Consider the following 137,889-nt stretch of genomic DNA (forward strand, 5'->3'; position numbering starts at 1 on the left):
CCCTAATGTTCTTCAGATTATATTTTGTGCACTACAGAAGAAAGAATGTCAAACAGGTTTGAAATGACACAAGGGAGAGTTAATGACAAAAAAATTTTGACTCTACATTCAATCTTTACTTTGTACATTAGAATACATTTGGGATTGATTGCTGAAGGAGTTGCTGCAGATATTACTTTCTCTCCAAATCAAAAACTCACATGCCTTCTCTGTTCATTAAGATGCTGTTGATGCATTATTTAAGGCAATGGTACAGAATCAACATCTGTTCATGAAGCAGATGAAGTACACAGACTGAACTGGCACACATAGACATGGGTGAATTTTTGAAGATCTCTTTTGTGAGAACCACTTACAAACTGTAAACTAAAGACTAAACAATTTGGCAATGTGGTAGGAAGCATAACAGTGCCTATTTGAAATGTAAATGTAGCTCTCGTAATGCATTTCGCTAATGACTTCTGCTGTGTGTGTGTGTAGATGTGTGAGTTTATTTGTTATTATAGTCTTAATGATGTCCCTTTAAAGCTATGTCACATCCAGTCTTTCCTCTGTAGGATTAGGGGTGGATTAATTTGAATACACTATTAAACACACTTTACATTTCCCTCAGTTTAAACCCCTGTGTTCAATCACAGAAGATGTATGTATATTTGCATAGTGAAATAATTTATGAATTATTCATAACTTGTTAGAGGTCATCAAAACAAAATAATGATGACAAGAGTATTCTAATTATAAAATAAAGCATACAATCGCTGTGTAATCATCATCAGCTTGAATAAAATAGGTGCCTGGGTTAAAAAGGGGCGGGGCTATGCACGCCAAAAGGAAAGTGACATCTACGTAATTAGATTGAACAGACAATTGACATTACAGGTTGTAATGAATTCAGTTTCTCTGGTGATGCAGAGAGGATGCCCCTTATTGCTGTCAGAATCTTCACATATTTTTCTTCACATATTTTTGATAAGGGAGAAATAGACATGTGAATTATAAATGTAATATAATTTAGGCTTTAAAATATGCACCGTAAGTCCCTTTGATAAATAAATATATTTTACTCAACCACTTCAACCACTTGATATATATATATCCAAATATTTCAAATATAGACAGATAATTACCCTGTATTTATCACATATAACAAATATGGAAATAATACATTTTTAAACCTTACATTTTTATCAAGCATCACTAAAATATGGTGATATGACTAAATAATGAACATTTAAAAAACAAAACATTTTTTATGGTGATCATGCACTGGTGCACGCTAAATTGCAATGCTGCATCTGTTATTAAAGGGGTTTTTGGCTTCTTGAATGACACCAATGCCAGCAAGCGAGCACCTTGCTTGAGTCATGCTTCCATAAACTCCGGCCCCTCCTTAACGAACTAGCCAAATATTCATCAGTGGCAGGGTCTTATCAAAGCTTACATATCACATACCCACTTAATGCTGAATACTAAACTCTTTCTCTTTATTATCATGAATAAAAGGGAACAGAGTGATTGAGAAACATGAAGTCATTGATGTTCCCGTGTGTGGTTTATGGAGTGTTTTGTGTTTGTAGTGAGCAGGTGATTGGGCAGTGCCTCATACGTACACGAGGACGGCCCTTACCTTATAAGGGTCTCTTCAGTCTCTCCTGGGGCCTGAAAAGGAAATGCATGTGATGCTTATCTCCATCGTTACAGTATGAAAGGGTAGAGACTCAAAGGGATCTCCAAACCGGGTGAAGGCCTACTGTTTGTCCTCACCAGTGTGGTTGTCATGAGTACTAGGTGACGTTATTTACATATACTATGACTTTTGACATATACTATGACTTTTTTTAAAGCCACTATTCAGACTATAATACCCTATTTTGTTATGATATGGAATCTAAACTGTGAGTAGTGATTCTAAATGTACATGTATGCATTATCATTTTATTCTTATCCATGTATGCATTTTATCCTTTACAACTGAATCCAAGTAAAAAAAAAAAAGAAAAGAAAAAAATATGTAATTGGTTTATTCCTGTGATTTAAACCCATAACCTTGAGGTTGCTAGCGTCATGCTGTGCTGGTTGACCTACCTTTCTTTATTTTAATCTTAAACTATGACAGACCCAGTCTAGATATGTATTTGTAAAACACCTCTCTGAAATGCTGTATATTATAAAAACAGGGGAAATGTTATTTGGGGCCATTTATTTAGATTACATTTATACATATATACATATATACATATACGTACATATACTTACATATATAAGATTATACATTTTATAGCAGTTATTTTTCTGTTATTGAGCTATAACATTATAATTTGCTACTAGGTCCTTTAGGTTTTAAAAAACTAACATTGGATGAATATGATATCTAGATTGCCTCTGTCGATGATATGATAGAGTCTAATATAATCGCATTGACAGAGACAAACTGGCCTCAATCAGAAAGGCATTGCTTGCTGATCGCAAAGAGTAAACTTGGCCTTCATTAAACAAGGGCACATGTCCAAATCAATTACTAGCAACACAGTCCTAAACAGCAGTGGCAAGACTGATTGTTGAGCCATTGTGACCTCTACTTTCTGACCCTCTCTATCTCACATCAGACAAAGTAAATACAGAGCTAGATAGTTGGCAAACCTTTATAATGGTCTGTTTTCAGATTATAAATCTAGTAAAAAATGTAATTGCAATTGCACAAATTATTGTTTTCTCTAGTGGTGGGTTCATGTTGATTTCAAACTGTAAATGAGAAATAAATTATATCTTCCAAACTAACATTGGCATATCCACATTTATAGTTACAGCTTTTGTGTAAAATGATTTAACACAGTGAGGCCATACTGATATACATTCAGACAAGAGTGAATAGATTTTATACACTTGTAGTTTTCTTTTGCAATTTTTTACAAATATTTTTATTATCTTAAACAGTTGTCCAGTTTAAATGTAGCTTAAAGACAATCAGTTCACATCTATTAAGCTTTTCACAATACAAATAGTTTCAAACTCCACAGAAAATGCATGTTTCAGTGATACAATAACATGCTGTTTACAATAAATGGCATGGCAGTTTCCATTGTGCAACTTATCCCATAGTCTGACACACTATTGGAAATGTGAGAAACGGTCAACGTTTTCAATTAATCTTTTTGCAGCACTCCACACATCACATTTTGACCAATGCATTTCTGTGACTTTGCTATGGCTTTTACAGTGATTCATATTGCATACTATATATATATATATATATATATATATATATATATATATATATATATATATATATATATATATATATATATAGACTTAATATATTTTAGAGCTGAATATAACTAGAAATGTATATCGTCTCAAGAAATTTCTGTGAATCATTTTATATGTAGGCCTGAAATTCACAGTTTTGAAACTCCCTGAAATGTGCAGATTTTTCATAACTGTGCTTCTTACTGTAAAGAGAACATCCATGGATAGCATCCATTGGTATCCAAGACTGTGAGGTATGTGCATATAAAGAAGATAACTTTCAAAAATAATCATATCATTAAATAAACAAACAAATAAATAAAGATAGATAAGATAAGATAAGATAAGATAAGATAAGATAAGATAAGATAAGATAAGATAAGATAAGATATATGCCCTATCTAATCCATTTTACAGAGTGCATGGTAACCTGATGAACTGATCAAGCTAGAGAAGCTGATGCGTTTTCCATTCTGCGTCCCTGCGGTTTCAGGTGCAGAGTCCCGCCCCTCATTTCTGCAATGTGACGCTAGTCTCTCACTCAGCTCTCCACAGTCTTGCCTGGTCACCGGGAAAAGCGTTTGGAAGGCCGCTTGAATAGTCATTCAGCCTGTAGTGCGCATGCGCGGCGCTGCAGCGATGTTTCCGCGTTGAGTGAAGAGCCGAAGGGATCGAGAGAGAGAGAGTGGGAGAGAGGATAGAGGGAATTCGAGACGCAGCGGGACGCCGAGTCAGAATAAACGGACACCCCACAAACGGTACTAAAAACAACAACAACAACAACAAAATCAACGTTCAAAACCGAAGCCTTGAGCCATGGAGTACACTGCGAACACTTTTAAAATGTGAGGTTTAAAGAGACGTGCTGCAGAAACGAGCGAGAGCGGCTTTCCCCCTCAGCATCCACGGCTGATCTCGACTCGGGTGCTCCCGTCCCCCTCCGTCACTCGCACTGGGGGGAAAATGAAGAAGTTTAATATCCGTAAGGTGCTGGACGGCTTGTCGGCCGTGTCGTCCCCTTCTCCATCCTCTCAACCCGGGGCCAAGGAGAACGAGCTCATCCCGGAGACACTCCAGTCTGAACACTTCCAGCTCTGCAAGGTGGGGAAGCTTACAAGTGAATGTGCAACATCACCTGATGTGTGTGTGTGTGTGTGTGTGTGTGTGTGTGTGTGTGTGTTTTTCTTAAACCTCGCCACTTAGTACATGCTGTGTTTTACACCTTAACCACAGGTTTACTAGATTATATAGCTTACTAGTATAAAATAGATAACGTGTGTGTTTTCTGGTTGGTAGCTGGATGTGATGCACCACATGATGTTGTAGCTAATGAAAAAAAAAACTAACTTTAATCTGTATGGCAGCGTTATTATGTCATTCGTACGGTTTATTTCAAACAACAGTGTCCAGTATCTGATTGCGCACTGCATGTGTTTTTACATTAAAACGCTCGTATATGTTAGCCTGTGTAATGTTACACACTGTACTATCATACTCTGCCCCCTCAAACCCAGACTAAATGATTTTTTTCTTTTCGTTTCACAAGCTGTGCGTTGAAAGAGCTGACTCTGTGTTTGGAAAATGCGCACAAATGCGTAAAATATTAATGCGTGACATAGAGATTCGTTTATACATTACCCACACGGTTACTTTAGCTGGCCATACTTCCGTTTCCCCCTCACAATGTTGACTGTTAAACATGCTGCTTTATTGAAGCGTCTTAATATTGTGTGGTTATAGAATGAAGCTGCGATGCTAGAGTAGAGGGAGGGGGGATATAAACAACCCGTTTCTTGCATAATGTACTGTGCTGGGATTAATGTGTAATTTGCTGGTATTTTCTCCATTCTTGACTCTCTTTGAACACACACACACATACACTGTACAGTATGTGTATCTGAAGATCATGTTGGGCTATCATAGGTGCTCAAAATGTTCTCTAGGTAGGCAGATCACGAGGTTTTGAGTCGCCAGTGTGTCCAATGTGTTAAGAAAAGGCCTAGTTTGAAGTGTTGGTGGGTTTAGCTGCCCTCTCTGGATTAGATCTGGCAGCACAGTGGATGAAGTTAATAGTTCTCAGTGAGAAATGTCGAGGCTCTCTTCTCATCTATCGCGCTCTCTGCGCAAAGCAACATCCAAATGAATGCGATATTAGATTTTGAGCCCACACATGTTTGTGTGGAAACTGTAGGAGAATGACAGCTTTGCAGCTGGGATAGGAATTTTAATTCATATAAAAAATTTGAATCAGTTCACTAAACCGATTAGTTCATTCAGCATTACTGTAGGTTGCTTTGTAATACAGTAGGTGGCGACAAGTGGCTTTTGTGTTATGAGTGAGCCATTGAATCGTTTACTCAACCGATTTGTTTGAACAAAGAGTCCTTCACAAATCTTATTACGCTATATTTAAATTTGTGTCGAGAGATATGCTGAGACGCTACAAAAATCCCAAATAACAGCATAATTGTCATTTTAGCATCCAATTTGTTGACTGCTGGGCATTATTTTATCAGTTAATACTAATATATTTACAATAACACCCTTGCCTCATTTTCAGCATACAATCACGAATTGCAAACGAATGCATTGATTTCGTTCAGTCCGAACAACGACTCGTTCATTGAAGGGGGTGTATTCGCACAGATCTATTTGAATGCTATTTGCTTGTACTGCTGTCAGTCTTTGAAGGCAAAATAAAAAAACAGAATCCCGACGACGCCATCTAATAATTATTATACGGATGGCATTATCATTAAGTATGTTATTATCAAGCGCTAAATGATTTTTAAAGAGAATGATTTCTGTGAGGAATTTTGACGTAAATAATTATTCGATTTTAAGAAAAATTGTCACATGCACGATATTAATGCAATTTCTTAAAATACCGTTCTCTATTAATAACCTTTCGTTTAATAATTTGCAACGAGGTTACACGAGTGCATTTACACAGGCTTTGGTATTTTTGTCAGGTTGAAATTAAACAGACACATACACTGGATTAGGTTAATATTTAATTAGTAGACATAATCAGTAGAAAGATGGATAAAGAAATGAGAGAGATGGGGAACGATGAAGTGAGGCTTGTTGCTGCTGCTGCGTAGCTGCTGCGTACCTGTCCCTGTGAGCGCCGCTTACATAACCAGCTTTAGCCACTAAACAAACATCCAGAGACAGAGAGGCTGTCTCTAAACACAGTGAGCTGCCTAGCTAAACCGCATTATAGGTGCGTTTTGATGCTCAGAGGTGCTATCAATTTAGGCACCCTCTAGGTTTTAGTACACAGACCGGGCGAGACTATGACAGCTGTTAAGCAGAAGCCAGGACTGTAAACCTGTAGTCAACCATTGTTGTTCTCTGGATACAATTCAGCAAGCTCTCTGTTCTCTGCACATCAGGATCGTTCGAGCAGTTCAAAGATCTGGGTATTTAAATAGATGGATATATTCAGTTGAGATTGATTTTGAATTGTCCCTGGAGGGTTGTTTGACTGCACACATGCACAATGCTTTGCCACTATCCTTCATATCATAAAGAGTGTAAATAATGTAAATACTATGTAAAATAATACTGTGTAAAAACTTTTTAATATTTTATTTTAGTATTTATTAGTATTTTGGATTAGCTTTTTTTTTTTTTAGGTTTTCAAATTTCATATTCCATCTGTTATATTTTTATTAGCCCCCCCCCCCATAATTCTATTCGCTTATATTTTTATATAAGTTTTAGTAGATTTAGCACTTTATCTTAAAAATGTAAAAGTTGCCCTTTAAAAATATTTTATTAAGTATTTGTTATGTTTTATTTCAGCTTTATTTTAAGGACTATTTTTTTATTAGTTTAAGTTAACATTAACAACACTGTGTAAAACATATGTTACATAAAAAATGATGAAGCAATTTTCAAATGGATAAATAAAATAAAACAATAGATAAATTGGGTGAATAAAATGTGAATAAAAATTAGAAATAAATAAGTTTGAAATAATTTGATTGCTGACTTTCTGAAGTAAATTACTGTAGTGTTTATGCTCCGAAACGTTACATTATGTGCTTTTAAAAACATTTTTCTCTTCTAATTTGATTCTCAGACTGTGCGCCATGGCTTTCCCTATCAGCCCTCCTCTATGGCATTCGACCCCGTCCAGAAAATCCTTGCCATCGGGACTCAGAGTGGAGCTTTACGATTGTATCCTTTTCACAGTGGAAATTAAATAGCATGTGTGCTGTGTTTCAGATGCAGTGTGAACCTGTGAGTAAGTATTAAGTTTCATTATCAGTTGTGTTATCAGGTGTTGTTAGCTGTGTTTAAAGGTTGTCATTGTCAACTTCATGACAAATTCATTAGGACACGAATGACCCACTTTTAGTTTTTCCTGTCTGAAATGTGACTACATTATGCTACACCACAACAAAACAAGCTTAATCTGCTTTAAATTGAAGCCAGTTGTTGTGCTTAAGTGAGTTGATCCGCTGTCATGGCTTGTCAGTCAGACCTGTCATAAGTCTTTTGTAAAAGGACGTTTATTGTAACTGGATTGGGATCTGGGATCAGTAAGGCACATCACATTAGTTCAGTGACTCTCTCATCTCCCGAGTGAATAATTCCTAGGACAGAAATTCAGATATTAATTAAACCGAACAAGTCACCAATGTCTATTCCCACCTCAGAGACGGCAAAGAACTTCCTGTCTGATCAAAATCTCCATTCCCACTCAAATATTCAAATAGATGGCCTTTAATTTTGAAATGAATTTCCTTGTTCCCCAATTCATTGGTATACACAGAGGCATGACATTACTTTTCACAGTGAGTGCGGCTCTAATTGAAAATATTTCTTCTGCCGTCACTATGGGATAATTTGCTGTCAGTCAAGTCAGAAGAACAGCTCGCTTGACACCAAGTGACATTGGTGGAAATTGATACGTGGCGGCTCTTCAGAGAACAGCCTCTTTAGAAACTGATCGTCTTTGCTCTCAGAGGAGTTTGGTGATACTTAGCCTCTTTGAGCGACTGTGATCAGATAAATGTCGGCTGCCGTAGGATGAGGGCAAGTGAAAATCTCCCTAAGAGACTCCAAATTGTGATTAGTGCAACCGTCCTTTCTTTTTTTCTTCACGTCTCATCCTGAGCTCTCGGCAATGCTAAAGAAATCTCAGGATTCATCTGAATGGGTTGGTTTGAATGGAGTCTCGCCTTTGATTTTGTGAATGATTTTGGTCTCTGTTATCAAGATAAAGAGATTGAGTTAGTTGACAAATCTCGGCTGGAGTAGAAAAACTGTGACTGACTTAGGTTACACTGGTATTTCTGGTCAGATATGCATGGTAGATATCTCATAGTATTTTGTTATGTTTGCAATGTTATTTAATTTATATTGATAGATATTCTATGTAAATATCTAAATATCTGTGTGTCTGGCAGTCGAGTCTTTAGCCTTTTTCAAAAAATTGTCTAAAGACACATCTTTTTTGTCAGCACCTGACCAATTAACACTAGCACTTACCTATTCTATTCTATTCTATTCTATTCTATTCTGTTGCTCTCTTGTTGGTCTGATTGCTTCTATTTGTAGGTTGCTTTGGATAAAAGCATCTGCTAAATGATTCAATGTAAATGTAAATGTGTGACAATGAAACAAAACTGACTGCTTCTGAAACATGAAGCCTTTCAAACATTCAAAAGTTTAGGGTCAGTTTTTTTTTTTTTTTTTAAAGAAATTAATCAGCATGGATGCATTAAATTTGGTGCAAAAACACAAGCTTTGCCAGCACAATGCAAAATAAATTATTCTGCAAGGATGCATTAAATTCATCAAAAGTAACAGTTAATGTTTTAAATATTTCTAATAGATGCTATTCTTTTGAACTGTTTCTATAAAAATATTAAACAACGCAGCAGCACTGATTATAAGAAATGTTACTTGAGTGCCAAATCAGCATATTAGAATGATTTCTGAAGTATCATGTGATACTGAAGACTAGAATAAGTGCTGAAAATTACCATAACATAAATAAATTACTTTTTAAAATATATTAAATAGAAAACTTATTTTAAATGGTAATAAAATGTCACAGTATTATTGTTTTTACTCTATTTTGTATAATATAAATTCATCCGTAAACAATATTAAAAAAAAACAAAGATCAAACGTTTGAACATTGGTATTCAATAAAACCCACCTAATTATTTCCATTTGAAAGTGAAAAAAAGTGAAAGTCATGACATTTGCCAAGTATGGAAACCCATATTCAGAATTGGTGCTCTGCATTTAACCCATCCAAGTGCACACACACAGCAGTGAGAAGTGAACACACACCTGGAGCAGGTAGCAGCTATATATCCAGCACCCGGGGAGCAACTAAGGGTTGCTCCCCGGTTGCTGCCCCCCCCCCCCCCCCAAGCATATGAATTTGCTAGATGCACAAGTAAGTTATGAATACCTATATGAATGCTAATTAGATCACATTGGTATGTGTAAGCTTATGCCACTCAGTGTGTCAGTGTGCAGCGTGGAGATCTGTTTTGCAGTTATGTAAACTTCTCCCCAGTTGAGGATGACTGAAAGTGGCAGATCAAGAGTCCAGAATGACTGAATCCTGGCAAGATCATCCAGAATATTAGAGCAGAGGGAGGGATGGGAGAGTCTTCTGGCAAATGTTCTGCTGTCCCAAAAGCGTTCTGCTTCCCACAGCTCACTTCAGATTGCAGAAAGTGACAGGACAGTCAGATGTTGCGAAAGATAGGAAACAAAGAGAATATGTAGTTTTCAAGTATTTGTATTAAAGGAAACCACCAAAAGAAAAGCTCCCACTGTCTGCCACAGGATGGTCAAACATATAGTCCTGCTCCCATCTTACACCATTGGTTGAGCCAATTTTGCTGTATCGGGCAATGTTTTGAGAATGCCACAAATTATTTTACATGCTTTTGTTTTAAACAACCTTTTACTGATTTTAGTATTGGTGGTATACCATCTGAATAATTAAAATGCGGGTGGTGAAATGGTGGTTATTGTGTAGCAGACAGTTTTGGGTGGTCCCTGTCCTTTGAGAATTGTATTATCAGGCACACAGGGGAGAGAATGGCAGACTCATAACTCAGCTAGCCTTGCGGGCCCTAAGACTGTACAGCTCTCACGCAAATCTATTGATCAACCTCTCAGACACACACACAGACATGCATAAAGTAGTGTGATGACCTCATGGTAAAGCAGATGTATCCTGAGTATTTTCACTTCCTCTGCTGCAGTAGACTGTTAGATTGTTGGCTGCTATGCACAAATATGTCTCCAACACTGATTGCTGACAGTCATAATCACTGTAATTAAAAATATAACCCACTGTGAGTCTGATAATTTTATTCACAATGATGATCTATTCAAATTTAATGAATGGTATTTATTTCTAAAGAAAACATATGTCACAATGATCAAGCTTCGTCTCCATTATAGGTTGCAGATTATTAAAGAGATCATGTTCAGGACTTGTAATGAATGCGTTTGAATAAAATGTCATGTAAAGATATGAAGACCGAAACCTTGCAAACTTTCCACCCAATCAAACAGTATTTTTCTATGACGGTATCTCATTATACATGTAATATCACATCTAGTGATGTAGAACAAATTCAAGCAAGTTTTAGACATAACCAAGTAAATATTTAAAAGACTACAACATTAATGAAGTTGTTGGGTAACAAAAAAAGAAAAAGAAAAAAAAAATACATTTCTAAGTAAATTTATCCCTGTAGATCGTTCCTACAGAGATTATTTGTATTTTTTCCACCCACCACTGAACTGCAGGCAAAGAATTTTGGGATGTCATAGGCTGTGGAGAACACATTTATGCTTCCTTCAAAAAACAACTAATGTTAGATGGTGTCATTTTAGTAGGTAGGATGTAATACAAATATATTTGAAAAGTTTGGTTCCAGTAAACGCCATAAAAAAAAAAGTCAAAATCAGTAAAGTGATTCGTGCTCTGCTTTTAACCCATCCAAAGTGCACACACACAGCAGTGAATACACACCTAGAGCAGTGGGCAGCCATTTATGCTGCGGCACCCGGGGAGCAGTTGGGGGTCCGGTGCCTTGCTCAAGGGCACCTCAGTTGTGGTATTGAAGGTGGAGAGAGCACTGTGCATGGACTCCCCCCACCTACAGTTCCTGCCAGCCCAAGACTCAAACTCACAATCCTTCAATTGCGAGTCCGACTCTCTGGAAGTTGTGGACATTAGGCCACAACTTCCCCACGTTGTTTCTGTATTGTTTCACATATTGGAACAATACAGAGATACAATACGTCCCAAGAAACGCACAACGAACGCACAACCCTTTGATTGCGAGTCTGACTCTCTAAACATTAGGCCACGACTTCCCCACGTTGTTTCTGTATTTTTCCATGTATTGTTTCTGGTCGGTATTGAAAAATCAATTTTTAATTTTATGAGAAATGCCATATTCGCAGAATTATTAGGTCATGTTTTCTCCCGTTTTTTTCAAAACTGCGACTACCTTTTTTGCAGAATGCGATATATCCGCTCAACCACTCACAGTGCACCATTCCACACACCGTAAACAGTAACAGCCAATCACAGCGCACCGTTTCACGCACTCTAGACAGTAATGGTGGCACTTTGAATACACGCCGCATCTTAGTTTTACTCCTCTAATTTGTACTTTGTGATCAACAAAAAAGGGCTGCACGATAAATTGTATGTGATTGTCATCCGCATCTCGTAAGTAAAGCCGATTCTGTGATTAATAGTACAGGTAAATCTCCATCACAGGCTTTTAGATGGAGTGACATTTAATACACAGGGGCCGTAGATCACTGACAAGCTGTGCTATATCGCGTTCATTAGATAAATCACATTCGATAATGAGCGGGATATTGCGTAGCTTGTCAGTGTAAGTGTTTTTATTAATGCCATCTATGTTTTTGTTAATACAGCAGATAGTACTAGTCAACTAAAAGAATAAAACATGGCAAAGATGAATGCACTTTTATAAGTTGAATGTAAGGGAAATGTCATTTTGTAATTTCTTTGGTCTAATGTGATGTTGTTCATGTTCTTGTTCATGATGAAATTTTCTTTTATTGTATACTTTTATTCAGCACGGATGCATTAAACTGAGGAATGTGACAACAAAGATGTTTCTCGAGTACAAATCAGCATATAGAATTAAAGACTAGAGCAATGAGTGCTGAAAATGCACCTTTGCCATCAAAGGAATCATTTAAATTTTAAAATACTTGAAAATAGTTATTGTAAATTGTTTTGCATAAGCGTTGTCTTTCAAAAACTTCGAATGGCACATAAAAACAGACTTTCATAGTATATTGCCTGAAAAGGGAGCATTTTTTAGCTCACAGACAAAAACATCCATTGGAAAATAGACATTGAAGAGTGTAAACACACACAATATTAACTACACGTCAGCTTGAAAGGTATCTCATCTTGTCTCTAATGATCAGTAGTAGTGATGCTACACTGTTGCTGAGAATGCTGAAACTGGTAAGATTTGTTAAAGATGTGTCCCATAGTACGATTCCAACATGAGATATGAAATATACTGGCTGTGACATGGCTGTGGTGGTTATTTATGTGTGTTAGTGCTTGTGACTTGTTATGCTTTGAGTTTCAGACATGTAGAGCTGGGCCTAACACACACACACACACACACACACAGACATTGCCTGAGGATGCCTATGCCACTTCTTACGTAATCCACAGGAGCGAGGCTCATCATCTGGAGAGCTTAGCAGCAGTGTGTGTGTGCGTGCATGCATGCACCCTTGTGTGATGTGATTGGCTCAAGCAAAGGAGTTTAAGTCCATCCTCTCTGCCATAATGGCACAGCAGCAGCCGGCTATGATTGAGTGTGTGACTCTATAACTTACTGTACTTTGAACTGCAGGAAGGGCCACCAATTCAGACAAATCTGATCAGATTCACTAGGCACTCAAACCTCATTGCAATAGGGATAGAATTGCAGAGGGAAGAACCTACAGTGCCTGTTAATATTTTGAGAAATTTTTTAACATTCTTATTTTCCCATAGTGTCCATATCAGGAATATAGGTTAAGGGCTTATTCATGTTGACCAGACGTCATGAAACAGGGTTCTTAACACCTAGACAGAGTACAAAATAACTGAACTGAACTCAGAAGTCTTGAGATAGAGTTTTTAAAAGTTGAAAAATGTCTTAATGCGACGCTCATAGTGAGATACATTTGTGCATTTGTACTCTGACATTAATTGTCTTGAAATGTATTGTAGAAGGCAGTGGATTTGTTGGCTGTGTCTGCGGTGCTTTAAATGGGATGAATTTAGTGAGGCAAGTACTCTGTGAGGGTTTAAGCATGTTGACAGTAAGAGTTACCATTTTTGCTGTCACACTGTCAGCATGCTAAAAACCCTCTCTAAGAAGTAGAGTTTTTCTTTTAAATCTCCTTCTACAATCATTTTATTACATTTATATTTTCTCTATATATGTTTCAATATATATTTTTGTATGTTTTATATATATATATATATATATATATATATATATATATATATATATATATATATATATATATATATATATATATATAGTCCAGTGATTTTAGGGGACGTATGCTGGCTTCGCATTGTTTCAGGACATTGTTTCAAGTTGATTCCTGCAGCCCAACCTAATTATGTACTGCCTCAGCTCTCAAGGTCCTCACTCACATCACTAGAATGCTACACCCGCATTAATCTGGTATTTCTGCATCTTAATGCGCCCAGTCTGCGTAAGGTTCACTTTAGTTCACCCCATCCTGGCCCTGGGAATTTCAAGTCTATCAGCTCATTTTTATGCTAACCTCGTCAAAAAAAGCTCCAACAATACTTGCGCTTTTTATTTTCTGTGCAGTAGAATCCGGAATCGGCCCATCTGAACTGCTCCTCTATTATTGCTCTTACCTAATAAGCTTTTGCATCTTAACGACAGAGACATGAAAAAGGGCTTGCTTGTGTCGGTACCTGGTCGTCATAAAAATATGGTCTTTGTGACATTTGCAGAGAAGTTATTAAATATTTTACAGTAACTTTTTACCTCCCGCTACAGTCTAGGAGCGTCGGCCAATCAGACAGGATGCAGGACAAAAAGAAGGGCTGAACTGGAGCAGGCTGACACCCTCATGTGAGGGCACTTGTGAATCACCACTTTGAAGGAAAGGGTAATGGAAAAGTCGCTGAATGATATAATATTATCTTCACTTTCAGAAAACAATGCCTTTGTTTCTGATGTCTCTCAAAGTTCAGACACATTCCCTTTCCATTAAGGCGAAAAGGCAATAACAAATAACACAATAGCAAATTGCAGAGACCTGACACCAGCTTAGCAAGATAAACAGTGCAGATTGTTCACGCAGAGCCAAATATTCATGTCTTGTCCATTGTTTCTAACGTTCCTGTCAGTTTTTCACCTGCTCGCTCCTCCATACGCCTTCTGTTTCTCTCCTTTCTGTCTTTACCTCCTCCTCCCCCCGTCACTGCAGTGAATTTTTGTTTCTGTCTGTGCTAAGTGGTTGCTATGCAGTTTAGAAAGTGCGGTGCAGTTTATGGGATGCAGTTGCCAGGCGAGACAGACTCCTGCTCTCTCATGGTAAACTCTGCAGAACTGTGAGACTCTTTTGCCTTTGAGGTCACCTACCCGCTCTGTAATTACACACAAACGATGGAAGAGTGTGCTTCATTAGGTCTTTGGCAAATGCACAAACATGCACTCATATGCACGTACAAGCTCAGCATTTTGTTTTCAGTGCGATATACGTGTGTAGGGAAGTGGCGTCTGCCAGTCAGTCAGTCAGTCACAACATACGCGATCACACACCCCAGCTTACACTTCATCATGCTAACAAGGCTTCGCCGAACTGTCTGTCAGCTGATCTGTCTTGCCATCAAAGCCTGTCTTTGGCTCATTGATCTGTTTCATCACTTCAAAGAGGCTTCCAGTCCCAGAGCCCCCACCACTTTCCTCTTCCTTTTCTTCTGTCCTTTACTCAGCACTACTCCAGCCCCTTCAGCCGAGCTTATCCCCTCAAATGTCTGTGTCACACACACATTTGCTCTGATAAGGTATTCTGTGTCAAGATCACAGCAAGTGTGTAAGTGGACAGCATCCTTTGCTAATCAGGGTTGTGTTTACATAGCTTTGGACAATCACTTAAATAGTTTGTGATTTTTTTTTGTACAAATGCAAAATAAATAATATGAATGCAGTACACAATAATACAATAATAACTTTTAAACATTAAATGTTATTCATTTTATTAGTAACTGTAAGTTACCATGCCCAATATGGTGCAGAATTATATTAAATTTAATGGCGTAATACATTTAATTTACTGAAGATAATATAGTTTTTTTTAGGAAAGCATGTGTTATGATGTATTTTACTATGAACATGTAAATTGTTAAACCAGTGTGCTTTCATAGTAAAATTTTTATAAAAATGTTTTTCTGAGTGAAAAGGCGCTTTTTTGCACATTACATTTCATTACATATAACTGAAATAATTAGGTTTCTTTTTACTTCAGTTATTTTATGTTTTGTTTTATTTTGTGACTGTTATATTTTTTGAATATTTACTGAATATTTTTTTAACACTAATTGTTTAGTTTTAGTTGTTGTTTTTTTTACTTCTTTTAAAAACTTAGTTTTCTAATGTTTACATTTAATTTAGGGTAAATTAAATCACAGAGCTTTGCATATTGATAATAATTCATATTCAAATTTATAGTGTGTATTTTGTTTTTATTGTATGTGGTTATTGTATTAAATTATGTATTATTATTTCGAAAAGACGTAAATTAGATGTAGAATGTAGAATTAGCCTATATATATCTATATATATATATACACACACACACACACACACACACACACGCTCACTGGCCACTTTATTAGGTACACCTTGCTAGTACCGGGTTGGACTCCCTTTTGTCTTCAGAACTGCCTTAATTTTTCGTGGGAAATATTCAACAAGGTGTTTGAAACATTCCTCAGAGATGTTGGTCCATATTGACATGATAGCATCACGCAGTTGCTGCAGATTTGTTGGCTGCACATCCATGATGCGAATCTCCCGTTCCACCACATCACAAAGCTGCTCTATTGGATTGAGATCTGGTGACTTTGGAGGCCATTTGAGTTAAGTAAACTTATTGTCATGTTCAAAAAAAAAAACTGAGATTATTTGAGCTTTGTGATATTGTGCATTATCCTGCTGGAAGTAGCCATCAGAAGACGGGTACACTGTAGTCATAAAGGGATGGACATGGTCAGTCAACAATACTTAGGTAGGCTGTGGCATTTAAACAATGCTCAATTGGTACTAAGAGGCCCAAAGGGTGCCAAGAAAATATCCCCCACACCATTACACAGACAATGCAAAAGGGACTCATGCTTTCATGTTCTTTACGCCAAATTCTGACCCTACCATCTGAATGTTGCAGAAGAAATCGAGACTTATCAGACCAGGCAACATTTTTCCAATCTTCTATTGTCCAATTTTGATTAGCCTGTGAGAATTGTAGCCTCTGTTTCCTCTTCTTAGCTGACAGGAGCGGTGTGGTCTTCTGCTGCTGTAGCCCATCTGTTTCAGGGTTCGACGTGTTGTGCGCTCAGAGATGATATTCTGCATACCTTGGTTGTAATGAGTGGTTATTTGAGTTAATGTTGCTTTTCTATCATCTCTAACCAGTCTGCCCTTTCTCCTCTGACCTCTGACATCCAAGGCATTTTCGTCCACACATCTGCCACTCACTGGATATCTTCTCTTTTTCGGACCATTCTCTGTAAACCCTAGAGATGTTTGTGCGTGAAAATCCCAGTAGATCAGCAGTTTTTGAAACACTCAAACCAGCCCGTCTGGCACCAACAACCATTCCACATTTAAAGTCACTTAAATCCCCTTTCTTCCACATTCAGATGCTCTGTTTGAACTTCAGCAAGTCGTCTTCACCACATCTAGTTGCTGGCATGTGATTGGCTGATTAGCAATTTGTGTTACCAAGCAATCGGTGAGTGTGTTTATATATATACAGTATATACTGTATATGTGTGTGTGTGTGTCTATTTTACTTTTTTTTTTTTGGTACTGGCATCAAAATTACAATTTCTTTTGCAATGAATTTCTGGAAACAACTGTCCTTTTTTACCATACATTTTTGGGTAAGGTACATGTCATTTAGTGTTATGCTGACAGGTTAGCATTGGCCAGTTGCCAGAACAAGCCCACTTCTGAGAAAACGAGGGCTAATTGTCCTTCTGTTGGTTTAGCAGCTGGACTATGATCCCGGTAACCCCATCTTCAGTCATGGGATTCGATGCACGTAAAACCCATGAGATGGCCTTTGATCATTAAACTTGTGCTACCATCCAAGTCCCTGAATTGACCCCGTGGTAAGAGTGGGTTTAAGCCGAATACACACTGTAGTGGAGTGAGTGGTAGCAGGTGTGACCTTGACAGGGAGGTAGTGTGGGTGTGCAGGTCAAACCACTCTGTATTTTTCTCTCTTTGTGCATTCACGCATTCCTGTGGGCTGAGAACCACTCACATCAAGCTCTAACAACAGAAATATACTTCTCTTTCATGCTCTCTTTCTCTTCCTGTTTCTCCCACTTGTTGTTTTATAATTTCTGTTATTTCTCTCGTTCGCTTGGGCTTAGCTTTTCATTCCATTACTCAGCAAAAGGAAGACAACAGTCAGCGTCATTGGGCTTTTGGAACAGCTAAATATACTTCATCTTTAATCACACTAACCGTGTTTGACTCCCTTTTGCCTCAGGAATTATAAGTTAGGATATGAAAACACAGATGTAGAGGAAAAAAACGTAATCCGGAGTTTGTTCAGCAGTGATTTCTGAAAATGGAAAGTGAGTGCATAAAGATGACTTGAAGTTCATGACCTTATTCCTTATGTGTGAGTATTTATGGAAATCTCTAAACTATCAAAGCAAGTCATTTTCAGTATGATCCCAGTCATCTAGCTTCCTCAACAATAATATCCTTGCTTCTTGGAATTCGTCGCTCATATCATAGTGGCTCTGCTCCATATGTCTAATCTTTTTTATTTCACAGTGATTCATTGTGAATGTCAGAGGTGTATGTTAATGTTGGTTTACAGATTTATTTTTGACATATGACAACTTAGGGTGTTTGTTATGCCAATTTTTTTATTTGCTTAATAATATTTGTTTCATGAAAGTTGGACCAGGTGAATGATTCGTTGCTTTTAAGGGGCAGTGATGTATGGGAATGCCCTTCTGTGTAGTTGGTTACCTTTTTATTGTGCAAGATCTTATCCCCTTGCATGATATGATATCCCTTATTTGACCCAGGGGTGTTACTTAATCCAATTTACTGGGACACAAGCCTCAGTGACATGCAGCTTTGTCCTTGTAAAACATTACTAAAATGTGCATAGTTGCCAATAAAAAATTGTCAACAAATATTTTTGTTGTCAAGTAGTCGTTTGATTTAATTACTAACCTAATTTAGAGCCTGCAATAATGCGCTTTGACCAGTGTGGCACTGTAGCGCAAGACTGTAATTTAGCCCTCCTCGATGCAATTCAAGAGAAGAAGAGATACAGCGGTCAGCGCTTCTTCAGAGAAACGCACCCGAGCCGAACCGAATGGCGTTTGAATATGAAAATATATGACGTGTGCTTTCCTCTCAATAACGAAATAAACAACAACAACAACAAAATCACAGCAGTGTGAAAACAGCAGTTAAAAATGCATCGTATTACACCCATGCCGATGTTTGCACAAGCTCAGTAAAGCACTCACATCACGTCTACAGTATTTTATGCAATACCTTAAATCAAGCGGCTTTACGGTACTAAACATTATTATAAAATATTTTATTAAAGTGATAATTTGGTTTGCTGAGATCAAAGCTTAATCTAGCTCAGGACTCTTTTCATTATCATAACACAGTAAGGCATTTTAAGAGTTTACCAATCAAAAGTTTTTCTATTTGAATATATTTTAAAATTTAATTTCTTGTGATCAAAGCTGAATTTTCTCCAGTCTTCAGTGTCACTGAAAGAAGTGTAAATTGTGAATAAAATTGTTTATCCAAAAATAAAACATCTAATACCTTTATTTTGTTTCTAATCCATATTATATACTTACGAAAGGAGATGTTAGGCAGAATGATGTGTCCTTCAGTTAATTTTCATATAGTGATTAAATGGTAAATAAGAAGGTTTCTCTGTCATCTCATTTTGTCAAATATATATATTTGTTTAAACTAATTGTATAGTAATTGTATTTACATAATATTATTTCCCAAAGCTGAAGTGATTAGACTATCTTTTATTTATTTGTTATGTATAACAGTATTTTAACTAATTGCATGGGCGTAATAATAAATCAAATTCTATTGATTAATCAGTGAAACAATCGACGATTAGTCGATCAATCGTTCTAATAATCGTTAGATTATTTGACTATCAAAAATAATCGTTTGTTGCAGCCATAATGTGTTTTTGACTCCGCAGTGTCCCACTTTATATTAAGTGTCCCTAATATCTGTGTACTTACAGTACATAGTAACTATATGTGTATATAGTATGTAACTAACCACAGTGTAATTACACATTTGTACATCGTATCTACAGCTCTATTGTCTGTGTAACTACACATAAGTAACAACCGACTGAATAGTATGTGTAAGTACAAATGTGTAACAGGACATTGGTAACAACAGTTTTTGGTTATGAAAGTACAAATGTGTAACAGAACTAACAGCACTTTTTGTTAAGGAAAGTGTTACATATTATATTGGATTTATCATGTAATTATCACCTAAATATCATGTTGTTACACAGCAGCGGCCAGTAAGCAGGCATATTAATTGTGGTTGGTGCCCAGAATGTTACACTTTATATTAAGTGGATAGGTCCTGATGAGTTACCATGTAAATACACGGGTATTACAGTAGTGCACAACTCCAACTCGAGATCCAACTCCTACCACTTTACATATCCCTAAACCTACCCATCTCCATCTCCTGGATCCCACTATTCTTATATATGTTGTTTTTACAAAGTGTAGTTATAATATATGTACTGTTACACATTTGTACTTATACAAACCATCCTGAGGGTTGTTACATGTGTGTAGTTACAGAAATATTACAGCTGTAGATACTATGTACCAATATGCACTGTGGGTACAAACTTCATATAAATTTAGCTACTATGTAAGTACGCAGGTACTAGGGACACTTAATATAAAGTGGGACCACGATATCTCACACTTTAAACCCCAAGCACTGACCCCTTTATACTTGTTGTATCTCACTAAATTTACACTTGGCAGAAAATCTAGAAAGGTGAACACAAAAGGCAAAATAAAAAGAAGAGTGTTGACCAAATCATATAATTGGCTCCAACAGCTGCGCTATTTTACTACAAGTATAAATGCTTGTGCAATTTTTGCATGATTTTAATAGACTGATATCTATTGGTACAAACGTCTGCCTTTAGATTGTGATTTTGACTTGTTGTGCTGTTAGTCCATGAAGTACACAGTGCAATCACTGCAGACGCAATACCATACCTCCCTTCCCCCATGTGCGCACACACGCATAATAGACGTAAGTGACTGTGCTGTTAATTCCTGTCCTATGCTGGGAGTGCTGCTCTACTGCTGTCATGACATCATAAACAGAAACCCTATAGAGAGACAGAGAGAGGTACACGTGTAATGTGTGGTATGATGAGTCACTGTTGTTTTAATGCTCATTGAGGCACACGGCCGGCATATCTTGCTCAAATGTGAACATACATACAGACTCGTGAAGAACCTGTGTGATTTGGGACATTCATGGCCACAGGGATGTTTGTGTGTTTACGTCTGATTAGTTCGGAATGCCGATTTGGCTGTGATGTCAAATATACATGGAGGATAGAGATGGAAGATGGGAAAGAGCGAAAGGATTGAATCGAGACAGAAGGGCAGTTATTTCAGTATTCAGAATCTTGTCACTTGTGATAGAAAGTGTGAAGTGGGTGGCATTGTGTGTATGTGTGTGTGTCGCAGTTTAAACAGGGTTTCTGTTTAAACTGTGGTCCAAGCGTTGCTTTTTCTGCAACCTCCCACATGCTGCTTCTTTGGCCATGTTTGGTGAACAGCGGCCTCCTAAAACAGGGCAAACACCCACACAAACAGACACACATAAACATGGACCAGCCCAACTGAATAGTTGTTGAACAAGTATCTATCTATCTATCTATCTATCTATCTATCTATCTATCTATCTATCTATCTATCTATCTATCTATCTATCTATCTATCTATCTATCTATCTATCTATCTATCTATCTATCTATCTATCTATCTATCTATCTATCTATCTATCTTAAATATTTGAACTCACTTTCCTAATAGTCCCTATCCAAAGTACTTTCACCCATGCAAAGGCACGTTAGTCTATGCTGGCCTTTTATTACACATTTGCTGCAGAACCATACATTTTTAATGCACTTCCCAAAGTTACACACTGTGCTCATTGAGTATTTGTGTGTGTGTTTGAACAAAAGCTCATCTCACCCTTGTGCCCTCTGCATTAAAGAGTTAATGGTGGAGGTGAGTGTGAAAGCTTTGCAAGTAAATACTGCTTTTATAAACATTGTAAAATCAGCGTGAGCAGAACTCTGTCTTACTGTTTGTGAAGGATACCATGTCAGTTTACTTTACAAGCGAATATTGTAACTCCAACATATTTGCATAATGTCAAAGTGATTAAAAAAACAATGAAGTGTTGTTCAAATATCTGGGACTACAACTGAAAATGCTTCTGTTTAGCATTTTTCTATTTAAAAAGAATTATTTGGCCTTTGAGTAAAACCTGATGATCATGCTATTTAACATAATTTGAGATTTAAGCTTGAATAAAATATTTTCAGTACAAAGGAGTTTAGAAATGTCACAGTTTTGCTTATTTGATTAGTGACCTAGAAATAGTACAGCATTTTCAGTATTTCTTAATCAGGTTATGTCATGATGTTTCTTTTTTCTTCTTCTTTTTTCTTAATCCTGGATAAACAAGTTTATTTCCAGGTTTAAATTAGACCTTGCTTTCGGTCTCAGACATTTGGACTTCACCCTATTTCTGTGGGTGTTTTATTGGATGGGATTATATTGTGATTGTGATTGTGTCCATTGTGATATAAACAGAGGTAGATGCATTCCCGAATTGTTAAAAAGATTTTAGATTCCCTCTATCTGATTCCTGTTGGTTTGGTAAACAGCTGTGTTTTGTAGAAAACTGTCAGGCTGAGGTTTATGAACAAAGCCTGGAAGATCTTTGGGAAGGCAGAGCACTGAAGGGGTGTGGCGGTGCTTTTAAAGCCGGCAGACACATTGCTCTGGAGAACAGTGACGGTATGTGTGTGTGTGTGTGTGTGTGACTCAGATGTCTCAGAGTCAAAAAGCTGATATTCTTGGAGGACATGCATTGAGGACGAAGGTCATCACATTAACAGGGGACATGCTACACATGTATTCAAGAGAACAGATTGAATGTATAGCAGGAGGAAGTGACAGCATGCTATGAAGAGAGAGATGATAAGAGAAAAAAGGGAAGAGAATTAGAATCAGTGGAGGCTGGTGGGGGTTGTGCTCCCATATCTCTCTTCTTCTCTCATTCTCTAGCCTGTCAGCTTTAGCTCAGGGCTCTTATGACATCGTACGCAACACGACACAACAGCATTTACATAATGCTCACATCCACACAGACTGGGATATCAGAATGGGAGATTGGAAGGTCTTCATTGATGGCAAAACTGGATCCAGTCAGTCAGATGGGGACAGCATTCAGACAGCATGACTGTTCTGGATTCAACATGGACAATCAGGGCTCAACAATAAGGATGGCCTGCTGGCTCGGGGCCAGTGTGAGAATGTGTCAGAACAGTTGGTGGAATAATCACTTGCCCCTTCGGACCATTGCTGAATTATTTTATATTCATTGGTGTTGTATATCCATTCTTATGCCTTGAAAGCATAGACATTTGGTTTTCAGTGATATATTCTACATTATTGTTGCAAATTCCCCATAGTTTATATTATTGTCTAACAGGTGTGCTTGTCATGATCCTGGCTCTTCCTCTTCTTTATGTCCTGGCCTCACTCTGACACACACACACACTCACACACACGCACACACACAGTGCTTTTGTAAAAGTTGCAAAGATGATGTGATAATCTTGGAAGCATCAGTATGTTTTTAAAGCCACAAACCGTCAGTAATGTTTGGTATAGTTTGCCATCGTTTTTCAGAACAAGCGGTATTACATTAATGCTATATTATTTCTCATTTATTTAGTGACATTTTTACATTCTCTTTTCCAAGCATCTTCGGTGAACAAAAATTTTATTAGTATTAAATGTATTAATATTTCTAGCAATTCAAAAAATGGTGCTCATTCTTTTGTGAGCCAGTAAAATTATTACAGCAGAAAAAAAATCCTTTGTGTTCAGAGTCCTGACAGTGATAGATACTTAAAACTCAGTTCACTTGACGGTCATATTTGCAGTGCTTCTGGACATCTATTTCGGGCATGCAAGACCAACTCCTGTTTTATATGGGGAAAAATTAAATCTCAAAAACTGCAGGACACACTTTGAACCAGAAAAAAACTTCTATAATATAATTATAGAAATATATTCTAGAATATCATGAATATATGCTCAAATTGTGTTAAAATTGTGTTAAAATGTGTTATTCTTGTTAGTTTGCAAATGTGCATATTCAGTTTCTATGTGAAACAGAGCTGCGAACAGCAACTGCAGTCAGGGCCGTAGCCAGGGTTTTAAATTTACCAAGGTCCTAAATCCAGGAGGATTATAAAGAGCCATCAAATTTAACTGAACTTGAGCAGTTCTGCAAAGAAAAGTGGACAAATAGACATATCCCAACAGACTAAAGGCAGTAATTAAAGCAAAAGGTGGTTCAACAAAATGCTGACACAAGGGGGTGATTAGTAAATACAGCTGGATAAAATAAAAACTGTGTCTGTCTTCATTTCAGGCTGCAAAGCAACAAAATCTGATTATTGAAAAGGGGGCTATTCTTTTCTATACCCACTTTAGATGAGGTAGATTGAAGAAATTCAGAAGTAAAATGCCAAGTGAAAGTTTTGAAAAATATGCTAGTTAGAATGGGCTCAAAACTGTCTTCTTCCCTATAGGTCTACATATAAACTGCATAGTGTTACTCCTTTATCACTTCCTTATACTCATGTCATCTGTCTCCATGAGTCCTTCATGTGGTGTGCATATCAAGTGTTAGAGGTCCGTTGGTGAGGACTGATGGAGATGGTAATAATATTATACACAGCAGTGTCCGTATGTTCCACCCCACGTATGCTCTGATGCAGACACGTTGTCTAATGCAATATGGCAGGAAGACAAGTGCAGTAAAGGTCAAGACAATCCGGAGACTGTTACTAACTGTAATTTGCGTTGGCTGAAATGCCAAATAAGTGGTGTATGTGGGTATCATCAGGTGGCATTGTGTCTGAGCGTGTGGTTTTGCAGGTCTTTGGTGTTAAAATCTTCAGTTTAACAGTGGAAGTATTCCTGTCCCATGGGACACATCTCATATCTGGGAGTGATACAGTCATGTCCTTGAAATACACATTTAACCCATGTCTGCTGCAGGCGAGACGTAGTACATCTCAGGGGAGGGTTGTTGGATTCATGCAGCCTTTGGCTGTGCCTAACTGTTCTTTTCCAGAGGCAGAAATTTCGTTTTGTTTTTGTCTTTTCTTCTTTCTGGTTTATTTTGTTGCTAATGGGGTGCAGTTGAAGTGATCACAGCTGGAGAAGATTATAAAAATGCATAAAAAAGTGGTGTATGTTTATCGCAATTGAACCAATAAGCAGCAGCAGTTTATACTGTAGCAGTACAGCTGCTTTTTTTTTACAGCTTAAATAAAGAGTTCAATCCATAAACCCATAGACGTTCCAAACTTTTTTTTTTTTAAGTAACACAAAAAGTGTATTTATAACACAATGTGAAATATGTTTCTTGTCTATAAAATGAAAGTGAATGGTGATCACAGCTGTCAAGCAAGATTTTCAGTCAATCATATGTTTAGTTTCAGTCTGTTCCTCAAATATATGTCTAAGATTTGGAATTTAGTGCATACAATTAATTTAGTGATGTTTTTTGTGCTTTTTGTAGCTTAATAGACTTTGATCCTCTTTCACTTTCATTATATGGAATAGTGCAGCATAGACATTATGCTAAGCATTTCCTTTTTTGTTCCACACAGGAAGGTAAGTCATACAGGTAAAATATGTAGGTGAGTAAAAAAATGATAATTGATAAAATTTAAAATTTGAATTGACTATCCCTTTAATATAAACCAAAAGGAATAAAGGATCATTAGTCATTTAGAGAAAGAAGAGCAGGATAAAGGAAAGAACAGATAGTGCAGCAAGTTGGCATTTCTTAGATTGTGTTGAAGGATGTTTCTTGTCCAGGCAGCATGCTGACTCATGGGCAGAGGGAAGAGCTGAGTAGTGCTGCTGGCTTCACACAGAGGCTTTGTCCTTGATGGAATTCTCTAGAATCTGGAAGAGGCTGAGGTATTATGGGTCAGTGCACAAGCTCGCTAATGTTCTGGCTTTTGATTCACCCTTAGGCTCGTTGAGCGGGGTCAGCAACAATTTGTAAGCACTCAAAAGTGACATGACTTTTTTCTCTCTTTCTCTGTCTTGCTCTTTCACGTTTCAATGCTTGTATGTTTTTTTTTTTTTTTTTAATTCACGTTCATACTTTAATTTCCTGTCTTCACCAACTGATGGAGCTGGTTGGATTAACATGGCCTGCTGCCCACAGACAAAACTTCAACTTATTCATAAGTCATTATTGTTAATATAAGAGTGGCTAATCATGTTTTCTATGCCAAATTTGAAAAACAAAGAGGCAAATTCGAAACTCGCTTAAAATCCTTAGCGGCCAGAACATGATGTTTTTTCCTTCCAACACTTAAGGACATTCTGTTCTTATACCTGTTTCTATATCTTCTGTTATCGTTTCTTCATTTATTCCCTACCGTCTTTCTCCCTCTCCCTCTTTTACTCCCTCCCTCCATCACTGTTTCCATCTATCTTTTCCATCTCCCCATTTGTCTCTCCGACTGTCTTTCGTTCTCATCTTCTCTTCTTCTCCCCCCCCTTCTTTTCTATCTGTTTAATGGCTGGCTTATCGGCACTGTGCCCTGGGAATTGCTCCAGTGTTGGAATTCTTGACTGTGTGTGTGCTATGGTGTCCTTGGACAGATAATTTAGCGAAAGAGCAGTTGATTTTGCTGTAGCAGTTGATAGATAGAAACCCAGGGGAAAAAGCATAGAGCATAAAGTCCCTCGATGGGAGTTGGCTCTCCATTTGTTAAATTAAAAGCTAAATATTACCCATCTTTATTGTGAGTGCACTGTGCCATGACTTTGTTGAAAGTTAGAGTCGATTGTCCTGCCAAAAAGCAGGAGGTTTTGTCTGTCTGCTCATTTCAGTGTTGGGGAGAAACTTACCAAAGGAGGCAACACTGCATTTTTAGTAGCATGGTAGTGTTTTATATACAGTAGTTTTTCTAGTAACCAGCTACTTTTTCCAAAAGTAATGGTGTTTTCTCTTTTTTTAATGCTACATTGCTTCAGTGTCCACATTCTCTTAAATTATTATCTCTAGAGTTGAAAATGTTTGTTCATTCAAAAACCCATCTATATTTGGATTTATTTTAAACTATTTTTAAATTTTAAAATGTACTTTATATATAACCCATTAAGTAGCTGTATTATAGCTAACAACTTAAAGTTTTTTTTTAATAACTATACCTATATAGAATGTATCTTTTAAAGTTTGATGCTGTCAACATAATTGAGATTCTTCGATCAGAAACCTAGAGATACATGATGAAATTATCAGTATTACCATTGGCTATTTTTAGCATTTTAAGAAAGCTTTTAAAATAGTGGACTCCTTTTATCAGCTTCAGTGTACAGACATATGTCCTGAACAGTGAATGACATTTGGGGTGTGTATCCTCTACATTAAGTGCGAATGAGCTCTATGCTTTTTTTCTTAGGAAAACCTGTCTGAAGTGTACTGGACTACTGCATTGCAGTCACTAATAAATTCTTCCCTCATGGCGCCATTCGATTTAATAGGACACCTTGTATCAAAACATTTATTCAACAGCCATAATGACTTATGTGAATTTGAGACTTCTCATAAGGTATCAGACACAGAATCATAAGCAGTCTCACCGATTCTTTAAATGTTGATTGATTTGATGTTTAGAGTGTCTTTTGTTGCTCCCCATGGGTATCAATATCCTATTTCATTCACAATAGATGCAGTGAGAAGATGTTTTACAGACTCATATGAGGAAGATAAAACTCTCTAAGCTGCATCAGTATCCTAGCAAAGTCCTAAAGCTATATAACATAGTTTTGAGATTTTAATTGAGGTATTATCTTTGTAATTGGTGGTTAATATGATATGCTGAATAAAATGTATAGGCACGTCTTTAATTAACTTATTCAGCTTATATATCTCATTGGCAAACAAATAAGAAGGTTTAATTTTCAACTTTTGGAATGCTCTTATGAAAGTTGTCTGTTGTACCTGCTTCTATTTTGCACTATATATTTTTTTTCTTTTGGCGTCCGGTTACAAGAGCATCTACTAACTTTTCATTTCCACTGCCTCTCTCTTTGCTGTTCTCTTGCCTTTGCAGTTTCTTAGCTCTTGTATTTGTGTGTGTGTGTGTGTGTGTGTTAGAGGGTCTACATCATTCTCTGTGAGTGGTGAACGCTAGACCTAAATTTAGCTTGAAGAACAGGGTCATTAATACTCTCTGGCCAATCTCCAGGAATCAATCACACCCACCTACAGGGAGAGAGGCTTTTAATGATGCACACAGCACTTTCTTTCATTTGTGAGTCCTCCTGTATACTTCGTACTGTTTAAATGTTTCTTCATGAGATGATCACATTAACAAAAATGCTCTCTGTGTCTTTATCTCTCTCCTATCTATCCTTCTGTCTGCCATTCTATCTATTGTTCTTTGTCTGTCTGACATTTGTTTTGTCTGTTTGTCTTTTGCACAGACATAACGAATGTTTGATTTACAGTTGTGTTGGGTTCTTAGTCAGTCAATTTTTGCCACATAGTGTGAATCTTTTCCAGCAATGTTGAAATGTTATGTTAAAATCATGGCTGTAAAGCGTTAGCCATCATGCCTGATTTAACACATAAGTGCTGTAGAAATATCACATGGAAGGAAGTCAATGCTCTGGAGAAGAAAATGTCCCAGTATGCAAATTTTCTCAAGACAGGGCAGCTCTGGAAAAGCAGCGTAACATTAGTAAGTGTATTAAGATGAATCATCCCCGGTTGCATGTTAGCTGATTACAGTTGTGCTGAGTATAGGATGTTTTAATAGAGCACACTGCGTGTCAAGTGTATCTGCAGAGTGGCTTGTTTGAGAGCGTATGAGCACTGAAGCATGCTCAAGGTGAAGGCAGTTTGTTGCAGCGACAGCCACAGTGCTTGCAACTTTAATTGTTTGGGTCCCCAATAAATCAAATGTGCCTCTGGAGTTTATTTATTTAGAAAGCGTATTAGACAAATTAATCATTCCCAGGAGCATGGGTGAGAAAGAGAGAGTATGCTTGTGTTTCACACGCAGTTGTGAAGCTCACTGTAACGTGTTAGCTCTCTGTGTGCATATCCATGTGTCTGTGTGTTGTCTTGTCTTTCTTAGAGTAAAGCATGACTGGACATTCCTGATGTCAGAGCAGAATCATCATCACTTGACCCCGTAGGCAGCTTTCTTTTTCTACCTGTTTTTTTCTCTGTCCCTCCTTTAGCCTACTTTTTGTTGACTGACTTAATGTCTTTGATATAGCCACACAAAACCTTGTCTTCTGAGATCGCATTCTTACAGAAATGGAATATGAGGCACGCTTCACAATTGACTTTTTGGATTTTGAGGTTTGCATGTTGGTAAGATAAACACAAAGAGCTACATTTTTAATTACCCTGAACTGTTTTTATCAATACTTTTCAGTATTGAGTGAAACATAAGTTTCTAATCAATGTTTCTCTAACCTCAGCTGCCATGTTTTATATATTTATGTTTTCTAGGCATTATAAAAGATACCGGGAACTCTTCACAATAAGGTTCCATTAGTTAATGTTAATGTATTAACTAACATGAACAAACAATAAACAGTACATTTATTACAGTATGTATTCATCTTTGTTAATGAAAATACAGTCGTTCATTGTTCATGTTAATTCACAGTGCATTAACTAATGTTAACAACATAACTTTTGATTTTAATAATGCATTAGTCAATTTTGAAATTAACATTAGCTAAGATTTTTAAAAAAAATTCGGTAGAAGTATTGTTTATTCTTAGTTCATTAAAGGGTTAGTTTGCCCAAATAGCAAAATCATGTCATTAATAACTCACCCTCATGTTGCGCCAAACCCGTAAGACCTCCGTTTATCTTCGGGACACAGTTTAAGATATTTTAGATTTAGTCCGAGAGCTCTCAGTCCCTCCATTGAAACTGTGTGTACGGTTACTGTCCATGTCCAGAAAGGTAAGAAAAACATCTTCAAAGTAGTTTATGTGACATCAGAGGGTCAGCTAGATTTTTTTGAAGCATCGAAAATACATTTTGGTCCAAAAATATCAAAAACTACGACTTTATTCAGCATTGTCTTCACTTCTGTGTCTGTTGTGAGAGAGGGTTCAAAACAAAGCAGTTTTTGATATCCGGTTCGCGAATGAATCACTCGATGTAACCGGATCTTCTTGAACCAGTTCACCAAATCGAACTGAATCGTTTTAAACAGTTCGCGTCTCCAATACGCATTAATCCACAAATGACTTAAGCTGTTAACTTTTTTAATGTAGCTGACACTCCCTGTAAAGTACTTATTGTAAAGTGTTACCAGGATACCAGTATGCCAAGACTTTTGAATTTGGTCAAAGCAGGATATTTTTAGAAGGAGGTATGGTCTTGTGGAGCAGCTATGTGTCTATCATGCCTTAAAATTCTGCCTTTTTTCTACTTGTTTTTGTAACAGTGCCATTATTAAGACATTAAATGCATGGCTACTGTCTAGTAATTGATGGCAACATCTTAGGCTGCTCATTGCTGTTTGTGAAAAGATTTAATGGGTGTTTTCTTTATAGCCATGAGCAGTCCACTGGTCTTTATTGCATGTAGGCCTAGAGCCAGCAGTGTCTTCCTCTTCATGGCATTCCCTCCACGCTCTCTCTACTGCCGTGCCCTCTTGTCAACATGTTTGTGATGTCAGCCAATTTATGTCATTTTTTCAGATCTGTGCTGTCATTCACGAAGTGATGTACTTATCTGATCCCACTCTTTTTCACTCTCATTAGCATTTTCGCTGTTATTTTGCATCTTTGTCTTTTTTTGGACACATATCTATTGTCCCTGACCTCACCATATCAGCTGGCCTTTGTGTTTGTGTTTCCTCATTACATAATGAGGGTCCAAAGTGGACAGCTACAGGTGGCCGGAGGATGTATGAGGATTCAGGGTGTGTCCTTATCGACATACACAATTTCCTCCAGTATCTTCCATCCCTGTCACTTCAAAGTCCCTGTGATGGATAGATGGGATGAGCCACTGAATGACTGTACAGGATTTCTCTAGGTGATGGATGAAGGCTGCTCTGTCCGCACTCTAGTACAGTGCAAGCTTAAAATGCAGCTAAAAATGCAGTCATTTCAGTATATTGATTATAAAATGTAAGTCTTTTTATTCATGCTTGTATATTGCTGTTTGCATCTTGTCTCTGTGCCAACGGTTTGAGCTCCAGTGATCACTCTTTTAATCAGTTTTAATTGTTCATTCCTCCCTCTTTCCACCACCCTGATTGCATACGAATATACGCATCTTGCTCTCGCCTTCCTTCCTTTCTCCTTCTCTTTCTCGCTTTCTGTCTCTCCATGCATTGGAAAAATGAGTGTGTGCAGTTCCCAGCGGAGGTTATCATCAAATTATATCTCTACAGCAGAAACACAGACACACACATTCACACACCATGAGCCAGGCATCCAATGAGCCTGCTGAGAAATTACACAGTCTTCAACTATTTGCCATTTAATTAACAGAACTTTTTTTGAAGTAATTATTATTAACTCAATGAGTCTTTTTATGAAAATAGAGGATGCTTGAATATACATGATGCATAAAATATGTTTACGTGATGCAGTTTTTTATTATTAATGATTTTTTGATGTTAATGATTGCTTTTTTACAATAATTGACCTTTCTATAAGTGTTTTTTTTCTTAACAATGAATTAGAATTCACAAACAAATGATGCAAAAAGAAAAAAAGACACGATAACATATATAATTAGGCTGCATATTTTTATTATTGTTATTATTATTATATACATTATTCATATAAATATGTAATATCATACTTTTATCAATATATATTTCCATATTTAGCTGCCAGTGAGATTGTAGCATTAGTATCAGTACACTTTATTTGGGTTCTAGTAAATCGTGACCTTTGACTTTCTGACAGTGTTATCAGACTCTTCAGACGGGGAGAGACTATGACAACAATAATGTTTGTAAAGTGGGCTGTTGTGTTTTATTACCAGCCTTTATTGAGCAGATTTGACAGTGACTGACAGACTTCATTGCTAGCAGCCGTGCCGAAGAGATTGGCAGAGGTAATTAACTTGTATGTCTACAGAGGGTGAACAGTGACTGACATGCATTTACTGGAACAGTGGCTTTAATTAAAAAAAAAAAATATATATATATATATATATATATATATATATAATAAAACGCTGAAACAATAAGGGGCATGTTCAGACTTTGACCCAAAAGTGCCACGATCTTGTTAGGCTTGATTTCCTGATTCTCTCCTTGACTCAGAACCCTTTCAGATTCGGCCGCCCCGGTGTGGAGTGTTACTGTCAGCACGAGAGCGGAGCAGCCGTCATTCAGCTACAGTTTCTCATAAATGAAGTGAGTGTTTTATGTTTTTTTTTCTCTTTCTGGGTTCTGCTCAACCTTATGCTAAAAGCCTATTCCAAGAGGCAGTTTAAATAAGCCAGGATGAAGCCTCAAGAGGCTCAGATGATCCCTTAACCCAGAGCCTTTCCTGCCACAAACCCTCTTGTCCTCCAGAGTGGGCCTGGAGGGATCCTACAGAGGAAGCTGAAATTACCATTTTCTCCCCAGAGTGTTGCCCACAGTCAAGACCACAGGGATCTCTTACACTAAGCTGCCTTGTAGATTGTGCTCCTTAGAGTCAAAATGATTAGTTCGCTCAGCGTTCACAGGAATATTTGGCTGTTTATGGAGACTTTTCTTCTTGAAATTAATTTGAAGTGCATCTTGACTCGTTTTGGTTGCAACAATTCTCTTTGTGTGTATTTAATTTTAATCAACATATAATAGAAATATGTTAGGAAATAAGGAATATATTGATTATTTTGTATACTTTTAAATATTTTTAGTGAGGTTTATTCCTTAAAAAAAATAATAATAATAAAGATAAAATATTTTGATGAAACAAGGCAAACTACAATAAGTAAGTAAATAAATGACATCCTGAAATGAGTTGGTCATTCTAAACAGACTTTTCGATCAGGAAGTTATTTCTGAAATTAACATGCTATGTTTTGTACTTCTATTTTAAGACCACTTGGATGGCAGATGCTTTTATCCACTTGAAAGTGCATTCAAAATGTGCTTTATTTTCCTGTATTTCCGTTCTCTGGGAATCAAACAAAGACCTCTGTGTTAGTAGCACCATGATCTATTAGTAGCATCATGTGAAATAATAATAGAACTGAATTCATGATGATTGATTGTCATTCCACCCGAAATCAGTTTGGGAAATTCCAAAATGATATTTTGCTAAACGTTAAAACACACATATAAAACTTCCATTCATTTGTTTTATTTATTTGAGCTATTTGTAAAAAAAAAAAAAAAAAAAAAAAAAGTGAATTAAATTATTTACTCACTTACTTTGATCTTATTATCTTCTGATAAAATTTATGTAACTGTAAATTTATTTATATTGCAAAAAAAAGATAGTTGAAATCACTTTTTTTTTGAATGATTTTGTAAATAAAATGTACAGATGTATGTATGTGTGTACAGTAATATACAGTATGTAGACACTCTAAGAATGTTTTGTTATTAAAAATACTGTTTTTGCTGTATGACGGTCCTATTTTAAGTGAGAGATGGCTGGGCTTCATAAGCTTTTATTTTTAGCGAAAATGTTATTTTGAGTTCCTTCACACATTCATTAGTCTGTGTTTGTGTGTATGTATTTTCAGTCTCAGTGTGTATGTGTTTGTTTGTGGCTCAACAGACCAAGCAGAGCCTGTACAGACAGACAGACAGACACACACACACCTGGGACAAAACACAGACTCTTGTCTGTTTGATATTCAGCCTCTATAACCAGAGGAAAGGCAGCCTCTGTGTGTATTTGGTCTGAATATTCCAGTGCCTAGATGGAAAGGAGATATTTTGTGGTAGCATCCTTCCTCCATCCCCTCTGTCTGTCCCACCCACACTGTCTCTCTTTCGATTTATTTTTCCACTCAGTTCTCTCTTTCTCTCTCACACACACATACATTCACCTCCCACCACTGTATCTCGAATCTTCCAGCTCTCATGAAATGTTGCAGAAAGAATAGCTTATCTCTACCGGTCTATGGTATGTGTCAGGGTTTTTTTTTCCAAGCAGGTAAGAGAGGCAGCGCCTCTGAATGATAATCAACAGTACAAAACCACTTGAAAACTCTGTTTCTCTGGATATACTGGATTTACTGGGTGTAGGTTTGAAGAAAAATACTAATATTTGTTCTATTCTAGGCCTGATAACGTGTTGTCATAAAGAGCACCTTTTTTTGTTTTTTGCCATTTCAGCCTTTTGTTTTACGGGGACACAGGAAGTGTCCTCATAAACCATGTTTACGTTGTAGTACCCATGTCATTATACCCATTTGTGTCCTCATAAACCATATATACTGTACCAGTACACACACACATACTTTAGTGTCTTTTTTCATTCTCTCTCATAGGGGGCGCTGGTTAGTGCTTTGTCTGATGACAGTATTCACCTGTGGAACCTGCGACAGAAGAGACCAGCTGTGCTGCACTCACTCAAGTTCAGCAAGGAGAGGTCAGCCATGGTCACTTAATCTACACTTGCTCTGAGTGTGTGTGTGTGTGTGTGTGCATGTAGACTGCTGATCAGTGTTAGCGATACATTACCGTGTGTGTGTGTGTGTGTGTGTGTGTGGCAGAGCTGGTGTTGGATCTGATACCTGTTTCTCTCTTTCACTCCCTTATAATTCCAGTTGACTTTCACTTACTCTCTCACTGTTGGTACCCAGGTGCAGCCCAGAACACAACAATCATTTCTCTGTTGGTCGCTCAGGGAGGCGAGTCAACATGTTTAATCATGTTTGCAAACCGTAGTGGGAAAAGAATTAAAGCAGAAAGAAGTCTTATTTTACTATTAAGTTCCAATTTTTTGTTTTTGGGTCAACTATTGCTTTAAATGACCATCAAATACGACAAAGCTTATTGGATTATGCTTGCTTATACACTATTAAAAACAGGCCGATTTCTTCATATCTGAAAGTATTTTTGTGAAGCTTAGTTGACTAGAAGGCGAGTTGTGAGTCATTAAAGTTAGAGTGAATCTTCATTGGACATCAGTGTGTCCAGTTTTCCATTATATGCCTCTTTAAAATCATAAAAAGTTGTGTATTTGAAACTGTGTCCGCAACAGTGACATACTAAGGAAACTACAATCAGCGCTGTAGCTCTGTGGCAAGAATTGAAGAATGTGTGAGACCTTTAATCACACTCATAGCTATAGATCAGTGCAGGAAGGTTGTAACCTTCTGATTCGGTTTGGACAGCTGTCGACTCTGATAAGACATGAGGCAGCCCTTCACTTATAATCTGCACTGCTTCTGTTGATGAGAGTGACAACACGCCAACAGCGGCTTTCAGGGTCAAACAAGTTTTTACCACATAACTCTGTGTTTGTGTGTGTATGTGCGGGTCTCTGTACGTGTGTATGTGCCTCAGAAAATACAGGCTGAGGTTATAGGTATAGGACTGATGTGTCAGTGTGCCTGACATTTAGAAAGTGTTTCCCTTTGTGACCTGCCTCACCCCTGAGGCTGCACTGGGGCGGCTGTGCCCCTAAGTGCAAATAAAATGTCTCAGTGTTGATTAACATTTGGCGTTAAGAGCGCAAAAGTAGATTCTGAAAGCCAGATACATAAACATAAAAACAAACTATCGCCCTTTCAGGAACAAGAATCAGCCCACGAAAGACTTGTGGGCTATGATGCTGAAAGATGCTTCTTTTTTGGAAAGTATATTTTTGGGTGGAACATAGTTCGACCTGCTGTCAGGACACCATGGCTATGCAAGCTGATGTCCTGACAGGAAGCTGTCGGAAGATGTTACAACAGCTAGAGAGGGTTGAGAGAGGAACAGCCTGTTAAAAAATGCTCTTTTCTGGTATGGACTTTAAAACAGCTCCCCCCCTGAAAATGCTTGTAGGAAATTTTGTAGGAAAAAGATATTGTACTGTGTTGACTTAAAATGTTTTTGCTGCACTTGAGCTATTCTGACGCATAAGAAAAGCAAAAATTCAACTGATGCAAACACATTTGTTCTTACAAACATTTACTGGAAGATTCTTTTCCTGTATGTTGTACATGTGGAGCTGGTCAATTGTGCAGCTTGGTGCCTCAAAGGAGCTGTAAAATGAATTTTCCCATATGATGCCATTGAAAGACAATGTTTATGCAGATGAAATGATGCTGTTCTGGTGCTGTAACATGAGTGTGTTTTTTATGTGTGTGTGTGTGTGTGTGTGCGTGTGTGCGTGTGCGTGTGTGTCTCTGCAGGACGAAGGCTCAGTAAAGAGCAAGCCAAATGTCAGGAGTGCAGGGCATCCGTCTGTCATGCTAACACACTCATTTATCTCATTATCACACCATCACAGAAAAGCCATCTGAACACGTATGCACACCTCACTCTCACACGTGGAGGGCTGTTGATGTTTGTGAATGGGGGTGTGTCTGGTTCTTCTAAACAAAAAGAAAAAAGCTGGGAGAAAAGTGTGGGAGAAAACGTGTGGCTCAGGTTTTGCCAACATTAGTGGGACCAAAGAGTCATTATAGTAAAAACTACATACAATAAGAAGCAGGGAGCAGCAATCAGTCCCATTAAGGAAAATGTCTTAATATAAATCATACTGAATGATTTCTTAATAAAAAATAAAAAATAAAAAAAGAATTATAGATTTTTACAGAATACAAAGTATCATTAGCTCAGTATAAAAAAAATACAAGTGAATTTAGTGCCTCAGACATGATAGAAAAATATACAAGTTTATGTGTTTTGTTGTGGTACACAAATCTTGGCTAGTTATCCTGGAGTAGATGTGCAGATGTCATTTTAAATTCTCTGTTACATGACACACACACTCCAAGTCAAGTGATAGATGTGATCATTTTTTCCTGTGCTAATTAATGAATGAATTAAGGAAGGATCATTAGCTAAGTATAGAAATGTGCCAGAAAAAGCCTAAATAAGTATTTTTTTCCCACTTAAACCTTTTGCAATTAAAGAAATGGATAGTAATTTTGACAAAATGTTCACTTACCCGAGATGACATAATGTAGATGTATATAATGTATAAAATTAATATATATAATAGTTCAAATGAATAGTCTGTTATTTTCATGCTCTTGGAGTTTTTCCATTATTAAAATTTGAATATCAGTACACGTGTGTTTTCTTTAAAAGCCTCTTATGTTTTCGCTTACAATTTTTTCTTTTTGTTTTCCCTTTCTCAAGGGAGAGGAAAATAGAGAGCAGTCAGCAGTTCAACTTGTGTCGTTTTTCAATGTCTTCTCCATGCACATCTGTCTGATAGACAGGAAAGAAGTGTGTTGTGTCTGATGCATGGTTTTTCTCTCAACACTCCACTCATGCATATATTCATGATGCTGCAAGGTGCTGGTGCGAAGTGTTGGAGGCAGGTGTATGTGTGCACTCGTGTTGCAGGGAAAAAGGAGTGTGAAAGGGGTGAGAGTCAAGCCGTTTGCACGACACCAAAACAAACAAGCCTTTTGTTCATAAAATCATAACATATGGTCCACCGAGATGCCTGGGAGTTTTGGAAAACTAATAATTAAGATAGACCTTAGACTGAGTAATATTTCAGTTTTAGTGTTGATTAAACAGAAGCCTTAACGTCTTTGACTCCAGTAGCTGAGCTTCCTGCACTTTTATCCCTCTAGGGCGTACAGCAAAGTCCATTTGATTTGAGCTAGCCGAACTGCAGCTCAAGTTAAACTAAGCATTTTTATACATAGGCATGACATAAATTACATGGTAGGAAACAAATTGTGTGGTTCATTGATGGAGCATGTTACTATCATTGTTCTTCATGTTCTTCATTTTACATGCGCTTTTTTTGTGGTGCAACTTATCCATAGTTCCCACAGGAAAATGCTATTTCTCAGAGGTTGCTCTTTCATAGTTATGGAGACTGAAGTCTGGGACGTCGGAGTTCTGGGAGTCAGAAATGTTATGAGCAGTCTCAGATGTGTCTCCTAATAAACAAATCAATTGTTGACAGTCAACAGGTAAACTGGTCTTGAACTAAATGGGGCAAAAGGTTTTACTGAAATCACAAACTTTGCAGACTTTGATATCTTGGCAAATCTGGGCACGTTTTTGATGTCTCTTTTGAAACTGTGAAAGAGGCACTTGAGATCACAGGGGGTCTCAGAAAAATCTTATAAAGTGGAAATTTAAGTGAGTCTCCATTTAATCTCTTTGCTGTTGACTAGTTAAACAAGACTATCATAAGAAAAGCTAGGGGTGCTCTGATTGATTAGCTAAGGATCACCACTAGCCAATAATCACATTAGGAAGTTTGATTGGAAATCTCTGTCTGCCATGGGTAAAATAATTATAATGATGAAGGTGAGGTACGATTCATATTTCTTTATTAAATAACTTAAAGTAATTTGAAAACTTTCTGTGAAATGTAATTTCACAAACAGTGTGAGTGAATCCCCGCTCACTCTCTCTCTTTACCTCTCAAAATCACCACTTTACTTGTACACTACTAGGCAATGTTGCATATTCACTAAAGTTTATCATTTGCATTTCTTGTTAAGTCTTGCCAGTGTTTAAACCATTCAGCACTCACACTCATGCACACCACACTCAAAGCACACACACATAAGACCGCCTCACATCACCCTAAAAAATTATTCAGAGGATCTGTTACCACAACTTAAATAAATACATGGTTGCAAGTTATAAATTCTAATTTAATAATTTAATTTAACTTGACGTGTAATTTAAACTCTATTTTTTGTGTTAATTTAATGAAAAATTAAGTTGTACTAACTCTATAAAATAACTTTGTAAATTGAGCAGTGGATTTCGAGTTCCTAGCACTGGATAAGGAGAGTAAATGTTGAAATTGAGTGTGTCTTTAATGCAAATAGAAAGATATTTTATGAAGTTAGTTCACTTAAGGACTTAATTTAAGATTTCACCTCGTATGTTAATTAAAAAAAAATCTTGTATAATAATCCTTGCTGTGTTTGTTAGGTTTTTTTATTATTATTATTGTTTTTTTTTGTGATATTTGTGCTTTTGTAATTGATTTTTTCCTATGAAAATAGCCTCAGATGGCTATGGCATGTAATAAAATTATACTACTACTCTTGGTTCCAGGTCAACAATTCCATTAGTTGGAGCAACTTAATTTTTTCTTTGAGTAATTAACTTACAAATATGTTATATGTTTAAGTTCTTCTATATCGTTGTAATTTGTATATGTCTGTAAAAATCATTGGAGCATCATTGTTAATAATTCTACATGATCAAAAGTATAATATCAGTATCTGTGACTGTATCAAAAGATACTGCTACCTGTGATCAACGATCGATGATCAGCTCCAAAAAACCTGATCATAGCACCCTTAATGTATAATGTGGTATTGTAGTAAAGTAAATGAACAATGTGTATGATTTTTCCATTACCGGCACAAAGATAACCTTGTTTATTTGTCCCTGCTCATAGAAAGTCTGATTGAGTTTTCCTACCTTTTCTCACCACAACCCACTTTCTCTATATATGCAGTTTCTACTGCGTAGACTTTTATTAAAACCCCATCTTGCCAGCTGTGAATTACCCCTTTAATACAGAGCCTCCAACATTCCCATTTCAGTAAAGTCCATGCATGACTGCAGAGTCTATCTTTCTTCTTCACATTACCTTCCCACTATTTTATGGAACTGAAATGGTTTGATGCTCCAAAGAATCCGTCAAGGGCATGAGTTCCAATGTGTCCAATCCATTGTGCACTTATATGAGGTTGCTCAAATATTCGTTTTGCAGCAATATACTATGTCTTGCAATGAATTGTGAGCAGCTAAACCATTTAAAGCATGATGAACGAGAATCCTTATAATACAGGCTGCTGGATCAAGATTCACTGTTGATCGAAATATTTAAACCAAATATGACAATGGAGAATAGAATAAAATATATGTTGTTTTGAATTAATCTTATAAATCTGATTAAGTTGAGAAATCATATTACGTTTTCAATGGAGACCTATGAAGCCTTTGTGGATGAAGTGGTTTTGAATATGGGAGCAGTTCTATCATCAATTTGAAATATTTCAAATAATAACAAATTTACTTTCTCTTCATTCCTCTTTTTTAGGATAACGTTCTGTCATCTGCCCTTCCAAAGTAAATGGCTGTACATCGGCACGGAAAGAGGAAACATCCACCTTGTAAACGTGGAGTCCTTTACCCTCTCAGGATACACCATCATGTGGAACAAAGCCATTGAACTGTGAGTGCCACGCACACACATTTGAAATGAAACGCAATCTCACGGAGTCCAGAGATCTGATTTGCAATATATCATATATGTCACATCTGTCATTGTTCCTGTAGCCTGGTTATGTTTTATTTGTAACTAAGCAATCTTTTCAATCAAATGCCAATTTAAATTGTCAATTCACCTGTTCTGCCTCCATCGCTCTTCTCCGTAGGTACCATGAGTTCTTCAATTATTCATTTTAACATTTTGTCAGCAGTTTTGTTTTCCTACCTGACCCGTTGAAAAGGCTGCAGTGCCTTTGAGACCCAGACAGTGTAGACACGCACACACACATATGCGTTTACAGGTGTCAGATCGGATCAGTGTTAATATGGACAGATGTCCTGTCTTGCTTCTTGCTTTAGTACTTAGCTCACGAACACTCGCAGACAGACACATTGTGTCCCTTGCAACAGGAAGGACGGTTGTTGAAAGAGTGGCTCCGCCTTTTGCTGTTATACCTGTAGTGACAGACTAAAGGGGCAAGTCAACGTGGCTTTACTCTTATGTTACTGAGCAGGCCATTTTCTCCATTGTCTCTCTCACACACATCAGCTGTACATATATGTCATACATCACATTTGTGAACCTGAACCACAAAACCAGTCATATAGGTAGCATATATAAATATATATATATAAAAAAATATATCATCATTAGTAATATGCATTGCTAAGGACTGCTTTTGGACAACTTTATAGGCAATTTCCTCAATCTTTTGATTTTTTAAATGTATTTTTTGCTCCTTCAGATTCCAGATTTTCAAATATTGTCCTAATAAATCATCAAAGAAAACTTATTTATTCAGCTTTCAGATGATGTATGAATCTGAATTTTTTTCTTCATTTGTTTTTAAAGACCCTTATGACTAGTTTTGTGGTCCAGGGTCACATATGTCCATAACAAAAAAAACTAATAAATCACAAAGTAATGCTATTACAATGGAAGATTATTATTGTCCATGTATTGAATGTACTGAATACATTTTAAAGGCACTTTCCACAAGACGGCACAAAATAAGGCCTGACCTTCAAAAATAAATAAATAAAATAAAGTAAAAAAATATTAAATAAATGAATAAATATATTTTAGATGTAGTTTTTCAGCAATGGCTAGTTTTTTTTCCCCCTTAATTCTCAAAATATTTTTTATGTCTAAAAACATTTTAACACAAATATATTAGCATTATATATTATTAGAATATTAATTTAATCAATATGACATAAAAAGAAATTCCATTTAAAAAATAAAATAATGTATTTGTCTATATATAAAAATCTAAAATATTTTTTCCCATAAATATATTGAAGGTCAATAATTTTCCATAAAAAAATCATTTTTTTATAAAAACAATTTTTTTCATAAACACTCTGATTGTACTTCACAGTAGTTGATACACAACAGCAGCTAATCAAGATGGTCAGTGCCGGTTAAAAACAAAGAAATCTGGCATGCCACTCTGATGTAGGCATGATAACATACTGGTGGGTGATGTGGGCATGATGTCAGTCATTGAGAAAAATATTGTGTTGCTGCAGGTGTTAGTAGCACAGAGTTGTATTATAGTACAGGGGCATGGAGGTTAGCACTTTGATTGTGTGGGCTGTCGGGAGGATAGGCATAATGGAGTGTGTGATGCCACACTGACAAGGGGACATGGAGGCATGTTAGAAGGGATTACGATAGCAGGTGCTTTCATTTTTAAGCTGTTCCCAGGTGCACAGACTGGGCACAAGGAAATGCCAACGTGCTTTCAGGACAAATCCAGATTGTCTCTGCGTTTCAACTAGCCTGAGCATGTCTTTTTGTGTGACAGTGCTCTGTCATAAATACAGATCTCCGCCAACAGAGACACTGATGTATCGATCTGTCCTTGGCCAAGGTTAAGCAGACAGCACTAGGTCTTGAGGCATGCTGGGATTGTATAAGTACTCATACTGTAATTAAAACAGTGTATAGAGGATATCTTTATGATATTTATATAGAGTATATGAACTGTCTGACATCCATTTCAGAGACTCGTTTGCATGACAGGTGTTACTGCTTAAAGCAAATGGATGCACTCGCTGAAAGTGTGAGCAAATTGCATCTTGGATTCCGCACGTGTACACGCACAGCTGGTAGGAATGGAAGCAGATACTGTGCTGTGTTGCTCTTTCCCTGTGGTTTTCCCCTAATGACAGGAAATTAAACTTCAAGTCAACACGCGCTCCTCACAATCAGAGAGAAGGTGTGAGAGTAAGAGGTATGTGCATATAGTGTGATAATTATTTTGGACCTCAAAAAAGGATTGTGGGTAGGAGGGTATTATGTAGGTGAAACAGTGAAATTATGTAATCGTAAGGTGTCTTGAGTGAATGAGGCGAGTGAGGGCGGCTGTTACAGAATGAGATTTTGCCCATCCTATTCTTGTTGCCATGGTGATCAGCTCTCTAAAACCAACCGGATTTTTCCTAAAGTAAGGGTTGAGGGTTAGGAGGGAATGTGGGGAATTAAATTAGGATCTCAAGGTCTGAGGAATGGAGTAGTTAACAATCCGTCACTCTATCAATACATTTGCAACCTTGACACCGTGTGTAGGTGTCTCTGTTCCTTCCTTCCCTTTCTTTTTCTTCCGCTCCCTCTCTGTCTTTTAACTACACAAGGCTCAGTTTGTGCCAAAAAGGTAGTTGTTGACCTCATGAACTGAGTTTGGTTACTGTGCCGGGAGAGAGTAAGATCATTTCTTGATGAAATATAGTACATTACAGTTTTCTTCTCAACTAGAATAATGGACATTTGATCATATCAGACAGAAAAGATGAATACTACTACTTACAAATGGAGGCTTTAGATATGATATATATATATTTTAATCTGTCAAAATTCTATTGTATGTCTCTTTAACTGGTGAGATTAGTACCTCAAATGAACATGGTTACATATAATTTTAAATAATTATGTATGTTTTTAGGGCTGTCAAGATTGTTTAAAAAATGCAATAAAATGAAAGCGATTACAAGGAACAAGGAATTCAAATTTGAAGTGAAGTACCTCCATTTTGTGAATGTGTCCTTTGTGAACTTTGTCTTTTTTTTTCTATCGAATACATTATTCTGTCACAATAAATTCATATGGTTTATTTTTCTCTGCAAATATCGATACAAAAAAATTAAAAATTATTAAAGTCATTGTAATATGATCATATACATACACATATTGTGTGCTTTTAATGTTTCAGTATTGAATGTTTTATTCACATCCTTTTAATGGCTGATTCAATAAATGGTTGTTAATAAAATTCTTTACTATTTTAGTAAAATAGTAAAATTCTTTACTATTATTACTTACTAATTAAAGCTAAAATCATTTTTTAATACTATAAATTAATTGATTGATCATAAAATTAAAATTCATGAAAAATCTATATTCATGTAGAGATTTGCTAGTGTATTAAAGAACATATATGTAAAAACACCCTTAAAGTTTGCATAAAACAAAGGTTTTGATAGTTGTTCACTATTGTGATGTATATCAGAGTGAAATGGTCTCTCAAACAAGAAAAAAAAGGAGGGCGGGACTGGATTTTATCTTAAGGGAATTGATTAAATTGTTGGATCGTTGTTGTTTGCTAATATTTTAGTTAAAGATTAAAGAGGCACATCAATTAAATAAAAATACGCACTGATAAATCATTTAATAAATACTGTAATATTCCATAATAAATAAATATATATATATATATATATAAACACACAAACACACACACAGTAGAGATCAAAATTAGAGAACAATCTATAAGTACTGTACTTTTTCTGAAAAATTGTTCATTTTCATCACTCAAAATTTGACGGAATTTTTGCTGTGGGTATACCACTGCTTTACTAACATTTTTGAGAAAATTTTACTGTGTGGAAAACATAGGGGGCAGTTGTGGCATAATGGTTAGAGAGTTGGACTTATAACCTGAAGGTCGCAGGTTCGAGTCTTGGTGCTGGCAGGAGTAGCTCGGGAGGTTAATGAACCGTGCTCTCTTCCACTCTCAATAACCATGGCTGAAGTGCCCTTGAGCAAGGCACTGAAGCCCTAGTTTCTCCCTGGGCGCTGGATATATAGCTGCCCACTGCTCCAGGTGTGTGTTCACTTCACACTGCTGTGTGTGTGCACTTGGATGGGTTAAATGCAGATCACAAATTCCGAGTATGAGTTACTATATTGGCAAATGTGACGACTTTCACTTTTATAATGATTAGAATTAGAGAACAGTAGCCAATGCAGCATCAAAGTAGATAACAACAAAATTTTTGTGGGGTTACAGCTGTCAAAAAATAGTAGGAACTGTAGAGGCCCTTGCTTTGAATGACTTCAGCACATCTGCGGCCGCAGGACATCACTAGTTTCTCACACTGCACTGGTGTGATCTTGGTCCACTCTTCTTTCACTCTCTTCTGTAGTTCAGTAACTGTAGTGGGTTTCTTAGCCATAACTTTGTCACCAAGATCAGGACTCTGGGCTGGCCATTTCATTACTCCAGTGCTCTTACTGTAGCTTCAGTGAACTGCTTTACCTGATTTGTAGTGTGACACTGACATTGTCTTAAATGAAAATTGCAGGCTGATTGGGAGATGCTTGCAGAGAAGGAACTGCATGTTGCTGAAGGAGGTTCTGATAAACAGTTGCCTTCACCCTGCCATGTAGCTGTGTATATAACTCCTGCTGCAGAAAACATCCCCCAAACCATGACACTCCTCTCAACCTTTAACTGGCTTCTTTACGCATGCAAACAATTCCAGCTTCAGTGTTGAACCGAATGCCCTTTGAGACCCTTTGCATTATCCTCTCTTCTCATGCATTTGTCTCACCTGGACGATGCGCCTTTTTGGGGGTCTTGAATAAATTAGTGTCATTGTAAACCTGCAGTGTTCATGAAATCACAGATTTGGAATGACCAACTTCTCTTGCAGTAGCTAAAAACTTTATCCCTTTGACCATCTGGACAACCTTCATCTGGACAACCTCCTGGCTGAAAACTGGAGGAATGCTGCCTGTTAAATAGTGTTTGTCATATAATTAAGAAAAATAGCACCAGGCGCCAGATTAAAACCAAAAACTTGGAGGTATCCAAAGGTTCTTTTTCAAATATATAATTTAAGTAGATTATAAACAAACACACATTTTTGTGATTTGAAGATGTTATTTTGTAATGGTGAGCAGGGGAGGGGCCATGTGTCACAGATTTTTATTCCCCATGTACCTGTCAGTCACAATTTAGACACCCGACAAACACTAAAGGAAATAGATGCAGATCAGGACCCCTGTCTTTCAAACTTCCATCATCGTAACAGACGTATAAGGCTCTGTCTCTCCTCACCATGCTTTAGCTCAACAGAATGTAGCTGGAGGGGAGAGAAGGACCCCTGTCTATGCCACGGCTGTCACCACTATAGGTGTCTTAGGCTGTGCCCGAGAGCCGTCAACAGCACAGTTGGCCTGCTGGGTAGTCAGAGGGTACAAAGGAATAAGACTTCTGCCAGTACAATCAATGGCTTATGGGTGTCCACAATATTGCTAGCTAAAGTAGCATATTGATGGCAAGGCAGCTTGTTTTGTGATGTATAGAGAGAAGGGCACTGTAAATGAGAGTATCAGATCAGCAGATACTCTGCCTTTTTATTAGGCTCATATTTATTAATATTAATATTTTGCTCTTTTCGATCTGTTGTGCTGTTTCTTAACTAAAGTAATGATGGCATATTATTCATTGGCTGTAAATGAGTGGGCAGTAGTGCTCTTGTAAAATTTCTCGCTTACACTATTGTGTCCCGGGGAGATCTCAAAGCTTCTTTTATGTATTTAATGAAATTTGAACTGTGAATAATCTTGAAGTTGAAACTGACTGTCTGATTGTCAGTGTCATATTTCAAAAGCCTAATGGAGTAAGTATCTGGATGGAAAATTTTTATAAGGTTGGTTTCATTTGGACAACATTGAATATAAGATGCTTATATAGGAGCCTGTCATGAATTATTCGATGCATTATGTAAAACCCTTTCATTTTGAATAGCTTTGCATGGCAGTAATCCCACTATTGGATTTTCTTATCTATTGTTAAATAAGATATTTTTATGAGAAAAATCCCATTTTAGTTGTGATAAATCTCTATGATCCCAGCCAGTACTGGACTTCTTGTCTAAACTCATGCCGTCAAACTCTTTGGAGGATTTGAATCATTATGAAAAACTCATGATTCATCTAAATATATCATGATTTTTAGTTATTTGTATGGGATACCAAACTGAACTGATGTATTCATTCTTAGGAGCATGTTGGGAAACATGCTTATAGTCAAACTCATAAATATGGAGGCATACAAGTAGCAAAATGCAATTTAATATGCAGTATGTAAAATGGCAGTTCAGTATTCAAAATGGAAAGGCAATATTCAAAATGGTAATACATTTCTGTGTTTAAATTTACATTTTCCATTACCCATATGTGCAAAGTTTGGTGCAAAAGTAGAATCAAAATGAAATTATAGAATTTTTACATTTGCCATTTCCAACAGTAGTCTTAATATGTAAATTGCATACTAATTTTAGCACTTTATAATTTGTGAAATTAAAATGTATAACCCAAATAAATTTAATATGTGTAACATATCCAAGCAGAAATGCAGAAATGGTAGCAAAATTATCATTTAATTGCAGTTTGTCCTAAATACATTTAGACAAACAGTTAGGACATCTAGGAATGCATTGTCATCATGGCACAGTGGGATATTTGTAACAAAATTCAGTGCGGATTTGAAAATGCATTCCAAGCTGACCACGCCCACCCTCTGTCAATCATTGCTTCAAGGTCGGGATTGGCGGAAGTGTGTTACTTATGTTTTGGATCATTCCAAACATGGTGGCTGGAAATCTGATAAGATCGTAGAATTCACTGGCAGATGAAGTGGAGCATGAACAGACTTATACATGGTGCATACTCTTAAGCTAAAATCAAACTTTCGAACAACATTTTGAATATTGCATTGCCATTTTGAATATTGGATTGCCATTTTACATATAGCATTTTAAATTGAATTTTGCTACCCAAATGCTTCCATTTTGAATGTTGCATTGCCATTTTGCATATTGCATTTTGAATAAATTTTTTTCTACCTATATGCTTCCATACATTAACACATTGCATATATTATAACATGCACTACAATTCAAAAGTTTGAAGTTTTATTAAAAATAAATAAATAAATTCCAAATCAGCATATTAGAATGATTTCTGAAGGTTCATGTGACACTAAAGACTGAAGAAATGGCTGCTGAAAATTAAGCTTTGCCATCACAGGAATAAATGACATTATATTAAAATATAAAACTGTGAGCTAGAAAATTGTGATACTATTTCACAATATTACTGTTTTACTGATTTTTTTATCAAATAAATGCAGCCTTGTTGAGACTTCTTTAAAAAAACAACAACATGAAACAAAACTTACCAACCCTAAACGTTTGAACAGTAATCTCACACAAACATACAAAGCCCCGCACATGACATGCAGGAAAAAATATTAGGCTGAATCGTGTGCACGATTTACTAATTTGTTCCCTCAATATACTAAAATGTGCACATGATTACTATTGCTTTCCCTCGATTTACTATTTCGTTCACTCGATTTCTAAATTGTGTGCACGATTTACTAATTTGTTCCCTCGATTTGCTAAATCGTGCACACGATTGAGCAAATCGAGGGAACGCAATAGTAAATCGGGGGCACGCAATAGTAATCGTGTGCACGTTTTAGTACATTGAGAGAACGAATTAGTAAATCATGCACACAATTTATTTATTTTTTCTTGCATGTCATGTGTGAGGCTCCGTACAAACACGCATCTCCAAGGATTATTTTCTTTTCTGGCTTCATACTTTATTTCCCGTTATGCATTTGAACTCCTCCATCCTCTCTCCTTGACTAACGCCAATTCCAAACTTGTCTCTATCCCACAGGTCCTCCAAGGCCCACCCCGGCCCAGTCGTTCACATTAGTGACAATCCTATGGATGAGGGCAAGGTAAGGCAATGCCTACACATATACATGAAAACAGATCAACACTTCCTGACATGAATAATTCATTTCCCTTACTTCACACCAGTGTTAATTTCGTTGACTAAATATTTTCGTCATTATTTTTGTCACAAATATATTTTTGCGGACGAAAACGAAACGAAAACGAAAAAAGAAGGCACTGATGGAGACTAAAACTATGACTAAATTGATTGACATTATCGTCAACGAATAAAGGACGAGACGAAAATAGATTGTGATGAAAATCAAATCTGCAGACGGGAGAGATGCGAGGAATGAACAAAAGAACCGGCAAAACGGAACAGGCGAGACGGCATGAGAGAAGAGAACCAATCCGAGCCTGACTTATTGAGACGTGAAGCGAAGGTTTTCAGTTTTTAAATGAGCTCCCAGGAAGACGGCATTCGAAGAGGTGATGTCTAAAAAAGCGACAAAATGTCCACAGCTCACTTCACGTTTGACGACGAACAAAACAAAACAAAGTGTAAAGCACGCGGAGCGCTCATTCGTGGCAAGAACACAACCAATTTGAAAAGACATTTACAGACGAGCCACCTGGACATTTTCTCAAATGTAATTTCACAACGATGTTCTTTTGTTTATTGAGCTAAGCAAAATTGGAAGACTGCAGTGCGTAGATGTTGTAGTATTAAATATTACAAACTGAAAAGTACTGTAAAATAGCCCCTTCTTCAAGTTAGATGAGAGCACAATACTAATACGTAATATTATGATACATACATTTGATTAATACTAATGTTTAATATATTTTATAATGTTCTACTTGTTGACAATATCACAAATATTTCCATATTAGTCATGTGAAACGTGAATGTTCACATCCTATCATTATACGTACTAATCTAGAAATATTGTAGTACAGGGCCGTGCACAGACCTTTTGAGGGGCATGTGCTGAAACTGAAAAAGGGCACGCCCCTCCCTTTTTTTATATCAAGATTATTAAGTAAGCCTGCATAAAAGGAAGAAATGGTCACATCTTCATGACAAATTCAATAACACAAAATAATAGTCTCAAAAGCTTTAGATTTATTCACGATTAATAACAACCATAATAATAATATTAGATAATATATAGATAAAGGGGTTCTTTAAACCTAATTACAACAGCAACCTTCTGTGAGCCATGTACCTGGCAAAATATTTGATACTGTGGTGGACCAGGGATGTTGGTCTCTTGAATGTCTCTTATTCACTACACTTTCCCCTAAAATAAGCCAGCAATGAAAAAATAAATAAAAATAGTGTGAAAAGTACAGTTGCAGTGAAAAACATTTCTGAAGGATCACGTGACACTGTAGTGTAAGTAATGATGCTGAAAATTCAGCTTTGATCAAAAAAATAAATTACATTTTAAAATATATTCAAATAGAAAACAGTTATTTAAAATTGTAAAAATATTACACAATTTTACTGGATCAAATAAATGAAGCCTAGGAATGAATCATGAATTACATTCTGCATGATAAAATATAAAGATTTCACAGTGGTCTTCTGTTATTTTTTTTATTTTTTTTTTAGTTACTACTACATTATTGTAGTAAACCATGTTTTACAACATTTTATACATGTGAGGATGAGCGGAGAGTATACCATAACATTATTAGCCTAAATGTTAATAAATTAAGTGTATCAGCAATTATAAATCAAAGAAGAAATTTCTTAGAAATATATGTTATCTAGGTGACGAGGATCACTCGTCGCTTTGTGTAAGTTCCCGTACGAAACAGCGCGGGGGCGCACCTGTTATGATTTCCGATGGTAAAAACAATTGTGTTGTTGTATTACAATATATCGTATTTGACCAGCGAATGTGTGCAAATGTGATTTTTTTTTTTTTTTTGTCCGTCATTAAAACGGCGACGGTGCCTGCCGCTGCCGGCATCACATTACATTTTCATCTTATAAAAGATGAAATGCAACTGTATGCACAGGCTATTTAAGTGTTGGCTATGTATTGGCTATGACTAGATGGCAAATGCTAGCCCTCTCGCTCAGGCGACGTCCCACATGTCTCAGTCAGTGAGTCAGTCAGACATCAAATAAATAAAATATGAGCCTTTATAGACATAGTGTTTAGTAGTACTTATTCAAACAACAAGATTTACCCTTCGCAAAACTTCGTTCAGCTCAGCTGTTGTCTACTGTGCGGCTGTGTGGAACTTCAGTTGATTCAATTAATATAGAGGGGGCGAAGTTATCAGCTTACTGACAGCTTGAGGATCGAATAAGATTTACACAAGCTCGTTTTAAGAACTTTCATTTGCTAAATATTTGTAAAACAGACAGACAGACGTAAAGGGTGACCAATAGCATCGATAAAATAAAATAAAAAACCACCAAAAAAAAAGGGCACTTCGGAGTGTAAGGGCAAAAAGGTCATGTGCTCTGCACAGGTTGAGCCCTACCTGTGCACGTGCCTGTTGTAGTATTTAAAACATACAATATTGCTAGACAAATGAATACCTTATAAAATCTTGTTACTTTTTTTATCCACCCAACTTATTAAATATTTACTTTAAATGTATGCACTTATTGTTCAGCTCAGCTGTAAGCTTTAAGGTCCTGGACCTAACTTTATTTTTCTTTTATTGATGGTCAGTTGGCAGCTAGTTATTGTTTACATTATCATGACAGTGTTTGTTGCTGCATAAAAGCTTTTGAATCGAAATAAAGACACAATTGTGTTGAAATAAAGTTGAATTTGTGTTTTATATATTTTGGTTAAGTTTGTTTCTTATACCAGCTGTAAAAAATTGTCTATTAAATCTGTTATTGATTTTAGTCTTATTTTAGTCGACTAAAATACCAAGCAATTTTAGTCGACTAAAATACCAAGCAATTTTAGTCGACTAAAATACCAAGCAATTTTAGTCGACTAAAATACCAAGCAATTTTAGTCGACTAAAATACCAAGCAATTTTAGTCGACTAAAATACCAAGCAATTTTAGTCGACTAAAATACCAAGCAATTTTAGTCGACTAAAATACCAAGCAATTTTAGTCGACTAAAATAAGACTAAAATTAAAACAAATCAGATGACTAAAACTTGACTAAAACTAAAAAGAATTATAGTCAAAAGACTAAGACTAAAACTAAATTAAAATTTCGTGTCAAAATTAACACTGCTTCACACAAAGCTCTTGTTCCTCTCCATTCTGAACTCATAAGACATTTCTTTCCTACAGTGCAGCACAGTTCAGTAATTGGGTCTAATCTCACACAGCTTGTTAGCAAATTATGTTGTTTTTGAAAACAAATGATCCAGGAGATATGAAGGAGATGAACAAATGCTCCAGCTACTTCCAAATGCATCTTTTCAGACATTAATTTTACCTTTGCTAATTGCCAGCCCACAGTCAGAAGGCAGCAGAGAGACCGACAAACACCTAGTGGGGTTTACCTTTGTATGGATTACAAACTGTCTGTATTTTTCTCTAGCAGCTGGGAGCTCCTCATAGGTGTCTTTATAGGGATGATCCACTTTCTGTCTCTCTCTCCCATCCCACTTCTGCCCCTGAACAGGGCATCGATCCATAACAGTTCCACTCAGTTCTTAATGGGTCTTAATGTCCTTAGACACATTTTCCCTCCCTCTTGGCTGACAGAACTCTGGCACTTTATCATTTCAGACTATCAATGAATCTCTAAAAACAGAGGCTTAAAGTTAAGATGGCAGAGGACATGTCATTTTTAAAAGAAATGTTGATGAATTTCCTGAACACTCATTCCCATCCATTAACAGTACAATAACTTGAGACTAAAGCTATGGAGCTTAAAAAAGCAATGTTTAAAAAGTGCCATAAAAGTATCTTAAAGGCATACAGTAACTTTTTGTGCAGTGCAGAATTAAATTTAAGTCTAAGAAAGAAAATTCCCAGAAAACATAAATGATAGAGTGTTCATTTTCAGGTGAGCTATTTCTTTCATAAATGTAGAGTTGAATTATGGTGATAACAACTTGCATATTTCTTCCATGTTTTGAACAGAATGTTTTGTGTAATTCATTGATTTTGTTTTGAGTTTTAACAAATGTTTGTTTTGGATTAACAATCAGACGAAAGGACCTACATTTTTTACTCAATGTTTAATTTGCTGAAACACATCATTCACTTTCAGATTAACGTCACCATCTGCATTGACTCTCATTAGTTCACAGGTCAGGTTCAACAGACTGATGGCCTATTTTTCTTCTTTTCATGTTTCCCCCCACATCTTTTTTCATGTTTCAGCTCGTAATAGGATATGAGTCTGGGATCGTGGTGATGTGGGATTTGAAATCAAAGAGAGCTGACTACCGGTACACTTACGACGAGGTATGTATTGTCACACAATGTTGTATTCCAGACTCCTGTCGCCTGCAGGGGCACAAATGCCCAGGATATGGAAATGTGTTGAGCAAATATTCATGAGATGTTTTGATAAGATCTCTTTAAGTAAGCACATCGTTTGTTCAGCTTGGTGCTACGTTGTCAAAGGAAGAATTAGTATTGAGGAGAATGAGTGGCAATAGTGTATCAATAAACTCAAGTCTAATTTCAATCATTCATTCATGTAAGGAGGGTCTTCATTGGGAATGTTCTGAAAGAAAACATTAATTAGGTTACAGAATGTTTCCTTAACTGATTTACTGAAAGGCACAATTAGCAAAAAAAAAAAAAAAAAAAAAAACTAAACAAAATATACAAGCAAGTGAAAAGTTTAGAGTATATTTACAAAGTGGTTAACTTTTTGCAGTCAAAACTTCAAAAGTACAAAAGTTTGGTGTCGGCAAAAAGTTTTAAATATTTTTGGAAGAACTCCTTATTGCTCACCAATGCTGCATTTATTTGAGCAATACAATAAAACAGTAATATTGTGAAATATTAGTACAATTTAAAGTTATTTATAAATAACTATATCTATAAATTCCCCCTCCAGAATTCCTTGATGAATAGTCAGTTCAAAAGAACTGCGTTTATTTCAAATATAAATCTTTTTTAACATTCTACATTTCGACAAATTTCTCTTTTGATTGGTTGCATGCATTATTGCTGAAAAAAATATGTATTTTAAAGAAAATAAATCTGATTTTGTACTGTCCCTATACAAGTAAACTCTTATAATATAAGTAATAATAACTATAATATTGCAAAAAGTGGACGAACTTGGAAATTTGAGGAATGTCCCCCTTTAGCTCTGCCATGCCTCTGAATTTATTAATTCATTAAATGGCTCAATACTTCTTGAACTGGTTGTGAACATTTCATTTCAGCTTTAAAAATGTTATTTATTTACGTATTTTACCCTCAGAAATAGTCATTTTGTCTGTATGTCCTGGAAATGATTACTATGCATCTGAAGAGCCCCTTTAGAACATAGTTAATCAGATCAGATCAGACAGACACAGACACAGACACACACACACACACATGTATCTTATTGTAACTCCCTCATTTGTATGTTAGTGTATGTGTGTGTGTGTGTGTGTGTGTGTGTGTGTGTGTGTGTGTGACTGAGAGTTAATTTCTCAGAGAACAACTCATCTGTACCCTGATGAATGACTGTGGCTGGTTGGATGTCTGATTTATTCCTGCCTTCATTTAACTTGATTGATTAGTACAGCAAAGATAAATGTCCTACAATTCACTGCTCCGTAGCAAGGTGTCATTTTGGCTCAGCACAGAGTCACGTTCATACCATGAAACACCATTCTTCATCACACCCCACATAGTCCTTTACTGTTTATAATTATGAAGGCGAGACCAGGGAAAGGCAGAAACAGGTTGATCAGAGTCTTTAGTTATGCAGATGTTGCCTGGGAATCTTTTTTATCTTTGAAGGGGTCACAGAAGTGCAATAGACAGCAGAATTAACATCATATCAGATCATGGGAAGCTATTAGTGTTGAAGGGTTCACTGAGGTGCAGTGAGCAGCAGCATTAGCACTGAGGCATTGAGGAGCTGTGTTGTTATAGATGGATGGAAATGCTGAAACAAGGATAAGAATAGCATCAGTGCAAGTAGCATAAATGACGGACATAAATGGACAGGCAGTTTGTTTCTTTTTTCTTATTTTGTGTAATGGAGATTTTTGTCACACTTTATTTTAAGGTCCAATTCTCACTATTAACTAACCATTAACTATGACTTTTGTCTCAATTAACTCCTAATTTGCTGCTTATTATATAATTATAAGGTATTTGTTAAGTTTAGGGTCTTGGGTAGGGTTATGTATTGCATTATATGTACTTTATAAGCACTAATAAACAGCCAATATGTTAATAATAGGCATGCTAATAAGCAAGTAGTTATTAGTGAGAATTGGACCCTATACTAAAGTGTTTTCCGAGATTTTAATAATCTTCTTCTCTTTCATGTTTTCATTTTTATCTGCACAGAGTGAGATTTTATTTACTTGCATCCTTGTTTGAATGTTTATAAGTGGTTGCTAGGGTGTTCTAGGTAGTTGCTAGTAGGGCTGCACGATGTGTCGTTTAAGCATCGATATCGCGATGTACGAATCCACGATAGTCACATCGCAGGATGTGCGATGTAGGCTGTCGTAGTTAATCAGTTATTCATTAACTGTACGGGCCAGCTACTCCCTGGCCCTTGACGAATGTGATTCGCGGATTAATTGCACAGCACACCATCATAGACTGAAAGTTTATCATTGACAGAACTGAAAAACACACGCAAGTTTAACAGGGCAGAGACAGAGAGAGAGAGCGCGCGCGAGAGAGACAGAGAGAGAGAGCGCTTGAGAGAGACAGAGAAAGAGCATGAGAGAGAGAGAGCCGTCTTCAAACAACACGAGCGCTGTCTTGCTTTCTCTCCCTCGCGCATATTAATCAATTGACACGACGGTGTGGATGTTTAAATCATTAAAAATGAGAATGTAAGTGTGCTCACCCCATTTTTGTTTGTAAGAAAAAATATCGCAATATATATCGCAGAAAAATAAAATATCGCAATGTCATTTTTTCCCAATATCGTGCAGCTCTAATTGTCTCAAGTCAAATAAGATTAACCCCATGTGTCTATGATGATTTGGTGTTCTGAGAGGTTGCCAGGGTGTTATGGTTCCTGAGGTGCTCCGATTGATTTTTAGTGCATTGTTATGTGGTTGTTAGGGCATTGCTTGTTGGCCCATGTTAGAAGATCCTAATCCCATGTGTTTGCGATGCTTTTAGAGTGTGGTTGGTCGTTTACTGACTGAAATCAAAACCGAAATCAAACAGCCCACTGGCAGTTCACTTTGATACTCATGTGTTGTTGGAGGTTACGATGCCATTGTTTGTGGTTGCTAGGGTGGTTTATGTGGTTGCTAGGGTATTGCTTATTGACCCCAGTCAAAAGAGATATTCTGGTTTCTAGATGCTGTTCAGGTTGCTGCCACAGTGGAAGTGTATGAGACTTTTTCCTGGTCATTTTATTGTCCATCACAAAAGTATTAGCCATGTACACCTCTCCTCAACAAATCACACAATTTGAAGGGTACCAAATGGATTGGTCAAATCCCTAGCTGTAAATATAAGCAAAGAAATAGTGATGACTGCCTCAACAGACTCTTGTTGTAATTAATGTATCACAGTTTTATATTGTATGTGTACATATCCACATCATTTTTGGAGAAGATGATCAGCTGACCTTGTTTCGGATGGCTTTATGTTCACTGCAGGAATGATGTGTTTTGTGTGTATGAGGGCAGTAGCAGCAATATTTTTGGACCGAAGAGGCGGGTTGTGACTGTCTGCAGTAAGGCCAGCAAACCTCTTTAGCTCTAATTGACCTTCTGTGTGCATGCATGTGTCAGAGGTATGACGGTGTCACAGCTCCCCATGTCTGTGGGCATCTCCAAGAGTGTGACTACGAAAGAGAAACATATAGAGGATAGAGTAGAATGGAGCTAGAGGTCACGGTATCTTTAAGGTCTTGTTAATAAGGCAGACTGCTTATCTTTCAGCCCTTTCTCAAGTTGACACACACACACACACACACACACACACATGCATACAGTCATCCCACGTGTTCTTGTCAATGTATGAGTTTAATTAAAGTCAGAAGCTATGGAGTACTAGTATACTTCAGGATATTTAAGGATATAATCAATACGGTATATATTATCTGGAGAAATCTATCATTTGCAATTCTGAATTTTTAACAACTAACCATTGAAAGACAGTGTTTTATTGTTTGTGTAATTATTTGAATTGTTTTTATATGAATCATAAACATTACACATACAGTATATTAAAGAGTAGTTTGCAACATGGTTGCATGCGTATTTCCACAAGTCCTGCTCAGTGGCTGCACAGAAAATAAATTGGTTAATATTTTCCATATTTTAGCAAAAGTACTAACCCATCCAGCTAATCCATTCATTCAAAAAAAAAATTCTGTTCATATTCTATACTCTGCACAAATAGTAAATGTTTGTTGCATGTACAGTAGTATGCAATTCAGAGTAGTTTGCTTTAAGCTTCATTGAATGTTAGTCGTCCAGCAAACATGCATTTATGCTGAATAACTGTGCCCCAGCAATTTGCCCTGCAATATAGTCCTTCCTAATCATAGTCAGATGTTGTGTATGTAGCTGTGCTTAAGCATATTATTGTGTGTGGGTGTGTTTGTCTGGCTCCTCCTCTCTGGATGCTCCTGCAATAATGTTGGCTCGGTTCATTGATTAGTTAGGTCTGCTGTGGTTCGTTCACACTGTCTGCCAGAGACAGAGATAGAGCCGCCATCATTATGCTAAACAAGAGGAGACTGCGCTTAATTAGAAAATAATGAGAACTCTCTTTCAGCCTTCTTTGTGCTTTCCATCGCTCCCTTTTTTCTCAATACATAAAACTCAAGCTGTGCATTCTCCCTCTTTCTCTTCTACTTGATTAAGTTCTGTTCCATTCATTGTGCTATATTGGACTGTTTTCCCCATAGTATTGCTAAAGCCTTCAGTTGGTACAACAACAGTACAAAACAAAGCTATATAAAGAAACAAGCTACTGATGTGCAACTAATGAAACATATTTTTTAGTGTCAGTGAATCCTGAAAAATGTAAAATGTCAAAAAATCAGCTTTGCCATCACAGTAATGCATAATAGCTAAAAATAGTTGTTACAAATTTTAGTAACATTTCACAATATTACTGTTTTTACTGTATTTGTGATATAAAAGGCAGCCTTGACGTTTTTCATAACATTGGAAACTCTACAGCTGAGCTACAGACTATTCTATAGAAAAGCACTTGTTCTTAATAGCTTGCAAAAAAAAAAAAACAAAAAAAAAAACACAGGCACATGACTTGATTCCAGAAATATTGCAAAGGGAAATTGTTTATCTCTCTCCTGCTAAAATAGCTTAGCAACATGATTTTAAAACCAGCTCCTTTGGGGTTTGGGTACAGTTCTGTGTAAAACTAAATAACACTTGGATGTAAATGTGACACCCCTCCTCATCCACAACAGAAATGCTGATGGTCTCAAAAAGCAGGCTGCAGGCCTTATGTTGCTGAAGCCACAGATGCAGAATGTGTAACAGGCCTACTAGCTTCACTATTTATAGCAATTGTATTGCTCAACTCCAGAAAGACATTCATTCTTTATATCACTTATCCCAGCATGATTCTTGTCTCAACCGGGGTAGGCACAACTTACACCCCTGGGTCATTTTCTTGGCCATTACGTGTGTGAGGAAATCTATAAAGAAATCTCCCATCGAGTTGCCTGTCCCCATGCAAGCATTACTAACTTTTATGTCCTGCTCTTTTTCTGTCATTCTCACTCACAGGCGATCCATTCTGTGGCATGGCACCACGAGGGGAAGCAGTTTATCTGTAGTCACTCAGACGGCACACTGACCATATGGAATATAAAGTGCCCAGCCAAGCCTGCACAGACAATCACGCCACACGGTTAGTGATCTTTCTCTTTTTCTGGCGTAAACACACAAACTCATTTTCCTCAGATGTATTTTTCGTCAGGGAAAATATTGCAAAATTAAAAGCTCGTATGTCTATTTAACATGGTTGTATCACACCTCTCTCAAAAACTTGTTAATTCAGGATTGTATTTTTTCTCCCTCTCCTTCACAAAGAAGCATAAAACAATCACCTCCCCTTTCCTGATTTCCATTTCAAGTGAAGCTTTAATTTTAATTTTGTTCCTCCACGGAGACCGCCTGTGTTGTGTTCTTTAGTGATGAGTGAGTTGAGGTCATGCTTTTTCCTTTGGTGCACATCCTTGCCTCCTCTATTGAAGATCCTCTCTTGATACAAGAACCCCTTTCAGCCTCACCCTGCCTCCTTGAGAGGAGAACATCAGAGCCATAGACTGTTGGCTGGAAAGTCTTCTTCTAAAATTACAAATGACAACTTCAAAAAATTTACAGGAAAGTTTTGTGCTTCACTTTATTAGATATGAAGAACCCAATTTGGTAACACACCCCTAAAATGGACAGTGTTTCACATCTAAGAAAACAAAAAAACTGACCAGCCCTTTGTAACTTTTTCAGTTTCAAGTGAAAAGTGAAAGTAAAGTGACATTTGGGCAAGTATGGTGACCCATACTTGGAATTCGTGCTCTGCATTAAACACAAACACACACACACACACACACACACACACACACCGTGAACACACACCCGGAGCAGTGGGCAGCTATATTACTGTGGCACCCAGGGAGTAGTTGGGGGTTTAATGCCTTTCTGTTTATTCACTCCCCCCAACAACAATTTTTATGGGATCTGAGACTCAAACCTGCAATCCTCGGTTTAGAAGTCCACTTCTCTCAGGCCTCAACTGCCCCCAGTTCATGTATTTCAATCAGAAATACATTAACGGTTTAGTGCTCGTTTGGTGATTTCATGGGGTCTTTAGAAAGTTTGGGACAGAGCCAGAAAAGGAAGTTAGGAAACTCTCTGAATGAGTCCGATTCTGTTTCAGGAAAGCAGCCTAAAGATGGAAAAAAGCCAGAACCTTGCAAACCCATTCTTAAAGTAGAATACAAGACCACGAGAGCAGGGTAAGTACACACCTGCAACAATACATCTTTACTTTTCCTGCTACAAAAACAATCTTAGACCATCATGAACGGTGGTCCAGACTGGTTTTTGCTAGTTTGTGCTGGTCAAGCTGATAACCAGCAACCCAGCATTAAACCTTTCTAGCGAACTATATTTTTGATGTTTTTTAAATAAGTGTGGAGTCCAAAAATAAATTCCAAAAGTATGAGATCGCACTGAACTATGGGATTAAAAATTAATTTCAAGCTCAAAAAGTTATAATGTAAAAAAAAAACAATTACTTAAGATTCTGCATGATTTCTAGGTCACAACCAAATAATCAAACTTGTGGAGTTCATGAAGCTCAAGTGCTTCTTTCATTAAAGGAAAGGGAATTCTAAAATACATTCAGATTGTTATGAGGATAAAATAATTTGAGAAAAATACAAGCGCAAACTTTCTGACTTCTGAAGCTCACTGTATTGTATATGTTTGTGTTCTGAACAGGGATCCATTTATGATCTTCTCTGGTGGTTTGTCATATGACACTGTTGGTCGACGGCCATGCTTGACAGTAATGCATGGAAAGAGCACGGCAGTACTGGAGATGGATTATTCCATTGTAGATTTCCTCACCCTGTGTGAAACGCCATATCCTAATGGTACGTGGGTCGATTTGCTCATTAACAGCACCTGCTCTGTCCAGTATTGTTGCAATAAGTACTCAGTCTTTTTATCTCATGCCACTTCCTATTTTTTCTTTTTTTTTTGCTGACATTTGAACCTTTGTATTGTTGGGTTGTTCTATTCTTTCATGTTCTATGTAGATGAGTTTGAGCTCTCCCTGTGGAACCGCTGCTTAGTAATTACATTTTACATCTCTTTTTTTAAAGCTCCCTCTATTCATAACATCCAGTTCTGTGACTGCATTCGTTTATTATTGCCGTACCCATTTGAATAATTTATCACTTGGTTGGCTATTTGTGAATAGTAAGCGTTTTCTTTTCTCTCTGCAGGCAGCTGTAGCAAAGGCTGATAGGAATTTAGTTTGTTAATAGTCTTTCAATCTGATAATATCACTTCTGTAGTTTGGGCATGGTGCTGGTTTAAAAAACAATATTTTTTTGTGATTCCCCTTGCTGTTACAGAAATAAAGATATCTGTATTGAATATCTGTATTAAAGGCTTAACCGTTTTGTTTAGAGTTTGCATTAAGCCAAACTGAGAAGCAGTGAAGAATGCGGGAGGAATGGGAACAGTGTTTGGACTGCTGCTTGCATAACAGATCCTGGCTCTTCACGTTGATTAAGCTATATTTGAAATGAGACGTGTTTGGCTCTGACTCATTATTGAGACATTTGTGAGGTTCAAACTTATGCAGTGATGTCTCCACTCATAACTTATTTAATGGAATAAATATGATCCACACTTTATGTGGGTTTCAAAACAGGTGAACAGGTGAATTTTACTCCAGGCTTCAGTGTCACACCATTCTTCAGAAATCATTCTAGTATGCTGATTAAAAAAAAAAAAAAAAAAAAAAACATTTGTTTTTATTATTAATGTTGAAAACTCTTGCATTCAACTTTTGCTGCGTAATATTTCGGAAGAAGCTGTTGTAATTTTTTTTTTGGATTTTGCAGCATTTATTTGAAATAGAAATCTTTTGTAACATAAATGTTTTAACTGTCATTTTTGATTAATTTAATGTCCCTTTGCTAAATAAAATTATAAATTTTTTAAAAAACAAGAACAACATCTAAATAACTAGTGTTAACTGGTATATGTGTATATGTAAAAACATGTAGCAATTTATTAATGATTTTACCCATCCAGTTTTCATTTCTCTGCAGATTTTCAGGAACCATATGCTATAGTGGTCCTCCTCGAAAAGGATTTAGTTGTTATTGACCTTGCACAAAACGGGTATGTATCACCCACAGCATTTGCGTCATATTGTGACTAACATGTTTAATTCTATCACACTTTTCCACCACAGCGTCAATCAGATTTTTTTAACCTGTGCTGTTTTTCAGTTACCCTATCTTTGAAAATCCTTATCCCATGATGATTCATGAGTCTCCTGTGACGTGTTGTGAGTACTTAGCCGATTGTCCTGTGGACCTCATACCTGCACTTTACTCTGTCGGGTCTCGCCAGAAACGACAGGGCTACAGCAAAAAGGTACAACAGCATGCACACACTCATTTAAAGGTGCTAATTTGTTAATGATAGCTTTTGAGTAAAAACATGCCTCCACACACACCCCCCTTGGCTTTCAAGTGAGTAGATTGCAGTCCCCGGTGAATCATCCCGTTGCCATATGCCTGTGTGACATCAGGTCCCCATTGTGCAGCACATTGTGTGCTCAGACTGTGTGGGTCAGAGTCACAGACAGGGGTATTTATGGGTATGAAAGAAAGCATGACCTCTCAGCCAAGACTGGAGTGCCGTGTTTTAGTTGTGGGTCTGTCTCCCACAGGGAGCAGGTTAACTCAGACGGCCTACTTTGAATCACAGCACTTCTGAATACCTTTGAATAAACTGCTTCAGCTTCCACGCCTCGTGAGGAAATGCTTTCCTGTAGAGCCCTGCCAGCCATTAAATAAAGGTTCCACCCAAATTGCAGAAATGTTTTGTGGCTGCCAGTGCCAGCCACCCTCATTATATTAATAGTATGCTTACAAAAACGTACAAATTGGCTGATTTTGTTTGATTAAGTTTACCAGGAATGCTCAAACGCTGTAGGGCAATATCTGCTAAATTTCCTCTATTCTCATATGTCAAGAAATGTCGGATTTATGCGGTTAGCTTTCGTGGATTTAAGTGCTTTTCTGTGGTTCTGCTGTTCATCACAGGAATGGCCTATCAGTGGCGGAAACTGGGGCCAGGGCACACAAAGCTACCCTGAAATAATAATAACTGGGTAAGAATGTGTGTGTGTATGCTCTGTTCTCACTCTTTCACCATTTGTAGTTCTGCTGAAATGGCAGAAATGGGGAAAAAAACTTAAATAAGAAGGCAGGGTATGAGAAGAGGGAGGAGGAGTGCAGGAGAGAGGGTAATGAGCAGGACAAGATGCTAGCGAAAGGGAAGTATGACAAAAAAGTAAGCATTTTCTGATGTACAGCCCATGGGATGACAGAACCCTTTTTTAGTGGCGTTGACAGCAGTGGGAAGAGCACTTCCTCTTATCTCTTGACTAGCTTTTATCTGACATAGCACCTTAGCTTACCTCAGTGGATGGTTTGAATACATGTGGTAATGGGAAAGTGCCAGTGAGTTTATGTGGGTTTGTGTACAAAAATATAGGAGACAGTTGAAATAAAAGATTCTCTGCTCTTCTTGCAGGCATGCAGATGGTTCAGTGAAGTTCTGGGATGCTTCAGCAAGTGAGTACCGAGCCTTTCTGACTTTTTTACCACTGGTGCACAGCATTAAAGTTCCATTTACCACAATGTATGCAGTTTTTCAAAGCTCATAAACTTGCTTCAAACACATTTGCATTACTTATTGAATTTGGCAGACACATTTGTTTGATTTTTGTCATTCCTGGGACATGAAACCATGACCTAGGCATTGCTAGTGACATGCACTGCCATTTTGGCTACAACAAACACTGTAGTCCAAGATGGTTCAATCATATAACTGTGAATGGGAAGTGCAACACACAGTATGGCAGAATTAATCAGGAGGAGCCAATTGCAATTTGGGAAAGTCATCACATCACCAATTAGCAAAACTGAAGCTCTGCATTCCTATGGAAAGTTGCAAATGAGACCGCCAAGTAAACTGATTTTCTTTGAAAGGGACTTCGGCTACAGTTACAGTCACGTTTGACTAACAGTTAAATATTTAGTTAAAAACTGGATTCTGCTGACCACTGTTGGAGTATAACTTGACATCAGACATCATTTACCTTAACAATAAGGTCATTTTCCATGATTTATGACCCAAATGGAGACTGACCTTTTAATGTCACACACAAAAAAAACTCCCCAGATCCCACAGGCTTTGTCTAACCTTGTGCACCGCTGAGTGTGGTGAGCGTGTTACCTGTACATGTCGTTTCACCTTGTTTAAACTGTGAGCTTGACAGACTACAGTTACCACTGTTCCTGTACCTCCCGTAGGTGCTAAAGGACATGTCGTAATATTAAAAATACCACAAAGGTTGCAAACCCCTCACACATGCACTTGTTTATCATTCAAATGGGTTTTCTCAATGGTACGAAATAATTTAAAACAAAAGGTGCCCTCATTTTTGAAATATAAAGCTAATTAGCCTGGACTTTTTAATCCTGCTAAGACAGAGTGGCTAATCTTATGCCCTTTAATATTATTATTTTTTGCTTTGGCTGAACAATTGAAATCAGTGGATTAGAGGCCCTCAAAAATTGGACAAAAAAACATTTTTGCATTTGACGGCATTAAAACATTTCCCATCATTCTTTTAATCCTCTAAAGCATTAACTGTACAAATCTAGAAGTTATATGACTTAGTTCTTTGGAATACTATATATTATGAACTGGTTATTGTCCAAAGCAACCTACTTCCTATAATATTTTGGTAGATTTATGTCTAAAATAATTTCAGTTCAAGTTATTTTGTGTCCATTCGTTCATTCGTTTGTTCGTTCATTCGTTCATTGATTCGTTCAATCATTTGAGAGGTATCTGTGTAATAAAGCAGATAATGTACAGTCAGTTGGTAATATTCAAAATGATATGTCAATATTAAAATTTTGTCTGATACCAATAAGCCAGTAATAATTTCCTTGTAATGGCTGATCAACCATAAATTGCCAATATTAAATGTAGTGCTATTTTGATTAAATAAATGAAGAAAAAAAAATGCAAAAAAACAAAAAAAAAAAAAACTATTTAACTGCTACAGGTGAATTTAGACATCACACCATAATAATGCATAGTATGTAAATGTATATTTATTGTGAGATTTGCATAAGACTACTTTCTTTTTTACAGTTCTAATGTTTTTAAAGATTAACTTAAACATTAAAGTAATGTTAGATGACAATGATAAAATCTCTAATTTTGTGTCAGTGACTGGCTTTTTCCTTTGACTTCCATTTGCCATGTGTTCAGTAATGCTCCAGGTGCTGTACAAGCTAAAGACAGCTAAGGTGTTTGAGAAGGCGCGCTGTAAGGAGGAGAAACCCAGCACAGAGATTGTGGATGAGGACCCGTTTGCCATTCAGCTGATGTCTTGGTGTCCCGAGAGCCGCATGCTTTGTGTGGCTGGTGTCTCTGCCCATGTCATCATATACAGGTTCAGCAAACAAGAAATCACCACAGAAGTTGTGCAGGTAAAAATATGTTGTTTAGACAATTATTTATTTATTTATCTTTTAATGTAAGAATTAGTTTGTAAGAATTATGTAAGTTTTTTTTTTATTGACTTAAAAACTTTTCTGAAGTGGAATGAGTAATGCTGCCCTCACAGACACTCTGTCTCTCTCTTATTCCCCGTCTCATGTTGTTTTAGTTTCCTGACAACTGCCATGACTCATAACGTTAATAATATTATAAAAGCTGTTCATTAAATGGATGTTGTTCAGCGACTTGAATGTGTTTGTGCATTTGTACGTGTATGTGCTGTCTACAGAGCCAACTAAGGATATCCGAGGAACAGTTGTTACTCAGATGCTTAACTAAATCCCTAAGCCTTTCAAAGCCGTTTTAATTAATGTTCACCACATCTAGCTGTATGTTGAGCTTGAATAATTCATACAGCATTCATTTTGCCCTCTCACTGTGTTTTTTCTTTTTCTTTTTTTTTTTTGCAAGCTGTATATTTGCATACTGATGCTTCCGTGACCCATAAATAAATGAGCGCTTATGGTAATGCTATTAGAAAATATATCTGTGTATAATTTGAATTTACATATGGTTTATTGTGGGAAAATATATAATGTGGTAGACTGAAGTAATTAAGCAATAGTGCTTTTTTAATGCTAAATTAAGTCATTTACATATTAACACATGACTCATATAACCAGGATAATAATGAATCAAATGTTGGAATACAGTCAAATTGAGGACAGAACGGTTAACTTGCTCAGTGCAAAAGTGGGAAAAACCATTAGTGTTACCATCGTCTGCTGACAGAACGTTCACACTTCTGTATAATGAGGGCAAAATAAACCTATTAGCACCTTTAGTCCCGTGACTCTCACACACATAGAAACACTCACTTGGAAGAGACACGCACACCAATTAGCTTGTCTTTTGTTCAGAATAGCGACACCGATGGGGATCAATTAACTAATTTAGCTGATTCATACACATCTGTTCTCAAGCACAATTGTTTCAATCACATGTGTACATATGTGTGTTTTACAGTTACTGGAGGTCAGGTTACAGTATGAGCTGAATGATCTGGAGTCTCCAGAAGGGGGAGGAGATCAGACACCAGCTCCTCCCACACCAGGCACCTCCCCTAGTCCACAAACCGCCGCCCCACAGACACACACCTCCACTAGCAGCAACTCATCAGATGGGATCCGAGACAACATACCCTGCCTCAAGTAATTCTGCTTTGCAAGTTATATTTTAATACACATAACAGGGATCCAAAAGTCTGAGACTATTTGTGTAGATGCCTTTATTTTACTTTTTTTTTAATTTAGAATTATTCTTTTTTTCAATGCAAATTAAAACACTTTGATTACAATTTTTATTTGTAAATATTATTTTTTTAGTATTTTTTTGCATTTAGTATGTTGCCTTTTCCTTTAATGACATAAGCGCTCAATCTGTATTAACTGTATGAAGAAATTGTGATGACCAGGTGATCCAACATGATTTAAAAAATCCAAAGAGCATCTTGTGTTTCACTGGATTGGAAACATCTGACTGTCTGTACCAAAGGAGGTCACACGATCAGCTTATTTGATTTGTGAAAACCCAACAGATAGAAGGCACCAAATAAAAGTGTCAAGTTAAAAAATACTTCATCTTTTACCAACACATTTCAGGACTGTGTTCTGTTCAATTCAGCTGCACTCTGTCTGAGTGTTTCCAAATAAATTTTTCAGGAATGTAGTTGCTACCACAGACTGAAAGTTAGTTTGCACTGTATGTATGAAAATTATTGTCTGACAAATCAGACAGCAAAGTTGCACCACGAGGCCCCTTTTTGGCACATTTTGTATAGCTGTTACTGGATTTTGCTTGTTTGAAGTATAAAAAATAAAACTGTTTGTATGATTAATCATGAATGTCACTTTCAAGTGCTTGGGTACCCATGCCCATCCCCAGTGTGTAATATATCACATTATACAGTAAATCTTATGCCTTTTTTGCAGGGATGATTTACATGTGCATCTCGGTAAATTAGAATGTCATGGAAAAGTTCATTTATTTCAATCATTCAATTCAAATTGTGAAACTCGTGTATTAAATTAATTCAATGCACACAGTGAAGTAGTTTAGATTAGGGCTGTGCGATATGGACAAAAAAAACTATCACGATTTTTTGATCAATTTTGCGATTTCGATTTTAATCACGATTTTGACACACACAGACATGCTTTACAGTCATAAATGCATTTAGTATAAATGTGAAACATATTTCCAAAAAAAAAAAACAATGAGAGCTTTATCAATAAGTTGTAACATGTCTCTAGAACAGACTTAAGTCAAAGTAATCACTAAGTAAAGATGTCAATCAAAATCTAGACATATTGCAATAAGTTATAATAAAAAAAATCAAATAAAACCCACGTTTAGGGATAATTTTATTTATTTATTGCCATGCATTGGTCATAAAGCTCACTGTAGCGGTGCCTCAGGTGTTATATGTTTTGCCCAATATATTTATTGCCCAAGGTTCACAAGTACTCCGTCTGCAGTTTGTATATAGTAAGTTACGTGTACGCGGTTCAGAATCAACAACGAGAGCGCATTATTGTAACGCGAAAGCACATTAAAATAATGCATGAGCGCGAATCTGTCCGCTCGCACGCAGATTTCCTTGGCTCTGTTAACAAAACCAGATGCGCGTGCTCAGATCATAGACTGTATAAGGCTCAGATACATGTTGCCTTACAACGTGTTTCCCCTTCGCTCAACCTCATGTCCTGTGCACTCACAACTCTCTCTGTGCTCATGCGCAAGATATTAAATCTTTTCACACCTTTCTATTTATAACCTTTTCTGTTCTCATCTTTTTACCGTGTGCAGTGTGAACGTTCTGGTCAGGGTTGCAGCAAATCGTGCACACTCAAATAGCGATTTTATTTCGATTTTGATTAATCGCACAGCCCTAGTTTAAATCTTTGGTTCTTTTAATTGTGATGATTTTGGCTCACATTTAACAAAAATCTGCAAGACTGCTGATCTGACAGTTGTCCAGAAGACAATCATTGACCCCCTTCACAAGGAGGGTAAGCCTTCACAATTCACAATATTCCTTCACAAGGAATAAATTGAGGCTGGAGTCAAGGCATCAAGAGCCACCACACACAGAAGTGTCAAGGAATTTGGCTACAGTTGTCATATTCCTCTCGTTAAGCCTCTCCTGAACCACAGACAACGTCAGAGGCATCTTACCTGGGCTAAGGAGAAGAAGAACTGGACTGTTGCCCAGTGGTCCAAAGTCCTCTTTTCAGATGAGAGCAAGTTTTTTTATTTCATTTGGAAACCAAGGTCCTAGAGTCTGGATGGAGGGTGGAGAAGCTCATAGCCCAAGTTGCTTGAAGTCCAGTGTTAAGTTTCCACAGTCTGTGATGATTTGGGGTACAATGTCATCTGCCGGTGTTGGTCCATTCTGTTTTTTCTGTCACTGCACCCATTTACCAAGTAATTTTGGAGCACTTCATGCTTCCTTCTGCTGACCAGCTTTTTGAAGATGCTGATTTCTTTTTCCAGCAGGATTTGGCACCTGCCCACCCTGCCAAAAGCACCAAAAGTTGGTTAAATGCCCATGGTGTTTGTGTGCTTGACTGACCAGCAAACTCACCAGACCTGAACCCCAGAGAGAATCTACGGGGTATTGTTAAGAGGAAAATGAGAAACAAGAGACCAAACAATGCAGATGAGCTAAAGGCCACTGTGAAAGAAACCTAGGCTTCTGTACCACCTCAGCAGTGCCACAAACTGATCACCTCCATGCCACGCTGAATTGAGGCAGCAATTAAAGCAAAAGGAGCCCCTGCCAAGTATTGAATACATGTACAATAACATACTTCCCAGAAGGCCAACAATTCACAAATGTTTTTTATTGGACTTATGAAGTATTCTAATTTGTTGAGATTGTGAATTGGTGGATTTTTGTTAAATGTGAGCCAAAATCATCACAAATAAAAGAACCAAAGACTTAAACCACTTCAATCTGTGTGCATTGCATTTATTTAATACACAAGTTTAATATTTTGAGTTGAATTACTAAAATAAATGAACTTGTCCACAACATTGTAATTTATTGAGATGCACCTGTATAATGCATGTCTCCTCTCTCTGTCATTCCCTCAGGGTGCGCAGCAGTCCTCTGAAGCAGTCTGCAGGGTATCAGGTGGAGCTGGTGGTACAGCTGGTGTGGGTCAGTGGAGAGCCGCCCCAGCAGATCAGCAGCTTGGCCATCAACTCCTGCTATGGCTTGTGAGTTACCTGAAGATTTGCATTGTTTTGTCAGGTGGTTCAGCAAATAAATCAAATGCTGCAGACTGTGTCAGAAATGTTTATGAAAGCACAATATTTGCTTTGTTCGTATATTTGTATTAAACTATTTTAAAATATTTATACATATTAAAATATATTTATTAGGATTGTCAGTGAATAACCGCATCAGTGTTGGTTTGTTCCTCACACAAAATTACCATATGCCTTCATAACTTAACCACAGCCCTTCAAATTTTGGGGTCTGCAATATTTTCTAATATTTTTGAAAGAAGTCTCTTATGCTCACCAAGGGTGCATTTATTTGATCAAAAATTATATTATAATAGTATTATAAAAGTAACATTGATTAATTTTTCTTTTTTGGAAACCATTTTTTTTCAGGATTCACTTTGATGAATAGAATGCAAAATAGAAAGTAAAATAGTATAAAGTGGATTGAGTAAAATGTCTTTACTGCAACTTTTGATCATTTTAATGCATCCTTACTGAATAAAATTAATTTCTTTAAAATAAAATCATACTGACACCAAACTTTTGAATGTTAGTGTGTATAAATTATATTTATTTGATTAAATAATCACTAAACCAGCATAAACCAAAGAATATCCTTCTAATTTGATGACTATATTTGTGTGTGTCATAGGGTGGTGTTTGGCAATAGCAATGGTCTGGCAGTAGTGGATTACTTACAGAAGACTGTTCTGTTGAATCTGGGAACTTTGGACCTGTATGGCTGTAATGACCCATATCAGAGACAACTGCGATCTCCTCGCAAGAGCCGACAGCCTTCTGGAGGTCTGATATACATACAGACATGGTTTTCATCTATAATAGACTGATCACACACACACACAAATATATCTATCTATCTATCTATCTATCTATCTATCTATCTATCTATCTATCTATCTATATATATATATATATATATATATATATATCTAATATATGAATACAGTGAGCCTTTTAACAGCACACCAGGAAATGCAGCAGTGCAGAGAGAGGATGCAGCAGTGTGACCCCTGCTGGTGAATGTCACAATTGTAGCTAAACACATGGTAGTAGGAAAGAGATGATTACTGGGACTTGGCAATGGACTGGATGTGTGTGTTTGTGTCGGGGGTAATGAGTGATATTTAGCGGGGGGCTGGGATCTGTCGGATATGCGCACACGGAGAGTGCTGATCAGAGCAGCTGGGTTCAGCTCCTGTCTGCCCATCTGCCTCTCAACTCCGAGATCAGAGCAAGGGCTACACACTGCACCTCACACTAAAGAGTCAATTGTCCTGTCTACTTAAAGGCATCTAAGACTACTTTTTCACAAGGTAACAGCACACTGGCACACTTAACACATTTTCCATAGTGACATAATTTCTCTTTCTCTCTACAGGCCTTTGTGACATTAGCGAGGGCTCAGCCACCTCAGAGGATCACTGCAAATCCCCCACCTCAGGTAAAACACCCCTCAGAGCATGACACAATCCATACCGCCTCCTACCACCATCATACCGATCAACATGCTCAACATGTGCCATTTTAGCGATTCAGTCGATTCCTCAGTTCTGGTTTTGTCAAAAGTATCAATGTCGGTACAGAAATGTAAAAATTGTGACAATGACAGCTTTTTCCACTAGCATTGTGAGCGCTGTTGAGCGGATTCTAAAACCGCTCTGATTGGCCATTGTGTTCACACACGCTCAACAGATATGTCTGTGATTGACTACAGTGATCAAAGCCGCGTCTATCAGCTGATCTGTGTATGAGAAGATATATTAGGGATCCGCTGAGAGACGCGGCTATGAAATGCTCTTTTGTGTATCTTTGTAAGCGCTCGGTGAAGAGCGTGAGGCAAATTCTTGCCAATGCACAGCCCTAATCAGAGGTGTTTGAGAATCCATACAACAAAGCTAAAAATGCTTGCAGGAAATGATGGAATCACTTTTTTACATTTTCAGTTCTGACTGGTACCAACATCTGAACTTTTGACAACACTAGTCTGTTCAGGGCTAAAGGGATAGTTCACCTAAAAATGACAATTCTGTCATTATTTACTCATTGTCATGTTGTTCCAAACCTGAACTGACTGACTTTCTTCTTGGGAAAGAACTACAACTGTACACTGCTGTTTAAAAGTTTTGGGTCAGTAGGAATTAATTATTTTATTCAGCAAGGATGCAATTATTTGATCAAAAGTGAGAGTAGAGACTTTTACGTTGTTAGGAAAGATTTCCATTTTTTTAAAACATTAATAATGAGAAAAAATGTTACTTTAGCATCAAATCAGCATATTATAATTATTTCTAAAGGGTCATGTGACATTGAAGACTAAAGTAATGGCTGCTGACAACTCAGCTTTGCCAACAAATGATTAATTGCTTTTTTAAAATATATTAAAATAGAAAAGTTAATTTAATTTGTATTAATATTTCACAATATTACAGTTTTTACCTGTTTTATTTTGATCAAATAAACACAGCCAGGTTGAGACTTCTTTAAAAACATTGATGAATTTTTTTTAAATACTAAAAAATATTTTGAAATCTTACTGACCCGGGTCTTCTGAAGCTAAAAAATAAACACTCGCATTATTTATTGAAAATCTTGACGTCCCTTCATGAGTTTATTTAACTAGGCCTAATCAAATTCACATAACCAACCTGAATGATATGTTTACACATTAGACTGTTATTCTTTTTGATGAAAAAAAAAAACAAAAAACCTTAAAGGTGAGTGTTGAGTGAATCCTTTAAGATATGGATTTCATAATGAATCCATATTACACCAAAAATCAATAATACACTTATTGTGCATTTATTTTGTAATTCTCTCAGTATTAAACTAGCCTCTGCTGAAAATAAAGGGCACACCTTAGGTAACATTATAAAACTTTGTGCGTATGTCTGTGGAGGAGAACAAAAGTTCACAAAGGTCACAGATGACTGATGATGGCTGGCAGTGAGATGAATGGTAATTGTGACTGACATTGTGACAAGGTGCTCACACCTGGTGGCAGAATAGTGGTTAAACATCTGGGCTAGAAGCAAGTCATAGGCTCAAACCCCTGAAGGGGTGATCCATGACCTGAGGACCAGCACCATTGTTCCCTCTGTTTCAAAGCATTTGCTAAAAGAAACAACCACAGTCGTACTGAATGGTACTGACTGCACTGGATGAATTGTTAGGAAGTGGTTTCTGAAACTATAAGAATTGAAAATATAGCAGCTGCTTAGACTCTGAGCAAGACACAGCTGTTTTTGTGGGCGGAAAGGACACATTAAATCTAAATTTACTAGACCACCAAAGCTTGTAAATGCACTGTAAAACACAACGCTCTTAGTCGAGGGTGCTTTTAGACTGCAGTTAATGAGGTATTGATTGCTTTCAGATACTGTCCCTGAACTGTGTAACCAAATTTTTTATCGTAGATGTGTCACATAGAGAGGTTTTACATTTGTTTTAGATACATGTTATGCAAATATAAATAACACTGTCCTAGGGAGACCGTTTTTCCCCCCCTCTCTCTGTCTCCAGATTTTGTCTAACCTTTGCTTAATATCGCATCTTTCTCTGGGGTGGGAAAAAATTACATTATTTTGCCATCATTATTCAAATTAGCATTGTTTTTTGTGGATGGAATGCAAATATAAAATGCTAAAATATTCAAGGTTAAGACACAGATAGGACAAGGTAATCCTAAAACATTTGCATTCTCTTTCTTTAGTTCATTCAGTACAGCTGAACGTGTCGTGATAAGCCAAATGCATCCTAAAAAACTCCTAAAGAGCGCGACATTCACACTTGGAGGCACGGGCAGATCTCAACATAGAGATAAGATTTGCTCCGAAAGGTCAGAATAGAATGAGGATGTATTTCCAAAACGACTTAACCTCCAGTTAAAGCGAAGACCTCTGCAGAATGTATTAAATATAAAAAGACAACATAAATATTAAAAGAAGCATACACTTTCTGTAACACCATGGGCAGATACAGAACAAATAAATGCTTTTGGCACAGAAAGCAAAACCAAACGCATAAACAAAACAACCCATAATTATAACACAATACATAATTTTTCACATTATGGCTCTCCTGCGCTGTATGTTGCTCCCAAAAAGCATAAAATATATCTCTAACTCCTATGCTTTACTTCCTCCCAAAAAGTCTTGATGTCAAACCATCAGCAATTCTACAATGGAGGAGGGAGAGGAGGTAAGGTTGGATGACGGTGTAGAAGAGGTGCCACTGCTTTTGTTCAACCACACTGTCTCTGTCTCTATATATGAACAAAACAGAGGAAGCAGCTGTCCTTAGAAACAGTTACCTGAATAACCCTGACGGATATTCCCACTGCATGCTACGTTAATGTAGCACGCATGTAACATGGTGAAATGTGCTTGTGGTGATTTGCTTGAGGCGTTTCTCTTTTACCACACTGGCTCACATAAGCCTATGATCCTATAATTGTTTGTCAGTAGGAATGAAGATTTTTCAGTTTGTTGTCTTCCTGTACTCCCCGTCACTTTGTCTGTACATCCCAGCACAGGATTTAGAAAAATACACATTTATTTAGATGGATTGCAACCAGCTGCGGTATTCACTATATTCATTCTTTAGTGGAGTACTATTAGGAAACAAAACTTAGTTTTGGGTAAGTGACCATTTAGTTTTCTTCAGTTGTTCTCACATAGACAAGCTGTTGGAAGCTGTTTTGTTGCTTTCTTAATGATTTCATGACTGCTGAGCTCATTACACTGCAAAATAAATAAATAATTGTTTTAGGGATTATTTTATCTGTCCACTTAAAACATCTTAAACTCCTTAAAGGAAATGCATTTATTTGAGAAGCAAAACTGTCTTAAGATAACAAGACAAAAAAAAATTCTCACCACATAAAATATTATGGTTAGCAGTGTTAAAAGATGATAATAAAATCAGTATCAATCAATTATATATTAATTTATACAAATATATATATATATATATATATATATATATATACTTAGATTATATTTAACATTTAGTTAATAATATTCAATCACTTAACATAAACCTTGTACAATAAAAAAAAAATTAAACTCTAATGTACATTGGAAAATGATATTAAAATCAAAACAAAAAGATTTTATGCAATTTTGTTTCTTTAGTAAATTTGTCTTGTTTTAAGAATGTTTAGATTATTTTTGCTGGACAATAAATGTATAATGTAACGGCTAAGCAATTGACTGATTTATGAAAGATGAAAGATAAGTCAACAGATGCCTATGCAGCAAGGGTATACAACATATACAAAGTGTACAAAATCATCAATATAAGCTGTAATGTCTACTCTGCATTATCCTGTTTGGTGCATGCTTGTGGCATGGGGTGCTGAGAATGATTGTTTTGTCTGTTCTAATGTTAATTATTTTCCTTTCAGGGCTTTGTGTGGCCAAATTACACCCATTTACATCCCAGAACTGTTTGTCCAGCATGCTGCATTATGCAGTTTGTCTCTGACTCGCAAAAAAATATTGCAGTGTCTCCTTTGTCCTGTTTGAAGCATTTGTGTCCCTCAGGATGATTAAAAACCCTTTAGCTATGATGTCTCTGTGTTTTCTGGAACTCAACTAGTTCAAGCATTGCATGGCTTTTACTGAGGCTTCAATGTGTTTGTAAAGAGAGGTGTTCTCTTTTTTCCAGCAAAGATGTCACGGAAATTAAGCTTGCCTACTGAGCTAAAGCCAGACTTGGGTAAGCCTTGACTTTGTGTTCATGCTACACAGCTTTTAAATGTGGAGCCCATCAGCACATTATCAGAAACTGGAGAAAGTCCACATGCTCACTCGCTTTGAACACCTCATGTCAGTTAGCCAAAGACTAAGGTGGCATCAGATTTCCAACACTTTCTGAGTTTCTGACATTGAAACATGAGTTATGAGATAGAGTTTATGAGAAAAGGTCCATCTGAAGCTGATTTTCTTATGTATTGATTCTTAGGCCTGACATATATATATGGGTCATGACCGTACTGGTTTATCAAAAGGCTTGTGATTGTCTCCATATGTAAATGGTGCACATAAGCATGGCCAAAATCACGTAGTCAGGGTCCTCTGCCAGTCTTCCCAGCTCTTATCCCAAATTACACAAGTAAGCATTTGCTGGTATTTAATTCAGTATCAATTTGAGTTCTGTCATCAGTTTCCGAGAGGAGCGTTTTTAAGGGAATTCCCTCAAGGAGTACATTCTGGAATCGGCTGATTTGAAATGAAAATCTGATGTAAAGATCATTTTCCCTTCACATATCATTACCATATATAAACTTCAACAGGATATCAGATAATTGTTTTGAATAGGGAAGCTTTAAAAGTAATTGTTCACATGTTTGGGATCAATGATTTTGTTTTGTTGTTATTTATTTTTATTCTTTTTACTTTTTTTCATCAGTGATGCATTTAATTGATCAAAAATTACATTTATAATGATAGTTTCCAGAAAATTCAGCTTTGCCATCACATAAATAAATGACATTTTTAAATGTATTAAAATAGAAAACATATGTAACTGATTTTACTATATTATTATTACCCCCCCCCCAAAAAAAAAAAAAAAAAAAAAAATATATATATATATATATATATATATATATATATATATATATATATATATATATATATATATATATATATATATATATATATATATAAAAAACCTTACCGAAATTTTGCACTGTATGTATTTTTTCAGTGAGGTAGATGTAATGTTATATTAATGGAAACTACATTTGCCACATTCTTTCATTATTTTTATTTATTTGTTTGTTTTTAAATTCCAGACTGAACACATCTTGGATAGAATGACCAGACGTCTAGTTTTTCCCAGAATAGTCCTATTTTCAGACCCTTTTAACATGTCCAGATGCAGATTTATTTTAAAATATGTTCTACTAGGGCCATTTCTTTTAATAAATGGGGTCCGGTAAAAGGGTCTACAATATGTAAGTGTTCTGGGAAAATAAGGCACCTGGTCCTCCCAATCTTGGGAATACCATTAGTCTCATCACACTGGAGAGACTGCCTCATTTCCCATATCAAAGGTCCTTTTCTCACCACTGAAGGATATTGTATGTTTTATCACAACGGCTTGATTCTGCTAAAGCCCAAGGAGCTATTTTGTTACACAGATATGGAAATAGTAATGATGTTAATCTGTCATCTCGGAGTGGGGGCTTTACCTTTTTGTGTTTTTCTCTCTACTGTCCTACTTTCTGTATGTCCCCCGCGGGGTTCCATACCCCTAGACAACAGGGATAACTCCTTCAGCCGCTCACGGAGCTCCAGTGTGACCAGTATTGACAAGGAAGCACGGGAGGCCGTCACATCTTTCCATTTCTGTGAGACCTACAACCGCAAAGCAGATGGCGGACTGACACCCAGTCTGTGGGTTGGCACGTCCTTGGGCACAGTCTTGGCAATCTCCCTCAGCATGCCCCCTGCTGGAGAGCAGAGGCTTCTGCAGCCAGTCATTGTCTCTCCTTGTGGTAAATTTGCACATTAGAGATTTTAAAACTATTGAAAAATGAAAATTTGCTAAAAATGTACTCAGCCTAAGCCCATCCAAGATGTAGATGAGACTGTTCCTTTATCAGAACAGGTTTGGAGAAATGTCTCACCAGTGACCACCACAGGATACATGGTTGAGAAAGTGATCTAATGCTAAATTTCTCCAAATCTGTTCTGATGAAGAAACAAAGTCATCTGCATCTTGGATGAAACTTTCAGCAAATTTTCTCCTTTGGGTCAACTATACCATTAATTTGAAGGTTGGTTTGTTTGACTCTGACATGTCAACTCTCTGTGTACAGGGACTCTTGTCAGGTTGAAGGGTAGCATCCTCCGGATGGCTTTCCTAGATTCTACAGGGTCTCTCCTCCCTTCTGCTTTTGAGCCATGGTACGAACCCAACGCCCCGGCCAACGGAGAGGAGCGGGACAAGGTCCGTAAGAGACGACCAGTGTCTGTGTCCCCATCCGCATCCCAGGAACTGAATGAAACCCAGTATGCTGTGGTGTGCTCTGAGAAACAGGCCAAAGTCATATCCCTGCCCTCTCAGACCTGTGTATTTAAACACAACATCACCGAAACATCTTTTGTGCTGCGGGCAGATGTGGTACAGATGAACGCTGGCATTTGTTTGGCCTGCTTCTGTGCCAATGGACACATCATGACCCTCAGGTGAGAGAAGATGCCCTTCAACGTAAGCTAGATGAGGGTTGATTTAAATGCATTAACTTGGGAGTGTGTGTTAGAATGTGTTAATACTTAAACATCTATTAATATACATGATTAAGAAAGGAGAACAGAGGTATTATTATTGGGCATCGTATAACATTTTTTTATAATGTTATGTTTATATATATATTTTTTTTACACTATAAAATAACAAATTAGCAAACTTCATAACTAAACAAGGGACATTTTTTCATTTTATACAACCACAACAAAAAAGTATTATACATACATTACCTTTTAAAAGCTTGAGGATGGTACTATTTTTATTGTTCTAAAAGACGTCACTTAATGCTCAACCCGGCTTTATTTATTTATTTTAAAAGAAAAAGTACAATCAGTGAAGCTGTGAAATACTATTACTGTGTACAATAAATGTTTCTATTCTAATATGTTTTAAAATGTACTGTAATAGATTATTGTGAGTCCTTCAGAAATCATTCTGATATGCTGATTCAAAAGAACAGCATTTATTAACTTGCAGACCACTGTAAAATCATTTCAAACATATTATTGTAAATAATTTATATTTAATAACACGGTGTCTTACTGTAAATGCTACACTATTCAAGAAAGCTTTTAAAGCTTTGTTTATCCGCACACTGCCTGGTGATTGTTTCACTGATGTGAGGAGTTTTGTAGACTGATATTGATATACTGCAGCACATGCAGAACTATTTGAAAATAAGGCTATTTTTAGTATACAATATTGTCGTCTTGCTTCACTGTTCAGCAAAGTAAGAGCCAGGGGGCCTGTTGCTATTGCAACACAGATCTAATCACTATATTGCTCTGTGAATCGCTTTGGCTTATAAATCTTCAGAGGAGATAAATGCAGACAAACATCTGTATGTGCTCGTCAGTAGGAAGGTCACAGTTAACCATCAAACATGAAGACCGTGGTTGTATTACTGTAGATATCATCTACAAATGTCCTTAATGTTTGTTTCCTGTAATTCAACGGCACATTTTAAAGGATAAAATAAGCACTGCCACAGTCTCAGCACTGCAGCTCTTGAATAATAGAGAAGGTGAGAAATCCCAGAGCTGAAGAAATGTCTCTCTGTTTCAGTCTGCCGGGGTTGAGACCACTGCTGGATGTAAATTACCTACCCCTGACAGATATGCGGATAGCGAGAACATTCTGCTTCACCAACCTCGGCCAGGCCTTGTACTTGACCTCCCCTACTGAGATCCAGAGGATCACCTACATCCAGGAGGTCTGCGAGAACTTACAGGTGAGCAAATCGTATTCATGAACTGTTCTTCTAGACTCTTCTGTTGCACAGTATTTATGACGATGACGATGATGATTGGTTTGTGTAACAGGAGATGCTAGGTGAGCTGTTTACTCCAGTGGAGACGCCAGAAGCTCCTAACAGAGGATTCTTTAAGGGTCTTTTTGGAGGAGGAGCACAGTCTCTAGACAGAGAAGACCTTTGTGAGTTCTTTATGTTATCTGCTCTTTACCCTCAGATTCTTGAATGATGTATCAAAGCAAACAGAGACATGACCATTTAGCTGTGGGGAGACTGTTCACAAAAAAGGTTTTTGTTCATTTAAATAAATTATAAATAGAAAATGAAATGAAAAAATGAAAACCGTGTACTTAAAAAAACCTCAACATAAAATTGTAAATGTGGTCTTGGTAACTAAAATAAGGTAAAGGAAGTTATCTAAAATGACTTAGAATTCCTAAAATAACAAAATTACTAAAACTGAAAATGTACTTTTTTTTGTATAATAAATAATGCAAAGATAACACTGGTGACAACTGACATCTAGCCTCGGTACTCTGTCTCTTTGCCCTGTTGAGTTCTGTTCTCTAAAATGGCAGCTTCACTATGTTGTTGTAACAGAGAGCTAATTTCTGTTCTGTTGTGCTGTCACCTCATTTTCGGCATTCTTTCCTCCTCTTCTTTTCACACTCTGCTTCTGTATTTGTGTTTCAGTCGGCGAGTCAGGAGCCGGAAAAGCACCACGCAGTCTCGCTCAGCACATTCCAGGTCCTGGGGGTATAGAAGGCATGAAGGGGGCAGCGTCAGGCATCGTGGGTGATCTAGCTCGAGCTCGGATAGCGTTGGATGAGAGAGGGCAAAAACTGAGCGAGGTGGAAGAGCGGACGGCAGCCATGATGGCCAGCGCTGACTCATTCACTAAACACGCTCATGAGGTACAGCGTTACCACCGCTGACACCAAAACAGATGAATCACTTCTTAAAAATAGCTAAACATAAATACATATTATCATTTTATGTGCATTATAATCATTGTGGAAGTACAGCTGGCGTCTCTAACTTTGTTTCTTCTTTTTACTGTCTTTGCTTCCTGTTGCAGATGATGCTAAAGTGTAAGGATAAAAAATGGTACCAGTTCTGATCTCCGCAAAAAAGCAGAGCCCAAAGGGACTCAGGAGTTCTCTTACACAGCCTTGTTCATCCATCATCCTTCTCCCACACCGTCTTCATCTCTCCTCTGCTGGACCAGTGGGATCCCTCGCTCTTTCCTAGCACAATGTTAAATACACTCTGCTTACAGAACTGCAGCACGGACTGAGAGCGGCTCCAATCTGAGGAATACCATACCATGATGGCGTCTACTCTTGGGTTTTTGTTTGTTTGTTTAATATCGCCAATCCTCTCTCATGGCGGCTGGGCTTCGAACGCCCTGAAATTCCATTTTCTCTCTCAGTCTTTGAATTCTTTTCGTGCTGTTGTTTTTTTTTTTTTGCAATCATGTCCTGCCTCCCACATCGGAGAGCAGTAAAAAGTCAAAAAAAAGACAGACTTAACAAACAAAAAAAATACAATAACTAGACAACAAACATCATAAAAATAAGAAAGAAAAAAAAAGTATATATATATATATATATATATATATATATATATATATATATATATATATATATATATATATATATATATATATATATATATATAATTCTATCTAAATCTCCATTTAAGTCTGTAAAAATACCATATTCACTATTGACTGTCATAAGGAAAACTGAAATACGAAGCATGGGAAGAGCTCTGTTCACAGGAAATGATGTCGTAACGTCGAGGAGTCAGACCTTTCAGAAGAGAGAACATCGCCCTTCTCCAAAAATGTATTCAGTGTATTTCTGTAAATATCCCTGAAGTACCCATTTGGTTTACTTACCATTTTAATATTATTTATTTATTTATTAAGCAACGAACTAGAAAGAATCTGTAAAATCAACTGTAAATGTCTAAATATAAAATGCTTCTTGGGGGATATTTTTATGGAATTATTGTGAATATCACTACAATAATGGTAGCACTTTATTTTACAGTCCTGTTCCCCATGTACATACTATGTATTTATTATAGTAATTACAATAACTATGTCATAACTAGGTACTAACCCTGAACCTACCCCTAAACCTAACCCTACCCCATGTAGTTACCCTGTATTACCAGAACTTTCTTAGATAAATACACTGTAAGTACACTATAAGTACATTTAAGTACACGTACTGTAAAATAAATTGCAACCACAATAATGCTTTACATTAAAGTACCATCTAGAGGGTTTATAGTAAGTTGGCATGATCCAGAGAATGAATTGACAGATCGATGCGGTAAATGAATGAATAATGAAATAACTATTTATAAACCAACTGTGAGTGATTTAATGATGGTATTTTCTTGTGATACATTATACAGATGTTTTAAACTTTCTATGAAATGCGGTGCAGAAAATATCTGGTCTGGACTGAGTTGTGAAAGAAAGTAGGCAAATACAAGGTTTAAAGTTATCCATGTTTTGTTGGGTAGACAGCCATATAGACCTCAACAGCTAGAGCATTTGTTGTGACTTAAAATGACATCACAGTCTCTTCGTTGTTGACTCTGGGATTTGATTTTGTTCATTAGACCAGCTTTCTCATTCCTGCACACTGCATAGAATAAACCGCTTTAACATAGACGCTTTAGCTGTACTTTAGTAAATATTTTGGTCCAAATTTCATTTGTTAAACGAAAAGCACTTACTGTACTGTTGGAAACGGCTCTTTTCATACCTGGAAATTTGGACCGGTTTCCCAGCTCTAATCTTTGGTGACTTGAGACTTGATTATAAGTGTGAAGTAGGGTGGAACGCTTTCACCGACTTGGAAACAATATTCATTGTAGTTCTGAATCTCAGTATAACATGTTTCTATCTGGTTCCACACTAGTGCTTCATGTGTAATGCAATGGCACAGAGCATACTTCAAGATCTTCATCTGTGAAAACACCTACAATGAGTGTTATAAAACCAGATAACTAGAATTCAGAAACATTAAATACACACACACACACACACAAACGTCTTGTCCCATTTCTCCCTTGAAACCACATTTTAGTGCCATTACATTTATTTGCAAGAAGGTTTGCAAGAAATGCTGCTATATATGTTGCATTGATCACATGATCCGTTGTCGTTCCAGGGACTGATTCTCACTTGCCTCTCTGCCCAAAGTTTTTTGCCATTCTGTAAAAGAAGTAGTTTGACAATCTGTGAGCATAAATTGCAAGTGGTCCTGGCCATACTGACCCTAAGACAGTTGCCATATCTTTTCAAACGCCAAAGATTTTTCTTTCATTGAGTTCTGTATTCCATTGACTGTTCGACAGCTGTTTGTGTCTGAAGTACCACCGCATATTCCACCAGTAACAGTGTTGAGGACTTTTCTAATGTTTTTGGCTGTGTGCTAGTCTGCCTTTCATGCGTTTCGTCTGCCGTACTTCAAACAAAGAAAATGGGGGGGGGGGGGGGAAGAATTACAAAAGAAAACGAAGCCAATCTCTCTCAGACTCTAAATGTTTCTGTGTTGGACTCTATATTCTCTGTAGATGTGTTTTCATGCCATGGTGTTCTAGTGTTTCTGAAGAACGGCTTTGTTTTTCAATATCTCGCTCGTATGTCATCTCTCCTGATTATCTTAATTATATTATATTTGTACAATGTGTATTTTTTCTCTGCAGTACTGTATTTCCCTGAATAGATATCCTTGTCATATTTTGAATCATCGATTATTAAAAATTTATTTTTATATATGCTTTGAGGAGGACTTACTTTGAGCTCATGTTGCTTGTCTTCGTGTCTTTGTTTTCCGTCACGTGGTCTGTTTGTTCATGACACCACAGGGTGATTTTCGTTTCCTTCAAATTCTTGCATACAAGTGTGGTTCATTAAAAGAAATGCCATACATTTGATGATGTGTGATCGAAAATACATTTTTGGCCCCGACATGGTTAATACAATTCAAAACCAACATTTATTTTCCAAGATGTTGGCTCATGTACTCACAACATGATTCCAGGAAAAAAATGATGTTTTAGATTGCTATTTTATCATTATTGTCAGTTGATAAAATATCCAATCAGTAATGCTGTAAATGTCAGTAGGCTAATAGGTGTTCAAACTCCAGCATAATTTGTTGATCACCTTCACCTTTAGTTCATTCATGTCTGTTTCAGAGAGGTTTCAGACTCGCTCTTGATGTGAACCAGGTTGCTTGCCCTTTGTACTCTTTCATGGCTAAGGAGGAAAAAAAGGTTCTTGTTGCTTTGTTATTTTTAATTTTATTTATTCATTTTGTAATGTTTCATGTCGACTTTAAGTGAACTGTTTTATTTGTCTCAGACGGAACATTCTTACCTGAAATATTACGACTTTTAACATGCAGAAGAGCCTCATTCATTTTCTGTCCTGAATATAATGGTTATCAGTGGGTTGCAGTTTTTTCTCATTGTAGCCAATTTCTTGTACAGTTTTATGCAAATTTCACATGGATGTTTATGACTATCTGCTGCCACAAACAATTTAGAATTTCTGTAGATAGATTACTGTGCAACGGAAAATAAAACGATTTAAAATGCTTTCCTTTGTTGTCTGGCTCATGGGTCTAGTTTTTAAATCAGAACAGTTTTTAAGTGTCCCATTTTATTAAACCTATTTTTTTTTCTTTTTTGCATGCTTCATAAAGTCTTGTTTAAGAAGAGCATATCCATTTACCTGTTGGATGTTGCAGCCTGAAAACACTCACTACAGTGATGTCAATTATGTGATAGTGGCAATTATAAATAAATGTTACATTGCACTGTAATAAGGAAACTTATTTGTCTTTTGAGTATCAGTATTGACACAGCATCTCAAAGCGTAGAGAATATACAATAGTATGTTCCTGCACAACCGGAAGCTGCAGATTCAGGACCGCAGATCTGGGCCGCAGTTCTTGGACCCTAGATTTTCCTGACAGCGCCACCTACCGTACTGGCCAATATAGCGATGGCTGCAGTTTCAGGAACGCAGTTCTAGTATCCTGTTGGTTTAGTTTGCAGTCACATTACTTTGTATATAGCATCAATATATTAATCTCAGTAGCATGTTTTTAAATGTGATTTTTGATTCAAAATGCAGCAGAGTTAAATTACTAAGTGTGCTTTGAGTCACAATTTTAAATTGAAACATTAATTTACACAAAATATAAATGAAATATCAATTTTGTAAAATTGATGTATATCAATGTTAAAACAATTGTAAAAAATGAAGAACCTTAAAAGTCTTGAATTGTCTCTTGAAAAGTCTCTTGAATTATACAGTATATTGATTCACTTCCTTAAGGTGAATTAGCTCATTATCAGGTAAGTTAAAGTTGGAATCAGCGTATGGAGTCACTAAATTACTGCCAATATTTTAAAAGTTGTTGAGAGGCAAGACAATACACAAGAATGATTCAAGAATGTTTATTTATATACATATATATATATAATAGTTCAGACCAAAAGTTTGGACACACCTTCTCATTCATGACTATGAAAATTGTAGAGTCACACTGAAGGCATCAAGGGCTATTTGAGCAAGAAGGAGAGTGATGGGGTGCTGCGCCAGATGACCTGGCCTCCACAGTCACCGGACCTGAACCCTATCGAGATGGTTTAGGGGTGAGCTGGACCGCAGACAGAAGCCAAATGTCCAACAAGTGCTAAGCATCTCTCGGGGAACTCCTTCAAGACTGTTGGAAGATCATTTCAGGTGACTACCTCTTGAAGCTCATCAAGAGAACGCCAAGAGTGTGCAAAGCAGTAATCAAAGCAAAAGGTGGCTACTTTGAAGAACCTAGAATATGACATATTTTCAGTTGTTTCACACTTTTTTGTTATGTATATAATTCCATATATAATACCACATGTGTTACTTCATAGTTTTGATGCCTTCAGTGTGAATCTACAATTTACATGTCATGAAAATAAAGAAAACTCTTTGAATGAGAAGGTATGTCCAAACTCTTGGTCTGTACAGTATATACATGTCATTTTTGTGACAACATCACAACAGCACCAAAGTGAACCCCTTTTCCATGAGTTGCTGCATGGATAGAATGGCTGTAGGCTTCAACTCTAGAGAAAGAGAGAGACAGAGAGAGATAAATAAGAAACATTTGTTTAACATATTCAACTGGAATATATATATATATATATATATATATATATATATATATATATATATATATATATATATATATATATATATAATATATGAAAAGTGGAATTCCTTGCAGCATGTGGTGCATCTCTTCAATTCAGGCAGGGATCTCCCTTTTTGGATTGTTATATGTATCTTGGAAAAGAGAGAGTGTACTTGTTAGAATATTTTGAGATCATGAAAATATCCCTAGTGCCTTTTTTAATCATCTGTCCTACAATGAGCCTAATCGAATCCATAAAATCACTTCATATTGGCCATGCAGAACATAACAGAAACTAACACATGATAGCAATGTATAACTGTATGTGGAGTAGACCTGCAGATTAGGCCAAATTGTAACAAACTATTAAAATTGCCAAATGCCTCATTTATCATTGCAAAACAATGCCAAAACAACAGGCTAACACACACTGCAACTAGGCAGTCAGTGCAGTTTAATTATGAAATATATTTATACATAAATATGGTAAAACAACGACTATTAAGCCAGTATTCACACAGGAATACCCTTATCAGAATATATGAAAATGATGTTGTTATACTATAATAGGCCACAAGGAGGGGTAGTAATACAAGCAAAAATGTTTATCAAACTGCACTGAGGCGTTACTCTGGTTATAGGAAGGAGTTCATGACGAAGGCATTCAAAATCAGATCTTTTTTGAAACACAATGAAAAACGTTTTAATAAAAAGCATACCCTAGGACATAATTTCTGTTTGATGAAACACAATTATAACAGTATGCATTTTGTATGAACATATAGGGGTCAAACTGAGGTTGATAGGGACATTTATAATTTTCATATTTACATTTTACACGTTTAGTTCTCCAACCTAATCTTATTTATTTCATTTATTAAATTTTTCTTCAAATGTTATTTTGTAATATGCTACATAGGCTTCTAGTAACAAACAATATAATATGATGTGTACACTGGCGGTTTTTTTTTTTTTCTAGCCCAAAATATATCTTTTGCCCAATTTTAAGGCAGGGGGCACAATAAGACTGTACCATAATTTAAACACCGCGTAAAGCTGCGCTTCTGAATGAAATCATCTTTCAGCAGCAGAGAGGAGACCCGCGCGGACAGAAACACATACGATAGACAGACATACAGCTGTCTGCCTGCCGTTACTCCAACATCACAGCTCGCGCGCACCTTTACCTTCTTCGGCTTCGCCAAAAATTAAAGTCACAAAGTTTTGGATTAAAACGATACAGAAATAAATTCTGCCTATCTGTTTTAAGAAGCGCTATGAAAGAGTTTGATTTACCTCAAACTTTGACAAACTTTCAGTTTTGACAGCGCGTGCCTAGATTCAAACCGTGTCTGCTTACCCAACCGTCGCCTCGCTGAGGAAAACCAATCGTTTTGCGCCACCAACGCGATTTCGCCGCTCAGCGAATAGTGGTAATAAGTCTGAAACCACATGTGCTCCTCTTCAAACCGGAGAGACGCTTTTTCATTTGTCTTCAGAGAGGAAAAGAGTTGGCTTTAAGCCGTACTGACAGACACAAGGGAAGGACGAGCCGGAGAAGACCACTGGAAATTCAAGCGGTGCGTAAAATTCACGTATATTCTTGGCACTACTGCAAGAACAGTTGAAATAAACAGGGGAAATGTAGTCTTTGTGGATGGTTATCGGTAGCTATAGCCACTTTTGTCGCTAAACTTGCCGGTAAATGGCTCTTTAATCGCGGCGAAGGGGATAACGTTAGTTGTGTAGTGTACGGCAATGCCAAGTTGACGAGTCTCGACATTGTCAGTATTACCGTCCGTTTAATAATTATGGGCTCGATGATATTTTCAAAACATTCCCTTCTATCAAAAAGTGGCGAGAAATCCTGAACGAAGATGACGTTTTGACTTGGATATTCACGTAAACCGCGGGCGTACGCGCAGTCAGTCACCTGCTCATAAAGGTATACGCACCTTTACGCTTAAACGCTGTTCAAAATGACGACTAACGGGGCCAACATCGTCTACGAATGGCTAAAAACCCTTCAGCTGTGTCAGTATGTCGAGGCTTTTGTGGATAATGGATACGACGACTTGGAAGTTTGCAAACAAATCGGAGACCCGGACTTGGATGCTATCGGGGTGTTCATTCCGCACCACCGCCAGCGGATTCACGACGCGGTGCAAAGGTTAAAAGATCACGATAATGAGACGTCCACTGGGCTTTATTTCACCCTGGAGCCGATGCCTCCGGTCTCATCTATATACACGAGTCCCACGGCAGAGCAATGCGAGCCAAGGCTGCGGGGCTCCAAGTCATGGACTGAGCAGAGCAGTGATAGAGCTGCGCGCAGCGTGGGGTACATGGGGGCGTCCAGGAATCTGACGCTTGGGAACCGCAAGGAGCTGGAAATCTACCCCAAACTGAAGCTGAAGATCATGATCAGGGATAAACTCATCAGGGACGGGATAAACCTTGCCAGGCAGCCATACTCTAATAAGGTGAGTAACTGTGTTTACTTTTTGCCCTGCGTCGGTATAAACCACGTGGCTTGCCCTTGAATCAGTCATTTGGATTATAGCAGCCTCTGTTCAAAACACAAGCTCAATAGGGATAATACCTAGGAACCATGTGATTATAACAAGAGGGTAACAGTATTTGTTCCTTTGGCTTGGATGTAGGGATATGGAGGTTTGATGACTGTAAACGTGCCTTTATCTGGTTTCCAAAATATGATCAGTAGCCTACAGACAGATTTTATACATGCCCTACGATTCTAATGGCTTTCTGGGATCAGTAGGTCAGTTAGAATTGATTGGCCTGTGCAGGAAATTCCCTCACACTGCATATATCCACCATTCAACAATGGATAATTCAAACCTGATCCCCAAACCCCCCTTTTTTCCTGCGTACTGAGGCTGGAAGTTTAAGGTGGATGCAGACTGAAAGGGAGAAAGAGCCTCAGAGGTTTGGTGGGTGTGTGAATATTTCAACCCTGCATCATGTTTCATTACTCTTTATTATAGAGATTTGTTTGAGGTAGTACTGGGATTTAGATGTACAACAACTTAATGCTCTCAGCCCTTTAAAGATTTTAAAGTTTGAGTGTACACTATGGAGTTTCCTCTTTGGAAAAAAGCATCTTTCTTGTGTTTTATAGTTGCTATCAACTGGGTAGTAAAATTACTAAATTAATTTCCAGAAAACTAAATAGCATAAGAAGCTGTTCCACGTGTGATTTTTCTTAGCTTGATCCATTAATTAGTCAAGACAAGAGAGTAATAACTATAACGTCATATAGATACTTGAAGTCAGAACAGGTGAAATCTTAAAGCCTTAAAGGGGTTTATTCAACCAAAACCGAAAATTCTGTAATTTACTCATCTACGTCTTTCCGAATCTGTATGACTTTCTTTCTTCTGTAACTAAAAAGAAGATATTTTGACAGCATTGAACCCCATTAACTTTCATTGTATGGACAAAAATACTGAGACATTTTTTCATTTAAAGAACTGATCATTGATCTCTTTATGAATTGATTGGCAAACAAGTCCAAACCTTTAAATGATTCTGCATGATTCTCACCGGTAAATAAGAAAGAAAACATATTAATGGCTTCATCTGACTTTTACAAATCAATTAGCTTACAGAAAATGTCTTTAGCCTCTGGTTCTTCATGTCACACCATGAACAAAATATTCATGATCAGATACCTGATCTTGCAGGACAACAAACAACAGCCCCACAAGTTAAGCCTGCTACTACAACTTATGCTCTCTACAAAGAAACATCTGTATTTCATGTCCGCGGTCTGAAGTGGCCCCAATAACGTGATATTCAGCCCCAGGAATGCAAATTTTAATGGAGAAACCGCGCAGGAAAATTAGTATTTTACCCCCGTAACGCGATAAGGCTAGTTTTGAGTAGCAGTTGGGCTGGTTTTGTTATGAAAACCTGGCAACCCTATTTCATATGGAACGGCATTTACTATACAGAGCCGTAGTTCACTGACAAGCCACCCAAAATCGTGTTAATAATCGACAATGAATCGCCTGAGATTTTGAACATGATTTTGTGTAGCTTGTCAGTGAACAATGGCTCAGTGTAGTAAATTAGGGCTGCAACTAACGATTATTTTGATAATCGATTAATCTGTCGATTATTTTTACGATTAATCGATTAATCGGTTTATGCACTTATATTTTAGTTTTTTCCATTTTTTCCCCAAGTAAATTATTAATAAAGGGTCTTTATCATTCAGCATAGATTTTTAAGAGATTTTAACCATTTTGCATTGTCATATCCTCATCAAAAATATACCTGGAGTTGTTTTATTATGTTAGTAATCCTTTGTCGAACTCTTCTGCAATCAAAACACTGACCCATACTCTAGCAAAATTCACAAGGAGATTTCAAATATTGTTTTCACCATGGCAGTCCTTAGAGCTCCTAAAGTAGTTTAACATCCCAAACAAAGCTTAAGGAATCTTTGAGAACATATTTTCACTAAGTATAAGGATAAAACAGAATAAAATTGCAGTGCATTGTATTTTATTATTTACTGGGAAAAAGCTTTATAGCTTATGCTGTGAAATTGTAAACAATCCTTCGAAAAAAAAGTGCCAATGGCATGAAACCTGAATGGAACTCAAAATTTAAAGTAAAATCCATCAGAAGGTTGTCCAGAAAAATAAAATTGGGACACACACAAAAAACCTGCTGTGTGAAAAAGAGCAGTGAATACTTAGAAAAGAAGTGCATTTTAAATATACTCAAACATTTACCTCTCTCATTCAGTCATAATTAGGCTGCAAGTCTGAATTATGAACTGGTAAACGACAAACTGATCACACAACATGTTTGTAAAGCTTTAAAATGTTAACTGTTAAAAAGCAATGTTATCAGCTTTTACGACTAAACATTTGCAAACAACCTTGTACTGGAGAATCTGCACAAATAAAATTCTTAGGGGCCGTTCACATATCGCACCTAAAAAGGCGTGGAAAACGCTAGTCGCGCCGCTTTCTCCTTCTTTCCAAAGCGCTCGGGCAGAAGCGCCCCTGAGGCGTCTGCCTTTGCTAAGCAACCATGACGTACTCTCTCCATGACGTGCCCTCTCCATGAAGACCCGGAAATTTCAGCAAAGGATAAATGGATGCGGTGTGGACGCGCCTGGAAAAACGGGCGCATCGCACCGCGTGCGTGTCGCGACCGCGTCGCTTCCATTATGAGAGTGCATACTGCGCGCCTACATAGGAAATAACGAACTTGAGCACGCAAAAGACACGATATGTGAACGGCCCCTTAAACAGTTCAGTAGTGCAGAGTTTACAGGTTACTCTTCATTTTGAAGGCTCAAAGTAAAGTACTCCCACTTCCCGCTGAATGCTGCAGAGACGCTGTTCGGGAAGCACGTGACATAAAACGAGGCCAGCTATTGGCTATTCGCTACTTCACCTGCTGTACTGGCTGAGTAAAACCTCCGGTGGCTCATTACTGCCACACTTTGGTCACCGCAGATTTGAAATATGCACGAAATGAGCCGCTTATGGCAAATAAAATTTATTTAGCGACGAATCGATTACTAAATTAGTTGACAACTATTTTAATAATCGATTTTAATCGATTAAATCGATTCGTTGTTTCAGCTCTATAGTAAATGCAGCTCCCATCTGAGAGCACGTGCTGGCGATTTAATACTAATCACAGGAGCGGCTTTATTGACGAGATGCGCATGAAAATCACATTTGATTTTTTGCATAGCATTACAGTCTGTTGATAAGATATGCTGATCGTATCCCATATGTAGATCACTGTTTCAATTTTATTGAAGGGTGTAGGGTTAGGTTTGGGTATATGGTTGAAGACTTTGAGAATTATGCAATAAGTCTGCATTTGATTGTATAATTATTTTATGTTTCATTATTAGCTGTCATTTCATACTTAAAAAGATTTATTAATCAGTGAAATGATGATTAGTCTATTAATCGTTCTAATAATCGTTTGATTAATCGATTATCAAAAAAGTTGTTTTTTGCAGCCCTATTTGTAACATGTATCTTTTTTTTTAAATCACAAAGATAAATAATGACAAAGATTTTTATCTTTGCATATTTTGGCCTAATATCTGCCAAACCATTCTTTATTACTTTATATTTTGTTAACATGTAAGGCTTTGTTTTTAAAGTAGGGAAATAAATTCCACTGTAGTGCTCAGACAACTTGCAAAATAGTAAAACCAACATGACAAAGAGTTGTGATAAAATTGTGAAACATGATTTTCTTGAAAAAAATAAATAAATTGATATTATATTTTTTTTTACCATATCGGCCACCCCTAGTTCCTTGTATGTGTCTGTTTACTTTGAAATGATAAGTTCACAGCATATGGTCCCTCAGGGCTCAGACAGTCAGTGAACATATGCTTGAACAGAATGAACAGCACAGTTGTGTGGAGTGTTCATTTCATTGTTGATTTATGAGACAATATATTACAGTGTTAAATGAGGGAAGTAATTGTAATGTTTTCAGTTCTCATGTGATTTTGAGATGAGAAGAATGTAGTGCTGATGTTTCATGTCAAAGCTTCATTGCTGTGGTAGATCTGTATACTGCTCCTGTGAGGTTTCAGTAGATTGAATAAACTAAAACTGTGATGATGTATTTGTGTTACTCTCAAGATTGGATTTTGGAACGCAAGAGGTTGGAACGCAAATGTCTGATTTAAAGGGTTAGCTTGATGGCTTTTCAAGTTAACATCAATCTCATGAGTTTTTAGATTTTGCACATCATATCATATTAATATTTCATATAATATCATATCATATAATATTTTATATTAATGTTTACACCAGGCTTATTTGTCAGTGCTTAATGTTGTCATAATTATTACATGCTTACCAGGTTGGAATGTCAGCAAATCAGTCAATATACTACTGCGATTGTAACTGTTAAATATGTCCCTAGTAAGTAAGTAATATGTTTTTGCAGCATTGAGTAATATGTCACAGTCATAGACATCTGTTGATTCTTTGAAAGCAATATTATTCTGAATTAGAGCTGCAACTAACGATTATTTTTTCTGTCGACTAATCTAACGATAATTTTTTTCGATTAGTCGACTAGTCTAACGGTTATGTTTATTACAATAAATAATTAATCTAATGTTCTTTTTTTTAATTAGCTAATGAATCCTTTGGAGAACTTTACAAAAAAAAAAAGTACAACTTCTAATATAATATTTCAACCTTTATTCATTTTCAACCAATGTGGTTAAAGTTTTTACAGTATAAAATAATAAAGAGGCAAAGAAAAATATTTTACTATGGTAAATATTAGTTTATGATATCGTTTATAATTAAACCACTTTAGCCATAAATTTACAGTAGTCTAAGACGTCATGAAATATCAGACCTGAACCAGGAAGTTGGTCACCAGATCACACGGTAACCAGTTAAACCATAACTAGAGAGCGCCAAGATGTTTCTTCTGAGGTGCTCGCGCATCGCAGTTGTGCTGCCGTGGTACACCATATCGGTTTTGCAAAGGGAACAAAGGGCCATTTTATTTTTCCTCTTTTTAAAGTATTCCCATACTTTTGATAACAGTGGTCTCTGTTTTTATGATAGAATGCAACTTTCTCCATTCCCAGTATGCCTTTATGCGAGATGTAAACAAACAGTGTGACGCGTCGACGCGTTTTGTAGTCGACATAATAGATAACGTCGACGCGTTGTTGCAGCTCTATTCTGAATCCACTAATTGCTCAAAACTGAGTTTTATTCAGTGATGAGTTATTCAAGATCACGAATCCTCTCATTATATCAGTGTAGACACGATTGAAATAAGAAAATCATTGTGCAGTGTGCATCGTTGATTGTTATGAAACTTTGTAAGATTGCAATGAACTAAGATGAGTAGCAGCTTTTAATGATTATGAATTCTGAATTGTGATACTGATTTAATACAACAGCTCAATAAAAAAGAAGTGACTTAGGCCTACATTTAGGGCTGTGTGATTAATTGAAATCGTAATAAAATCACAATTTAAGTGTACACAATTTCTGAACCGCTTTATAACACAATTTTCCACGGCCCCGACCTCCCGCAGTATATGCTATCCAAACCAATCAATATATTGTTTTCTGTGAGTGAGCAAACAAGATGATTTTCACATAATTTAGAAAGAAAAATTCTAGGCTACACTGATAAAAACAACTTGTAGGATTTACTTGATAAAATCATTGTAACAATTTGCACTCAATTTTTCTTAGTAAATTTTACTGCTGTAATATCAAGTACAACTTACTTGCCAGTATCAAGTGAAATTTACTTAACTCTAAATGTAACATTTGTGAAGACATTAAGTAAATGTTACTTAATTATATTTTACTTAGCAGGTTCTATTTATTAAAAGTAATTAAGTAAATTTAATTTTAAAATGTGAAAATATCAAGTAAATTTTATAAATCTGTTATATTTACTGTTATGAATTAATTAAGTAGATTTTAGACTGTCCATTTAACATTTTGAATTACTTAGTTTAATGAATTTTTATTACTCACTATTATTATGTAACTGTTACATAATTTGTTTCAGTGTTACCAAATAAATGTAGTTATTTTCTCTGCATCAAATACTTTTCTCACAAATCACAAATAAATTCAATAAAGTTTAACAGTTTATTATGTCAACATTCACATATTCACATCAACTGATAAGTAGTTAAGGTACATTCAGTAACCTCTCGGATCATTTACAATAAGAATTAACCAACAATTTCCCCTAAAGAAAAGGAAAATCCATTTTACTCCATCCAACACATATCTGGGATTATATTTTCTCAAATAGGTGAAGGGATAGTTCACACAAAAATCTAAATTTATGTAATTAATAACTCACCCTCATGTCATTCCAAACAAGTCCAAACCGTTTATTATGGGAACACAGTTTAAGATATTTTAGATCTAGTCCGAGAGCTCTCGGTCCCTCCATTGAAGCTGGGTGTACGGTATACTGTCCATGTCCAGAAAGGTAAGAAAAACATCATCAAACTAGTCCATGTGACATCAGAGGGTCAGTTAGAATATTTTGAAGCATCGAAAATACATTTTGGTCCAAAAATAGCAAAAACTACCACTTTATTTAGCATTGTCTTCTCTTCCGTGTCTGTTGTGAGAGAGTTCAAAACAAAGCAGTTTGTGATATCCGGTTCGTGAACGAATCATTCGATGTAACTGGATCTTTTTGAACCAGTTCACCAAATCGAACTGAATCGTTTTAAACGGTTCGCGTCTCCAAAATGCATCAATCCACAAATGACTTAAGCTGTTCACTTTTTTAATGTGGCTGACACTCCCTCTGAGTTAAAACAAACCAATATCCCGGAGTAATTCATTGACTCAAACAGTACACTGACTGAACTGCTGTGAAGAGAGAACTGAAGATGAACACCAAGCCAAGCTAGATAACAAACAGAAGACTGACTCATCAGTTAACAGTTTAAGTCATTTGATTTCATTTGGATTAATGTGTATTGGAGATGCGAACCATTTCAAACGATTCAGTTCGATTTGGTGAACTGGTTCAAAAAGATCCAGTTACATCGAATTGATTCGTTCGCGAACTGGATATCACAAACTGCTTTGTTTTGAACTCTCTCAAAACAGACACGGAAGAGAAGACAATGATGAATAAAGTCCTAGTCTGAGAGCGGACTAAATCTAAAATATTTTAAACTGTGTTCTGAAGATAAATGGAGGTCTTACAGGTTTGGAACAACATGAGGGTAAGTTATTAATGACCTAATTTTGATTTTTGGGTGAACTAACCCTTTAATGCAATAACAACATTCAAACCGATACTAAGTGCTCCTTATGCTCTTAAAACCTTAACACATTAAAACATTTCAAGAAGTAAAAATTAGTCAAGATTTTGTAAAAAATATTTGAACTGGAGATGTAACTTGGAGTCTACCAACAGCTTCGATTGTACAGCATGTACCATGTTGATAGCATTTAAGAGAGCAACTTCAACTATAAAGATTGCACTTTTGGGGACATCTTAACACCATTCAGGTCCAGGAAATGTTTCTGGAACACCTCAAAGGTGTAGCAGTTTTGGGGTGTATGCCAGGTTGAGGGCATAGATAAGCCCCATCAGCAGTGTGCAAGCTTTAGCAGTACTGCCGCATGATGGACACATCGACTGGATCCTCTTGATCAGCACCATGGATGACCAGTATCTTAAGGGTGTGTTCAGCGGCATCACTACAAGTGTCCTCCTGCATACAGTTTATAAAAAAGAAAGAACGCAATTCTATTGAGACACAAATACAAAAGAGATTAATTATCAATGCAGAACAAACATGCTCGCTAAAAATTACTTAACATAACTCACATTGTTAAATTCAGTATAATGTGTTTTACCTTGAGTCAACATAAGTAAAAAAGTTAGTAGAACATTGCGCAAGACAGATGCAATTCACAGATTGTACCCATAAAATGAATGTTGTGCGAAACCATACATTGTGTGGCTCTGTACCTTTACAGTGCCAGGAAACCCTTTTAATTATCCAGACTACGTTTAAGTTGTGACTGCACATAATTTGGACAATTGCTGATTGGAAAATCTTCATGTTTGTGTCTTACTTTTTCACTTGCGCTTAAAAATGATTTTTATGACAAAAAAAAAATCATGCTTTACCAGGCAATCTTCAAAAAGCTCTTCTTCTTTCTCACTGAGGTACAGGATAAGGCTGCGGATGACAGTTTCACGTCTGCTTTGGTACTGTGAACAGATTGATAATGTGTCAATACTGTGTGAATTACAAGCAGGAGGAGCTGTTCTGCATATATACCTGCATGCAGTTTGTCTTGTGTGCAGTATTCTGCAGATTTTAACAAGTTAAATTTAAGTTTTTAAAAATAAAATTATATATATATATATATATATATATATATATATATATATATATATATATATATATATATTCCAATCCATTACAGTTTTATGACCTGTCAAAAACATGCATTTACTTATCTATTTGTCACATTTTTATATATTTGTTAGACATTTTTTGAAAAGATTCCTTGGTGTGTAAGTTTGAGAAATAAGAACAGCAATATTATAGTATTATTACAAATATTTGAATGTTGCCGTGTCAGACCAGATAGATATCGCACGCACTCCTGTACTGTTCTTTTACCTGTTGAGAGAAACTAATTGTGTCATTGAGATCTCATTTACATTTTGTTTTAATTGCTTTTAATACAGCAATGAACTTGTTACGAGTTTGTGCCTGAAAATGAATTGGCATGGCAACGAGGCGTAGACGCTTGCCGCCCATTGCGTTCAAAGATAACGGTTCTTGCTTCATCTCCTAGACGGAGATTCACATGGATGAAGCTACTGATGCTAACCTCCCTCACTTAAGCCGTGAAAGGCTGTGGTCTAACGTTAGGATTTGATGACCGTACCTTCATACCGCTAGCTTATTAAAATAAAATGACTGAATTCATACAAGCACTTGCTGCTACACATCAATGTTTAACGTAATTAGTAGCGAAGTTCACCTGCCATGGTAACGTTACTGCATTTTTCCAAACGTTCCTTCTTTGATGCAGACTTTGATAAGCTAACGTTACTTGCTGCTAAATTTTCAGTGGATTTAAAACGACTAACGTTAACGTTAGACACTTTTAAATAAGGCTAACATTAGATAGGACACACACAGGCAGTCAGCACGTTAATGTTACGTTACATCGATTTCCTTACATAACGCATGACAGTTTGAATTTAATCACGGCCAGCTAACATTAAATTACTCTGAAGTTAACCAGACTTGGTGACTTTTTCTACAAGAACGCGGCTAACTACATTTAGTTTTGACTAACCATCAGTCTCAACTTTATAGAAGTGGATAATGGCGTGATTAAAACTTACGTTCAGATAATTTTGAACCGTAACGTCTATGCAATAATCAAACCATGAAAATGAACACATAGTTGTTATCACAAATCTAAAGTAGAAAAGTCAAAACTTACCGAAGATAAGTCAGCCAAAAATGACCGCCCAAACCAAACCAACCGTCTCTGCCACTGCCAGAAGGATCTTGTTTAGAAAAAAAAAAAAAAAAGCTCGCGGATTCAAACGCACTTAGCTTTTCAGATTAACATTTACTTAGTATTTTTAGGTGAATGTGCTGTGACCATAAAACATTAAATAGTACTTGTAAATATATAATACAATTTACTCTTTCTTCTCAGTTATGTTATTACATGAATAAATAGTGTAATTTTTACTTAAGATATTATAGTTCCAACTTAATCTTGATTTTACAATGTATAAATTACATTAATTAATGTAATAGATTTTACCACACCACAAAGTCATTATTTTCAGTGTACAAGCTCCAGTTCTCAAAAATCCTGGGAACCAATGTTCTGTATGTGTTTTATGGCCTTATTCAAGTGATTTCACATTTTTAGTTTTTCACTAACCAAGCATAACATTTTTTTTCTCAAAAATACAATCATGTACACGCATGCATTTCACATATTATTATAGCCCAGTTTGTGCTGATTACAGTGAGATTAGACTTTACACATTTAGATATTTATAAGAAACTGAAAAAAGCACAAATATCAGGGCATGACAAAACTTCTCCAGGCCCCAAAAATACCCTTAGACTCCAGAGGGTTTTAAGGAACGTGCCTATTTAACAAATCTAGTCAAGGATTCAATTACCCATTCATAAAGTCACTTGCTTCATTCCTGAATGAATCAGCCATTCGAACGAATCAATTGAATGAATGATTCAGTGATAAAATCAGTGACTTTTTAGTTTCATTTTTTAAGTATAATTTCCAATATTTAATTTTAATATTTCTATATATAAAATGTTACATTTAGTTGTACTCAGGCCACTTTTGAGCCATGAAAATACACCTACAAACCACTTTTGTGATTCTGTTCCTTCTTTTTATATTGTTTTAATTAGAAATTTTAAAAAGCTTAAATACATTTTTGAGTTTGACATAAAATATGACATTCCAATGTCTGTGCTTTCTAATCTTTTTCATTAGTATAAAAGTAAGTGTAGAGCCCTGTCATGCCTTTGTAGCTACTAAGTGCACTTTTGCCAGTTCTGCACTGATGAGGGCTCCATTGGGCCAATGCCTATATGGAACTATATATGACCTAAGTAGTTACTGTATTTTGGCATGAAATGAAAATTAATTCTAGCAATTTTATGAATGCCTAGGCTATTTTTGAGAATTAGTCATGTTTAATTGCCACTAGCACACTTCAAAAAATTAGATGGATGGAGAGTCTGTTTTCCTCCAGAGATTGTTTTTGCTTTTGAGCTATATTGTGGTGGCTTCAATATTGTGGACAGAAATAGAAAAGGTTCAGAGATGCATAGTGAAACATCATTGTTTGGCTTGCATATATAGGCAGCCATTAAATTATTTGATTAGAATATCATATTCATTGTATAGAGGTTGATTCTGTAAGTGTCAGCATTTCCATGTTATGTAAATGGAACTCATAACTCTGAAATCAGATTTCGTTAAACGGGCTTCAGATTCCTCTCTATTCACCCACAGACCTCCCACAATGCTTTACTTCCATTAGACAGCTCTGTCAGTTTTTATTTGAGCTGAACGTCAGTCAGTGTGCTCAGCCATGGACAGGACATAATTGTTGGATTACCAATATGAATTTTACATTTACAGAAATACTGGCAAATTGATACTTAATTGTGTGTTTGCTCTGTCTGTCTGTATGTAGGCATGTGGCGGTGTATTTTCTCTAATTGGTACTGTATATCTTTACACCCCTATTCAATACACTAAAATAACCCACCATAATAAATATCCAATAGGGCATAGCTGCATGCACTGTTTACAACAGCTGCATGTAATATGGCTGTAGAACTACACCATATGGCAAAAACAAATTCATGTCATGTGTTAACAACGAATCTCCAGGCATCATATAGCATGTCAAAGAATGTCCCAACTGGGAGAATTAAGTGTTGATGCACATTCTGTTAAGTTCTTAATTAATGTAGCACACATATATGCAAAAAAAGAAATGAAAAAGGAAAAGGGTTGGATGTGTGTATATAAATACAATGAAGTGCTTGAGAATATTTGAACAGGGCATCATTTTTTCTGCTCTTGCTGTTTGTTAAAACCATTAGGTTTAATTAATTGCTGTACTGTTAATGTGACATTTACAGGTTAGAGTGCAGTGGCCTTTTTTCTCTATCCGTTATTGCTGAAAATTCTTCCCACCTGTTTTGGAATTCTTTGAGACTTCTCTATATGTTTCCATGGTTACATTTGCATAAACACATTTCACCAAAGGGAGGGAAATGGGGGTTGATGGCATCTAATTACCTGTGATTTATGACGCTCTTTGAAAAGGTTTGCACAGGACACATTTATTCATCTTTAATCCCTATTATACCATTAATGTCCACATTAAGGTTTGTGTGTAGGTGTGTGCATTCTTGTCTGATCACAGTTTTGCTTTTCTTTTATGGCAAATTGAATTCTGAATTCATATGTGCTTTTCTTTGATTTTTGACAAGTGCAATGATGACTGCTGATTTTCAGAAAGATTCTGTTCAGCGTACAGAAAACGAGGGAGGACAGATGAAATAGGATGGGGATGGTAGTTGCCATGGCAACGTTTAGTGGTAGTTTTTGTTCTGGGATTGTAAAGGGATGGTTGTTTGTGGATTTTAACAATCCAGCTATTTCTGCTTCTATTATTAGATTAGGGGCATTATCATTTCCCAGATTTTTTGCAGTAAAATGACTTTATTTATTTTGTTATAGAAATAGTTTTTTGGTGTTTTCTGAAGATTTGAGCAGGGCCTGTGGTGCTGTTTGCTTGTGTGCATCTCTTCATGTCATGTGGTTTAGGTGCTCATTTTAATTCTTACTGACTGCCATAGGACACTGGACACTGAATATAGTACTGGATGCACACATACATACACATATACACAAATTCCCATAGGCATATTTTTTCTGCCACACTATTTGAGTACACAAAATATGGCACACAATTCAGCTTATTCTGTTTTTCCACTGACATGTAAATTGACCAACCACTGTACTGGAAAAAAAAAATCTAGTAATAGTTTGGCAACCTCTAGAAAACTTTGGAAAATTTGTGTAGCGTTTATTAGAACTTCTGTGGATTAAATGTTGATTGTTTCACAGGCATATCACAGAATAGACCGTTCTGCTCATAGAATCATAGGGACAGCCTAATAAGTTTAGTTCTTCTTATAAAACTCTCATTGTTTCAGCTTGGTACCTTTTTAACAGCATTTCGATTCCAGGCAGAACAATGATAATATTCATCTGTGATCTGCTCAGTGATGAGTTGATGGAACATGATTTGTTGAAATCCACTGAGTCACCAAAGAAATATTTCATGTAAATATCAGGCAGTGAATCATCAGATCCTTGGTCTGATGATTTCAGTTTGGAAAGCAGTGAGTCCTTCTCGCTGAAGAAGAAAAAAAATGCTTTCAGCTTTATAGCTCCTAACCTTTCCTGTCAAACTCTCCAAACTTGCATTAACAGTTGGTCGTTTGCACTAAAGCATTTGTTTTGTGTCTCTGCTACCTGCCATGTTTCTACAGATGGAGCCAATGGATTAGTAGAAATAAATGATTTTGCCAGTAATTAAATCAGAATAATTTATTTAGAGCATCATTTACCTTCTACTTGATTATTTAATATCTCATTATGGTCTGCTTCTGTGCTTCCTTTCTTCTCAGGCGCCTGGCCGTCAGCCCTGCATCCACGAGATGTGACCTTGTTCTTTGTAGCAGAGAAAATTTACATTTCAATATGCATGAAGGAGCAACTAAACAAAATCTGTAATTGTAATTAGGACATGGCAATCAGAGCTATCTAATGACAGGGGTTGGGAAAGGACATGTGTGTAATGAAAATCAACAAATGCCAACTGGAAAAGGGGGACATTTAAGGGATGATTTGAATATCCAAATACCTGCACGTATCCAAACACAGCTCATTTACATGTCTAGATTCTAGGTTGGGGGGGGGGGGGGTTAAACGATTGTAGTCAAAGCACTTTGTTAAATGTATAATTCACCTAAAAGTTAACATTTATTTACTGAACCTTATTTATTTATTGACCCTTAAACACAAAAGTAAAAATAATAGTTATTTTATTATTATTATTATTATTATTATTATTATTATTATTATTATTATTATTATTATTATTATATATACTTCAGTTGCAAAAAGAATGGAATGGAACAGCTATGTTCAGAAAGATAATCTGCATTTAGAAAGGCCATGAATATACCAAGGAAATGTGGTACAAGTAGCATAATAATTTGGGAAATCAGATAGATGAGTCAGATGAAACAGTCAGATGAAAATGTTGTAAATGTTGCTAAACCCGCTGAATCATTTATGTAACATCAGAAATGCAACATAAATTCTTTGACATTTATGGAGTCACTGGCCTTATTTACAATGACTGGTTGTCCAAGAATAATGTACATGTTCTTTAAAGAGCCAGAGGTTATAACTGAACAGAAGCAAAACCATTTACGGTTTCGGGCAAAAATTTCCTTTGGCATGTGTTAGATGCGTTAGACATGATGGAAAAAGAATGAAAGGTCACAGGTTATAACATTAACAACACAAACAGATAAAGTTTGTATTGTGCTATTGCTTTGTGTCACAGATGTGATTTGAATCTATGTTGGCAGTGTTTCATTGTTTAATGATGTGCTGGAGGGAATCCAGTCACAGTAGTTTGATGGTTTTGTTGAGAAACTTTAGTACAAATAGTACGAGCTCATAAAGGACTATTCTGGCTTTTGAGCTGCTTCTTTTTGTCACTAGTCAAGGTCACCATAATAGAGGCATAGCATCACAAAATGTTTTCATAAAATGATTTGGGTAGTAATGATCAGCTTTTTCACAAAATGACTGCTGCTTGTAATAAACGTTGGGTAGACTTTGATATGGTTACATTGTGAGAAATGATTGAAGAGGGTTATTGAATTTGAATTGAATCAATTTAGTGGAGAAACAGTTCCTTGGTTACATTAGGATTGGATTGATTGGCGGTTTAATTTCATTTCACTCATGACAACTCTCGGAAAGGATTGTAAAAGCTTTATTGATAAAATTTGAAAAGCATGGGTTTGGTCTTGCCGGACTTGATCTGCTATGCTGCTGCTGCTGCGAAGCAATTAGACTTGCTTTGGCTGAATGCACAGATCATATGGAGCTGGGGAGGTGGTGGGCTAGTAAGAGGATATGCAGTGTGCGCAGGTGTAGCGAGCGTGGAATGTGTCTGGTTTATAGACACAAGGTAATTATAATTAGAACCTGATTCGCTGGGAATGTAATTTTGAATGAACCCGTTAGAGTACCAAAAGAGTTTCATGGCTGGACTACTCATTAGAAATCATTTTGGTTGTTTGCAAGCTGTATTTTGTTTGTCTGATGCTCTAGTAACAGCATGGTTTCATATATATGTATTATTTCTACAACAACGTCTTTAAGTTCATTGTCTTTTTTATATTTGTTCCAAGACTTATAATGTGGGGGAAAAATGCTGATAAATCATTAACTATAACCATGTTTATGGAAATTTGAATAATGTGCAGACTTGGGAACTGTTGATCGTTGATTTTGTGATTATTTATAGAAATCTTTTTTCTTGAAATGTTATATTCCACACTGATTCACAATGAAACTTTTATGGCCCTGATTATACACTTACCCTAACACTAACATTCAAAAAAGTTTTTTTTATGAATTAATATTTTTAATCCATAGGGGTGTATTATATTGATCAAAAGTGTTTCAAAATGTTTAAAAAAATAAGTAAAAACTTACTGACCCCAAACTTTTAAATAGAGTACCTGTTTCTCCTCACTCTCTCTCCCATTTGTTTGTAAAGGCACAGATAATGACTATTTAGTTCCTGGTCTCCAGAGTGTACTACTCCTACTTTTCAAAGTGTCACGCAGTCTTAGACATGGTGCTGTGGTGCTTTAATATAGTCTTTAAATATTAACTCAGACATAGACACATGGCATAGAAACACTACACATTTAGACAAAATAAAACACTAATGTATTTTTATGAATTCAAATGGTTTGGTCAGTCACATTTTAAAATGACAAATTCCTTATGTTGATATTTTGCTCAATTGGCCTGCTATCACTAGATGTTTGCTCTGTCTGTTCTTGTCCACTAGTTGAGTCATCTATTAAAATGATGATATTTTGGCATCGGTGATCAAATATTTGCTTTGGCTCCAAAGCACAATACCTTTTCTGCTTTATATAAACTGAGGTATAACATCCAATCAATTACACTTATGAGAGATGCAATCATTGCAATTCAGGGGAAATGAAACCTGTCAGCAGCTTAAGGTCAAAGCAGTTACAAGAAAATATAGATCATAAGTTCTAGAGACAACATGTCTTACCCTAAGGGATATAAACTAGTCTGAACCTTCTAAAATACTAATTGCCAAAATTCACCAAGGGAATCAAAACATGGTTTAACATGGTATGATTTAAAGAGAACAATTTAAAGACCATATAAATGTGAAATGGCAAAATAGTAACCTTTAATATAGTGGTTTATCACTGATTTTTTTTTATATGTTATTGAAACATAATATTTCTGTGAGCATTCAATCAGATAAGTGTTGTATATACTTACTACCCTACATGGAAAGTAACTGCTTCTGGACGTTACCATGAAGACCATGGAGTCAACGGACTTGTTTGAATGGAACTTGAAGAAATGTCCAAATAGATGTTGGTAAGCTGTCTTGTTAGCATAGATTTGCTGTGGTTCTGTCTTGCTGTGACTCTGTCAGGGAGGGTAATTGAGTTGAGCACTGAGGGGGTCAAGAGATTTGGGTTGCATTTGGTGTGTAATTAGATAAGCATAATTCACAGACACACATTATATACACACAGAGCTCGGACCTAGCTTGTTTTATTTATTTACTAATCACAACTGACACTCAGAGCAACAGCGCATATGTTCTCATCTTCCTACTTCTCTCTCTCTCTTTCTTTTTCATCTACTTGGTGTGTGTGCATTTTCGTGTGTGTTTGTGTTTTTTCTTCCTGTCTGTTTCTCTGACACACATTCAGAGCTGATTTGCTATCTCTGATATCTTTGCCTTGTATACTCCCATACTCTGGTATTGCTTGTTTTCTGTAATTTTTCTGTTGTTGTATCACACTTGCGCAACTGTTTTCTTCTGGAATGAGGTCACTCAATCACCATTTTTAAAACTTGATTTCGCTAAGGTAAACAGATTTCTACATGCTTTGAGACCTGTATCATATCGTCATAACAGCGGGACTGTTGTTTTGTAATTCTCTGTAATAAATTGCTATACGCAAACAGCTATATGCACAAATGTAAATATTACATTTGTAAGCATTAGATTTGTAGATTTGGCATGCAAATGACCAGCTCAGTTTGTTGTAGGGCAGTCATCCTTATAGGGGCTTTTGAATAGCAAAGTGGCATGTACAAACCGATTAACACACAGCCAAGCACCATTAGGCTTTTTCCTATAATAAAATAAAGAATGTGAAGCCTTCCGACAAAATGATCACAAATAATGTGTTGCTGCTTGACTACAAACGTGATTTAGGTGTGATTAATGTGTTGGATGGCACATTCTCATTAATGCTTTGAAGATTATATTCCGCTTACTGTCTAAATGAAGATGAATGTGCTATGCACCGAGTGGGTTGTCCCAAATAATCAGCAAGGCTTGGAATAGAGGATATGAATGTTGTAATGGAATGATTGCCACCTTCTCATGGAATGTCAGTGCCTCCTTTTCAGTTAGACTCCTTCTAGAGTGATCAGTGAAGTATTGAGTTAAAGTAAACTGGACTAATTTCTGTTGCAGTGGTTTCCTGACAGTTATAAGCATATTGCAGATGTTCATTTAAAATGTGGTTTGTGAGATTTGTTTGTGTTTTTGTCTGGAGGAAAATAGATTGCAAAGAGTGTGATAAGGATCATTATGTGCCATCAGGAAAGAGGGTCCTTTCAGATTTGTTCAAATATCAGTGTGATGTGTTTATATGTATGAGTGTGCATGCAGGCTGTTGATAGTCAGGCAATGTTCCTGATGGCCTGATGATTGTCTCCCTGCTGGATTTCACAAACTCCACTGACTCCAGACAGAATACTGATATTTGGGGACAGAAAACACATCAGCAACTGCTTGTATAAGAATATATGTTGCTACTAATAACAGAACCAGCTTTACCGATGAAACACGTGTGACAATCGCATGCAATTAATCTTGCAGCCCTACTAAAAATGTATACTAGCATTTACAGACGTAGAGCACAAATACTGTCAAGACTACCACTGTTAGTAATTGTTCCTATCATATATAGTGGTTAATTATTTGGGTTGGACTAATGCTGCTTTGCTGAAAGAGTAGAATGCTGAAAGAGCTAGAAAACATAAATGTCAGTCTGGAGAAAATGGCAAGTGGTCATGAAACAGAAAGACCAGATTTAGAAACATTTGATCTATTTTCCAAAGCTCTGCTCATCACGTTCCCCATTATGTGATGAGGCATATGTGACCCATTGACCCACCAATGCCCAGACAAAATTAAAGGTTTTCTGGCTGGGGTTGCGTTTTTGGTCAGCTCATCTATATAAAGGATTAGAGATTTTATTTGTCCTGTGTCTAGTCTGAGACTGCTGTGGCATTACTGACGTAAATGGACTTATACTGGGTAAAATTGAATTGATTACTATGGTGCAAATATGTTCTTGGTGTATTTGAATAACACATGAAAAAAATAACTCTGATAATAAAAAATATTGACAGTGTACTTTTTTCCCATTTTTATTTTTTATAGTCCGTTGATAATTTCCTCTAAATTTAGTTAATATTTCATGTTATTTTATTTATTTTCGGCCATTAAATGGCATAATGTTGACACAAAGAACGTTTTAATGATAAAAAAAAATAATGGCATTTTTTGTCAAAATGTAACAGCTAAAACAAATATGTGACTCTGGACCACAAAACCAATCTTTACAAGTGTACATTTTTCTAAATTGAGATTTATACATCATATGAAAGCTGAATAAATAACATTTCAATTGATGTATGGTTTATTAGAGTAGGACAATATCTGGCCAATATACAACTATCTGCAAATCAAATAAAAAATCTAAATACTGAAAAAGTAAAGAAAAATACATGAAAGTACATTTTCGTGTTTCCAATCAAACATATTAAGTGCCGGAAGTTTCCGCGTTCAGAGCAAATCCCGCCCTGCAGCTGATTCTAAGGCCGGGGACACACTGGCTGCATGACATGAGCATGACGTTACTGCAATAACGAAATTTGAGCAGGTCTAAAAACTGAAACTGTTGATGCTGCACGTTACACTTTGGAAAAGTTATATATATATTTTAAATATGAGCAGGCCTACAAGCTGGGATTGGTAATGCTGTACTGTAATCATAGTTATTTATTTATATTTTTCATTATATGACATTTGTTTGAGACTGAGAGTATTTTATTTAGCGGTGAACTTTGCAGCAGTATTTTATCTCTTAAAACACATTTGTTAAAAAAGGTTTATAGTAATGAACAACCTGCAATTTAATGTTTGCATTTCTTTCCCTTACTGTACCGAAAATGAACCGAACCGTGATTTATGCGTACCGTTGCACCCCTAGTACAATATAAACTTATTGAGTGTAAATTGTAATTTTAAATCAAATTATTAAATTAATGCCACCTTATTGGGACAATAAAGCCCTCCTTACACCTATCCTAACCCTATCCCAGACTATATTTTCAACTTCTTGATTATATTCTTCATTTTCATATTCAAAATAAATGCTTTTCTGAGAAAAAATTTGAAATTTGAAAAGGGAGAAAAACATTTGCCAAAAGGTGGATTCGAACCCAGGTCGATTGCGTCAAAATGAAAAAAAAAAAAAAAACTATATACTGTATATAATATTTCAAATAAATGCTGTTCTTTTGGACATTCTATTCATTAAAAATCCTGGAAAAAATTATAATGGTTCCCACAAAAATGCAGAGCAGCTGTTTTCATCATTGATGATGATAATAATAATAAATATTTTTTGAAAGCAAATCGGCATATTAGAATTGTGACACTAAAGACTGGAATAATGGCTGCTCAGTACTCAGATTTGCCGTCACAGTAATCAGTTACGTTTTACGTTTTTTATCAAATACATGCAAACTTAAGCATAGGAGACTTTTTTCAGAAACAACTAACATTTGAATGTTAGTGCATTTATTTGTGTCCCTGTGGCTCAAGCCGTAGAGCATTGTGTTAGCAACGCAAGGTTGTGGGTTCAATTCCCAGGAAACATGTTAGCCTGAATGCTCTGTAAGTCGCGTTGGATAAAAGCATCTGCTAAATGCATAAATGTAATTTAATTTATTTGACTAAAGCTGTTCTGTTGTTGTTGTTATTCTAAATCACTAAATATTATTATATATTCCAAGACCCATCTGTTTGACCATCACCACTTTTGTGCAGATTATGTGAAACAGGGAGAGTTCTTCCTTGGTATTTGTAGATTAATCTACAAATTGTTGTGCTGAACATCTTAAGTCCTGTTGTGCTGTTTGGTTTCTGGTTTCCTCAATATCAGCCTTAGACCTCAATGACCTCTCTGCCATGAGGCACATTACCCACAAAGATGTGACGTCCCTCTGATGGAGGTCTTAGTACACGATGTAACTACGGAAGAGTCAAGTTTTGAATAGGAAAAATATCTAAACTCTTTGGTCATTTTTGAGTGAGAAGCTAACGGTTTAATCAGATTCAATGATCTATGCTAACCTAAGCTAAAAGTGCTCCTGCCAAATCCGGAGAATAAGCTGAATGGATTTGTGGAAGTGGAGTGTTCCTTTAATTTAGCCAGTAAATTGGTAAAACGGACTTAAAGTCAGCAGACAGCAAAAAACGAAATAATAATTCTATAACAGCAATGCATGCTGGGAATTCAGAAACCATTAACATTTTAGCAATATGAAATCCTTTTCTTAAGACAGCTGTGTTTGACTAGGGGAATCCTGTTGGTCTGATATGGTTTTTTATTTAATTTCCCGAAAATGATTTGATATTTAAGACTCAAAAGATTGAAACTGGAAAATGTGTAGCTGCATTTTTTTTTAAAGCAAATATGATTTCTGTGATGTCATGGAGTCTTGAGCATGGCTACTTTTGACTTGAACCAGTAATCTACCACCTAGCAACACTTTGCTAGCTATATAGCAACATGTTTAAAACCACTCAGAACACCTTAGTGCATAGCAACACGCTCATAACCTCTCGAAACACTCTAGCATCGTTATATACCCTACCATAGCAAATTTTTGTATGTTATCATTCATATTTTCATGTTTATATTTGAGAGAAATGCTTAATCACTAATGGCTCTCAGGTGAGTGTAAAAAGAAAATTTTATCTGCCCATACAGTCTATGTAATCACACTTGTGACAGACACCACTGATAACAGTCATCATGTAGATCATTTTAAATGGGTCAGTTGTTCCGTAATGAATAAACATGGACAATGGATCTGTATGAAGACGCCACTTTGTGTCTGAATCTAAGTGGCGCCCTGCAGACGGGCGCTGAGATTCCCAGAGCAATTAACCTAATTAAGCCCACAATTCTGATTGTTAATAAAGGCTGAGTGGAGAAGAAACTACCTGTCCTAAGCATCTAAATGAATGTGTAGTGTCAGTGTGAGGAAGACCACAATGAATTCAAAATCAGAAATGCTGGCATTTTTTATTATTTTTTTTTTCATCCTTAAAAATATTTTGGTTTGCAGTAACAGTAAAAATTTTTTTTTAAAAGGGTCAGTAGCTAGGTCTATATTATTTTTTTCAAGTTTCAATGTAAAAAAAAAAAAAAAAAGTAAAATTTTGGTGATGGTAATTAAGTAGGTATGAATTTAAACTTATTAGCATATCATGACATCAATGACTGGGTCTTCAACCCGTGGCTTCTGGCGCATCATTGCAAACCTCATTTTGATGCAGGCTTTATAGACCACAAGCAAATTGAAATCTTTGTCATAAACATGTTTATTGCATGAATTTCAGGTGAGAAGAAAAAAAACTAGTTACTGTTTTACTTGCATCCACCGGTAGGTATCAATGCAACCTACAAATGAAAGACTGTTTACTTTGCTTTCTTGGGTTGTCACTTGAAAAAAAAAGTGACAAGTGTTCGTTGAATCGATTGTAAAATCGATTTTGCATGTCTATATGCATTTTATACAGCAAATAACACCAAATGTAGGTAAATCCATGGACAACTGGCACGACGAATGTAAAGATTCAATATATTGGTAAAGACTAATATTTCTGATGATTTATTGGCGTGAAGTTACGTGCACAATGACAAACAGGAGTGCAACATTCTCGAAAAACAATAAGCAGAGTGGACTGCCATAATGCAAATGATGAGACTGTCTCAGTACAGGCAGAATTCACATTTCTGTTGTAAAAAAAGAAACACTGTGCAGAGGTATTATTTGCTTTTATGCGTGTGTGTCCGCAGCTGCAGTTGCTGTGTGGCGCGTGTTCCAAAAAAAAAATATAATAATAAGAATTAATTAAGTTCCCTTTCATGTCTGATAGTAAATATCACCAAAGATTATAGAATACCCAAGACATGTAACTCTTATAGTTTTGAATGGAGAAAATTTTGTCGATTTTTTTTGTTTAATCGCATAAATACTAAACTAATGTTAGAGGGCAAATTTTCCTTAGTTGCTGAGCAAAGTGACAGAGGATGACAAAGCTCCTGCTCGGGTAGGGTTGGGACAACATTCCTCTGGGCTCTTAAGGGTCACAGAGGGAAAGCTCTATGTGGTTGACAGCACTCTAGAGAATAAAGAGAGCTGTATCTTTATAGAAAAACAAGAAAAGGATGTTCAAAGGGAAGTATATATTGCTTTTGAGTAAGATGTTTTTTTGCCAGTTGTTCAGGGCTGGTATATTTAGTGTGTGTGTTTGTTTGTTTGTTTGTTTGTTTGGTGTTTGAGGTCTTTTTCTTTCTGTGTGGTTTGTGTGTGTGTCGAGTAACGAATAACTCACTAGAAATCTTTTTCTCAGAAAAGAGAGCCTCTTCTTCATGCTGAGAGTTGTTCAGACATCTTGCTTTAATTCTAATTTTTTTTCTCTAGAGAGGTTTACTGTAGCCACTGACTCCTGAGTACAATATCTAAAACCAACGTTTCACCAAAGAAGCACACCGTGCCAAGCCAAAACGCTGTTTATTCTCTGTTTTTTATTGTTCACCTCTGTACCCGTTAATGTTAGAATGTGCATACTTAATTCTGTAAATACTATAGTCGATTGTACAATCTCCGTGATTGGCAGTTTCAAGAGGGTAAAAAAATTGGTACTGTGAATTTGCCGTGTTGATTAACAGTAAACTGCTTGGTTTGAAAGTTTATTCTGTGTGAGCGGTGCATTGCTATAGTGTAGACAACATTTTTTCACATTTTTAGGTGGATAAAAGTATTATAAAGTATATATAAAGTATCTGTAGGCATTCTTATCACTTTCTTTTATCTTAGGAATTCCCTCAGTTTGTGACATGCATAACCAGCTGCTGTGAGGATAAGGGGTTAATGTTACTGTCACGAAATGATACTTTCAGCATTTTCTTAATTTAAAATTTAATTCAGTTCTCGGTTTCTTTCTTGGATTTAGGTGTGAATATATACACCCCAATGTGATGTAGTTAGCAACACATTAGTAGCTGTCTGTGTAAGCACTGTTCAAAATGTTGCATTCATTGTTTGGCTAAATTGTCTGAACTTTGTGGGATTTTTGCATTTTCTTCCATCTGCTTTCAGTTGAGATGTTTTTTATCCTAGAAGTACAGTGCTAATATTTGTATAGGTTAGGGTATGTGTTTGTGTTGAGTGCAGTAGATAAGATCGGTTCAGGGGAAGTGAAGCCACCAGAGAATTATCAGCTTCTACCGCTGCTAATATTTACACTAAATATTTATCACTCTAAAGAGACAATCCGGTGCCAAGCAAGGCTATTGAGTGTGTGCATGTGACAGACACATTCCAACTGGGGTGGAACACCAGTTTTGTGCAAATATTTGGTGGCACCCCTCCCAAAACTCACCTCCTTCTGTTTTGTCTGCTTCCATTAAAGTGGATGCAGTGTTTCCACACACACTCACATAGTCCGTGTTATAATTAACCAGTGTAATTGGAAATCTCCTTTAGTTTGTAAGTAACAATCTTCCTCTCCCATTTACACACACACACAATAAGATATACTTTCATTTATCACCTTTATCCTAATGAAAACCCACACTTTTCTACTGGCTTACTGAATGTTCTTTGCACATATTTTCCTAGTAAACTGATTTCTATTTAAGTATTATGGTTAAAACATAAATTGCCAAAACAACAATGAAACTGCAGGAAGCATAATCTCTCATTAACATTAACTTAGTCCTATGACTCACAAGATTCTGGATGTCCCTTTTATTCTAGGAAATGAATGTTGAAATGACAAATAAATGCAAACCTGACTTGCCACTTATGTAATGTGTGCTATATCCAGTAGGGCTGCACGATGTGTCGTTTAAGCATCGATATCGCAATGTACAAATCCACGAAAGTCACATTGCAGGATGTGCGATGTAGGCTGTTGTAGTTTATCCGTTATTCATTAACTGTACGGGCCAGCTGATCCCCGGCCCTTGACAAATGTGATTCGCCGATTAATTGCACAGCTTAACCATCAGAGAGTGAAAGTTTATCATTGACAGGACTGAAAACCACATGCAAGTATAACAGGGCAGAGAGAGAGAGAGCGCGAGAGAGACAGAGACAGAGAGCGCGACAGAGAGAGAGAGAGCGCGCGCGAGAGAGAGAGAGCACGAGAGAGACAGAGACAGAGAGCGCGAGAGAGACAGAGACAGAGAGCGCGAGAGAGACAGAGAGAGAGAGAGCGCGCGCGCGCGAGAGAGAGAACGAGAGAGAGAGAGAGAGAGAGCGCGTGCGCGCGCGCGAGAGAGAGCGAGCCGTCTTCAAACAACACGAGCGCTGTCTCTCTCCCTTGCGCATATTAATCAATTGACACAATGGTGTCGATGTTTAAATCATTTAAAATGAGAATGTAAGTGTGCTCACCCCATTTTTGTTTGTAAGAAAAAATATCGCAATATATATCGCAGAAAAATAAAATATCGCAATGTCATTTTTTCCCAATATCGTGCAGCCCTAATATCCAGTGTCTTTTATCACAACTGTGCACAAATAAGCAGTTATTTCTTTTCTTTCTTTTCATGAACTTCTTCTTATATCACAAAAAAATTAACACACATTTCACACAGAGCCATACTTTGAGCAATTGTGCTGTTCATTATGTGATGTCAGATATGCTTGTTTTCAGCCTGTATTAGCAGTAACCATGAACAAAAAAACTTTTTTGGATATATGTGTTTGTAACTTTAAGGCATAATTGCCACCATTGTAATCCAATGATTTAAGGGTTCAAAGACTTGTGAGTTGATCTTTTGATTAGAGCTGAAACAACGAATCGATTTAATCGATTAAAATCGATTATTAAAATAGTTGTCAACTAATTTAGTAATCGATTCGTCGCTAAATAAATTTTATTTGCCATAAGCGGCTCATTTCGTGCATATTTCAAATCTGCGGCGACCAAAGTGTGGCAGTAATGAGCCACCGGAGGTTTTACTCAGCCAGTACAGCAGGTGAAGTAGCGAATAGCCAATAGCTGGCCTCGTTTTATGTCACGTGCTTCCCGAACAGCGTCTCTGCAGCATTCAGCGGGAAGTGGGAGTACTTTACTTTGAGCCTTCAAAATGAAGAGTAACCTGTAAACTCTGCACTACTGAACTGTTTAAGGGGCCGTTCGCATATTGTGTCTTTTGCGTGCTCAAGTACGTTATTTCCTATGTAGGCGCGCAGTATGCACTCTCATACTGGAAGCGACGCGGTCGCGACAGGCGCGTCCACACCGCATCCATTTATCCTTTGCTGAAATTTCCGGGTCTTCATGGAGAGAGCACGTCATGGTTGCTTAGCAAAGGCAGACGCCTCAGGGGCGCTTCTGCCCGAGCGCTTTGGAAAGAAGGAGAAAGCGGCGCGACTAGCGTTTTCCACGCGTTTTTATGTACGATATGTGAACGGCCCTTGAGAATTTTATTTGTTCAGATTCTCCAGTACAAGGTTGTTTGCAAATGTTAAGTCGTAAAAGCTGATAACATTGCTTTTTAACAGTTAACATTTAAAGCTTTACAAACATGTTATGTGATCAGTTTGTCGTTTACCAGTTCATAATTCAGACTTGCAGCCTAATTATGACTGAATGAGATAGGTAAATGTTTGAGTATATTTAAAATGCACTTCTTTTCTAAGTATTCACTGCTCTTTTTCACACAGCAGGTTTTTTGTGTGTGTCCCAATTTTTTTTTTCTGGACAACCTTCTGATGGATTTTACTTTAAATTGTGAGTTCCATTCAGGTTTCATGCCATTGGCACTTTTTTTCGAAGGATTGTTTACAATTTCACAGCATAAACTATAAAGCTTTTTCCCAGTAAATAATAAAATACAATGCACTGCAATTTTATTCTGTTTTATCCTTATACTTCGTGAAAATATGTTCTCAAAGATTCCTTAAGCTTTGTTTGGGATGTTAAACTACTTTAGGAGCTCTAAGGACTGCCATGGTGAAAACAATGTTTGAAATCTCCTTGTGAATTTTGCTAGAGTATGGGTCAGTGTTTTGATTGCAGAAGAGTTCGACAAAGGATTACTAACATAATAAAACAACTCCAGGTATATTTTTGATGAGGATATGACAATGCAAAATGATTAAAATTTCTTAAAAATCTATGCTGAATGATAAAGACCCTTTATTAATAATTTACTTGGGGAAAAAATGGAAAAAACTAAAATATAAGTACATAAACCGATTAATCGATTAATCGTAAAAATAATCGACAGATTAATCGATTATCAAAATAATCGTTAGTTGCAGCCCTACTTTTGATACTGTATTTTTGTTATTTTTTCCTAAATGGGTGGCAGATGCTGGTGTGCAGGAGCTTCTCTGGTGTTCTCTCTGTCTCCTAGCTGTAAATTATTCCATAGGCCTCTCTTCTGTATTTCTTGCAGCACTTTGAGACTGCTCTTTGTGTCACATATACCACAAATAAATGATCAAATGTCCTGGGGTTAGACCCATAATACTTCCCGAAGAACACAACTTTACACAGTTTATCATTAAAGAGGACTGCTGTTTTATGAGTTAGTATGTAAGATCAGGTTTTGGGGAAACCTCTCCTGATAGATTAGAAATAAAATCGTGCATTCCTGTGAAGACGATGTAATAGTTTTGTTTGTATAATGAGATCGTGAATAATAGTGAATTCTTCAGAACAGTGCTGTGAGCTTATTCTGCACTTCATCCTGAACGGATCTCATTTAATGAATGTATGCAATAATAACAGACTAACTTCACACAGTGGATCAAGAGAGACTAGAGAGTCATCCTTCAGGCTATAAGGACATAGTGTGACAATCTCGTGTTCATCTTGCAAACTAAAAAGTTATATAAAATAAAAGATGAAAAACAAGTTGTAGGATCTAGCATGAATACCTATTCAGTGGAAGTTAAATTATATTAATAATAATGGATGTGAAGGTGTAATATCTAACAAAGCAGTGATAGTCAGCAGTTATATAATGTGTTAAAATGCTATGTTGTTATTGAATAACTATTCTAAACAGGTTTTTTTTCTTCTGTTTTTATGTTCCTCTTTATGGGTCTCTGCATTTGCCCTTCTCCTGTTGTATCACTGGGTTGCCAATCAAAGGTAAAAGACAAAGATACAGTACTTGTGTTTGCCTGAATTTCACCGTTAACTTCAGGTGTGTAAAATGTGTAAATAAAAAAAATGTTTTATGTACATTTTCAGCATTAAGTAGATTTTCTTTTCACTCATGATCAACATCAGACTGTATGTGGGCTGTGGGAATATGATTGATCCAGACTTATTTTTGTCTCTGACACAAATGAAATGCCACAAGATGTTAGCTAGCACCAATTATCAATGTGTCATGTGTCAGACGGTGTCTGTAAAGGTCACACACTTTCAACATTTTACTCTGCCTCCCATGCCTCATCAGTCATGAATCATTTTGATTAGGGCTGGGCGATATGGAAAAAAAATCATACAAATTCTATTTAATTTTTTTTCCCGGAAAGATCCCTATTTACAATTTTGACAACATTTTGTGTCAAGTTGGTTTTTCTATTTTGTGTTCTGAGCAGTGCAGCCAAACTGCTCTCCCAATTAGAAAAATAAAGCCTTACTACCGTATTTTCCGGACTATAAGTCGCACTTTTTTCAATAGTTTGGCTGGTCCTGCAACTTATAGTCAGGTGCGACTAACATTACTGTCTACAGCCGCGAGAGGGTGCTCTATGCTGCTCAGTGCTCCTGTAGTCTACCCCTGTAAACATAGAGCGCCCTCTTGCGGCTGCACATGGTAATGTTTTCTCTTGGTTCTAAATAAATGCGACTTATAGTCCAGTGCGAATTATATGTTTTTTTCCTCGTCATGACGTATTTTTGGACTGATGCGACTTATAGTCCGAAAAATACGGTATATAAAGCAGGTATTCAGTCGGTGTGGACCAGCAACTGTTTGGCTACCCACATTCTTTAAAATCTTCATTTGTGTTCAGCACAAGAAGGAGTTAATACGTGAGAGTTTGTAAATAATGACAGAATTAACATTTTTGGGTGAATTATCTCTTTAATGACAAGTTGCAGCATGTTTAGTACTGTACTATTAGTCTGCTGTCACTTTAAGACCTGCACGCATTTAATACACAGGCATGCATCTGTTTTTCTCTCAACTGTTTACTTCCACAGTAGATATAACCAAATGTGTTCATATGTAAACCTTGTGTTTTTGACAGTATTAATTAAATTAAATTAAATTAAAATCTACTTTATTTGTAGAGTGCTTTCCACAAAACACATAGTTTCAAAGCAGCTTTATAGAAAATGCATGTATATGCAGTAATAGCACAATCAGACGCAAAAGATAACTTGGTCCACTAATGAATCAGAAATCGTGATATTGCACACCACTAATGTCTATACAGATCACAGTAATATCATAGTTTGATTAATGGAATTCTATTGCATTTCAGCCCTTATTAGTTTATTTACATGGTTTTATCGCAAGCAAAGGGACTATGTTGACTGCAGAATATCTGTGTTAATGAGTAAAACAACAGCACACTTGGGAGAATTCACTAAGAATGAATTGCACGCACCAGTAGTGTTGTTTATTTGCTTGTGCCGCCTTTGTTGTTTTTGCACCAAAGAAATGATGCTCACCAAAGTCTTTTAGAATTATTGCTGAATGTAATTTGCACCAAAATTGTCTTATGTATGCCAAAGTACACTTGTCTGCATAGCATGTCTGGATATGTCCTGTTAACTTACAGCACTCTTTTCTATCATTTGTTTGCGTGTGGTTAGGGAAAAAGACAGGATTTTGTGCTGAAATACTGTGTGCAAAAGTGGCACAACTGTTCAGTGAATTTGCCATTTGGTCTTTGTATTCCCCTCTTTTTCTATTTTTTTTCCCTCTTTCAGTCCCTCTCATGAACACTCAAATACACAAGCTCACACTTTGTTCTTTGCTTAACTTTCTTTTTTTTTTTTCTTTGTTTGTTTGGGCTGTGCATGCAGGGAGAGTCAGGTCCATAATGAAAATGAACAGGGAAACCAGTTTTGATTGTGTGTGATGGCGATATCAAGAGTGAGGAACTGTAGTGAAAGACCAGCCCTGAGCTTTCCTAATTAATGTGGGCACAGCCTTTCTTCTTTACCCCCCCCCCCTCCTTCTCTTCTCACTCAGCTCTCTGTGCGCGCACACACACACACAAAACACACAAACAGCATGTCTTAAGATGTGTAGTCTAATATGTTATGACAGAGTTGGAGGTCATCATTTCTGTTTTTATTCTGTTCTGGTGTTCTTGTCACATAGGGCTTTGAATACCACAGACTATTCTCAGAATTTCCAGCTTCATACGCACTTTTCAATGTTTATTTTCAGCTTTTTGTCCCTCTCTACCTTTTTGTGTGCTCTACAAACTCAGTGAGGCTGATGCAGCATGTATTTGTCCTTGGTAATCTAAAAAAACACAATCATTTACAAGTTTGGGGTCAGTATTTCCCACTTTTTCCATTAAAATAAAACAGCACAACAATTTCCAACTTGTGATGGCAAAGCTGAATTTTTAGCACCCATTACTGCAGTCTTAAATTAAATTTTTGGCTATGTTAAAATGGGAAATATGTTTTTAGTTGTAATAATATTCTGAGGCAGTTGTTCCCAACCTTTTTTTCATGGTGTCCCCCTACTTACACATATGACAATCTGAGCACTATATATATATATATCTCTTAGAAATGCTTAATTTATGTTCATTGTTAAAATCACACACACAGAACCTCAATACCATGGTAAAAATGCATCGATATGGTTACTAGGTATTTGTATGTAAAACAGTATTCAAAATACATTCAGTATAAATGCACAAACATTATACCTTAGTCTGTAATTACTGTAATTATATTCCATTTAATACATATTTACCTTAATAATATAATAAAACTCAATATGAATACCCCACATTTCTGCTGCAATGCCATACCAAGAGTAAATCCATGGTAAATTTTAGTGATCGACCGATATTGGTTTTTTATAACCGATACCGATACCGATTATTTGTATGTTTATGTACCCGATAACCGATATGCAGAACCGATATTTATTTACTGTTATACTTCTGTTTCTGACAATTATTACAACACAAATGAGCTGAAAAAAACATTTTATTTATAACAATCACTCCCCCCTTGCATACAAAAAAAAAAAAAACATTATATTTATACACAAATAAATAGAGGGGTCTGAGTCCAAAAAATTTAAGCGCACTGTTACTAAGTGTCTTTGTTTTAAAATAAAAGCTTTGATGAGGTAAAAAAATAAAAACAGGTAAAAAAATAAAGCACTAAAATGATTCTAACATATTGGTGGGGGCGGGAGGGCTATTTAGGAGTGCATAGCTATTTACTCCCAGTTAAGCAGAGCTAGGTTTTAGTGTAGAAAACAGAGTCTTTCAGCATTCTGCCCTGTAAGCCTGCTTCCTTCAAAAATGTCATGCAGTGGCCATGCTTGAGGCTTCCTGATCATCAACCCAGTCAGGTGCTGAGCAATATGAACGAACTTTTTTTCCCGAGACTATATAAAGTTAAACAGCACTTGTCAGTTGGCATTTTATGATCTAGATTCAATCTAACGTTAGATCATGAAATGCCAACTGACAAAGTGCTGTTTGACTATTTTAATCAACCGTGATCGCGCATGGAGATAATAAATAATTAATTTCCACAAAGCGGTATATGTAGCCTATATTTGTATTAGCGAAATAATTGTTATGTAGTAAATGATAATATAATCTAGGGTGTTTACAAGATAATCTTGTCAAAAGTTTCATTCAGTGGCATTGCTTGAGGCTTCCTGATCATCAACCCAGTCAGGTGCTGAGCAATATGAACGAACTTTTTTTCCCGAGACTATATAAAGTTAAACAGCACTTGTCAGTTGGCATTTTATGATCTAAATTTAATCTAACGTTAAATCATGAAATGCCAACTGACAAAGTGCTGTTTGACTATAACTTAATCAACCGCGATCGCGCATGGAGATAAATAATTAATTTCCACAAAGCGGTAGGCTATATTTATATGTGTATTAGCGAAATAATTGTTATGTAGTAAATGATAATATAATCTAGGGTGTTTAAACAAGATAATCTTGTCAAAAGTTGCCGTGCTTAAGCCTCCAGATCATCCGTCAGTTGCTAAGCAATATGAACAAACTTTCTCTTCTAGACTAATGGTGAGCAAATACAACAGATAGAGAATTTATTTTCAACATGCACTCATTCTTGTCTGTTTTATTTAATTCATGTAAAGATACGTCTTTATTGGGGCAGGACATGATGAATTACACTACGTGACTCAATGAGTTCGTCTCAATTGTTTAGAAACAAGCTGCATAAATTAACTATATCAGGAATTTATGTCTCAGATCTCATTTGTGCATGTCTGTTATGTTAAATAAAGTTGATTAATTAAAGCAAACCAAGTAGAACATATATTTACCTGTGCACTGAGTTGTTGTTGACTGATCTCCTCAGACACCCGGGCTGCAATGGCGGAAATGTCAAAACGGCCACAAGATGGCGCCGTAAATCGGCGAATCCGATATTACAAAACCGATACCCGATTATGGAAAAATGCTTAAATATCGGGAAAAATATCGGTAAACAGATACATCGGTCGATCACTAGTAAATTTAGGCGATTTGTAGCTTCTCTCTGCTCAGCTGTTTGTCAGCACTATTTAGCACTTTGTTGAATTCAAGCGTTTCAAACTGGATCTCACAGTTCTGTTTAGTGCTCATCAGCGAGTAAACGTATCTGCTCTAGTGAGCTCATACTGTACTGTGCTGGCATTTTAACTTTGAGTCAAGTGGATAAATGGTGCATGTGGCGTGGTTCTAATGAGTAGTGGGGTTTCATTCTGCTTTTGGTGCATAAACATTATATCGAACATATCGAAGTCTTTTTATCGTTTTAAAGAGGAATTTATATCACAATAATTATCTTAAGCATTTTATCGCCCAGCCCTACCTCAAAGCATATCCTCTCACAGGAACCACTGGTCAAAGGAGAATAAGGCAACTGTTTTGCCTTCTGTATTTTTTAAATTCCGTTTCAATCCTTTTGTTACCCATATGTACCAAAGTTGATCTCTCCCACACAAACACAGAACATTTTGAGTTTCTATACTCTGCTATATATGAATTCGTTCATTGCATAATGAGAGTAGCTGTACAGTAGCTTAATAACAGCCTCATTTACAGTCCTGGAGATAAATACCAAACCCATTTACTCTGATCATGTTATGAGTCTTGTAGTGTATACTGTATGAATATTTTGTGTGTCTGGTTCTGCCTTGTGCTGATGACAATTTGTGCTGTAGTTGCTTGTTCATTAGGCCTTTTTCACTTTTTAGGCTGCTTCCGGTAATTGTTTATGATTTATTTCAGGTGCCTGAATCAGTCATTTTAGTAAATTAGAGCAATATGTACTATTTGGTAATGAGACAAGTTCACAAGCCACATTTAACAAGGTCCATGATTTAACCTTAATGTCATTTTTCACTTTAATTACAAGATGCAGTTGCTAGATAAATGGTGTCTTCAACTGATGTATGTGTGGGATTTAGAGACAAAGCCTCCAATATATATCTTCTTTTATTTATTGTTTATTTACTACATCCAAGTATAAACACACAAACGATCTTGGCGGTCCCGAATTAGAATATGTTGCTTCTTATACAATAGTCTTTTTAGATTTTTATTTGAGGCATTTTTATATGAACTTCCACAACATGCTCAAGTATATCTCTGTTATACCTTTCCTTAGTGAACAGCTACAGTAGCCCATTTTCAAAATGCTTAAGGGCATGTGAGCTACAGTATTGTAGCACCTACTGTATACTGTAACATGTTCATAAATTTATCAGAGAGATGGAACAATAAGGATGTTATAATACACAGTGCATGCTTGTAATCAGACGGATGCAGCTTTTAATCAAAGAGGACGTTAGAAGACCTGCTGGAATTAAATGAGCCTTTCATCTGACAGAAGGCTCCACTGCTGTAGGTCTCACTTCAGCACTCTCTCACCTATTGAATCCAATGACACGAAACGGAGGGATCATCACTACTTTTTCCCACCTGTGGAATCATTCTGTTGCAAGACAAAAGCTAAATATTAAAAGTAAAGGGTTAGTTCAAACAAAAATGAAAATTAGACTGTGTTTTACTCACCCTCGAGTCATCCTATGTTTATATGACTTTCTTCTTTCAAACGAATCCAGGCAGAGTTAAAAATTGAAAATGATTTTTAACTCTTTGGAGTAATTTCATTCTTCAGGTTTAAAAAGCAAAGTTGAACCGAAGTCATGAAAAGTGATGCGTGTATGTTAATTCGGTGTGGTGATTGGTTGCTGTGGCTGGAGAGTACGAATCTGTCATCAGTTGTTTGAGCTTTTCTCACTATTATTCATGAGAACAAACTCTTATGTTCCAACCACTGTGCTGTATTATGCATGAGATTGTGTTGCAGAGGACAATGCAAATCTTCTGAAAGAGTTTGTTTTTGGGGTGGTTGATAGATGTAGATTGTAGAGGCTTTACTAAAATGCTGGTTGGTAATGGTCTTTGGTTGTAAAGTTCAGTTACTACTCTCATCTCCTGCTGAGAGCGGACGAGAAAAGAAGGGGGAGCAATAATTGAGGGCAAAATAACGAAATAAAATAGCAAGGCGGTTTTGGAAGATGAGTTTGTTCTGGTGGAAAAAGAGGAGCAAGGAATGTTGGTTTTATTAGAATTTGTATGGATTATATGCATTTGTACTACAAATCTACTTTTAAATTGGAGAATTTATGGGTTAAGGGTTTGGTAACAGCTGTCCTTTTACCTTGTAATGCGAGACATTACTTTTGACCCCATGTTCTCAGCAAATCTAAAGTTTAGTCAGCTAGTCATTATCATGAAATGAAGACCAAAAACAAAAAAAAACAAATGTGAAACAAAAAGAGTGATGAGAATGTGCAGTAATGCATGCATAATAATAATAATTATAATAATAATAAAATACAATAAATATTTAACAACACAATGCTGTGTTTTATACCACAGAGCAGTGACCCATTATTTAAGGTATTTTTTAAATAACTTTTTTTCTTACTGAATATGCTTTCCTATGTTCTTTAACAGTTTGTTTCAGGAGCATTGTTGACTTACTGTCTTACAGTCTCTGACTGTAGAGTATTATGTTTGTGTAATTTACAGTCTCTGTTTAGGATTACAGTCCATCCTGTCACCCATCCTCTTTTGGGCAATAGATAATCCTGTAATCTGGCTGCTTGGTCTGCAGTCATAGTACCATAATTGAAGCCCTTACAAATTTCAGCTGTTGTGAAGGTATGAGCATCTGTCCTTGTAATGTTATAATGGCATATGTTAAAAGTATATATATATTTCAACTTTGATGAAATCAGGATGTTTTCAGATTTCAGAATGTGCCTTGGAGAACACAATTATTTAATTTCATTAAATGTGTTAACCTATTCATATTTGTTATTTTTAATGCAGTACAAACAGTCAAGCATTTCTCAAGGGGTAAATATACATTTTTGGACAGTTTAATTTGAGTATTATCTGTATACAGCTATAGTATTTATTGATATTTTAATTCACTTTTTTATATTTTAAGTTTTTTTGTTTTTATAGTTTAGGTTTTAGAAATTTTAATAATTAAACATAGTCACATTTCTGTATTTTTCATCCAATATTTATGTTTTGTTTAATCTTTGTCAATTTAAAGAAAATATTTTTATTTATTTATTTAAGTTTGTTAATTTTGGATCAAACTGAATGTTTCAGTATTTTCTATGTTTGTTTGTTTGTGTGTGTGTGTCTATCTTGTTAGCTAAGGTCAGATGGCTAAGTAGATTGTAGAGTATGAAACCAATGGGACTAAGTTTATCTTTGATGCAGTTACTGAAGAAATTAGGTCAGATTGTGTATAATCCTGAAAAACTCAACTCAAATAAATCAACAATCACTGTTTATCTGGTGCATGATTGTATAGTATATTGAACTTATGTTGGCTTCTGGTCAATGAAACAAGCACAGAGCTAAATGGCTAATGGACCGCTGTATTCTCGTCTATCAGAGGCTTCTTCATGTTCCACAGGCCTCTGCGACAGAGCTGATTAAACTATCTGTCTGCTGTTATTACATCAGACCTAATCACCAGAGCTCAGGAGCTCAGATTGGCCTGTGGAGCTTTAGAAAATTTAAAGAGCCAGACCTGATTAAACGATCTCACTGGAATCCATCCATCTGGCCTAATTTACTTGAAACTGTTCAGACCTTGATAGCCTCACACACCTTTTTTTCTGGTTTCCTTTTGTTTTGTTTTGTTTTTTAAGCAAACTCCAAGCACCCAAGGTCTATGGCACTTATCACTCTTTGAAATAAGGGTTTAAACTTTATTTTTCCTATAATTATAAAAAATAAATGTAAAAAAAAATCAAGTGCAATGCGTCCATAAGATTTATACACCCATGGAGTGTAATCTTAATTTGAAGCATTTAGGTTATGGGTGTTATGTAATCAACACTAATTTATTTTAAGATTAAGAAAGAAATGTATAGCATTTTCACCAAGGTAGCATTTAATTTGTTGAAAATATTTAAACTTTGTTTGATGATGGTAATAAATTCACGAAGTAGCCTCTGCTGTGTGTAATGAAGCTAATTCTAGTGTATAGTTAAAGTGGGATTTGCAATGATGACTACTGTGGTGCACGCACTGAAATTTTTGATTGATACTCGTTTTTCCTCTCCAGCATCTCCAAACATTCCCTACATTCAAGGAATATCCCTGCAATCAATAATATAATGAAAAGGAAAAAGAGTGAGCCAGAGAGAGAGAGAGAGAATACAATGTTTGGAAATAGACACACAATTAAGACTGACTGAAATTGTACACGTTGGGATTTCTGTTCTTTTGTTTTCACTATTGATTGGAAAATAATGACTGGCTGGTTAGCTGATCCTCCCACCTCCTCACCATTTCTACTTCAGACAGCTTGGCCTCCCTCTGTGCTGATCACACATGCATTAACTAACTCGTGGAAATTAACAGTTCCACCCCTCAATATAAATTAGATATTCAGCTAATGCGGCTTGTCTGCAGTCTCCAGTGTGAGCGTATGTGTATCCCCCTGAGCTCCAGTAGGCGTTAGGAGGTATTTAGCAGCGTGCCCCAGAACTGTTGAACACTGTCATAATGAATGAGGATTCCCAGAGCTCAGTACATAAAATGTATGATAGTTACAATTCTGGCAGGAATGTATACAATTTAAATATCTCATGCCAAAGTCACACAATACAGTGAGTACACTGAAACCATTGCTGTCTGTTTTGGATCAAATTTTATAATCGTCAAGAATTTGCAAGAATTTGGCTTATATATATATATATATATATATATATATATATATATATATATATGTGTGTGTGTGTGTGTGTGTGTGTGTGTGTGTGTATGTATGTATTTACCCTAAGAATTGTTTGATTTTTCAAATATAAAATATAATAGAGGGTCTAAGTGTATTTTTTTTATTTATTCACACAACAGTTCCCATTCATTATTTTCACAGGTTTTAGCATAGCCTAATGAAACTTTATAGAATGGAAGACTGCTGTTCTGAGATGCATATCATTAAGCATCTACTTGGGCCACTTTTATGGATATCAAGGTGCAACTGCACTGTAGGCCTCTAAATAATAGGCATTTTCAGGTACTTCTATTTAGTGAGTGTGGCGAGTGGGGCGGGGCCGAGAGGCGTGGGAACGAGGAGTGAGGCCAGGTGTAGTGATTGGAGATGAGCTACACCTGCGCCCCACCGCCAGTATCGAGTCCCACGTAGGAGATGGAAGGATATAAAACTGGAGTGACGACCGTGAAGGACGAGAGAGGACCAGGCCTGGGATATTATTTTATGTTTGCTTTTTATTTGTGAACATCAGTCGCCGTGAGGGGCTGACGCTCTGTTTTGTGTTTAATTTTGATTATTAAAATGTTTTTTGATTGTGCGCCGGTTCCCGCCTCCTTCTTAAGCCCGGGAGAAGGAGGGACGCGCTGCTGAAGATCCCTCGCCGCTGTGGTGAATCTGCGGTGCCCTCGAGCAGGCGAGGTATGTGCCGCCATGGACGCTCGAGGCGGTGGGCTGGAGCGAGTTGCCGGGGACGGGCGAGCTCGCTGCCGACCGCCCACGATATGGAGGGGCGGCTGCCGTCCATGAGGGAGCGGAGGAGTCGGCGCCGTTCACCAGGGGGCCGGAGCCTGCCGCCTCCGTGACGGAATCTGGAGGGGCAGGGAACGGGGGACTCCTGCCGCTGCCCAAAATCGGAGGAGCCGTCGCCGTCCACCGGGCGGCGGAGGAGTGTCGTGCCGTCCGCCGAGGGCCGTCCAGTGCCACCGCCGGGCACCACGGAGGAGATCACCCAGCCGGTGGAGGGCCGAGCAGCAGTGCGTCTGGGAACCGGAATTTTTTTTTTTTTTCCTCTCTCCCCTCTCTCGTCCTTGTCGCTCCTCCTTCCATCTCCTTTTCTCTCGCCTCGTCTGTCCTACCCCCAGGTTCCTGCAGGTCCCCGTGAGCGGTCCCCCCCCGGAGGGAAGGGGGGGGGGTAGAGCGCAGTCTCGAGGGTACCCCCCGGCCTGCGAGGGGCGATGGGGGTTTGTGGCGAGTGGGGCGGGGCCGAGAGACGTGGGAACGAGGAGTGAGGCCAGGTGTAGTGATTGGAGATGAGCTACACCTGCGCCCCACCGCCAGTATCGAGTCCCACGTAGGAGATGGAAGGATATAAAACTGGAGTGACGACCGTGAAGGACGAGAGAGGACCAGGCCTGGGATATTATTTTATGTTTGCTTTTTATTTGTGCGCGTCAGTCGCCGTGAGGGGCTGACGCGCTGTTTTGTGTTTAATTTTGATTATTAAAATGTTTTTTGATTGTGCGCCGGTTCCCGCCTCCTTCTTCCCGATGATTAAGAAGTTTATATCATTACAGTGAGGTGTAAGAATATTTCATCATGAATATCAGTGCTTGGGTAAATGAGGGTTAAGAGTGTCATTAGCATAATTGCTATACTTATAAAACAGTGCTTAGGATTCCTCTAAAGTACACAAGGATCCTGTTCGCTGGCCCAATGTGGGACTGTTTATGTGATGCACAACTTTCTTTCTCTCTGTCTTTATCCTGACAGAGCCCTGTAGTGAGTAATATGTTTCTGATAGACCGCCTTGTACTAATAAAATGATAGGCCGTGCTGTGGCCATTAGTTTCTGCTCTCTAAATAAAAGCTCTGCCACTGAAGTTCAAACCTCTGAGAATCTATCTTGATCTCCACAACCAGAAACTCGGCTGGAAATTTTAAACAAGCAGTATTGCACTGCTAAAATTTTAGCGAATTCGTGTGTTGCTGGGAGTTCTGGGAATATAAGGTTGTTCTTCTTGTTACACTTACAGGATATCACAGGGATTGTTTTAATGAAAAATCTTTCAGATTAGATGACTAATTTACTACTCATGACACACCTCTAGAGTGATGTCTGTTGGAATTTTAAAGACTGAAATGTAGTATTTTTTTTTTCTTCCATCATCCTTGCATTTAGTTTCACTGGTGCTCATTGTAGCCATAGATTTGGACTTTCCATGTTAATCCAAACCCCTGGTACTGTAAGTAAATGTTCTGCTAACCAAACAAAGACACAGGCGATGATATCTTTATTGAACTTACATGCAGAGAGACAGTTTTTGCCTCATTTACTTTTCTTAGAAGGTTCTGAAATATGTTTGGAGAGGTGACATTGACTTGAACTGTGGTTATATAAAAAGCTTTTCAAACCATATTTTTCAAACCATATTTCTGAGAGAAGATTGTGATTCAGAAGCTAACCCAGATACTATAACAAACCCCATATGAGAGAACCTGTTTATAACTCATAGAATAAATGTTCCTGTGTTTCATACAGAATAATGGTTTGAAAATTATTTTGGTCATTATTTTTGCACTTCCATTTGGCTCTGCTCATGGCACAAAAATTACACAAGTTGTCTTTACTGATTTATAAAGATTTTAAAGAGCCACACAGATGGGAAATCAAAAGTAAGTAAGGAGTCAAAAATTACCTGTATTACAGTGTATGATGTAGCTGGATATCAGTGTAAACAATGTGCAAAGTAATTAAACCAAAAAGTACACGATTTATAAAGTTATTGGCTTCTAAAGTAAGGAGTCGACTCTGAATCGCTGAAACGAGTCATTATAGATTTCAAATCTTTTGCCCATCTCTATGTACGTCACTAGGAATACTTTGCATAATAATCTCCGCCTACTGTCTTGGGAGAAACGGAACTCTCACCTGCCCCCCCAACCCCCCCCCACCCCCCCCACCCCCCCCCCCCCCCCCCCCCCCCACACAGACGCTCTGGTTGGTGTGAGAGCATCATGTCGAGGAGACCGTTTGTTTTATTTTCACTGCCAAAGAATGAAGATCAGAAGAACCAATGGCTAAAATTCATTTTCACCACAATACCAGAGCAGTACAACAAATCCCTTTTGTTGTGTTCACAACATTTCACTGATGACTGCTTTTCTATTCTCGGTGAGTACAGCGGGATTTTCAAAGCGTTTGGCCATAAAAGAGGGTTCATTACCAACTTTATTTAGAACAACGAGCATCTCTGAATCACAACGCGAAGTATGATTATGAAGTTATGTGTCTGTTTTCTCCCGAGCGTCTTATCAGTATGTGTGCTGTCTGCAGCCTTTGTTTGTGCTGATCGTCATGTACAAACACGTCATTGAAATTAATTGTAACTCCGTGAATACTCAACGAAGAGACACTGAAGCGCGCGGCTTGAATACACACACACAGAAGAAAAAGCAGCGAGACTGTTCAAGTTTTTTATTTTACTGTTTGCTTCGCGATGAGAGGAATAAGACATAATTCACCCCAAACAGATGCTTACGCATAGTTTACCGCGTGGAGGTGTGTGCGGAACAACCAATCAAACCTGACTATGTTAGTTGACCAATCAGAACACAGTATGCTACCGAAAGGTGGGGTTTAAGGAAACTGAATCTTTTGAACAGCTTTGCGCGAACCGTTTGGGGATCTCTGAGAATTGAGGTAATTTTAAAATGATATTTTGACAAAATGACAATGTTTTTTAACCTTGGATGGGTTTAAACCTAATGTACAGGATTTATAAACAGTGATAGGAAGCTTATAATTTTCATCTTACTGGCTCTTTAATAGTATTGGTCTAGGTACCTCAGGTATAACGTACATTTTCCACCACCATTTATAACACCACCAGTGACCACACTCATAAGTCAAGCAGAGAGCAAGGAGATGAAATGATGCGTTTCACTGTAATATTATAATAATTCATAAGTGAATACAGTCAGTAAAGCACTCACATAAGCATTATTGCAGTTCCAAGAATGAAGCTGTTTGGATGAAGAGGATTCTATTAGCTGGTAATTATGGCTATGTAAGTTCATAACTCCAGATGTTATACATGCTTTATTTACCAAGTCAGGTTTAAATAATTACATGTTGGTAAATCAGGAATTTATGCAGGCAAGCAAAAATTCCAACCACAGCTGGATGGAAACCGCAAACAGTTTTTTTTTTTTTTTTCAGGTCTACATTTCAAACTCTGTCTCTCTAGTGTCTGTCCATTATTAAGTCTGCAGACTGTGCATGCTGTTGTCCGATTGCAATACAATTACCCTTTGTTATTAAGTCTTGATTTATACAGTCTTGTTCAAAATAATAGCAGTACAATGTGACTAACCAGAATAATCAAGGTTTTTAGTATATTTTTTATTGCTACGTGGCAAACAAGTTACCAGTAGGTTCAGTAGATTGTCAGAAAACAAACAAGACCCAGCATTCATGATATGCACGCTCTTAAGGCTGTGCAATTGGGCAATTAGTTGAAAGGGGTGTGTTCAAAAAAATAGCAGTGTCTACCTTTGACTGTACAAACTCAAAACTATTTTGTACAAACATTTTTTTTCTGGGATTTAGCAATCCTGTGAATCACTAAACTAATATTTAGTTGTATGACCACAGTTTTTTAAAACTGCTTGACATCTGTGTGGCATGGAGTCAACCAACTTGTGGCACCTCTCAGCTGTTATTCCACTCCATGATTCTTTAACAACATTCCACAATTCATTCACATTTCTTGGTTTTGCTTCAGAAACAGCATTTTTGATATCACCCCACAAGTTCTCAATTGGATTAAGGTCTGGAGATTGGGCTGGCCACTCCATAACATTAATTTTGTTGGTTTGGAACCAAGACTTTGCCCGTTTACTAGTGTGTTTTGGGTCATTGTCTTGTTGAAACAACCATTTCAAGGGCATGTCCTCTTCAGCATAGGGCAACATGACCTCTTCAAGTATTTTAACATATGCAAACTGATCCATGATCCCTGGTATGCGATAAATAGGCCCAGCACCATAGTAGGAGAAACATGCCCATATCATGATGCTTGCACCTCCATGCTTCACTGTCTTCACTGTGTGCTGTGGCTTGAATTCAGAGTTTGGGGGTCGTCTCACAAACTGCCTGTGGCCCTTGGACCCAAAAAGAACAATTTTACTCTCATCAGTCCACAAAATGTTCCTCCATTTCTCTTTAGGCCAGTTGATGTGTTCTTTGGCAAATTGTAACCTCTTCTGCACATGCCTTTTTTTTAACAGAGGGACTTTGCGGGGGATTCTTGAAAATAGATTAGCTTCACACAGACGTCTTCTAACTGTCACAGTACTTACAGGTAACTCCAGACTGTCTTTGATCATCCTGGAGGTGATCATTGGCTGAGCCTTTGCCATTCTGGTTATTCTTCTATCCATTTTGATGGTTGTCTTCCGTTTTCTTCCACGTCTCTCTGGTTTTGCTCTCCATTTTAAGGCATTGGAGATCATTTTAGCTGAACAGCCTATCATTTTTTGCACCTCTTTATAGGTTTTCCCCTCTCTAATCAACTTTTTAATCAAAGTACGCTGTTCTTCTGAACAATGTCTTGAACGACCCATTTTCCTCAGCTTTCAAATGCATGTTCAACAAGTGTTGGCTTCATCCTTAAATAGGGGCCACCTGATTCACTCCTGTTTCTTCACAAAATTGATGACCTCAGTGATTGAATGCCACACTGCTATTTTTTTGAACACACCCCTTTCAACTAATTCAACTAATTGCCCAATTGCACAGCCTCAAGAGCGTGCATATCATGAATGCTGGGTCTTGTTTGTTTTCTGAGAATCTACTGAACCTACTGGTAACTTGTTTGCCACATAGCAATAAAAAATATACTAAAAACCTTGATTATTCTGGTTAGTCACATTGTACTGCTATTATTTTGAACAAGACTGTATGTGCTTTCTTTGAAGCCTGAATAGGTAAGGCAGTAGCAGGAGTCAGGCCTGTCCCAAAGGGAATAATTGGGGATATGCAGTACATTTCAGACAAGAAAATCTTGTTACCTCATTCCCACCTTCATCAAGCAGCCAGTGTCAATATCCATGTTAATGCAGAAGTAGATTGCAGAAAAAATGGCATTGTCATTTATCAGTCTTTGGCCTTTTTCCATACAAACGCATCTTGTTCCTCTTCCATTTGATTTGTTTTCTCTTTTTGCTCTACAGGTACAAAGGTGCAATTAGTCCTAGCATGGTGTTTCTCAAAGTGTGTAAATCACATTGGCCCTTACCCAATCAACCCTGAGAGCAGTAAGCAAGTGCCTCACTTATAAAGCTATTTGTCATTTTGACAGCAGCTAATATAAGACCTGAGTGTCAAGAACTCAGCACAGCCTTGCATTAAATTAGCTTTACAGCTCCTCCACAGTCCACACACACACACACACACACACACACACACACAAAGACAGTCAACCATGTTTAAAGTTGTCTCTGTCCTTCAAGTGATTCATTGCAATCAATATTCACTTATGTGGTCTATGATGAGTAAGACTGTCGCCTGTTCTCGGTCTTTCTGAGTAATAGCAAGGCAGCTACAACATATACCCATAAGCATGCCATCAGTGCATCAAACTGACCACACAGCTCGGGGAAGCCTAAAGAAACTTTATACTGTATTTAAACTGAGCCTTTAAGTGAATCTCATTTTCATCTGCCTCCATATGAAAATGAATAGGATTCAGTTTTGCTCTGTAATCTGTTCTCAACCTTTTTGACTCCAAGGCCCCCCTTCTCTTCGAATCAATACTGCTAGGGCCCCCAACTTTTTCTATTCACAAAAATCTTTGTATTGTAGTGTTATTAATTTTCAGTTCACTAGGATGTATAAAAATATAAATATATAGATAGATAGATTTAAACTTTGTTTTTTGGGGGTTTGGGGAAGTTCTTAACATAAAAATATTAAAAGTAAAGCTCCATTATAAAATTATGCATGAAAAATGAAAACATTCTGAATGAGTGGAAACTGGCGATTGTGCCTGTTTGGAGAGCTGATGCCTGTATGTACATAAACACTACTGATCCTCAGAAAGTTCTCCAAAACGTGCTTCTTCAGCAAGCATTCGTTATATAACACTTTCTGTACATTAATATTGACAACTGCTGTATGTGAATATATTGAACAATGTTCAAACATTAATATGATGTTATAGTGATCAGTGCGCTGAGAGGGCACATACATTTGTTTGTTTGCACATTAATAATAACGGACATGCGCGCCTAATGTACGACTCCAGTTATGTCACTGTAATCATCGTTACCTTAATTATGATTGTCAGCCGTCAAAACTACCAGTGTTACACTGGCTTGCTTTATCTAGCTGAAAGATGTAGTTTGTGAATCATGTGCTTTTGCAGTGGTCTGGTGTCTGTATTTTTACACAGTGCAATGAGAAGCAGCTTAACACCCTTCCAGTTTAGCCTTCGGGTCACTTTAGGACATGCACACATTATTTCACCTCAGCCTGGTAGGATAGTGTTTGTACATGATCATACAGTACATCAATAAACCCTTTAAGTCTGCACTCCTCTGAAGTCCCTTTCAGAGGAGTGGTGGGATTTCACATTCAGAGGCTTGGATGTCGGATGGGCATGGATAGTTGGATGCATTTGTGTGTGTGTGTGTGTGTGTGTATGTGTGTGCGCAAACACTCAGTTACTGCTTGCTGTTCTGCTAGGTTTGTTTACTTCAGGTATCACAAGCAGGGAGTTGGCCATCTGCTTCTGAGAGAGCTTCCAAGAGTGCCAGAATAACACATAAGAAGCAGGTCCCTCTTTGTCATACTGTCTCTTCATATGTTAAACTAGATTTCTATTTTCTGACTTGAAGGCCACTATTTTTATTAGTTATATACTATTGTTTTTGATAGGTTTTTTTTTTTAGGCATCATAATTTAGAGTTGTATTTGAATATATTTATAATATATTATTTTAATTTAAATATGTTTTAAGTCATCCTGTGGCCTCTTTAAGAAACACTGTTCTAAGATGTACAGTATGTCATTGTTTTCAGTGAGCTCAGTCTGACCATGTCAAAAGTCAAATTGTGCCCCCAGATGTGCACACAATCAATGTCTATAAATCGTTATTTTAATTTTTTTATTGTATTATGTTTATAAATATCTGAAATATTCATTTAATCATATCTTTTTCATTTGTCAGCCTGTCAGTCACCTAGTGTTGGATAATGATTCGCTGGTTTGAGCATATTTAAATGTCAAGTATATGGATCATTGTTATGCAGTTCACAATCACAGTTCAAAAACTGTTTTTGAGTTTGGATACGTCCATGCACAGACAGAGAAGCAGGTTTATTAAAAATCTGTTTCGTCTGAGTAATTGTTGGCTGTCTGCCTGTCTGTCTTTGTCTCTTTCTCTGTCTTTTCAGAAATTGAAACGGTTTATTAGGGAGATGCCATCAGGTGTCCCATGAATTATGAATTATGCAGATATGTGCGATGCTGTAGTGAATAGCAATACACATCCAATTAGAGGTGAGAGTGAAAGTTTGAGAATGTGAAATGTTGAATCTTAGCAAGGCAAATTTGACGGATTTTTTGCTTATTTTACATTTCTGTTTGGTGCCGATTGTGGCACACAGTACTCATTCAGCTTCGAAAAGGCACATTTTGACACTTTAAATTAAAGTAGGAGACAGATTTGTGTTTGTGTGTAAAGGGTGATAGAGAGTTCATACTGGGATTATATCACAGGTTGTGGGAGTTCGATTAAATGAAGGATTTAGGGAGGAAAGGAGATTGTGTTAACAAAAGAAATTATGAATCGCAGGAAAACTGCAGCTCTTCTGTATGTCTAGCATGAGCGATTCACCTCACAACACATTTAAAGAGTTTGACTGAAACAGTGTCTGCATCACATTAACTGATTCACCCCACTGATCAGACACTGTGGGGAAAGAGATAGCCTGTTCGAATGTGTGAGTGATTGTGCACTGTGATAAGAAAGGCTTGCAGAACATACACACAATTACTGTGTGTGTTTATGTGTCAGTAGTCTAAGTCAAGCATCATGAGCTTGTTTTATGTTGGTCATAAAGTCTTCCCTTTTTGTCCCCCTAGTACAGATGATTAGCTGTCTAAACTGTCCAACAGTGATACATCAGCCGCCTGCAAAACAGAGACACCAGTCAAACCTCAAAGACTTCAGTGGCTCATTCTCACTCTGTTAACCATTCAGACCTGTCTGCTAGATATCTAGATACTCTAAAAGCTCCATCACAGTACGACATCAGTAGTTAGACTTGTTTTGGAAAACTATTGATCCCAGCAGGCCGATATGCTAATATGGCAGCATAAATTGGCTAGAGTTGAAAATAATGCCATAGAGAATAGCTGCGATGGAAATTCAGCTGTGCTCTTTTGAAGAAATGGAGCATAATCTCCTGTCTGGGGGCATTATATCTGACCCTGGCAGGACAAACTGTGGGCTCATTAGTGAGTGAGCCTCTGTTAAAACCCATGATTTCACAGAAATTGTTGCACCTTACAGTTACTTAATATATAGCAGAGGCGTTTTGTCTGAGGGTGCCAAGGAGGCAGTGCCGCCTCAAAAATCATCACACATTACTGAAGTAGATTGTGAAATACAACACACAGCAGCATGTAAGTTATCAGCAGCTAATTATCTGTCATCATATTCACAAAGGTGTGATTTAATTGTTAATGTGTGTGCTTTGTCATCTCATTAAATGTTTTGGCTGCACCATTAATGTACTGGACTCCACTGTGCCTCATGTGGAGACGGTCAGCACATCTGTTGTCTCTGTTAATCTCCAAATAGTGCAAAGGACACTTTGTCTAGACATTTTTATTGCCTTTGAGCTTTTCTCTGTCCCCTTTCATCTGTCTCTCTCCAACTCTGACCATTGTCAATCTATGACTATCGGTGGCTGCACAGTCTGTCTTTAAAAAATGTTCACCTCTTATGTGTTTTACAATTGATGTTTGAGGACGTGAAGACATGTACATATTGAGTCTCTTATGCTCACCAAGGCATTTATTTGATTTTAAAATGCAGTAGTATTTCAATTTTAATATATTTTATATTTATTAATATTGTTAATATTAATTAAGAATTAATATTAATATATTAAACATTTATTCGGACAAATCTATATTTTCAGCAGCCATTACTCCAGTCTTCAGTGCCGCATGATCTTGAATGAAAAGTAATAATTTCTTTCAAAAACTCAATTTTACTTATCCTGAACTTTTGAGCGGCAGTTTCTGTTTTTTTAATTTGTAGAAACTGCAGCCAGAAATATATCCCAGTAAAAAAGAGAAAATAACAATTCAAAATATGTTATAGGGTGTGTCTGCATAGAGAGTTTGGATTTCAGAAAAGGCACATGCTCTGCAATCTTGCAGAAAGTGCTGTGAAACTGTTTGGCTCAGGTAAAACTAAATTAATGGAGTCAATTATAAAGTTCAGTAGCGTTCAAGTGTGAACTGCACACCATCATTTTCTCTGCCTTTGTTACCAACAGCCTCTTATACTGCCCTGATTAGAGAAATAATTCTTATTAAATGTTTATGAGTAAATGAGCAGGTAAACAAGAAAATTAAAAATTAATTTTGTGTGATAGATCAAACTTACTGATCCGTCACAAACTGCAAATCTTTTCGTACCAAAACAAGGCTTTTTGTGTGTATATGTGGTTACTAGGGCTGTCGCTTTTAGTTTGAAAATCGATTGCACAATCGATCGGACCAACCAAAAAAAGTTTAGAAAATGAAAATAGGGAATCAATTTTAACCAAATATGTACACTATTAATTTTAAAAGAATTAAACAATAAAAAAAATAGATGTAACAAAACTCACAAACAAGCAGAAAAAGAAAATAAAGAATTCTGAAAGTGCAGTATGCCTTGCGAAAGCTAGATATAAAATACCAGCAATTTTACGCGGCTACAAGACCCAGTGACGTCTAAAGCGACCTCTCTGCGTTCACACCAAATGCGAATAGAGCGTCTGGCGCGAATGATTTCAATGTTAAGTCAATGTAAAGACGCGTTTACGGGCGTCTGGAGGTCTCGCGGTGCAGTAGACCCGAATTCGCCTCATTCGCACATCTAGTTACAGGAGATTCTGAGTTATGAAAAGGACCATTGCAAGCTGACAGCGACCGGTAATACCCCAACTTGCGCAGCTGTACCTGAGTGTCCCTGGGACATCAGTGCGGTCGGAGCACGTCTTCTCAACAGCTGGACATACAGTGAATAAAAAACGCTATGCTCTGGACCCCGAAATGTTGATCGACTTGTTTTTTCCTGTCCAATAAATTTGTAATGGTCCTAGCCTTTTGGTGCATTTCCTTAAGCCTGCCTAGTGCCGTCTAGCCTAAAGTGTCGGTTACGTTCAATAAAAAAAACTCACATGGCCTGTTCTCAAGTCCATTTAAAGCTAAATTTTTTTGAACAGTTGTTTGAAATGGATTGAATGATTATTTAAAATAATCTTGGAGATTTTTTAATTGCCTAAATCATAAATGCAGCTGGGTTGAAGCCTGCAGAGATGCTTTTCTTTTGTCATGGCGGCCGTCCCCTTTGCATATATTTTTTTTCGAGAATGTTGCACTCCTGTTGCTGTTCTGCACGAAACTTCATGCCAATAAATAAGAAATATTGCTGACTTGTGCGTTTCCAGCGCTCTCTTTGCATTCGTCCATTATTTGACGTTGAAAAAGGAAAAGTTTTTTTTTTTGACATGGAAAATCGATTTTACAATCGATTCAATGAACACTTAGGTCTTAAAAATCGAAAATTATTTTTTCACAAAAGTGACAGCCCTAGTGGTTACCTCCTGATCTTGGGAAGAAGTGGATGGCTGTTGTGGATGATTGTGATTTCTTCAGAACAGATGTGTTTAGTTTGGCAGAAGGTCTGTCTTGAGTGGTAATGTAATATGTAATCTGTAATCTGCAGCCATATTTGACATGGCTTTTTAGGGGTTCAAGCACGCAGTGCTGAAACCCTATTGTAATTGTTAAGATTTTTATTAGGGGTTCAAGCACGCAGTGCTGAAACCCTATTGTAATTGTTAGGATTTTTAGGGGTTCAAGCACGCAGTGCTGAAACCCTATTGTAATTGTTAGGATTTTTAGGGGTTCAAGCACGCAGTGCTGAAACCCTATTGTAATTGTTAGGATTTTTAGGGGTTCAAGCACGCAGTGCTGAAACCCTATTGTAATTGTTAGGATTTTTATTATTATTATTATTATTATTATTCTTCCGCCCTAGAACTGAACGTGCAGCCCAAACCGTAAGGCCTAGAGAGCTGAAATTTGGACAAATCGTAGAGCTCATTTTGGGGAGAACTTTTCAAAGTCTCAGCCCAATCGGCCAAACGGGGGCGCCACAGCGCAAAAAACAAAAATTTTCGACATTTTTGGCCGTGAATCGTAAACCGTTAGCCATAAACTCAAAAACATGGCATCCTAGCAATCCTTGGGTTAGCCCGAACAAAAGTGCACGGCGCATTTTTGGGGTCTACGACGCACCGTTTTCTCGCAAAATCGAGCTATATCCGAAATCTACTTTTGCGAACTAGTCCTAGGATTTTCAACCAATCAGAACCAAACCACTTCATAAATATTCCCTGAACACTCAATATCAATAATTATCAAAAAAAAGTTGAAATTTCAATTCTAACGCGAAACAGTACACCAAGAAGCGTCTATGCTAACGTTAGCCAAATGCTATTTTGAATATAACTCTTGAACGGAATGAGATATCTTCACCAAACTCGGTATACATATGTATGAGCTCAATCTTTGGTCAAATAAAAAAAATTGCACATCTCTGCCACTTGGGGGCGCAATAAGATTTAAAAAACACATAAATGGCTATAACCAGGCAACCGTTGGCTCGATCGACTTGAAAATTGGTATGCAGTGTCTTGGTCTGAAGGGGCACAAGTACCTATGAGGACATTTGCATATCTCGAAAAACATGGCCGCCATTGGCCAAACAAATTTAAGCACCTATTTGAAAGGGTTAACGGATGTTGATCGGAACGAAACTCGCTGGGTACGTTCGACTCATGAACCTTAAGGTCTGTAAGAATTTTGAAAGAAATCGGCCACTAGTTGGCGCTAACGAGTTTTTATGGCTCTGTAATCACGTGGTGTTTCACATATCAACACATTATGCATATCATTTGATAGACCTCCTCATAATGCACAACTTTGCCTCAAGAACCATTGCTGTCAATCAAATCGTTCAATTGTTATTCACAAATATGTTAAAAACCTACTTTTGCGAACTAGTCCTAGGTTTTTTGTCCGATCGGAACCAAACCACTGCAGTAATATTCTGTGCACTCTCTAGATCAATAATTATCAAAAAAATGTTGAATTTTGTCCTTTGGTTAGCTGTAAAGGGGTAATTTAGAAAAAGGGGTGTGGCCAAACAGACCCCAAAGCCTATAAAACCTAAACGAAAACTCAAAACTTTATGAAACTCAGTGAAAGCATGTAACAGGTGACTCTTAACAAGCATGCAACGTTTCATGGAGATCAGACCATAGATGGCGCTATAACAGTAGAAAAGGTCTCAAAACACAAGATTTATATGGTAAATGGCCTCAAATTGTTTGAAAATGCTCATTTATTCACTCAAAAACACTAGATCTTCATATCATATGATAGATCTCCTCATTCTGAACAACTTTGCCTCTGGGACCAATGTTGTCAATAAAGCTGTTAATT

General features: G+C 36.9%; 2 protein-coding genes and 1 long non-coding RNA gene across 6 annotated transcripts; 2 read left to right on the forward strand and 1 right to left on the reverse strand.

Moving 5' to 3' along the window:
• The first annotated feature begins 3,367 nt into the window (after positions 1-3,367).
• On the forward strand, positions 3,368-80,119 carry LOC113063100 (syntaxin-binding protein 5-like). Of its 4 annotated transcripts, XM_026233275.1 has the most exons (27): positions 3,368-4,347; positions 7,337-7,434; positions 32,268-32,349; positions 34,431-34,531; positions 40,139-40,273; positions 48,290-48,353; positions 52,622-52,705; positions 58,162-58,285; positions 59,315-59,393; positions 59,881-60,035; positions 61,227-61,299; positions 61,410-61,557; positions 62,232-62,299; positions 62,725-62,765; positions 64,480-64,700; positions 65,737-65,921; positions 68,869-68,994; positions 69,659-69,810; positions 70,406-70,468; positions 73,177-73,224; positions 74,695-74,745; positions 76,250-76,531; positions 76,856-77,225; positions 78,352-78,517; positions 78,609-78,720; positions 79,232-79,452; positions 79,617-80,119. In XM_026233275.1, the coding sequence occupies exons 1-27, from the start codon at positions 4,210-4,212 to the stop codon at positions 79,656-79,658; spliced, it is 3,429 nt and encodes a 1,142-aa protein (XP_026089060.1). In that variant the 5' UTR covers positions 3,368-4,209; the 3' UTR covers positions 79,659-80,119. The 4 variants fall into 4 exon arrangements, with proteins under 4 accessions (XP_026089060.1, XP_026089061.1, XP_026089062.1 ...); XM_026233276.1 differs by lacking the exon at positions 73,177-73,224 and having other exon boundaries at positions 3,369-4,347; XM_026233277.1 differs by lacking the exons at positions 73,177-73,224; positions 74,695-74,745 and having other exon boundaries at positions 3,369-4,347.
• Positions 80,120-85,780: 5,661 nt separating this feature from the next.
• On the forward strand, positions 85,781-115,083 carry LOC113063102 (sterile alpha motif domain-containing protein 5-like). Its single transcript, XM_026233279.1, has 2 exons — positions 85,781-87,239; positions 114,730-115,083. The coding sequence occupies exons 1-2, from the start codon at positions 86,736-86,738 to the stop codon at positions 114,763-114,765; spliced, it is 540 nt and encodes a 179-aa protein (XP_026089064.1). The 5' UTR covers positions 85,781-86,735; the 3' UTR covers positions 114,766-115,083.
• Positions 94,436-96,802, reverse strand: LOC113063103 (uncharacterized). The gene is made up of 3 exons (XR_003278628.1): positions 96,783-96,802; positions 95,443-95,526; positions 94,436-95,020 (listed from the first exon to the last, which is right to left on the reverse strand). It is a non-coding gene; the product is annotated as an uncharacterized LOC113063103 (long non-coding RNA).
• Positions 115,084-137,889: the final 22,806 nt, after the last annotated feature.

Source organism: Carassius auratus, chromosome 45 (assembly GCF_003368295.1).
Source record: "Carassius auratus strain Wakin chromosome 45, ASM336829v1, whole genome shotgun sequence".
Taxonomy (NCBI): domain Eukaryota; kingdom Metazoa; phylum Chordata; class Actinopteri; order Cypriniformes; family Cyprinidae; genus Carassius; species Carassius auratus.

What these genes read in the sequence shown, in the direction of transcription:
- LOC113063100 (XM_026233275.1), top strand. Translation starts at nt 4,210, where the DNA reads ATGAAGAAGTTTAATATCCGTAAGGTGCTGGACGGCTTGTCGGCCGTG. An exon ending in GAGCCGACAGCCTTCTGGAG is followed by an intron (nt 69,811 to 70,405) that starts GTCTGATATACA and finishes TTCTCTCTACAG; the next exon opens with GCCTTTGTGACATTAGCGAG. An exon ending in CAATGGAGGAGGGAGAGGAG is followed by an intron (nt 73,225 to 74,694) that starts GTAAGGTTGGAT and finishes TCTTTTTTCCAG; the next exon opens with CAAAGATGTCACGGAAATTA.
- LOC113063102 (XM_026233279.1), top strand. Translation starts at nt 86,736, where the DNA reads ATGACGACTAACGGGGCCAACATCGTCTACGAATGGCTAAAAACCCTT. An exon ending in GGCAGCCATACTCTAATAAG is followed by an intron (nt 87,240 to 114,729) that starts GTGAGTAACTGT and finishes TGCCAATCAAAG; the next exon opens with GTAAAAGACAAAGATACAGT.